This window comes from Myodes glareolus, chromosome 21 (genome assembly GCF_982192425.1).
Source record: "Myodes glareolus chromosome 21, mMyoGla1.1, whole genome shotgun sequence".
In the NCBI taxonomy this organism is placed as follows: Eukaryota; Metazoa; Chordata; class Mammalia; order Rodentia; family Cricetidae; genus Myodes; species Myodes glareolus.
The window spans coordinates 18,087,207-18,213,167 of record NC_142046.1 but is presented as its reverse complement, the minus strand read 5'-3'; the positions used below and the strand labels follow the sequence as shown (position 1 = coordinate 18,213,167).

The 125,961-nt window shown below is 48.7% G+C and overlaps 3 protein-coding genes, 1 non-coding gene and 1 pseudogene across 10 annotated transcripts; 3 read left to right on the top strand and 2 right to left on the bottom strand.

The window, feature by feature from the left end:
* Positions 1-2,576: 2,576 nt before the first annotated feature.
* LOC148118669 (large ribosomal subunit protein eL32 pseudogene) lies at positions 2,577-3,091 on the top strand (annotated as a pseudogene).
* Positions 3,092-4,266: 1,175 nt separating this feature from the next.
* Positions 4,267-6,732, top strand: Brd3os (BRD3 opposite strand). The gene has a single exon (XM_048431838.3). It carries the CDS (start codon positions 5,790-5,792, stop codon positions 6,042-6,044), a length of 255 nt encoding a protein of 84 aa, XP_048287795.1. The 5' UTR covers positions 4,267-5,789; the 3' UTR covers positions 6,045-6,732.
* A 2,003-nt stretch (positions 6,733-8,735) lies between these two features.
* On the bottom strand, positions 8,736-65,972 carry Brd3 (bromodomain containing 3). 6 transcript variants are annotated; one of them, XM_048431839.3, is made up of 13 exons: positions 65,851-65,972; positions 28,286-28,593; positions 27,210-27,347; positions 26,151-26,298; positions 25,243-25,457; positions 23,121-23,492; positions 20,346-20,474; positions 17,836-18,027; positions 17,025-17,075; positions 16,431-16,672; positions 13,706-13,998; positions 12,617-12,742; positions 8,736-11,703 (listed from the first exon to the last, which is right to left on the bottom strand). In XM_048431839.3, the coding sequence occupies exons 2-13, from the start codon at positions 28,496-28,498 to the stop codon at positions 11,588-11,590; spliced, it is 2,235 nt and encodes a 744-aa protein (XP_048287796.2). In that variant the 5' UTR covers positions 28,499-28,593; positions 65,851-65,972; the 3' UTR covers positions 8,736-11,587. The 6 variants fall into 6 exon arrangements, with proteins under 6 accessions (XP_048287796.2, XP_085537595.1, XP_085537593.1 ...); XM_085681469.2 differs by lacking the exon at positions 65,851-65,972 and adding an exon at positions 40,847-40,927; XM_085681467.2 differs by lacking the exon at positions 65,851-65,972 and adding an exon at positions 40,364-40,473.
* A 3,445-nt stretch (positions 65,973-69,417) lies between these two features.
* Wdr5 (WD repeat domain 5) lies at positions 69,418-87,151 on the top strand. Of its 2 annotated transcripts, none has more exons than XM_048431845.3 (14): positions 69,418-69,553; positions 72,873-73,045; positions 73,709-73,817; positions 74,285-74,358; positions 74,856-74,945; positions 75,109-75,198; positions 75,358-75,441; positions 77,840-77,895; positions 80,362-80,408; positions 82,901-82,976; positions 83,816-83,849; positions 84,173-84,247; positions 84,618-84,705; positions 85,595-87,151. In XM_048431845.3, the coding sequence occupies exons 2-14, from the start codon at positions 72,965-72,967 to the stop codon at positions 85,693-85,695; spliced, it is 1,005 nt and encodes a 334-aa protein (XP_048287802.1). In that variant the 5' UTR covers positions 69,418-69,553; positions 72,873-72,964; the 3' UTR covers positions 85,696-87,151. The 2 variants fall into 2 exon arrangements, with proteins under 2 accessions (XP_048287802.1, XP_087755948.1); XM_087899822.1 differs by having other exon boundaries at positions 69,445-69,553; positions 72,887-73,045.
* A 7,317-nt stretch (positions 87,152-94,468) lies between these two features.
* Positions 94,469-94,594, bottom strand: LOC125399070 (U6atac minor spliceosomal RNA). Its single transcript, XR_007231598.1, has one exon. It is a non-coding gene; the product is annotated as a U6atac minor spliceosomal RNA (small nuclear RNA).
* Between the last annotated feature and the right edge of the window lie 31,367 nt (positions 94,595-125,961).

Sequence of the window (125,961 nt, the reverse complement as noted above, 5' to 3'; positions counted from 1 at the left end):
CTGGACAGTCACCCAAAGTTCTTTTGTAACATTGGGGTACCCATCTTCAGTCTACTGGCCCATAGTATCTGGCAGACTTTTCCATGAAGCAGGAAATTTGAAAGACTGTTTTGCCTCTATTGGCAGTTTGTCAGTCACTTTCTTCTGTATCCTACAGAACATCTGGCAGACTCTTTTATGAAGCAGAAACCCTGAAGGAATGCCTTACCTTCTTTAGGCAACTCAGCAGTCATTTCTCTGTGAGTCCTGCGTGTCCAATTCATACAGCATACCATCAAGCAGTCCAGGCAAGAGCAATTTCCTGCACAAATGGCTAACAAACTCCATAAAGAGCATCTTCGATGCCCATCATCCTCTTGAAGTAGATTGGTACTGCCAGGAGCAGATAAGTCTCATTGTCATGAAAAGTCCTAAGTTCTTAAACATTTTAAATGCCATATTCTGTTACTCTTTGAAAGGTTTGAAAAATATCTATCCATCTGAAATAAATCTCTGTACATTTAGAAAACCTAACTAACATGACTACAAGCTTGACTATTATTTTAAATGATTATCAATTAACCTGTATTTTTAATTATACATTATATTTTTAAATGAGCTGCACAAACACAATACCTTAATCAAGAGCAGTAATATAGCAAAATTGACCTTAAATTTGTATCAATAAACCAAGATCCATACCAATGCAAAGTATTTATCTCTATAGCACCAGGGAAGAGTTGGAGGAAGGTAGTAAGGGGTTTGATAACATTAAAAAACATTGTTTGCATATATTCAAGTTTCAAAAACTGAATACAAGATATTACTTTGGGCTAATGGTTGTAGATCAGCACTTTCCCTGTGTACACAAAACACTAGGTTTGCCAGGGCTGGTGGTGCAGGCCTATAATTCTATCTGCTCAAGAAGCTGAGGCAGGAGGATTGTAAATCAGGGCCTGCTTCGGCTACACAGTGAGTTTCAGGCCAGCTAGTGATATACATGGCAAACTTTCCTAAATAAATAAATGAGTGAATAAATAAATAAATTCCATGCTGTAGCCAAAACAACTGAATATTTTTCTTTTTCATCATTCTGGGTCCTGCAGAAGCTGCCACTGGGTTCTACCTCCTGGGTGACCAGAGGAGACAATCGGATTAGTCAGTGTTTAGTGTTGCCCTTTGACCTGTTCCCTGAGATAAGCTGTATTCAGAGCTTTCAGCCAGATCACTAATCCCAACCTCCCCCATTTTTTTTCTATACCAGTTTCTGTGTTAGGTGTTATAGCAGGATAAGTGGTATGTCCCCCAAAGACTTGTGCATGTAAAATCCCTGAGACCCAAGAATGGAATCTGATTGGGAAAAGGGGTCTTGACAGTGAGATCCTTTTAAATTATCTTCATGACTTCTCAATTCAGCGTTGCAACCTTAGAGACTCAGCAACACAGGGCAGAGGATTTGTTTGGTGACACAACGAGGAAGAATAGCCATGCGGTCACTGAGGTAGAGACAGAAGTGACTCAGCCACAAGCTAAGGATGGACAGAGACAGGGGGCAGTCATTGTAGCTAGGAGACCCTGCAGACAACGTTCCCCCAGAGCGCTGGCAGTAAGAGTGACCTTAGCCACAATTTTTTTGTTTGTTTGTTTTTTGGTCTTTTTGTTTTGTTTGTTTGTTTTTTGAGATAGGACTTATCTGTGTAGTCCTGGCTGACCTGGAACTCCATCTGTAGACTAGGCTGGCCTCAAACTCACAGAGATCCACCTACCTCTGCCTCCCAAGTGCTGGGATTAGAGGTATGTGTCACCATCACCTGGCTTCCACTTTTTTTTTTTTTTGAGATAAAGTCTCATGTAGCTCAGACTGGCCTTAAGCTCACTATGTAGCCAAGGATGGGCTTGAACATCTTATTCTTCTACCCCCACCTCAACATGTGGGGGCTGCACCACCACACCCAGTTTTATTTTATGAAGTGCTAGGGGTCTAACCTAGTCTATGTGCATTCTAGACAAACACCTTATCGACTGAGCTACATCCCCAGCTCCGTCCACAACAGGAGTTCAGATATCTAACTTCCAGAACTGAAAGCAAATACAGCTCTGTCAGTTCAGATTCCTGGGCATACAGGGTTTTACTGCCACTGTCATGTTAGGAAGTCACAGAGCAGCTACTCAAGCTTCTGCTCCCATGGAGCATGGACAGTCAGTGACTGGTCTAATCAATAGGCACTGTTGAGATCCCAGGCATGGAAACACGCAGGAACTGGCAGCACCAAGGGCCAAGGGGCATAGAGAAAGGAAAATCTTCTGCAAACGCAGCCCAAAATGTAGAGAGCTGGGATGAAGCAGTCCACCCCTCAGGGGCCTGCCCTCAGAAATCAGCTGTGCCACTTGATGGCCACTTCTACAAGCAGCCAAGGCAGGAGGATCATTAAGAACTCAAGGAGGTGGTGGGACACGTCTTTAATCCCAGCACTTCGGAGGCAGGGACAGGTGGGTATCAGTGAGTTCAAACCCAGCCTGGTCTACAAAACAAGTTCCAGAACAGCCAGGATTGTATCACAGAGAAACCCTGTCTTGAAAAAACAAACAAGCTTCTTCCTTGGCGCTACCTGTGAGGTGGCTGCCATCTCCTTTGCGGCATCATGGCTGCCCTTTGACCTCTGGTGAAGCCGAAGATCGTCAAAAAGAGGACCAAGAAGTTCATCCGGCACCAGTCAGATCGATATGTCAAGATTAAGTGAAACTGGCGGAAACCCAGAGGTATTGACAACAGGGTACGGAGAAGATTCAAGGGCCAGATCCTGATGCCCAACATTGGTTACGGGAGCAACAAGAAAACCAAGCACATGCTGCCTAGCAGCTTCCGGAAGTTTCTGGTCCACAACGTCAAGGAGCTGGAGGTGCTGCTGAGGTGCAACAAATCTTACTGTGCTGAAATTGCTCACAATGTTTCTTCCAAGAACCGAAAAGCCATCGTAGAAAGAGCAGCACAGCTGGCCATCAGCGTCACCAGTTCCAACGCCAGGCTACACAGTGAAGAGAATGAGTAGATGGCTTGCATGTGTGTTTTATTTGTGTTTAAATAAAACCACAAAAACTGCAAAAAAAAAAACCAAACAAAACAAAACAAAAGAACTCAAGATTCTCAAGGAGAATCATTAAGAACTTGAGAAGGAGCTGGACAGTGGTGGCGCACACCTTTGGTCCAAGCACTTGGAAGGCAGAGGTAGGCGGGTCTCTGAGTTAGTGATAAGCCTGGTCTATACAAAGTGAGTCCCAGGACAGCCAGGAATACACAGAAAAACCTTGTCTCCAAAACAACAGCTGGAAAAGGGGCTCAGAGGTTAAGAGCACTGGCTGTTCTTACAGAGGTCCTGAGTTCAATTCCCGGAAACCACATGGTGGCTCACAACCATCTATAGTGGGATCTGATGCTGTCTTCTGGCTTGTAGGCATACATGCAAATAGAGTACTTATATGCATAAAATAAATAAAATTAAAAAACAAACAAAAAAAGAATTGGTATTCTGAAAGTTGGTTCTGCTTTGAAGGTGTTTATATTCCTCCCCCCCCCCCAAGGTCTTGTTATGTAGTCTTGATTGGCCTGAACCACTACCTAGACTAAACTGGCCTCAAACTCAGAGATCTGCCTACCTCTGCCTCCCATGTGCCGGCCACCATCATCCCACCCTTCACCCTCCCTCCCGGCTGATGTCAATATTCTTGCATTGGGGAAAACTGTGAAAATAACTTTATGAAGGAAAACGATGGACACGGGGTCAAAGTACATTGCTGGGGTCTAATTGGAAGAGTGCAGAGGTGAGTGCTGAGGAATTCCTCTGGGGCTGTTAGGAATTCAAATGAATAATTCAAATGAACAGTATGTGAAGTGATGGAGTTACATAGCTGCCTTTGAAACGATACACCCCAGGCAACAGTGACTACACTGAGAACAAACGCCCATTATTTGAGTGGGATGTCGATAGTAACCGCAATAGGTCTGACAAAGTAACTGCATAAAAGGAAATAAAACCGAGGACGACGCTTCACTTGGAGCACTTGCCTAGCACCAACACCCCAACCCAAACATAAAGAAAAGCCACAGGAACCATTATAACGGCATCAGGACTGGGAAGGTGCCTTAATGTTAATGCCTGCTCTTCCTCAGCATCTCCTCCAGGCCTCCTCCCCAGCAGCTCCTCCCTCTCCAGGCTCCGCCTCAAACCCCGCCCCCAAGTTCTCCCCAGCTCTTAGGCTCCAGAGCGCCCCCGTCCGCCCGCCCGCCCGCCCACTCCTTTATCCTGACTCCTCTGTCTTCCCCAGCCATCTTTTCTCTTCTGGCTTCTCCCTTTGTCTTTACCACCTCTTCCACCGACTCCCGCAATGTCCCTTTCCTCCCCAAACGCCCCTTCCTCCTTCCTCCTCCGCTTCTTCAGGCTCCTCGGCTCAATCCTCATCCTCTCCTCCCCATCCTACTTCCTTCTGCTTCTTCCCTGCTCCTTTCCTCTCATCCTGCCTCTTTCAGCTCCTTCCCATCTCCTAGTACGTCTTCCCCTCCCCCAAACACACACTTTCTCAGGATCTCTCCAGGCCTCTCATTCTGGATTTTGCTCTTCTTGACGTCTCCTTACACCGGCTCCTCCTCTCTCCCCTCCCTCTAGATTTCCTCCTCACCCTCTTCCCAACACCTTTTCTGTTCCTCCTTTTTTCCAGTTCCTCCTCCCACTTCCCTTCCCTATCCCTCTCGGGCAACTCCGCCTCTCCCTCTGGGTCGTCCGTCCCGCCTCGCGGAGTGAAGTGATCGATGGGTCCGTAGGCAGCCGGTCCTCGGCGCTCGACTCACCACGCCTGCGACGCTGCCATGGAGACGTAGCCGCGGCCTACTGGACCCACCCCGGACCTGGAGCACCTGCGTCACCCGGCCCACGCGTGTCCACGAGCGCTGGTCGGGTAGGCTACTCTGCTGGAACGTCTGGACAGGGCTGGGCAAGCTATACTTTTGCCAGAAGCAGAGGCGAGGGGCGTGGGACTTGCATCCTCCCTCCTCCCAGGAGTTCTGCTCTGTATTTGAGGGACGCTTCTCTCACCAGCGGACACCCTGGTACCACTAAGCATCCGTGGGTTATTAAGGGACCTGCGATTGCCCACACGCCTCACCCTTCCACCCAGCTCAGCCGACCGCATCCGTGAGTAACTTCACTGAACTCTACCCCATCCAGGCTGCTACTGATGGCGAGGCCCGTATTGGGCCTGATCCCGATGCCCGACAGCTTCTTCCCTTTGCAGTATCACCCATGTTAAGAGTAGAAGAGTAGCTAGAAGAAAAGGACTTGAACCAGCACTAAGTCCAGATCCCAACTGCGTTGAGTAGTGTGGACTGGTCAGCACCTTCTGTAGACTGTACGATGCCCGTTCTCTCAGGATCCTGGATATGTCTCTTTGAGTTCAGAAGTGTTGCAGAGGCAGTGGACACCTGACAGGCCACCCAGAGTGGTGTGGAGTCTCTGCCAAGTCTATAGAACTCTATTGTGCAGAGTTTGGACCACAGCGCCAATCTGACCCACTTTCTGTCTGGAATGACTCTCACATACATGGCTTTTGAACCGGGTCAGAGATGTCTTGGCTTCCCCTGCCCTCCTGAGATTTTGCCTATGTAAGATCTGAGTTGCCTACTTCCATGACTAAGTTGAACAAGAGCTCCTTAACCCAACAGCCATCAAGGCTCTTGGGCAACTAGTTAACAGAGCAAAGCAGCCAGCTGTTCCTGACCTAGGAGGAAAACCAGGTGTGCAAGAGCCTGGGGCTGGGGAATGAGTGGTCGGGTCCCCCTGGCAGAGAAGGCCCTGTCAGAACACTTTGCCCGCCTCCGGTACAGGGACACTTCCTTGCTCATTTGGCAACAGCAGCAGCAGAAGTTGGAGTCTGTACCACCCAGTACATACCTGAGCAGGAGTCGTAGCATGTGGTATTCCCAGTATGGAAATGACGCCATCTTAGTTCGAGACAAAAACCAGCTTGGAGTCTCTAGGGACACCGGCCAGTCTAAGTTTTGCTCAGTCATGTAATCCCAGGGAGAGGATCCTTGATGGATGTGAAGATCAAGCTGTGGTATAAAAACTCAACACCCAAGAATATCACCCAGCCCTTTATCAACCAACAGCTGGTACCTAGACGTGCCCCTCACTGCCCAGGACTTGGCACTCACAATGCTTCCAAACAAAAGGGAAGCCGGGGAGACGTCCCCCAGCTCCCATGAGTTGCTTGCCTGATACAAAATGGGTCAGATCCAGGGTAAAGAGGGGAGTCTCTTTCTGGAGGGTCCCAGAAATGTTCACGGCAGTGACATGCGGAAAGGGGCCCGGGCTGTAGTGGCATTCCAAAGCCAAGAGTTTTAGTGATGTATAGATTACTGCATTGCAGCACCATCCACACTGGTCTTGTATATAGGGGTGATATGTCCTAAACACCTTAAGCAAACCCCTGCGATTTAAAGCCCCATCTAAGTTGCCTGATTTGATTACAAACCTAATCATGTGTGGGAAAGAGCATTTACCTGATGGTGGAGAATAGGGGCTCCTTTCTGTCAGGTCGCAGCAGGCTTCATTAGGTCTATCTCATGTTCCACCTCAGTACACATGGTATAGACAGCTGGAACGTACTTGCCTCTGGTGCACTTAAGGTCTGTGTAGCTATACAAATTCAGGGGATGTGTTTTGTCAAAGCCAAGCCTTCTAAATAAATGTCTTAAGACTCTTCCCTTTCTCATTTACCTGGGTGTGTAAAACCTTACTTAGCTTTCTGAAGAAACAGCAACAGCTAATGATTGATAAGGGAGCCCCGATATGGAAATACATAAAACAGGCACGGTCCCTCCCTCAAGACAGCCACTGTCAGAAGGCATGCGTGTCCTCACACTCTGCAGTGTGCAGTCACAAACTGTGCCAGTGGCAGTACCCCCACTAGCAACTTGTTCTGCCCACTCACCAGGCACTCACTGGCACAGAGATGGCACCTGGCTTATAATCTATGTAAGGAGCATGTCTCACCCTTGGCTGTGTTCACTATACCCTCAATCTCTTTGGAGATGTGCAAATTTGTACTAGAACCACCAGGATACAGTGCATTCCTTAAACACTTCATCCAGCCACAGACCTAGCTAGCTGGAGCCTCCTGAGGAGCCTGGGTCCTTTGGCTTAGTCCCCGCTGCAGACCAAGGCCATAGGTTGGACTTCTGTAGAATAGTCCCGTACATTTAGAGAGGAAGCTCATTGAACAGTTCAGGTTGCTTGGCCTGACAGGGAGTCCTAGGAGTTAGAAACTCTTCCAAGTTCATTAGTTTGTCAAGCAAGCTTCAGACTTTCTGCCAAATGCTTTCGCCTCACGCTAACCCATCAGACACAGCACTGACTTGGAGACAGGATTTGAGGTCACAGACTATGTTAGGAAGGTAAGCACTTGTAGGACAGCTGTCTTCAGGGGGTCAGCAGGAATGAGTGGCACATAAGCATCAGGCCCCATGTAGGACACTAGGAAGTCACTAAGCTGCTTAGACTACAGGAGGATGCCATCTGTGCTTGGGAGGCCAGGTCAGTGCTCTAAGAGCCTAGTCTGATGGGAAGGGTTAGTGTCAGCAAGGATGACGAGGCCGCCTGACCCACTCTGGATGGAGTGGACATGCCATAGGAGCCAACATGAACCTCCTGCACAGGCTTGATGCCAATGGCTTGGCCACTTGAAAAACAACTTTAGGATTCTTAGACCCTAAAGCCCAACTCCTCATTCCTTCTTCACTGTGTCTTAAGCCATTCCACAGCCTATTGTTAGTGAGTACTACAGGGTTATGATTCTCACCTACATTTCCACTGGGCTCACAACACTTGGAGGCCTATGACAGTAGATTGCAGAAAGGAGGGGAGGGAATGGTGAGACCGTCTGAGGAAAGCCTTGATCCTTGGAAAGGCAGTCAGTCCAAGTGAGGACTGCAAAGGACTTCCTGTCCCCCAGCACCATGACGGATGGCAGCTACTCCAAGTTCTTTGCTGTTGTCCCGCAAAGGTCTCCATTCTTATTCTGTAGTGGGCTGGTCTTAAATTCACAGCAGCCGACCGGTGGTGGCACACACCTTTAATCCCAGCACTTGGGAGGCAGAGGCAGGTGGATTTCTGTGACATTGAAGTCAGACATTGAACAGAGCAGTTCCTGGACAGCCAGAGCTGTTAGACAAAGACACCAGCCTCAAAAATAAATAAATAAATAAATAAATAAATAAATAAATAAATAAATTCAGTTCTGCAGTTTCAACTTCCCAATAGACAGCCAGAGCTGTTAGACAAAGACACCAGCCTCAAAAATAAATAAATAAATAAATAAATAAATAAATAAATAAATAAATAAATTCAGTTCTGCAGTTTCAACTTCCCAATAGATTACAGGTATGTGCCACCACACTTAGCTTGAAGTATTTTTAAAGCCCTTTTTGGATGTTCACTGTGTTTCTACCAAGAGCTGTAAGAGGTCAAGTGTGAGGAGCTCGCCACGTGCCCTTAGAAAGAAGCATTGCAGTTGGGCAGTGATGGCGCACGCCTTTCATCCCAGCACTCAGAAAGCAAAGGCAGGTGGCTCTCTGTGAGTACAACGAGAGCCTGGTTCTACAGAGCAAGTTCCCAGACAGGCTCCAACGCTGTCTTGAAAAAAACAAAAACAAACAAACAACAATAACAAAAAGAGGCAATGCAGCAAAGAGAACTACACAGACATAGCCTTTTTCCCCCTTCTTTTTATTATGAAAACAAAACAAACACCCCAGGAGAAAGGTTCATGATTACCAGAGACACCAGAGTACTTCCTACCGTTTTTTTAACTCTGTGGTGTTGAGGCCGGCATTGCAAAAAACAAGCTAAAACTACTTACAATGGACTCATTTTCAGTAACTGACATTTACAGGAATATACTAGAAACGGCACTAAAAAGTTTAAGAAAAGTTACGGTAAACTTGCATGCACATCATACAGAAAAGAAACATTTTAAATATATATATAAAAAAGAAAAGCTTCTGGAAGTGTTATGCCAGCAGCAGGGACAATGATAAACAGGATGACGAAGCTTTAACAGTGGGTTTGTTTCCCAAATGACTGGAAAAGGTGTGACAGCTGCAAAAGGAAAAACCAAGAAAACCACAGAAAAAATGTCTCCAGTCTGTAAGCAAGCTAAGTTACACAGCCTGAGGAGGTCTGACCCCTCGGCCCCCAAGACTCTGCCAAGTGCCTACCCCACCCCTGCATGTAATCCTCAAGGAGGTCAGGACAGCTGCCCTCCACTGCTGTACAGGACAATCTAAGTCCATGTAGCCTTTGTAACTCAGAAGAAGGGAATGGCAGTTACCCTGCAGCCTGGCATTGTGGGAACCAATGTCCTCCAAAACTCTGGAGACAAAACAGTTTTAAGTCTGGACAGAAAGCTTAAAAAAAAAAAATAAAAAGTTAAAAGCACCAATGACAGAAGCTGCTCAGTAGGGACCACAGTCGTGGAAATGCCAGACCCTCCATCCTGTGCAACCAGCTCTACACCACTGCCCCGCTGCTGGGATGCCACTCCAGAGCCGGACTCTGCTTGCCTAACAGCTCACGGAGGCACTCTATGCAGCCCAGGCACTGTGCCTTGCCCAGGCATGCTGGCTAGGCTGTCATGGTAGGCCACCACTGAGACCCCATGTGAAGGCCTGTCAATTTCCTCATGTTTATTTCTTAGTCACAGCTTAAATATTCTATTAAAGATCTGTTTAAAAAATACCTTTGAAAAACAAGGGTAACTTTAAAAAAATGGAACCTTAAAATCCACTTATATTTTATTATAAACAAAACTGGCTTACAAGTTTAACAAACTGACTGATAACTCACCAGGCGTCTAGACATGGTAGCCAGCCAGCCACTTCCCGAGCTTGATGCCCACTGCCTGCCCACATTCACGGGCTAGTGGGACTGCCTTTAACTTCTCCCATGTGGGATGTTACGGGTGAGTCCCTGGCTCTGCCTAGAAGCAAAGGAAGAAACTGCAGAGCCCCCACCACAAGTGAAACCATACAACACAAGGCTCTGCACTTGGCTCTCTGAGGTGGGGCCGGGAGAATCAGTTTTCAGGGCTAACTGGAAATTCTTGAACAGGGACCCCTGCGATCATCAGGCTCACCTTTGCCCCTGTCAAAAGGGGAGAGGTCAGGAAGAGCCTCTGCAGGCTGGAGAGGCAGGTACTTACAGGCCTGGGAGATTGGCCCATGTGCTCCTGGTTGAGGCCACAATGCTCAGAGCTAATCCAGACTGACCCTGAATTCCAAAATCATTTGGCAGCCTCAACAACAACAAACCGATCAGAACTTTCTGTTAAACTCTGTATATTATTACTTTTTACAATAGAAAATTAAATGTCAAGGACTTGGCCTGATATACATCGTTTTTCTCTCAGCTTACAAAGCTTGTGTTGAAGAACCGAGGTTCCCTCCGTTGATGTTAGTAAGAAAGAACTGAACAGACAACATAAAATGAGAATGTGCTGCAGCCGAAGGGTGTCTACATTTGTAAAATCCCCAAACTTCATCTAAAACAAAACAAACAAACAAACAAAAACACCCAGAGAGCCCAGACGTGATGAGCACCAGAAGGGCTGGCCGCCACAGGACCGTATCTCACCACGGGTCCAGTCTCCTCGCCAGAGGCCTGTATCTCCACTACTTCTCTTAATGCACTTATTTATGGTTTTTTTCTTTTCTTTTTTTTCCTTTTTTTTTAAAAATGACCAATGATGTTAATAAATAAAGTATTTATATATACATAAAACTGGGGAGGTGGTTCAGAGTGTGAGGTGGCGGCAGCCAGGCAGCGCTAGCAAAGTGGGGCACGCTGGACTGGACTTCTGTAGAAAATGGATGAACTTACAAAAAAGTTTTTTTGTTATTGTTTTGCATTTTGTTTTTTTTTTTAATCTTTTTTTGTTTTGTTTTTATTTTCTTAAGTTGAGGTAAAAGTTTCGGTGTCCCGAAACCTGCACGCTGCACAGCCATAGGGCCAGAGAACTCAGCACCCCTCTTCCTCCACACCCAACCCAGAGGTGGGAGGCTCTGGTCTGCAGCTACGAGGACCCTCTGCTGGGGCCCAGCCTGGTTTCCGTGGGCTGACACATCTGTCCTCAGCCCCTGCAGAGAGAAGTAACCTGCTGGTTAGTGTTCTAACAGCTTTCAAACACAGAACCCATTCTAGACCAAAACCCTTGAAGGCTTCCTTCAAGTTACTAAGGGCGAGGCTGGGCCTGAAGAGGTATTGGGCAGGTCCAGCCACACCTCCCACTGTGTCTATGGTTATCAGGTTAGCATCCCAGGCCGCAGTCTCCAAACAACTAAACCAAGCTGCAAAGGCATTTCCCGCAGAGCTCGGCCCTCTCTTGGGGTCTGGTGCACGTGCGAGGCTCTCCGCCCTACCGGAGCACAGCTGGAAGAGATCATAACACTGAAGTAAAAGAAAACCTGCACACCATGGAACGAAAGTATATTAACCATAGGAGGGGACACTGCAGTCGGCGTGTGCCACGTCCATCTGTCCAGCTCTGTTCCAGTCCAAGTTCACTCTGAGTCACTGCTGTCGGAGCTGGACCCACTGGAGCTGCTGCTCGCAGACTCAGAGGAGCTGCTACTGCTGAGCCTTGATGGGCCTCCCGAGGGCGCTGAGCTGGACTTCTCTGTAGGGACACCAAGGAGGCCCTCGCTGAGCAGTGTGTGATGAAAAGTGTTCACACCACTACCCTGTCACAGGTTATCTGTGTCCTGACCCAGAGGTACAGCAAATATGTGAAGGATGCTCATAAAATAGCATTCAGTGGCCACATGGCCACACTAGGACACAAGTCACAGACCCTCACTGCCCTATCTGACACTAGGAAGATAGAAACCACAAGACTACAGCACTTGGTATGCAAGCCCAGGTGCGACCCCAGCTGGCCAATGGTCTCAGACTTTGTCCACTGCTATTCTAGAACATCTCTGAAACAAAGGGAAAAGGTCTCAAACTCCAGAAAGAAGAAGAGACAAAAATACCCACTCACTTAAATCTAAGGCCTGGGCAGGAGACAGGGCTTGCCATCGCACCAATTTAATATGTTGGGTTAGAAAGCCAGAAACTAGCTGCTTTCTACAAGTTGGTGATTGATGCTTTGGGATGGATCCCAGGCCTTCAGCATTGAGGCCAGCCCTAAGAAGCTCTTTTCAGGAACCCACTGTGTGGGCCTTTAGGAGCTTACACGCACGCGCACACACACGCATGATTCTGCAACCTCCCAAGGGCCAAGGATGCCCCCACCCCTAGTTGTAAATAAATCTAAGAGATACGAAGCTGGAGAGATGGCTCAGAGGTTAAGAGCACTGCCTGCTCTTCCAAAGGTCCTGAGTTCAATTCCCAGCAACCACATAGTGGCTCACAAACATCTGTAATGAGGTCTGGTGCCCTCTTCTGGCCTGCAGGCATACACACAGACAGAATATTGTATACATAATAAATAAATAAATATTTTTTAAAAAAATCTAAGAGATACTAGGAGGTTGATCAAACTCTCCTGGTCCTTATGACTGCTGTCCTCTGATGGCCTGGATTGTTACCTTTCTTAGTGGGTTTCTTGCTGTTCAGTTGTCCACTGACATCCTGTAGCCGCTTCTCCAGCTCCTTTTTCTTCTCCTGAGCTAGCTCCTCTTTCGATTTGGCTGCCTGCTTCTTCCCACTTGTTGCTGTAGAATGGCAGGTGAGCAGTGAGACATTCCCTATAGCTGTGCCAGCAGTCAGTAGCCAAACAGGCAGCCAAAAAGTCCCAGTCCCACACACTAGTGCATGCACCACCCGCCTTGTTGCAGGATCAGTGTCTCTGGTGCAGAGCTGTTATCGGATCCCTGTGTAGTAGGAAACACCAGTGACCTGGAACCACCATGACACATCTTCAGAGTCTTCCCTCATCTCTACACCTTACCAGAATCCAGAGTCTGGGCTATGACTTGTCCTCTGTTCCCACGGGAAGGGCATAGACCCTCTGTCTCAGTCCTCCTTCAGCACAGCTATTCGCTCCTGCCTAAGCCAGAGACTGACATGGTCTGGCAAAGTTACGCCTTCACCATCAGATTTATCATTATCACCCTCAAGTCAGTCTGTTCTAGAGTAAATGAGGATCAAACACATATGAGCAGCCACATTTAGGTTGACATGAGTCTAGATAGTGAGGGGCTGGCTGCCTTGGGACTTCCCTTCTTCCCAGCCTCTAGCACCTGCAGACTCTGGCAGTGGCTGGTTCCTGTCTGGTGAAACCATCAAATTCAGGGCGCACTTTACCTAGGGTCAGAGTCTATCCTGCAGAGATTCTGAATACTTCATAAGTCAAGGGAGTGAGACTCTTCCCTGCAGTCAAAGCCCCAGATGGAGCTTTAGGAGGGGAGAGAGAAGGGCCCTAACTGGACATGAACAAATGGGCTAGGCCAACCCCAAGTCCTACCTTTCCACTACAGCCAGTTAAGGCCTAAGAGGCATCTTCCTTACCAGATAACAGGGAAGAAGATATGGGGGCAGGCATGTACTGGCTGAGTGCAGATGTCCTTGGGGCCTGTGGCGGGCAGGTAGGCTTAGACAGTAAGGCAGCGGTGAGCCAGTGCCTAGTCTCAGGGGCTGCAGAGGCTATGAGCAACATGCTCTGCCAGAAAACTTACACAATGGTTTCCTCTGCTTTTTCTGTAAACAAGACTTGACATATCTCTCCAGTTCCCGTAGCGTGGTTGGTTTCAGGGTCTCAAAGTCAATTTCAATCTCATCTGGGTTTGAGTCCCTGAGCGAGGGCTCCCGGGACTGGATGATGTGCACCACACGGCCTAGCTTCTCGCCAGGCAACCGGTTGATGTCCAGGCTGAGTTGACGCTTTTCATCATAGCTCATGGGCAGGCCCTCCTCCTCTTCCTCTGAGTCATAGGATGCAGATGCCTGCTTGCCACCCTTCTTTAGCTGTCTAAGGAAGAAGACAGGGAGCCATGTGACATTGAGTCTCAGTTATCTGTCCCACCACCTAGCCGTCTTCTTCTCCACTACAGATTGCTCTCTTCCCTAGGGGTGTACCCAAGGTTCCTAAGGAACAAAAGCTGGGCCACTGATGTCTATAGTCTGCCCGCCACGAACAGGCAAGACCATACTTCAGGGTCACAACATGTGTTTCCTGGCCCAGGGCCCAGTCAGAAACTACCTTTCAAACCCAACAAGTCTCCACATTCAGATAATTTGCAATGTGGCAGGAATAGAAAAACAGGCGCAGAGAGAGTGATGACATGGTAGATGAAATCCAACTGTGTCAATTATTACACTAAATTCAAGTGGCTGATGACCTGGACTGGAGAGATGGCTCAGCAGTTAAGAGCACTGTTTTTCCAAAGATATCGAGTTCAATTCCCAGCAACCACATGGCAGCTCACAACCATTTGTAATGTGATCTGTGCCCTCTTCTGGCCTACAGTTATATGTACAGGCAGAACACTGTATATATAATAAATAAATCTTTAAAAAAAAAAAAAGTTTGGAGAAACAAGACCCTTCAGTGTCAGTTAAAGGAAAAAAGACAGGAAAACACAATACAAACTTCAACAGGCAAAATGGTCATAAATGCAAACCCAGTGTGGACTACACTGGGAGACCCTGTCTCTGAAGGGGTGGGAAAGTCAGAAACGGCCATATTTATATTCTTATAAAGAGGGCTTGAGGGGTTGGTGAGATGGCTTAATGGATGAAGGCCTGATACCTCGAGTTCAATCCCCAGTATACACATCTAATAGAATGGGAGAACCCCAACCCCCTCTTGTAAAACTGTCCCCTGACCTCCACATGTACATGCATTTGCGCGCACACACAATTTTCTAATTATGTTTCGAGACGGGTTCTCACAATGCAGCCCTGGCTGCCCTGGAATGTACCATGTAGGTGAGACTGGCCTTGACTTCACAGAGCTCTGACTGCCACCATTTCCTGAGTGTTGGGATTAAAAACACCTGGCTTTGTTTTTAATACAAATTTAAAATTTAATTTTAATTTCCGTGAGTTAGAAGCCAACCTAATTTACACAGTGAGTTTTAGGACAGGGACACATAGACCCTGTCTCAAAAATTAAAAGCAACAAGGACGGTTTCAGGTCAAGCAATATTGTCTGGAAGAGACTGGAGTCTATCTACATCATGTGTCAACAGCCCATGAAGATACTTTAGTCCCACAGATGTATGCATTAAAGCCAGGCCACAAAATGCGGAGTGGAGGAGTCCCACAACATAGTCAACCCCCAGGAAATAAAAGTAAACAATCTTTTTAAAAATTGTACCTAATTGAAGGTGGGTGATGATAATATACACCTTTAATCCCAGCACTCTGGAGGCAGAGGCAAATACATTTCTATGAGTTTGAGGTCAGCCTGATCTACAGAGCAAGTTCCAGGACAGCCAAGGCTACATGGAGAAACTCTGTCTCAGAAAAACAAAACAAAACAAAAAGTCCTTAATTACTCTGGAATATTATATCCCACCATTTCAGGGAACAGCATTAACATGGATACCAAATCCAGATAAAGACAATATGAGAAAAACTGATTTCTGTATCCCCTCGAGGAGAGAAAAGAGAAGTGAACAAAGCCCTAGGCAGATGGAAAGAGAGATGGCCTGCATGGCCTCTTCTTGGCTGATGGTCCCAGGGCTGCACACACTTTTCTTCTGAATCCAGGCACTAAAGCCTTCCCAACTCAGTCCCAAGCAGCCATTAAAGCCTCTCTGCTGCCACCAATATTTCAAGGCTATGTCCTCACTTCCAAAACTACCACTCACAGACTTGTCCTCCACAATGGCCAGAATCAGATCCTCTCTCTGAGGATGCCTTACCAGAGCAGGGAACCTTGGCAGCCTACCCTTAACCTCTCCCTAGTGGTGACTCCCCTCCAGAAATATCAATTCCATACTAATTCCCCAAAGGAGCATGTCTGCTAGCCTTGCCTGAGGCTTTGGACCTTGCTTCTACTGCCTACCTGCCTATCTGCTCAACAGCTCATAAGTTGCTGCTTCCACCTAGCTAGAAAGAATCCTGTCTCCTGCTCTTTCCTACTTCAACCCTTTGTCTACCTGTTATACCAGAAATTAGAGCACTTGGCTGCACAGCAAAGCCCCTTGGCTCACGTCACGAAAAGGTCCCAAACACTGAAAGCACCAGATGCCTCCTCTGGCAGTGCAAATGTTCTAACGCCCAGCATTAGAGCCAGCCAGCCAGGTGAGAGTGACCTCCCCAGCAGGCCCCAGAGGCATTCACAGTCACCCCAAAGTCCCAACCCCAGTATCCATGTAGCCAAGGTGCAAAGTCCCAGATCTGACAGTCCTTGTGACCTGAGGTGGTCTGAGAGCCTGAGAGGTGGCCACCCACCTGCTGGCTGTGGTTGTGCTATTGGCCTTCTTGGTGGGAGCCTTCTTCTGCTGGGCCTGTTTGGCTGGTGGGGCGGCCTTGGCCTTCTTCTCCTCCTCGGACTTGGCCTTGTGCTTCTCCTTCTCTTTGTCTTTGTCCTTGTCTTTCTTCTTCTTCTCCTTCTCCTTCTTCTCCTTTTTCTTCTTTGGTTTGTTCACTGGGGCCTGAGACAAGGCGGCCAGCTGTTCATGCACGGCCTTCAGCTGGAAAAGAGCAGGCAGCTAAGCGAGCAGTCTGGGTAGGCCTGTGCCCCTGTGGCTGCCTCAGCTACATGGGATAAGCAACGGGCATCTGGGCCCCCCGCTCTGCCTTTGTAAGCCAGAGTGATATAGGGAAGCACTTCACAGCCCACTCTGCCCCTCTCTCTGTGCCTGCCGGTGAGTCACTTCACCTTTCTGAACCTGTTCCCTCGCCTCTGGGGACAGGGACCCACCTCCCAGGGTGGCTGCCCATAGGCTGGGCTTGGGGCAGGTGACACGGGAGGAACTTGCTAACAGCAGCTAATACTTTCATTATTAATGCTTATCTTTCGGAAGACGACTAGAGTGTGAGCACCTGCACAGAGGAGACATTCAACAGCTGATCCTGGAAGGTTCCGCAGCCAGTCTGCGGGATCAAAGTGAGACAATGGCAGCAGCTCATCCTCCTGGTGCCCACCAGCAGCCAGCAAGACAGAATGCTGCATTTATGTCTCGGGGAGAAGGATTGTGACCCATGTTGTATTGGCAATCAGGTAGCCTGTATGGCTCCTGGGTATCCTGGGAAAAGCTACATAGCCAACAGGGAAAGGCACCATGCACTGGGAAGGAAAGGCCGGCTAATTCCCTGCTCCACGTCCTCATCATCTCAGAATCCGACATGTAGCTTCTTCTGGCAATACTCTACTCTCCTGGCCCGTCCTCCCCCTGGAGCCACCTGCTCAAGCATACTACTTTGCCTTGGTGGCTACATTCTGACTTCACAGGGCTGGCTGTAATACCCTGGGAAAATAGTTCATACTGTTGGGCCGATCTCAAAACAAGTCATGTCATTCTGCATATCAGGGAGACTGAGGCAGAGGAGGTCACAGGAGGCACAGATCTGAATTCTTGGAGCCTGCAGCACAACCACTATAGCCACTGCTTAAAAAGCATCTTTGTGGCCTGTTTGACTTCCAGCCCGCCAGGGGTCCAAGAAGGTCTCGGTCGCCTGTGTGCTCCGGGAAGCCTCCTCAGACCCAGGAAGGTGCTGTGTGAGCAACCCCACCAGAGACCCTCTAACAGCGCTACAGATGAAGACTGCAGCAGCGGGAGGAAAGACAAGCTTAGGCAGTTAGGCTTGGTGGTCCATACCCACTGGGAAACAGCATAGAAGTGGCTGTCCTCACCTGCTCCTGCAGCTCTGCCAGCCGAGTGGCTCGCTCCTCCTCTGAGTCTGAGCTGCCTGAGTCTGAAGAGCTCTCCTCGCTACTACGACTGCTCTCAGCACCTTTGCTCACTATAGGGGCTGTAGGAGCGGGCAGTGCAGGTGCCTCCATAGGCTCATCAGGCATCTTGGCAAATCTCATCTCAAACACATCCTGGGGGGAAAAAAGGGACAGCTAAACACCTACATACCCACAAGACAGCCCCTCCAACATGTAAGATGCCTCTGAGCTGCACCACACCACACACAGTTCAGGTTCTATGGAGGCATAGGCCTGCCACCTTCCTTTGTCCCCTACGATCCTCAGGCAATTTGCAAGTGCAGGCCTAGAATGAGGGAACGAGGCCAGCCAATCACAGACCTGAGTTTCTGGGGCCTGGCATGCAGCTCCCCTGGTTAATCTGCAAGTCTGTGTAGAAGGACAGTCATACAGCCCTGGATGCCAGGCTCCTCAGGAATGCCCTCTGTTAACAAGAGTACCCTTCCTTCAGTCCTCAACTCCAGTAGGAATTCTAGCCACTGAGAGCTGGCTCCTGTCTCACCTTATCCCCTTTCTGGGGTTGTACTACAGTGACACACCTCATACCCAGTGAATACCAAAATGGGCAGAGCTGTATCTCAGCAAAGCTAAATTTGGAAAGTCCCTCACAGCTCCTTCAGGACCAGGCACTTGGAAAACCCTCTGGATGAAAATCACTCTATCCTGGGGCAAAAAGGGATGAGGGGGCCATGTGGAAATAAGGGGGCATTCCCTTGCCTGCCTCATATACTCGGTCCACCCGGACACGTGTGAGAGTGCACGCATGTGCACACCCATCATGCTGGAGCCCAGATTCTCAAAGTGCCTCCTCTGAGTGTGCTCTCAGACTCTTCCCAACCCTTAGATCCCCAAACTAAGAAGTCAGAGGTCTGGGAGGCTGTAATTAGGTCAGAGGTCAGAGGTTGGCAAGTCATTAGGGTGTTGGTCTCTAGCCCCCAGTGCCTAGTTCATAAAATTAACAGTGATGAGTATTGAACAACACTAATAACAAAGCTCTTCCAGCCTCGGGGACTGGGTGACTAACAATCATCTTCAACAGGACAGTACAGTGCCCTTCGACATTGTATGGTGATGCCTTCAGAGTCCAAGCACAGAGAGCAAGGTCTTAGCAGTAGACAGGCCCTAAGGCTGCCTCTGCATGTAAGGGGACCTCCATGACCACTGTGCACTGTTTCCCAGCAGTGCCATTTTCAAAAAAAGTGAAAACACTAGGAGGACCCACAAATGAGAAAAAAGGCTTTGCCCAGCAGTCCTCATAACCCAAGATGGCTTTCAGGGACCTCAGGACATGCCTGAGCCAGGAACTAAGAAACTTTCATAGAACATTCTAGGTCCTAAAGCCAGGAGTCATGGTACACCTACTAGGACTCAGGAGAATGAAGCAGGAGGATGGCCATGAATTCAAGGCTAACCTAAGTTACAGAACCAGACACTGTTTAAAAGATTTTTTAATTTTTATTTTATGTGTATTTTGCCTGCACGTATGTTTATGCACTACATGCATGCGGTGCTCACAGAGGCCAGAAGAGAGCGTTGCATCCCCTAGAACTGGAAATATAGATGGTTGTGAGCCAACATGTAGGTGCTGGGAATCAAACTTGTCCCTATGCAAGAGTAACAAGTGCTCTTATCAGCTTAAACCATCTCTCCAGCTCCTCAGATTTAGTTAAAAACAGCAATAACAACAAATTAAAAAAAAAACCCAACAACCCAAAGAAAAACAAAACAAAATAAAACAAAAAAATCTAAACCCAAAATCACAATGTTCAGGTGCTGGGAAAAAACTAACCATAATCTTTATTTTTGTCTCCAAAAACAAAGTCTTTTGATAACTTCCTCCAATCAAATAATCAATTACAAACAGCAGAGAAATCTTGGTGTTTTATGCAGTACCTAGTCCTTGGCAGTACATTATATATATATACAAGTGCTCAAATATCCTGAGTAAAACCGTGTGAATGGCTCACACTTGCACGGAAGGCTATGTCAGAACACTCTGGTCTCTTCTTAAGACAGTCACTAACATACAGTCACTGTCATTCACTGTAAGCCCACCCACCCCTGCCTGCTAGCCTCACTAGAGTACACCAGTTCCAGATGGACAGGCTCACCTGCGGTGATACCCTGAATGGGAGCTAGGCTACAGCCACAGAGGCTATTGCCTGCTTCCCACCTTCCAATCCTATCCTGAAGCTTAAAAAAATCAGAGGCTAGCCTATTTACCATGTATCTTGGAATCTGCTCTAAGCCTAGCAGGATCTCACTGCCACACAGGCAAAACAGGCTGTGGAAATGAGGCTCCTCAGTGGCCTGTCTGCTGGAGATGCTTCTCAGACACTTGTATCATCCCAGTTTACCCAGCTACATCTAATGCCTCAATAACCATAGCACAACTCAGCTGTTAATCACATTTACACCCAGCCCTGGGTTACCTGGAGCTTTCTGGCCATGGCCACCACTTCGTGGTCTGGAGGGTTGTACTTATAACAATTCGAGAACATTAACCGGATATCAGCAGCGAAGCCCTGTGCATCTGGGTACTCGCGACTGTCCATTTTCCTCTGTAACAAGCAACAGGTGTGAGCACTACCCAGATCATGTAGGGGATAGACTCAGAGCCTCAGAACATCTTCTGGCAACCAAGGCAACTGCCAGTGAGGACATCTGTCAATTAGCTTGGGTTGGAGTACTCAGAGGAGGGAGCCTTGGGAGGAGGAGTCGGAAGTGATGGTTCAACACGAAGCACCTGGGCTCCAAGGACAGAGCCACTGGATGAGGAAACACTGGGAGACAAACCAACCCTACAGCCAAACCCATCCTCATCTAGAGTTTCCAGTTCCACACAGCAGACATCACAGAAGGTTCTGGTGTTGGGGACTTTCGTGGAGTTTCAGGTAAAGACTCTGCCCATCTTGAGAAGTCCACTCAGTTTACAGAAGGAGTTTGCTTTTCTTGTGAGAAATCCAGGAGTTGTTACCAATTTGCCTCTTAGGAGACGCCTTATGTCTTGGGCCCAGAGGCAGTTCTCAGTCTGTGCAGAGATGGAGGGCAGCAGGGGCCTGTGGAGCTGATGCTGACGAATCATGTGAACCTGGTCACCCCGTAGCGAAGCCCCTCACACTCCACTGAAGTCTAGCCCAAGGAATCCCAGAAAAGGCAGGTTGGACAGGGTCACACAGGCAGGCACACAAAGCTGAGCGGGGCAGACTGGTAGGGAGTGGATTGGCATACTTTAAGCACTTATGATGTTGTGAAGTTCCTGTCTTTGGTCAGTGATCTAGGGGCTAACCACCCACTTTAACCCCTGATTGGACATGGACTGCCACACAGTGGAGGGATCTCAATAACAGACTTGGAGCCAAGTGATGGTGGCACATGCCTTTAATCCCAGCACTTGGGAGGCAAAGGCAAGAGGATCTCTGAGTTTGAGAGCAGCCTTGTCTACAAGAGCTAGTTTCCAGGACAGGTTCCAAAGTTACAGAGAAAGCCTGTCTCCCTTGGACCCAAAGACAGCCACGCTCCCAGCAGATGGCTGCTTGGAGAAAAGCCTCCTGGAGCTGGTATGACGCATGCCAGGACAATTTCCCCCTTAAGTTTTGTTATTAAACTCTGTAAACAGTGGATGCTGGAGAGATGGTTTGGCGGTTAAGGGCACTTGTTACTTTTGCAGAGGAGCTGAGTTCAGTTCTCATCACCCACATAGTAGCTTACAGCAATCCATAACTCCAGTTCTAGGGGACTCAACACCTTCTAACTTCTGTGGGCACCAGACATGCACATGGTGCACATACACACATGCAGGCAAACATGCATACATGCAAAATAAATCTAAACAAAAATGAAATTCACACCATATGAAGGTATTTTCTCCCTTTACTGCAGAGTCTTTAGAAACCAAGGCTGTCTTATACTCTTCTGCTATAGTCTTTTCATAGGGTGTTCATCAGACTCAGTCATCCAAGAGTCACCTGGGTAAGCACCTAGTGTCTCTATAAGCCTGAGCAAAGCACATAGCGACTTCTTAGTAAACTGAACTCCCAAATCTGCCTCATCTTGGACCCAAAGGAAAATGAGAGGCCAAGGCATCAAAGCAGTGGAACCCCAGCAAAGGTCCAGAACTCCAAACAATGGCACAGTAGTGGCCAGGCAGGATAAAACAAGGCTTCCAGCAGCTTTGGGGTTATGCAGTTCCCAGGGCCTGCTTCCTCACCCCAACCTTGCTAGACAGGCCAGTTGCTTACTTCATTTTTACTCAAATGAGCACTGGGCATAAAGTTGCTTAGGTGGCCAGGCCTGCCTGCCCCTGATATAACTACTAGGACGAAAAGCTTCTATTGGGAGATTCTGCCTCAGCTATGATGAGGTACAGCAGCTGACACCACTGCCTTTACAAGGATACCTGGATGATACATGCAACTATTCCACTACACGGCCTAGAGAAGGGGGCTGCCTGCCTCAACTGGCAAGGGGAGTCCCGGGGGCTACCACAGAGATTCCCTCCAGGAAGGGCAGAAGAACCAAGCCCAGCTCCAGGGTTGTCATCTCCCTGGCTTCTTTTCCCACAAAAGCTCAAGTCCATTTTCACACCCGCCAGGCCCTGATTTGGCTGGACACAGCAAAATCCAGAAGGAGACACTGACTCTGGGAAAACCTAGCAAGGTGATGGCACAGCTGAGCTTGTGACCTCAGTGTTTTGTCCATCTCTCTCCACTTCTCTGTCTGGGTGGGAGCAGGGCCCAAAAGTAGCCAAGCGCTAAGGCAAGGCCCATCCCTACTGGCCACCAGACTCCCACCTCTGCTGTGAGGTGCCTACATATCAGGGGTTTTGAGACAGGACTCTGTGTAGCCCTAGATGTCCTGGAACTTGCTATGTACACCAGGTTGGTTTCATCAGCCTCAGAAGCAGACACCTTTAGGAGCCCCCTTATCTGCTGATACAGAACTGGGGGACAGAAGGAAGAAATGAACCACTGATCTGTTTCACCAGAATAACTGACAATAGAGGTGCAGACTCGGGGACCAACAGGCTTTCTTCCCTGACCAGGTGAAGGTATAGGCAGGCCTAGTTCTCAAGGAGCAAGGGACATCAGCAGAACAGGATCTGGAGGAGTCAGAGTGGGCTCAATCAGGCAGGACCACCAGGGACATAGAGAGCCTGCTGGCTCTGACTATGGGCACCACCCTGCCCTCAACACCACCCCACTTACTTTGACTGTGCTGAGGTCCATGGGATGCTTGATGATGTCATGGTAGTCATGCAGTTCCAGTGCCTCAGCGTCAACTGGCTTGTAGAAGGGCCACGCATAGGCAGCATGCTTCTTGGACAGCATCTCCCGGAGGATGCTGTCACAGTGCCGCAGGTGCTCAGACAACTTCCCCTTTTTACCCGCATGCTGTGGGACCTCACCATCTTCCAGGTCCTTCTTGGGAGGTTTGATGGGGCGGCCCCCACTCTCCCTTCGGGCCACCACCTTGGCCTGCTTGGGCTCTGAAAGTGGCGGGGGAGACTCGCTCCGGCTGGCAGTGATGGCAGATGTCGTAGGTGTGGTTGTGTCCGCTTTCCGCTTCACACCCTTTTTCTGGGACAACAAAGTAACAGTGAACTCCAGAAACAAGGAAGTGTACAGGGAGATGTGTCTCACAGCTGCCACACCTCCGGAGTGCAGACTGCCTGCCAGGCGCCAAGCTAGCGACCACATGCAGGGTCTCATTTCCTTCTCAGCTGTCCCCACAGTACAGAAGACACCGAGGCTCAGAGGGGCCAGGCCCACAGTCCAAGGTCACACAGCTGGCCATGGTGATGCTGGGACTCTCTCCCTCAGCCCTGAGGATTCAGGTGGGTGAGCATCACTGCCCTGAGCAGCGTGAGGTGCTGCAGGGAATTCACCCAACATCTAACAAGCACCACAGGTTGGTGCCAGAGACAGAGACTCCCTGCTTTACAGACCAGGAGGAAAGTGCCAGACCAGGCCCTGAGCAGGTGCTTCAAGGACAGACACAAACTGAGCGGAAGGAGGGGAGGCAGGAGGAGCATTCCAGGCTGGATGGGTGGGGGCAGCCTGACCAGGAGACATGAAGCAGTCACAGCAGTTACAGGCCAAGAGACTCCAAGGGCTGTAGGCATGGACAGACCAGGACTCTTATCTGGAAGGCACAGGTAGTGCAGAGGGCTGCTAAGCCCAGGAGGTACCACAGCCCGCCATGGGTGCACCTGAAGCCGGCTGCTAATAGCAGACACACATATAGTCTCTGCCAAGGGACCTAAGGGGGAAGGTATCTCTACCACAGCCTGAAGAGTCCAACCGTTAAGTATCACCAACAGAGTTGGGATCAGGGTTTGGTATAAAATAAGACCTGCTCAGCGGATTTCTCTTAGCTTGCTTAGGTGGGCAGAGAAGCCAACTAGAGCCACAAACTCACAGGCCAGGTGATAGCAACAGAACCTGCCATTGATAGCCCCCTAGTTACTTTCCCAGCCAAGCTGCCACCCTCAGGCTGACAGGGGCACAAATTGGCCATCCAAAAACATTGTTGGGCACCTACAGGATGGCAAGCACCAAGCGCGAGCTGCAGAGGACCTGGGGTGGGAGGGCAGACTCGCTGTGGCAAACAGCCTGGCCAGGCGCCACCGGGAAGTGCAGGCAGTGAAGGCCACAGGGAAGGGAAGGCAATGGAGGTGGCATTTTACCTTGGGAGAGCCATTTAACCCCTGAGCGCCCGTTTCCTCATCTGTAAGAGGGGGGACTACTGCCTGCCCCAGAGGGTCACTGTGAGGATCAAATTGAAGAAGATAACACACATGAGTGCCTGTTATGGGCCCTACTCAAAGCAGGAGATTCAACAGGCCTTGCCAACCCCACACCTCACAGAAAGCCCCCATTCCATCTAGGCCCAATTAGGGCCCGGCCAGGGCAGGACAGTGTCCACCGTGAGAACTCTCAGCAAACAACGGATAGCTGTCAGACCCTTACAAATCCAGGCTCGTGCCATTGGCTACCATTCCCCCAAGAATGACCAAAGATGACCTTACCCCGCTACCCTCACTACACCCCTCATACCTTCCTACCTTCCCCAATGGCTTGTAAAGGCCAGGGCTACCAGGTCGGAGAAGCTAGGGTTCAAGTCCAGCCCGGCCAGCACCAGCCATGTGACCTCTACCCCTGAGCCTCGGTCTCCTTGTCTGTGCAGAAAACCTTTCCAAACAGCTGCACCTAGAAAGGCAGTAGAGCGCCCACCTGCCCCAGTACTGCCCCTGCTTCATGAACTCTATGGGGCTTGGACCTCCAGACAACCTCACCAGAGAGCCATGCAGGCCTCAGGGAAGCTCACCTTGACTACAGGCGGTGTGGGAGGGACCACAGGGACAATGGGTGTCGCAGGAGGAGGCGGTGCAGCAGCTGGGGGGACGGGAACCGATGTGACGTTTGCAGTAATAGTTGGTACAGGGGTGGCAGCAATGACGGGTGTCTGGGATACAGTTGGGGGTATGTTCTGGAAGGGGGTTGCTGGGGAGACCGAGGATACAGCTGCCACCTGTTGTGTACCTTCAAAGCAAGGACAGGGAGTTCAACTCAGTGGGTTCTGTGTTTCAAGAAGCATCTAAGACCATGCCATCCAGCCATAGCACTAAGGCCAAGATACCCTAGCTAGAGCAGTCTCTTCATAGCCTTGGAGCAGGAGTTGGCCCTGCTGCCTGGGCAATGTTCACTGAGTGACTGGAAGAGAAAACCAGAGGAAGCCCCACAGCTGGGTGGGGAAACCCACTCAGAGCCCATAGCTAACTGACAGACAACCCAGGACTTGGCCTTTCTTGTCCCTAGCTCAATTTCAGCCACTCCCTGCCCAGTCAGTCATTCTGTTCGACACATCTCTAGTCAATACCCATTCTCAGACCTGATTGGACCCCAGGTTGGCCTCATGGCTCTGGACAATGATTACCTTGACTCTCTCCAACCGAGAGACAAACTCCTCTCTCTAAACCAGACAGCAAGCAAGGCAAAGCCAATGCTAAGATCAATAAAAACAGGAGTGAAATGTAGGAGGTCAGCCAGACACGTGACAGCAGCTACAGCAATATTCTCCCTGTTCTAGACAGATCTGCACCTGTCAAGTTCATCACACCTGTCCTACCTGGCAGACAAGGAATACAACTCAGAGGGGTCAGGGAACTCACACCCACCCCTTCCACTTATAATCTCAGCAGAAAATGCCTGCACTCCCTGTCTGCCTCTTTTTACCTGCATTCTGGGCTGCTGCAGCTGGTTTCCGGCCTTTGCCCTTTGGAGCAGGGGGCAATAGTTCAACTTCCTCCTGGGGCATCTGGGCTACTTTCTGCAGAAAGATTTTCTCTAGGGCCTGGGCCATTAGCACTATGTCATCTGTGGGCTGAAGACAGAGAACCCAGGTCACTTGTCGTGAAAGAAGCTGTGCACTTGCAAAAGACACTGTAGGTTGTAGTACAAGAATGTGTTAAATTTTGTTAAGAGACTTGGCATGAAGAAAAGGCAAGAATAATATTTTTCAATGTGAAAAAAACTCAAAAGAATAAAATCAAAGACAAAGTATAAAAACAGCCGTCATAGCTGGGCGGTGGTGGTGCACACCTTTAATCTCAGCACTTGGGAGGCAGAGACAGGTGGATCTCTGTGAGTTCGAGGGCAGCCTGGTCTACAAGAGCTAGTTCCAGGACAGGCTTCAAAGCTACAGAGAAACCCTGTCTCAGGAAAACAAACAAACAAACAAACAAACAAAAAACCCTTCACCCAGCAAGCAGAAACGGGGCCTCCACAGCTGGGCTCCAACACCTTTTCTTTATTCACACTGCGAAAAGATCAAACCCTCAAGCAGGGGCCCTGCGAACTTGGCCATCTGCTCTGACACTGACCACTCTTCAGGGTTCCCAAGTGCTCTGTATAACACTTTGGGTGGCTGCCCACTGGGTCAGTCTACTTAACTACTTCCTCCTGATGGCAGGCTGGGCCCATAGTTCTGCACCCTTAGGATTTCTAAGGGTGGAGCTCCTAGGTCTCAGAATAGAGTCCATGGGCTATGCGAGTGACCTCTAAAAGCTGCCCAGTTTCCACTAATCCCCCAGCAGGCCTCTGGGATAGCATAGGGAATCACTGAGCACAAAGTGATTCCCTATGCCAGGACATTGTCTGCTGCAACCCCAAGAGCCATGGCAGCGGGCCTGGACTCACAAGGCACCTATAAACCAACAGCATGCAGGGACTTGAACCTCCCAGTGCCAAGCTTGCTCCCTCAAGCCGCTTTGGGGCTCCTGTTTTGTATCTCACCTTGTTATAAATATAACAGTTTGTAAACATGGTGTTGAAGTCCTGCATACACTCACTGGCACTCCAATAATAATTATTCTCTAGTCTCTTCTTGATAGTCCCCATGTCCATTGGGTTTTTTATTATTTTATGATAATCCTAGGGAAAAAGACGTCCAGAGGTGTTAATCAAAGAAAGAGTCAATGTTATTCTCAAGTTTCCCAAGCACAGCAAGGTCCTCCCTAGTCAGTTGGGTCCCAGGGCTAGGTCTAGAAGCCTAAGAGTAGATGGGGCCTGTGGTCGAGGAGACTCCTGGCCAGTCCCAAACTCTTGCCAAATCTGTTCTCATGGGTTTCTCCAGCAGGGGGCAGAGCCTGAGCTGGTTCACATGCGGACAGAGCCAAACTCCCTCTGATTCTAAACCTGCAGGTGTCCAGGGACCAAGGATGCACAGAACCAAATGAAAAAGCGCCCATGCTGGGCTTCTTGTTGCAACTCTCCAGGTATCTCTATATCCAGATAAAATTTGAGTATGCAATAAAGGGACCACCATCTAGAAAATGGGCCTTATTGCACACCTGGCATCTGACTGTGAGGAATCACGATGAGTGGGCAGAAGCACAGCCCCTAGTGCATGAGATAAAGATTTACATGGCCCTCTGACCCAGGCCCCCAATATCCTCTAGCCCAGTGGTTCTCAACCTTCCTAATGCTATGATCCTTTAATACAGTTCCTCATGTTATGTGGCCCCCCCCAACCATAAAACTATTTTCGTTGTTCCTTTATAATTGTGATTTTGTTATTTTTATGAATTATAATGTAAATATCTGTTTTCTGATGGTCTTAGATGACCCTTGTGTGGAAGGATCACTAGACCCCCAAAGAGGGTTACGACCCACAGGTTGAGAACCACTACTGTAGCCCCTTTTATTCTTTCACCATGGAAGCCAGAGGTTGTCCCCATTTCTTGTACCAAGGGCAGCCACCCTGCTAGACCAATGGCTTCCTGTGCGGCACTGAGGCACAGGCAGCACCTGCTGCATCTCAGACACCACCTTTGGGCAGGATTTCCAGGAGTGGACTAAAGGCCACTCACAGGCAGGTTCAACTTGATTGCGTCCACAGGCTGGTAGAACGGCCAGGCGAACTGATGTTTCCAGAGTGTCTTCACCACCACATTCTGCATGTACTGCAGTTGGTTAGTCTTTCGGCCAGGTTTGCTGGGGTTGGAGACCTCGGGTGGGGGAGGGTTCACAGGGCCCGGGGCTGCCGGGATCCCCGTGGGGGCAACCGCTGTAGTAGTGGACATCCTCTGGCAGCTTGATCACTTGCTGTCACAGCAGCAGCTCAGAGACGCACTCGCTATGGAGGCTTGGCATCCCATTTCTGGGTCCAGTCAGGCACCTGCAGAAGCAAGCAGAGAAGCTATCACTTGGAGAGCCTCCACTTCAGCAAGGACACAACTTTCCCTACTACCTCGATGTGTGGCTGTGGCACTCCTCAGAGCCACCCCAGCCACTGCTCTTCTACCTGGGAAAAATGCAAACGTGAGTCACTGGCTCCCAGAAAGGGGGTAGGGAAGAGTATGAAGGGCCTAGTCCCTTTCAGTTCACAGCCCTACCGACTGATGAGGGCTGGCTCAATTCTACCAGTCAGTCAACTACTTGGCTGTGGCGATGTTTAAACAATTGAGGCCCAGAGAACTACAACATGTAGCTCAGCTGAGAGATGAGCAACAACTGAAGTTTGCGAACCTAAACCTAGCACGGGCAGCTGGGGCCCTGTGCAGGGCATGGCATGAGGTTCTAATGTAACCAGGAGAACCAGCTGGGGTTTGTGATGGCGGCCAGCTGTGACATGCCTGGCCCTCACCCAATCAGAATGGTGAAAGAGGGTGACCACATCTGCTGTCTTCTGTGTCCCACAATTCCTGAACAAGACACATTTTGAGACTTCAAGTCCCCATCCTAGCTGTCAGGAATACTGGTCACATATAGAGCTGATGTGTCCATGACAGTTCTGCAAATCCCTGAGAAGCCGGGGTGATGTGCAACACTGGTAGCATGCTGGGTGTCCCCACTCAACAGAAACAGGACACCCCCACTGCATGGTGTCCCTGCTGCATGGTACCCTCATGGCACAGCACTGATAAGGGAGCAGCATCATTCGGCAGACACTCAACAGTGAGGATACTATAAAGCAGAGGTAGCACACAGTATGACTACAGGGTGTGGGGGAGTCATACAGGAGGAGCATTGCAGGAATATATGCAGTTCCCTCAATAGTCAAACTTCTTGCAGTCTGTTGATATGGACACAACCATAGCCTAAGACTCAAGGAGGAATGGCAAAGCTCTACCCACTCCCTGGGGTGAGACCCAGAAAGGAATAGCAAAGTCGTCTTCTGGTCCATATGTGCAGAAAACGTCCACCATAGCTTCCTCCCCCAGATACTTCAGGTCTTAAGTCACTCTCTTACAGCAACTACTCCTGCCGCCATCCGCTAAACTTGCCTCTTTGACCAAGCTGTATGCCATAAACCCCACCCCCTTGTTCATCTGTGAGCAATAACCCCGCCTCCCTGTTCAACTGTACATAAGGCATGTGCTGAAGTTCCAGAGTGCTGCAGCTTCTCCATCAGAAAGCCCAGTCCACCTGACTTTCAGCTGTTCCTCCACATCTGCCTGCTCTTTCTTCATTCCTTTGATGCCCCCAGTCAGGACTGTCCTTCAGACAGTTGCAAACACTCAGCAGCTGTCTCCCGAGAAGGAAGCTGGGTAGCACCATGTGGACCCACTTCCACTGGGAAAGGCCTCGCCCAGGCTCCATGCTGCATGTGGGGCCTGGTGCCTCATGTGAACCTTGTTATCTTTCAAACTTTCCTGTATGTTTATGTTTATCACATTGGAATGGTTCACGGCAACATCCAGAGGTGAGATGTTCAGCCAGTTCCAAGATTTACAAGTGGATGAGTAGGGCTGGAGTACTCTGAGACTGGCTGACATCCTGCTGGTCCTTTCAAGTCTCAGCACAGAGGTTGGTAAATGCTGCAATCTGAAGCTCCTCTGGAGAAGGCTAGCTGCTAAACATTTGGTAACATCTACTCTCAGCAGGTTCCATTCCTTCCACCCCAGCTCAGGGTAGAAAAGGTCTCAAAACCTCCATCAGACATGTGTCACCTGCCAAGCAGCTCTTACTGCCCACTTACTGCATCCAAGAAGAGATTCTAAGCTTTCTGGGGCGCCATCTGTGTCTGCACCGAGGCTCTCCAGGCATCATCCTGGGCACCCACAGCCTCAGGGAACGGACCAGTGGGCAAGAAGCCCCTCCAACCAGTGCCAACAACCATGAAGCTGTGTTCTCCCTTCCCCGTAGACCAAAGACTACCTATGCACAAGTTCAAGGCTATCTAATCAGTTCCTAACTCCAGACCACTTTTCACTGGGATCATCAGACAGTCCTGCCCTATACAAAGGAGTTGACCCTGTTAACATATTGGACCAATCACTTGTAGGTTCAAAACCCTGCTCCTGATTCCATACTAACCAGCAGAACCTGAGGTGATAGGGCCCTGGGATGGGTAGCTGCTGTAACCATGTCAGCCTTCATGATCCCTCAGGATATGGGGCTCATGTCTTCCCAAGGCCTTCTTGGAACTTCTGAAATGCAGCATGGGGCTGTAGGGTGGATGCTGAGGTAGCCATCAGGGTTATAATTCACCCTTGCTACCTCCCAGCCTCATAGTGTGTCCTTTCAACTCCCATGGGGCTGTGAGCCTGAAGTTAAGCACTCAGGGCTCAGGGAGCACAAGCTGGCTGTGACCAGTGAGGGGTGGAAGTTCACTCTCATAGTGTATGCGATTCCCAGGAACAAAGGCTGGTCCTGCTACTGTGTGGGTCCAGAGAGCTGCAACAGGAGACTGAATCTGACCTGGAGGACCCATGACACTGAAAGGGGTCTGAGACTGCAGGCTAAGGTACAGGGAGGCCTCTTCTGAGGAAGGTAGACAGATGGTCATAGCCCTTTCCATACCCAGGTACTGGGAACCACCTCCTGAAATGTCCTAATGCCTGGGATGCAGGAGTAGGTGATAGCAGGGTAACAGACAGGGAGGGTGGAAAAGCCAAGCCGCCTAGTTCCCAGGACCAGAGAGAGGGGCTGAGAGGTAGGATCCCAACCAGTGGGCACCTAAGCTCCCTGGCTGTGGTAGTTTGAATGTAATTGACCCCCCATAAGTTCATAGGGAGTGGCACTATTAGGAGGTATGGCTTTTTTGGAGTAGATACGGCCTTGTTTGGAGAAAGTATGTCACTGTGGGGACAGGTTTTGAGGTCTATTTTGTTCAAGCTTCCCTCAGTGTGACATTGAGACCACTTCCTGCTGTCTTCAAGTCAACATGGAGCAGCTCCTTTGCCAACACCATGTCTGCCTGCACGCCACCATGCTTCCTGTCATGATGAAAAATGGACTGAACCTCTGAAACTTTTATTTTGTTTTGCTTTTCGAGACAAAGTTCCTCTGAGTAACAGTCTTGGGTGTCCTGGAACTTGCTCTGTAGACCAAAGTTTAGTGGTCACTAAGTTTAGTGGCCTTAAACTCACTGAGATTCCCCTGCCTCTGCCTCCCAAGTGCTGGGATTAAAGGCATGTGTTACCACTGCCTGCAAAACCTCTGAAACTTTAAGTGAGCCACCCCAACAAAACGTTTTCCTTGTTAGAGTCACTGTGGTTATGGTGTCTCTTCACAGCAGTAGAAACCCTAAAACACATAGTAACCCCTATGGTGTGCACAGTACCATCCCTCTGTTCTGAGTCAGATGTCCACATACTTCCCTTCAAAGCAAACTAGTCTGGCATGTCTGGGCATCAGGGGCCACTGTAAGCCTGGCCTGACCTTCAGCCATCAATGCCTAGCAACCCTCAACCATCCAGACAGCAGTGCTGAGAGAACTGGACTGTCACACAGGAAATGCTGTGTCAGTGAGAGAGCCTGTGAAGGAAGGAGAGCCATGGGGCTTCCTTGAAAGCTATTTCCCATGGGAGAAACAACTTTCTGATCCATAGTGGGCCTAAGCTGCTTATCAGGGCAAAGGCTTATGAGGCAAAGGAGGCTTCCAGAAAGTACAACTGAGATAAGCAGGGCTGCTGTGGGCAGAGTCAGGGACACACCAGAGTACACAAATATGCAGACTCCCATCAATACAAGAAGCATGGGCTGCAGTGCAACCCTAAGCTCAGCCTCTAAGGTACCTCCAAGTGATAGGTAAGTCATGGTGACCAGAAATGCCAGCAGGCATTTCTGCCCATGGCTGGGGCCCTCTATCTCACTGTTGGATATAACCCTGCAATGCTCACAAGCCTACCAACCAGAGGCACCCCACCCTTCCTTGTTTTTGGTTCTGGCTCAAGAGAAGAGTCTCACTCTACAGCTCAGACTAGCTAATCCAATGATGTGCCTCTTGTTGGGTTACATGTTTCAACTGCCAACTTTTCAGATTTCAGCAGGCCAAACCAGTAGACACAAAACCCTATAGGGGTAGGGGGTGGTGGTCTCTCCTATGCAGTCCCTATCCTCAGGCCTAAGGGAAGATTCCAACACAGCATCACCTTCTTCAGGGAAGGTCGGAGGATCAAGAGTCTGCTGCTAAGAACTTTTGAATAGACAGTGATCCTGAAGCAGAGCCGTGGTACCCAGGGCTGACTTCTCTACAGAGTCCTAGATTCTCTCACTCGGGCCTCCAGGACAACACAGGTTCCATTCTGTAACTCCGGAGCGAGGCTCAGGATTGAAGCAAAAGGGACTCAGCCTGTGCCTTGGGCAGATTTTTTGGAAATGCTTGCTGGAGGCCACTGACCTCAACCTCGACTTAGGATCCAATCATCTTCAGGAAGCAGTGCTAGTTCTTTGGGGATGATGGTGCTGTGGTTGTGAATTTCAAAATCTCCTTATCGTTTAGGGGTTTGCACTGTACATTCCATGAATGAAAGTGTCTGGAGTTTGATGGCAAAAATGGGAAAAGCAGAAGACAAATAGGAGACTGGACAAATCAGACAGTTTAGGACTGACAAGAGACAGGGCACTCCATCTCCACTCTTGTCCTAACCTACAAATCTGGACCATAAGCAAAAGAAGATAACCACATCCTTCAAGAAGCGGAGGCAGGGGCCAGGCCTCTGCTAGGCTAGAATGGAACTAAAGTAGAATGCCCAAGAGACCTCAGGGTTTCACTTTTTTTTTTTCCTGTAGCTTTGGAGCCTATCCTGGAACTAGCTCTTGTAGATCAGGCTGGCCTCGAACTCAGAGAGATCCACCTGCTTCTGCCTCCCAAGTGCTGGGATTAATGGCGTGCGCCACCACCGCCTGGCCTCACATTTGTAACTCACAAGGTCTCCCCTAAGTCCCACCTGCCACCAGGAGAGACACGAGGGGCTTTAGCTGCCTTGGGACTGCTCTCTGTGGTGCAGATGGTCCTGTGCATCTGGTGCCCATGGAGCTGGAACCCAACCTTCTAGGTGCCAGTACAAAAAGTGGCAAACATAGGATGGCAGGATCTCACACAGTAAAGGAGCTGGATGGACCTTGGCATTGACCACACAGCTCCACTGACAGTCAATGAATGTCAGACAACTCTTCACTGCAGACAACCCCCAGGGGTCTACCCTTCTACATGCTGTCTGTCCAAGCCAGCAGTGCCCTGATCCTGAGTAAGTCAGGACACAGCAGCTCCAAGCCCTCTAAGGACTGGTCACAGACGCTTCCACACAGGAGTATAACTAACACTCATAGCAACCACTTCAGTCAGGCATGACAGAGGTAGGGCCTGTATCTCATGGGGAAACTGAGGTCCCCTTCCCCAGGCCTGCCACTCAGCAGAGCCTGACTTCTCTACAGCACCCTGGAATCCCCTCACTTGGGTCTCCAGGACAGCACGGGACCCACAATGGGCAATATCTCAGAACAGCTATGGGTGAAAGTCCGTCTGAGGAGGCATCAGCCTCAGGAGGATGTGAAACCACCTAGTGTGGAAACTCAGACAAACCACAAAGGCCCACAAGCACCAGAGGAAGCCTGGAGCAAGGCTCTAGTGAGTCCCTGAAGGCTGCAGAGGGGCCACCCAGAGAGGGCGGGGTCAATTCATATCCTACACTGATGACAGCCACCTCACCATACCAAGGAAAGGCAAGAAAGGTCTATAGAGTCAACTCTCCCATTGACTCCCCCACCCTCCTGCCCACCTGCCAAAGCCACTCAGGACGGAGGGAAGGAAGGCCTTAATCCTGCAGCTTTTCAGCCTTACTGTACGGCCTTAGGCAGGCCACCAACACTTCCCCATGTCCAAGAATGAAAGGAAAAATCCAGCCCTTTAAGTCCAAAGGACAAATCAGCAAAGGTGAGAGGCCATGGCTCAGGGGCCCTGGAGAGACATGGAGGGATAGAAACCTGCAATTGTATCACCACGGAAAACACCCAATAAGCACAATGCAATCTCACAGCCTCCTCCTGTCAACTCACATCCTCCCACCACACCAGGCCAGCAGTACTAGACAGCAGGGACCTGAGGGCCAGAACCCCCTGCAGCCCAGTGTTCAGGCTTGGCAAAGGTCAATTCCACAGCTACTTACCCAAGCACTTAGCACCTTTCCCCCATGTCAAGCCTGGGTCAGCCCAGGCATGGGACAGTTGCCAGGCTGTGGAAGTATATCTAGCCTGGAAAGCTTTTCTTGGGATCCAGGGAAGAAGCAGCCTCTACGCTGAGTTTCAAGGCAAGCTGAAAGAACTATCTCTCTGGGAAGGCTGCCCTGGCAAGTATGGGGGAGAGTCAGGAAGGGGTAGAGTTAGTCCAGCCCCAGGGACTCCAAAGAGTCTGAGCTGTAGAAAGGCAGGGGCCATCCTAAGGGGCTCCCAGCTGGGGACATCTGAGATCTGCAAAAAGTGGCTTGTGGGGGGGCAGCACAGGCATAGATGATGGAGGGGTTGAGGAAATTCCATGGGTGGTCAGAATACAAAGGAAGCAAGACTGGGTATGCCCAGATCTCAATAGGGGACTCAAAGGGCAGGGCCTCAGCTGACCACAGACCACGCTCTGCCAACAGCAAGATGCCTTAAAGAGGCTGTGTCAGTCAGGAGACAGAGGCAGAGGCAGGAGGATCTCTAAGTCTGAAGCCTGCCTGATCTACATAGCAAATTCCAAGACAGTCAAGGCTATGCAGAGTCCCCGTCCATTTCCACCCTCACCCCCAAGAGTCTTCTGTGAGAAGCAGGAGCTTACTTCTACACACTTAAGGTCATCATATCTCCATGCCCTAGTCTCCCCATTCCCCTCAAGTCATCATAGCTTTAGAGGACCCTATACCAATGGGTCCCTCCTTACACTAGGTTTCTGTATCCCTGGAACTCTAGTGGTCCAAGTTCAATCCCAGGTTCTTGCTACTAGTTCTAATACATTGGTAAGCATACATGCACTCCACCTCTCAGATGTAGAGAATATGGCCCAGGCAGGAGTCAGAGCCAGGCTCCAACAGGGCCATCTACCCAGACGCATCACTATCCCTACAGAACTCTCAACGATGCCACTCTGCCTTCACGCTGGCATACCAGTTGGGTGCCCTGGGAGGGGCCACCCTAGGGTTGGTCCTCCAGGCCTGGGAAAACAGATCTGCTAGGGCAAGGCCAATTATGTGACAGACAGAGCCAACTGTTCTTTGCTGTTGGAGCCTGGGGAGGAACATGGCTGGGGGCCTCAAGGCAGACGGGTCTATATGGGCCCTCCCTGTCCACTGGAGACTCCCCTGAGTGGCACTGCCTGTCCTTTACTGCTAGGCAGGCCCAGTCAGCACCCCAAGCTCACCCTGGTCATACCACACCTGCTTCTAGCAGCTGCCTGGCCCTGTCTGGCAGGGGACCCAGCTCTGATAGGCCAAGCCCCACCCCATGAAGGGCCAGCTTTGTGGAACCCATGACCGTTTGATGGAAGGAAGGGCACATAGGCTCTGTGGCTGCAGCTGTCACCGCACCACACCTCTGAATCGCCCATAGGCCCAGGCTCCTCAGGCTTCACAAGTTTTGGTTTTTCTTAGGTCTCTATGTCTCATAATCTAGCAGTCCACCCAAGGAAACTAAGCTGCTCTATGTCTGGAGACTGTGGTCTCCAGAAGGGGCCTCAGAAACACCCTACCATAGCCACCCCACACAAGACCATTGTGAGGTGCTAAGAGACACCTTACATTCTCTGGAGGACACTTGTGGAGGGAAGGTGGATCACAAGCTTTGTACTTAAAGGGAGTCCCAGCACCAGCACCAGCACCAGCACCAGCACCAGCACCACCACCACACACACACACACACCGCCGCCAAGTAGCCCCATGTGCACTAAGGCTCAGGGAGCCTGATACCACACTGAACAGAACAAAGCTGGGCAGCAGACCCACCTGGCACCTGGATCTGTTGAGTCACAGAAGAGACACTCTCTTGTTGTGCTGCATGACAAAAGCCCAACTCGAGGCCTGATTTATAGATGGATCAACTAAAACCCACAGGGGCTGTCACCTTGTCTTTTTCAGCTCTCTGAACATCCCAAAGCAAGACCAGGGGTCAGGACGGGAGGTCGACACAACTGCTCACAGTCCAGCAGCTCAGCCACCTCATCTTCCCATCCATCAGCCACCCAACAGAGGTGTCAGCCAGAAAGCCACCTCCATCAGTCCGTACTCCCGGGTGACTCCCCAAGTCCCTCCCCTCCAACCAGCCACCCCTCCAGCCCTGAGGAACCAGTTCCCTCAGAACACGTGGGAAGGAGGGCTGAGAAAGGTGACGGCCGGGAGACTACAAGGTCAAAAAGCACAGAATTGGGTGAGTCAGAGGGCCAGGAGCCCAGGGCTACCACCTTGCCCTGTCCTCAGACCACTCAAGACAAGGCCCTAGGCTCACCTAGGATAGACTGGAGCAGAGCTAAGAATGCTGAACCAAGTCTTTCGCATCTGCCTTGGTTCCAGGGAGCTGGGTCAGTTCTCCAAAGCTCTCTCTGGTGGGTAGACCGAGGCGTGTAGTAACCCACCCTCCTCTTAGTCTAACAGGCTATACTGCCCAAGGGAGGCTACCTGCAGAGCTCAACTCCCTTTCTTTCTGTCCTGTGTTCAAAAGGCATAGCAGAGTCTCAGCAGGCCCAACAGCTGCACCTACTGCAACTGAACCCAAGTAGGTATCAATGCTTATGCAAAACTGAGGCCATGCCACCCCTAAGACCTGTGGTTTAATGCCTGTGACACAAATGTTCCTTCCACCTCAGGCTCCAGGTCCCACGGGGCTCCTCCTCTACAGGTCACACAGCGTCTGGGTATGTCTTCTGGAAATATCTAGACATGGGTGAGGAAGTCCGACTTCTAAAGCCACTGGCAGTTGACTAAGGACCCTTGGACATTACTGTACCCATGTGACACTTCTGCCCAGCTGGAAACCCCTCCACCTCCAACCCCCAACACCTAGTGAGTTCCTCTGTAGGGCTCTGATAGTACCTGACTGGGGAGGGGGCGTTCTCCCAAAGGTATGTCCAGTTCAAGACCATCAAGCAGTAAAGACACTGAGAAATCAGAGCCAACAGTGTGGTTGGCCTGCCAAAGTCAAAGCCCCCCCACACACACACACAGTGTTAACCTGCCAGAGCCAAAGCCAGCCCACCCCAACCCCCACCCCCCACACACAAAACACATGGATCAACCAACAGGCCTACAAAGAGACAACCAAATTGTGAGCACTCAAAATGGGACTTTCCCCTGCAAAGAACCCACCAACACTTAAGATGCGGAGGACTGGACTCAGGAACCAGGGCAGCAATGACCACAAATAAACGAAAGGGGCACCACATCTGTCAAAAATTACTGCAAACAGCAGCCCCCAGGTGAGGCTGCAGACCCCGGGTGCAGGGCATAGCTTCCTCAGGACCCCATAGGTCCAAGGCTGCCCCACGGAAGGAGCACTGCTTTCTGTCACAACTTCGCAGTACCTTCTGAAGCAAGAAAGGTTCTCCACTGGATGCTGGTTTACCCAGTCAATAGTTCCCTGTGGCTCTTCCTTCTGAGATCTGGGCATTCCAGCACTCACTTGAACAGTAGGCAAAACACCCCACTTGTGGCCTTAGGCCATCCCCCCCCCCACCCCCAAGGCTCTGCCACAGTAAACCAGGAAGTGGACAAGGTAACCCTGGGAGGCCCTGGGGGCACAGCTCCAGGCTGGTAGGAGCTTGGGCAGAATCAAGTCTGGCTGTGCCTTCCCTTTCAACACTCCTCCACTTTCACTTTCTGTGGGTCTAAGGAAAGGAGGGAGGGAGCCTTTACTCCTCCATCCCTCATTCAAAGCTCACTTCCAAAGCAGGATACTGCACTGTGCAAAGAAAGCAGTTACTCTGCTTTGTGAAAAGAAACTTGGCACCTTCTTTTAAAAAAAAAAAACAAAACAAAACTGGGGGCACACCCCCTTGGTCACCCACCCTGCAAAAGCTTTTCAGTGCCTCTCTCCTGGGTTTCCCAGACACAGGGCTAGGGCTGGATCTCCAAACTCCAAGCGCCTGGCTCAAGCCCAGAGCTTACCCCAGCAAGGTCAGAAAGAAACTACCCCTGCCTCCTGAGAGTCAAGCCTGTACCTCACCTCTCCTGATCTACAGCAAACAGCACACATCAAGGCCTCAGACAGAACGAACAGCAAACAGGCTTTTATTTGCGAATGAGAGGCCATGGGGCCACCAAAAAAGGTCACTGGGCCCTGGGGCTGGTCCTTGCAGTAGCTCTCTCTGTTCTGTAACCTGGAAAGCGGCTGAGAAACTCTCAGGGAGTACAGCAGAGATCTCAGCTCTCTTCAGGGACATCCCCACGGACACACAATGAACGCCACTTTAAGGACTAAGAAAGTGCAAAACAACACGGGGAAAGCAACCAGCTTGTCCTCACGTGGGGCAAAGGGGGGCAGAAGCTGAGCCCCAGCAATTCCTCCACTTACTTTTCTTTTTGCACCCAGCCCCATCTTTGTCACTGAAGAACGCACACCGAGACACAAACGTCTACAACAGTTTAGGAAGTTTAAGGTACAGAGGGAAACAACAGCTGTGCACTTATTTCAGGCAGAGAGCTCTCGATCAAAATTGCAAAGGGTAGAGCCTTAGGACTGAGTCCTAAAGTGGGAACTCACGAAACGGTATGCCACACACACACACTGGCTCCCAGTGAGTCTCCTCCGTGCCCCCTACCCCCAAGGGCAAAGAAGGCTGTTCAGGCTTCCACGTCAGCCCTGCCCCCGGCGCAGCAACTAACTGATGAAGACAACTTCCCCAGGCCGTCAGGTTTTCTTCACCAGGAACCTTCAAGAACCTCATACAAGAGGCTTTGGGGTGCGCATTCCTCACCCAACTGGCTTGAGTGCTGTACACGAAGTGGGGGGGAAAGACGTGCACCCCACCCCTCCCACCTCGATTCAACTCGACCTCGCCCGGATTAGTACGCTTTCGGGCTGATTTCAAACTGTGAACTGGGTTTCTTCCTGGCCTGGCTGCAATAATCAGTAACTCGCGAGAGCGCAAAGTCGTTCCCGGGCCATAACTCTGCAAAGGCGGCCGCCGCCCCCCAAGCCACGCCGCCGCTGGCCCCTCTGGCAAGGCTCACGCAGAGCCCAGGCCCAGCTTGGCCTGCCTGCCCCGAGACGATCCGCCCAGGCCGGCGCCAGCAAAGTGGCGCCGGAGCGCACAGCCGCGACCCTGGGGCACACCGCGCGCACCTTCCCGCGCCGCGTCCTCCGGGCAGTCCCCTTCGGAAGATGGCGGGCAGAGGAAAAGGGGAAAGAAAAAAAAATCCCTTCCGTGAGGGAGGGCTGGCGCGGAGCGCGCGGGCCGTGCCAAGTCCAGGCTGGGCGCTCCGACCAAGGCGACGCCTCCCAGTCCAGCCCAAGGCGGCCGGCAAGACGCCGGCGCAGAGCGGAGGGGAGCGGAGCCCGCGCAGCCGCCGCGACCTCGGGCGGGCGGCCGCCGCGCTTTGTTGCACCGCGGCCGCGCACAAAGGCGGCGGAGGCGGCGGCCCGGGGCTCGGGGTTTCGGGACGCGCGGGAGGCCTGCGCCATGCACCTGGGGCCGCGCTCTCTCAGCCAGTCCCGCCGCCGCCACCCCGCACGCACAAGGAAGCAAGAGAAAGGCGTACTTGGCCTAGGCGGCTCCAGCGCCGTCGCCTCCCGGCCCGCGCGGCCGGCTCCTCTTTGGCTCGCCGGCCCCGGCAGCATAATAGACGCGCCGGAGCTGTACAGGGCTCATGCGCTGCGCCGCGGCGCCTGGCGGGAGTCGTAGTCCGCGCCCGGGCTCGCGCCAGGGCCGCCCAGGGGAGGCCGAGTTGCACGGACTACATGTCCCGGCCCCGCCGGCGCCGCGCCGCGCCCCGCCCCGCGCGCCCCCGGTTGCCCGCCCTGTCGACCCGGCCGCTAGCGGGCCCGGCCCGGGGGGCGCGTGGGGGCGGGGCTGGAAGGCTGCCCGCCAGGACCCGGGGCGTCGCTGGAACCTCGGCCTGCCCGCGCGCGCTTTCTCCTGTGTTCCCTGCTATTTGCAAGGACAAGAGCAGGTGGGCGGATTTTCAGAAGCCCAGGAAAACATGGGAAAGGCGGGAAAGCAGTTAGGACCCTGGGGTCATTACCTGGGCGCCCCGAGGCCTCCCTCAAACCCCGGACGCTCACTTGCGGGGCGGCGCGCACCTTCCCCGAGCTCGTGTTTGTAAACAAACCGCGTGCCTAATTAGCCTGGCGGGGGCGCGCGCAGGGCGGACCCTACCGGGGAGGAGCCGCGATCAATCCCGCCCCGACAACCCTGGGGCGGGATGGAGACCTAGGGACCCAGGAGAGACCTGGCTGCTGGGGATGGAAGAGTGCCAGTTCTTCAAAGCTAAAGACCTACCAGTACAGTATGCCCAGACTGTGCCGGCTGACTTTCCCTCCCCACGAGACTCAGTGTGTTCCCATCTGCCCTGCCCGTGGAAAGACACGAACGAGATAAGTCTCTGACCCCTCTTCTGCATTTTGAAAGGGTTAGTTCATGGTCACAGTTCAGATCTCTTTTTCGGTGAATATTACCCCGGTGCCTAGTCCATTTTTATTCATCTGTAACTTACGATGGGTGAGTGTAGACCCCAACAAAAACGTCACAAAACAAGTTTTTCATCAGTGCTTGCTGAACCTGCCAATGTAGGGTTCCACTTTCTGGTGTGGCCTGGACCCATTCCAGGCTCCTGGTGTCACTGGGTTTATTTCTAGTTGAGCAGGCACTTTGCTGCATGCAGGAAATGCGCAGGTGGTTATGGTATTAAATGCCAGAGCCTCCCCGACACACACACACACACACACACACACACACACACACACACACACACACACATACAGAGCGAAGATGTTCTGTCCCTGGAGAGGAAATTGAGACATAAGAAGGCAAAGTGACTTACCCTAAGTCTCAGAGCTCACAAAGTCCAGGACTCTTGGAAAGATATCTGAGGACAAGCCAGAACCTCTCTAGGTTTCCTACTGTCTTTCCAGCCTGCACCATCGGTGCCTCTCACACCCAGCCAGAGTCATGGTGGCCACTGCAAGAAAGCTCTGCTTTTTTAGATGTCAGACTGGACACAGGGCAGGATAGTGTAATTGGGGAAGCTCCAAGTAGAGTAGACCGCTGGCCCCTGGCCAGGCTTCCCAGTCCAAAGCTGTGACTGGGACCCTGCAGAACTGCAGCCACTTTGGAGGCTCTGTTCCCATCCCTGCCATCTGCGTCTCACCCTTCTGGACACATCGAGTACTCTGGCCAACAGAACAAGTCACCGGCCACTTCATTTTTTTTTTCGCATTTATTGTGTGTGTATGCATGTGCCACAGAGCACACGTAGAACTTAGAGGTGTGAGACCCCTGTGGGTGCTGGAGATTAAACTGGGATCATCAGGCTTGGAGACAAGTTCCTTGGCCTGCCGAGCCGTCTCTCACCAGCCCAGTGCCTCGGTACTTAAAAAGAACCCTTAGGGCTGGAGAGGTGGTTCAGGAGTGAAGAGAAGCTATTGCTCTTGCAGAGGACCTGTTCAGTTCCCAGCACCCCCTTGGTAGTTCCCAGCTCCATGGTATCTAAGACCCTCTTCTGATCTCAATGGGTGCCAGTTAGGCACATAGTATTCTTACATAAACACAGGTAAAACACTCACATGAAATGAAAGAAATCTTTTTAAAAAAATTTTTTTTTGAAGATTCCACCACATACCTCTCAAGCTCCCCCTCAAAATATCTGCCTCAGGGTTTGTCCTTGTAGGTCATGGGCAGTGTGCACTTGACTCACTCCACCAACCAACTTAAAGCTTCCAGCCATGTCCATCTTGTCCTCTGACCTGTCACTGAGATGCCCCTAGGAATACACAACGTGGGCCTCTCCGGGGCCTAGTCTCCCCTCTCAGCACTATACACATGTCCACCTACCCCACAGAGCTGAATGGAGCACCTCTCCTGGGCCTGGCTGGATCTGTTAGAAATTAACCTGTATGAGGATAGAACAGGACCTTACCTGAATGTTACAGCCCTGAGCTGGCCATTCCCAGGGCCAGTGCTGGTGTCCCTTTCTGCAGCCCCATGAGCACAGGGAGGAATTCTAGGTTCCCTGGCTGTCCCCACCCACAGCATCCCACCACCAGCAAAGCTGAGCCTTAAGCGAAGCCTCCTAATCTCACTGGCATGCTTCCTCCTCTGTCAAAGATATAAAAATAGGCCTGACTTTCCAGCTTCTGGAGGACTGGGGTGGGGCAAGGCAGGCCTGAAGGCACGTTGGGCCACTGCCTCCCTTCCTTCGCTGTCACAGCTCTCTACCTCCTTGTCGCTCTTTGTGGCCTTTGTCTGTCCTCTTTTATACCTCTAAGGCCTTCAACAGCCCAGGACACCTAGTGAGTCCTCTGAACTGCCGAAGGAATGGGTATTCATTTCCCGTACACCAGCGTCTACCTGCACCTCCACCTTAGCCTCCTCTGGTCATTCCACACTCCTTGGGCCCCACTGGGCTTCCGAGCCAGGTGCTAGCTTCTGCCTCCTACTTCACCCAGACTGCCCCTTACATTACAGCATCTGGAGAGGTGCAGAGAGCCCCTAACAACCTGGTAATTTCCGAGCAGCTGGAGATGTATGCCAGGCACTGTGTGAATCTTGAAGCAGTTTGGCTTTTTCGTTTTGTTTTGTTTTTAAGATTTACTTTCTGTAGCTGGGCAGTGGTGGTGCATACCTTTAATCCCAGCACTCAGAAGGCAGAGGCAGGCAGATCTCTGTGAGTTCGAGGCCAGCCTGGTCTACAAGAGCTAGTTCCAGGACAGGCTCCAAAGCTACAGAAAAACCTTGTCTCAACCCCCCCCCACACACACACACAAAAGATTTACTTTCTGTGTCTGAGTGTTTTGCCTGCATGTGTATCTGCACACACACTATGTGCATGTGTGCTGCCCAGGGAAGTCAGGAGAGAGCACCTGATCCCCTGGAGCTGAAGTTACACGTGGCTGTGAACCACCATAGAGATCCTCTGCTAAAGCAACAGGCTCTCTGCATTGCTAAACCTTCTCTCCAGGCCCCACTGGAGCAGTTTTCTGGGGTGAAAATCACTGACCATGTGACAGTGGAAGCAAACGGACAGTGAGGTGACATTGCCAGCCTCAACCGTGCTGCAAGTGCCCATTTCATCTGCAACAAACACTTGTAGTCTGACCTTGAAGAGATAAACTGTCACCAGGAGGAAACAAAAGGTTCTTTCACAAAAGGGAGTCCAGAGGGAGTGGGGCTGGGAACAGAGCTGTATCACTTTCCCCTTTTTCCTGTCCCCAAAATAGAAAGCCATTTAAGCCATTTGCACAAACCCAATAATAAGGTACTTTAAAAACGCAGAATGGATCAAGGCCAGCCTGGTCTACAAAGTGAGTTATAGGCCAGCCTGATCTAAGTGAATTCCAGGACAGCCAGGGCTAGAGACTGTGCAGTGATATTTCATTGGTACTTTAATAAATAATGCTTGCCTGAAGTTCAGAGAGTAAAACAGCCGCAAGATCAGCCTTGACAGACCAGGCAGTGGTGACACACATCTTTAACCCAGCAGCCACACTAGTTTGCTATAGAATCCAGGCAATAGTGGTGCATGCCTTTAATCCCAGCCCTAGAAAGGAATATAAGACAGGAAGAGACAGCTCTCAGACAGTGTCTCGTTCTGAGGATTCCTGGAGGCAGGATCACCATTTTGGGCTGAGGTAGAGGTAAGAGCTAGTGGCTGGCTGATTTGCTTTTCTAACCTTCAGGTGGAACCCCAATTTCTGTCTCTGGGTTTTTATTAATCATGCTACAAAACCCTGTCTTGAAATACAGATAGAATAAAGAAAGAAATAAAAATTAAAAGGCGGTTGATGACAGGACAGCTCTGTGGTAGCATACTTGTCTAGTTATATGCAAGGCTGCAGGGTCAATCCCAGCACACCGCACTCATGCACAAACAGTAGGCAGATGCCTGGAGCAACCCGCAGGCTCCAGTGAGCAGAGAGAATGAGCAACGTAGCAGCTTCATGATGTGGTTACAAAGTGGTGCGGAGGATGTGGGGCAGCAGACAGGTGTGCCCCACCTCAGCCTCAGATTTCACACCTGGATGTAACACCTCCCTCACGGAACATCAGTGAGAATAAAAGAGGATGCAGTCATTCACTGCAGAGGCCTTGATGGACGTCCTGGGACCACCTCGTATTGCCATTATCCAGTAACAAGACAGAGCTCCAGCTGCCAATGAATGGGCATGCCCAGGGACAGACTTATGTACATAAGCAAGACTGCAGGGCGTTCGGTGCAAGGGAGAAAATCAGCAGGGCTCCAAGAGACCGGACTGCTGTGGTCAGGACCATGAAATATGGATCCAAGCACTGTGTAATTTCAGTTACCTTTCCTCTTGATTATTGACATTTTTCCTTTCTTACCCCACCTCCCTGTGGTAAAAAGGTAGTAAACACTGAGTTTTGATTTAAGATGTAATCACCATGAGGAGCTAAAGAAGATGCTGCCTGCATTCACACCTGCATGCACGCACACACACACACACACACACACACACACACAAGATCAAACAATAATAATTGGGCTGGAGAGATGGCTCAGCAGTTAAGAGCATATACTGAGCCGGGTGTTGTGGCACACAGCTTTAATCCCAGTACTCTGGTGGCAAAGGCAGGCAGATCTCTTGAGTTATCGGCCAGTTTACTCTACACAGTGAGTTCCAGGACAGCCAGGACTGTTACACAGAGAAACCCTGTCTCAAAAAAAGAAAGAAAGAGAACATAGAACTGGACAATTTGCTGGGCAGTAGTGGCGCTCGCTTTTAATCCCAGCACTTGGGATGCAGAGGTAGGTGGATCTCTGAGAGTTGGAGACCAGCATGGCCTACAGAGGCAGTTCCAGTAGCTAGCTAACAGCCAAGGTTACACTGGGAAACCTGTCTCTGCTAAAAACAAAACAAATAACAACAGCAAAATGAAAACTAAACAACAACAAAGCTGGACAGTTCAGCTCAGAAACAGGGAAGAAGGTCTTTGTTTTGCATTTCCCTTTGATAGGAACTCTGGGATCTGTGTAAAAACCCTTCCCTGAATACCTGAGTTCAGTCCCTACAACCCACAAGGAGAGAACAACCTTCCACAGGTTGTTCTCTTGACTCCCGTGATGCTGGGGTGATTTGAATAAGAATGTTCCCCATAGGCTCAGATCACTGAATACTTGGTCTCCTGTTGGTGATGCTGTTTGGGTAGGTTTAGATGGTGTGGCTTTGCTAGGGGAAATATGTCATTAGGGTTGTGGTTTCAGGTTTCAAAGCTAGCTGCCATTTCCAGTTTGTTCTCCCTGCTTCCTACTTGAGGTTTAAGATATGAGGTCTCAGGCCGGAGGGAGGGATGGCTCAGTGGTTAAGAGCACTGACTGCTCTTCCAAAGGTCCTGAGTTCAATTCCCGGCACCCACATGGTGGCTCATGACCATCTGTAATGAGGTCTGGTGCCCCCTTCTGGCCTGTAGGCAGATATGCAGGCAAAACACTGTATACCTAATAAATAAATAAATCTATAAAAAAAAGATATGAGGTCTCAGTATAGTGCCCCAGATGCTATGCCTGCAGCTTGCTGCCAGGCTTCCCTGCTATGACAGATTCTTATCCTTCCAGAACCATAAATCCAAATAATCCCCCTACAAGTTACCTTGGTCATGGTGTTTTATCACAGCAACAGTAAAGTGACTAGGGACTGGAGGGATGACTCAGAGGTTAAGAGCACTGACTGAGTGGGGCGGTGGTGGCTCATGCCTTTAATCCCAGCACTCAGGAGGCAGAGGCAGGTGGATCTCTGAGTTTGAGGCCAGCCTGATCTTTAAGAGCTAGTTGCAGGACAGGCTCCAAAGCTACAGAGAAACCCTGTCTCCAGATGGAGTGGGGGAAGCACTGACTGTCCTTCCAGAGGTCCTGAGTCCAATTCCCAGCAACTACATGGTGGCTCTCCGCCATCTGTAATGAGATCTCATGTCCTCTTCTGGCCTGCAGGCATACATTATGTATACAGAACACTGTATAATAATAATAAATAAATAAATCTTTTTTTAAAAAAAAAAACCTCCTAAAGTAACTAATACCCATGGTGTATTATTAATGCACACGTGAAATCTCACTAGAGAAAGCCCTGTTGCACAAGTCCCACTTCTCAGTTATCATTTATTGGCACGGCCTTCTACTCAACATTCTTCCAGGGCCCCAAGGGTCTTGGGCTCTGTTCTCATTTTCTTCATTCTTTCCCCGTTCTGTTCCTCAGACAACATGATCTTTGGATTTATCTTGAAGATTCCTGACTCTCGTCTGCCTGTAAACTGACACCACACAGCAACTTGTCTGACAGGAACCCGCAGAAGACAGTGCCACCGATTCTCCCACTTCCTTCCTATCTCCCGTTTGTCTCATTTCGACAGCAGGTTACAGTTCTTTTCAAGTGAGTGTGGAACATGCCCGGAAAGACCCTGCTTCAGGCCCAAAGCAAGTCGCAGTGATTTTAAGATGCTAACATCAGACAGAGTATATCTTCTGGCAGAGTGAGAGGAAGCTAGAAGCCAACCGCAAAAAGGAAGTTGGAAAATTGGCAAATATTTGGAAATTTGATAGCGCACTCTTAAACAACTGAGGTATCAAAGAAGAAATCACAAAAACTTTTTAAAAGCAAACAAGAAACCCACCCATCTAAGGTATGAAAGCAAAACAGGTTTGGGGAGATGACTTCTAAAGGAACTGGGTTCAATTCCCAGCGCCCACATGGCAGCTCCCAAGAGTCTGTAACTCCTGTTCTGGGGACCTGACACCCTCACATAGACATACATTCAGGCAAACACCAATGTACATAAAATAAAAAATATTTTAAAACATAGGAAAAGACTATCCAGACACCCCTACTTGAAACAAAAGATTTGCAAACCATGCATTTGATAAAATTACAGTGTCCAGCCCAGAAGTCACAGCATCTAAAGTCTTACCCTGAGGCCCCCAAGGAGGACTCGGACCTTGCTTTCATTTGCCTAGACATTTCGGTAAGGACACAATGTGATGGAGATGCCTGGATGTGGTCTGTGTGTGCGAAAGTCAACCCCAGGGCTCCTCTCAAACTGCAAAGACAGAGACAGTCTCAAGTGTATAGGAGTGTTAAACAATTTGAGAGCAAGATCATAAAGCCCTGCCCTGTGATGCCGGATCATACAGCTGACTTGTCATTCCGACTGAGTACTGGTGGGGGAGGAAGAAGAGAAGCAGAAATGAACTTATCCATGAGATCGTGAGTAAGGACACACAGGTGGGAGCGACAGGGACAGAGAAAGGGGAAGGACCATCAGACAGACATTGCCCTCCATCTCCACCATCCCTGGCTGAGGAACCACTCCTGGGAGCTCACTGAGAAAAGAAGGCAAGCCTAACAGTGATGAAGAAGAGGTTGCCACTCTTTTTTGGCTTTTCAAGACAGGGTTTCTCTGTGTAACCATCCTGGATGTTCTAGAACTTGCTCTGTAGACCAGGCTGGCCTCCAACTCACTGAGATCCACCTGCCTCTGCCAAGCGCTGGGATTAAAGATGTGTGCCACCACCGCCCGGCTGGAGGTTGCCACCTTTGACCTGGGTGAGATTTTCATGTGTTTTGGGCCACAGGTAGGGATGAGGGGCTTTCAGGCTTTGAGGACCAGTAGGACCTGTTTGAGAAGCTGGGAGTTTGTGGCTGTGTGAACTCAGCTGGGAGCTGGCACCTATGCAGTGTGGCCTGTGTCTAGGCAGTCTGTGTGGTGGGTCTCTCAGCTCACAGTATAGCGTGTTGCATCATCTATTTTCAGTCAAGTTGTGTTCATGGACCTTGGACACTCATTTTGAGGACCCCAGGTTCAAAGGTGAAAATACTGGATGTGTTTTGGAAACAAGCGTAGGCTCGATGGGGAAAAGGGAGCCCAAGGTGCCTTCTGTTGGACACAGAAGGTGACTCCTCTGATTTCCAGTGAGAGCTACACCTCTGTGGGGGGTGGGTACTTTCATTTTATTGTTTTATGGGTATGAAGTTTTGGGGACTCTTGTTTTTGTTTTTCAAGAGAGGATTTTTCTGTTTCTCCCTGGCTGTCCTGGAACTCCCTCTGTAGACCAGGCTGGCCTCAGACTCAGAGATCTGCCTGCCTCTGCCTCCCGAGTGCTGTAATTAAAGGCATGTGCCACAATGCCCAGCTGTGTATGAGTATTTTGCTTGCATATGTGCCTGTGTACCACACGTGTACCTGGTGTCCGTGAGGCCAAGAGAGGGAATTAGATCCCCTGTGAGTCACCATGTGGGTGCTGGGAATTAAACCCAGGTCCTTTGAAAAACTGCCAGTGCTCTTAACTACTGAGCCATCTCTCCAGCCCTCTGGGTTTTGTTTTGGTGTGTGTGTGTGTGTTATTTGTTTGTTTGCTTTTTTCGTTGTTTTTTTGTTGTTGTGTTTGTTTTGTTTTGTTTTTCGAGACTGGGTTTCTCTGTAGCCTTGGAGCCTGTCCTTGAACTAGCTCTTATAGACCAGGCTGGCCTCAAACTCACAGAGATCGCCTGCCTCTGCCTCCCAAGTGCTGGGATTAAAAGCATACACCACCACTGCCTGGTTTATTTGTCTGCTTTTTGAGACAGAATCTCATCTCAGCCAGGTAGTTGTGGTGCATGTCTTTAATCCCATCAGAGGCAGGTGGATCTCTGAGTTCTAAATCAGCCTGTTCTACAGAGCCAGTTTCAGGACAGCTGGAGCTACACAGAGAAATCCTATCTCAAAAAAAAAAAATTATGGGGGGCAGATCTTAAGAAACTGTGTATCTTAAGATGGCTTTGAACTCACAGAGATCTACCTGCTGGGATCAAAGGTGTGTGCTACCATACCTTGTATCTCTGTGATTTTATGTCTGTTCCCTACCCTGTAATTCTCACATGTGCTTGTCCAATGATTTGGAGCTTTCATTTAATTGCTTACAAGGAATACTACTGGGTAGCCAAAGCCGGTGTAAATATGTCAAGATTAGCATAAAATCTTTTTTGTTTTGTTTTTTCCCCTTTGGTGTCGAGGAACCCAGGGCTTTGAGCTTGCTAGGCAAGCATTCTGCCACTGAGCTAAATCCCCAGCCCTGACATAAGAAAATCTTAAAGCACCTAGAAGATGGAGTCCCGTTAATGGCAGATAATTCCCGAGGACCGGTGGACTCAATGAGCAGCTGCCCATCTGCGTACAGGTGCGGTATTTTTAGCCTTAGTGGACAAACCTGGGTTGGGTTTCAGTTCCAGTGGCAGGTAGATCTTAAAGATTCAAGTATACGGGTAGACGTTAACTCAGCAGTTCTAGCACCTCTGTCTGTCTGTATACTAGAGAAATGGCATTAGCTGCAGAGGTTGAGCAACCTGCTTGTCACAGTGACCAACACAAGCTGCTGTTGGTACTTAATGTGGTGTGCTTGAGCCTTTTCGGAAATCCAGGCACTTTCTGGGGAAGAAAAAAATTAGTCCTCATTTTAGGGGTTCTTTTGTGAGTCTTTGTTTTTGTGGGCCTCATTCTACCCCTGAGCTTTGTAGCTAGACAGATGGATTCAAAATTGTCCTGAGGTCTTGGTTGGAGGAGAATAATTGCTCTGCAGTAATAAACACCCTTCCCACTAAAGGAAGCTGTGGCAGCCCACAAGACAAGCAAAAGTTAAACTGCTAGAGTTCCTTGATGGAGAATCTTATATTTGCATTTTGCCGCTGTTTCTAAAAAACATCATGGGAGATGCTCGGATTTGTCCCTTTGCCCAGACACATTCATTCTTTCACTTAAGAAACAACTGGTCAAAAAGAAGAAGAAAGAAAAAGAAAAGGAAAAAAGAAAAGAAAACAAAGAAGAAACAATTGGTCAGCTGGGCGTGGTGGCACACGCCTTTAATCCCAGCACTGTTTGAAAGGCAGAGGCAGGTGGATCTCTGTGAGTTGGAGGCCAGCCCGGTCTACAGAACAAGTGTATGCAGGCAAAACATTCATACATGTAATATAAAAATAAACCTTTAAGCCGGGTGGTGGTGGTAGTGGGTCTTTAATTCCAATACTTGGAAGGAAAAGGCAGGCAGATCTCTGTGAGTTCAAGGCCAACCTGGTCTACAGAGCTAGTTTCAGGACAGCCAGGACTGCTTCGTGGAGAAACCCTATCTGAAAAAACCCACAAAAGAAAAAAAAGGAAGAAAAAAGGAAAGAAAGAAAAAAGATCAAATAACTGTTGCAAATGGCTTTGTAGTTTGTTAAATACCATTTTGTAAGAAGCACTTTCCCCAAATAAAACAAATTATATATATATATATATTTGTGTGTGTGTGTGTGTATACAAACTATAATTTTTAAAAATTCAACAGCAAAAGGACAAGGGACACACACATTTTTTACACACTAGCAGCCATTGAATGTTTTTTAACTTTATTTTTATTTTATGTTCATTGGTGTTTTGCCTACATGTACGTCCGTGTGTGGATGTCAGATCGTGGAATTACTGACAGTTGTGAGCGGCCATGTGGTTGCTGGGAATGGAACTCAGGTCCTCTGGAAGAGCAGTCAGTGCTCTTGACTGCTGAGCCATCTCTCCAGTACCCCCAACACACACTTTTTATTTATTTTTGTGTGTGTACATTAGCACAAGGATGTCATAGCACACATGTAGAGGTCAGAGGACTACCTGTGGGAATTGGTTCTCTCTTTCTACCATGTGGGGTTCAGGGCTCAAACATGAGGCAGCTGATCATACTACATCTGTGGTCAGGAAGTAGAGACGGATGGGGTGTTCTTCTCCCTTTCTCATTTTTATTCAGCCCGTGGCATGGTTCCTTTCACACCAGTGTGGGTCACCCTACCTCCACTAACCCTTCCTAAAAGCTCCCTTACAGACATACCTAAGGGTTTGTCCCGGAGGAGATTCTAGATATCAAGTTGACAGTATTAACCATTACAAACCATTATAATGAGCTTGTTCAGACTTGTGTTTTGGAGGAAATGATGGGATTATTGGGAGGAAGTTGGGATCTTTGGTGGCAGGCCCTAGTCGAAGGAAGTTTATCATTTGGGGGTGGTAGGGAGTATTGTTCTCCCAGGCTCCTTCCCATCTCTCTGCTTCCTGCCCACCATGAAGTGAGCAGCTCTGCTCTGCCACACTCCTCCACCATGCTGTTCTGGTCTCATCCCAGGCTCAGTGTGACAGGGCTGAGCCACCACAGTTGAAACCGTAAGTCAAACTCCTCCTTCCAGTTGTGTCTGGGGTATGCTGTCACTGATGAGGCTTGACCACACCAGCCTGCAGTCCTTCCCAAGGCTCACCCACTGTCCACAGGTGTGGGTTTGTAACGTGTGTCTCCTGCTGGGCTCGGCTCCAAGGGCTGCTGCTGCTCTGTGGCCCCGTGTCTACCTGCCATTCTCCAGTCCTTGCCTTAGGTGCCATCAGTGGACTGTGGCTGTCAGCCCGCGGTTGGAGGGGAAAACAGCAGCAGCAGCAAGTCAGCCTTGGGCCAGCTAGGGTGCATGGGTGTGGCTTTTTGCTTGGTGATCACTGGCAGCTCTGTGGATCTATGCAGTCCAGCCCTGGTGTTTAGCAACACCTTTGCTTGTGTGGAAACAGCCATCATTGCTCAAGTCCCTTTGAACTCCATCAGAGCAGTCTGCATTTTCAGAAATGGGGAAATGATGCCAAGTAGAAGATTCTCTGAGGTGATTAGGAGGATGAGACAGTTAAGTCTGTTTGTCTGTCTGTCTGTCTATCTCTCTCTCGTATGTGTGTGTATGTGTGTGTGTGTGTGTGTCTGTGTGTTGCAGAGGAAGCAAGAGATGACCATGCCATGCTGGAAAAAGGTACTGCCATGTTGTAGACCATAGATAAAAAATATGGACTAATTTAAGTTATAAGAACTAGGGAAAAGCCGGGCAGTGGTGGTGCACACCTGCACTCAGGAGGCAGGGGCAGGTGGATTTCTGTGAGTTTAAGGCCAACCTGGTCTACAAGAGCTAGTTCTAGGATAGGCTTCAAAGATACAGAGAAACCCTGTCTCGAAAAACCAAAAAAAAAAAAAAAAACTAGTAAGAAACAAACTTAAGCAATCATAATTAATAAGTCTATGTGCGGTTATTTGGGAGCTGGCAGGTGGGACAGAGACAGACTCGTTACAAATGGTGCTCAATGTGGGGCTCAAACCCATGGCCCTGACCCTGAGATATATGTACGAGTGTGGTGTATGAGTGTGTGTGTGTGAAAGAGACAGACAAGACAGAGAGGCATTTGAGCTGCTACCTTCCTGAGAGCCTTGGATAAACCAGAATGCAGGTATGTGGAGGGTACAAGGAACCTGCCATCACAGTTGGCTGTCCTTCCTGGGCCTCCATTCTCTCTTCCCACATGTTCTCTGCTTCAGCTCTCATCTTAACATGAATAATTTTGCTTATTTATTTATTGACAGGTTCTCAGTGCATGTGTGTGTGTGTCCTGAAACTCATTATGTGGACCAGAACTCACAGAGATCCCTTGCCTCTGCCGTCCACACACTGGGATCAGAGGTGTGCACACCATGCCCATTTCTCCTCCTCCATGGTTTTTGTCTGAGTGCTCGTCAGTATTTCTGGTACTATATTGAATAGATGTGCTTTGATGCTGACTTTGTTTTGGAGACAGGATCTCATTGCTCCTGATTTTAGGGGAAGGAAAAGAAGAACCTAAACCCAAACTTTCCGTTTCCTCCTCCACATCAGTTGCTTCATTTATTGCACTGAGGAAATTCACTTACACTCCTGAGTTGCTGTCATTCCTTTTCTGTTTATCAGGAAAGGTTGTTGGGTAGGTTGGAGGGTGCTAGTGAGATTGCTCAGCAATTAAGAGCAAGTACTACTCTTCTAGAGGACCCAAGTTCGGTTACGAGTGGCTCAAAACTGCCTATAATTCCAGTTTCAGGGGGGAACCAATGCCCTCTTCTAACCTTTGTGGGTACTATACTCACATATACAAGCTGATACACACACACACACACACACACACACACACACACACACGTATACACATAATTTAAAAATAAAAGTAAAGTCGGGCTGTGGTAGCACACACCTTTAATCCCAGATATCTGTGAGTTCAAGGCCAGCCTAGTCTATAGAGCTAGTTCCAGGACAGCTAGGGCTGTTACACAGAGAAACCTTTTCTCAAAGAACCAAAAATAAAATAGAAAATAAAAATAAAAAGATGTTGGTCTTTGCCAAATGCCTTTTATGCATGTCTTGGATATAACACTTAATCTTGCATTCTGCTCATGAGGCAAATGACACTGATTGATTTGCATGTGTGTGCCAACCTTAAACCTCAAGGATATGTCTGCTTGGGTTATGGCGTGTGATCTGCTTTCAAGTTATATCATTTAGCAATAGTGTTGGAAATGACATGTGGGCCGGGTGGTGGTGGCACACGCCTTTAATCCCAGCACTCGGAGGCGGAGGCAGAGGCAGGTGGATCTCTGTGAGTTCGAGTCCAGCCTGGTCTACATAGCAAGTTCCAGGACAGGCTACAACACTACAGAGAAACCCTATTTCAAAAAAAACAAAACAAAACAAAACAAAGGAAAAGAAAAAGAAAAAGAAAAGAAAAGAAAACGGCATGTGGACCACTAGAACAGAAGAGCAAGTGCAGGAACAAAGCGACATTACAATCACCTCATTTCAAACATGCCCACACTCAGAGGATGCTGGGAAATTGAGACTTCCACATGCAATGAATGGAATTTGTGTCTCACCTGATACCACACATAAAAGTCTACAGATCAAAACTATATATCTAGGGGCTGGAGAGATGGCTCAGTGGTTAAGAGCACTGCCTGCTCTTCCAAAGGTCCTGAGTTCAATTCCTGGCAACCACATGATGGCTCACAACCATCTGTAATGAGGTCTGGTGCCCTCTTCTGGCCTGCAGACATACACACAGACTATTGTATACATAATAAATAAATAAATAAACATTAAAAAAACAAAAACAAAAACTATATATCTAGGATCTAAGACTAAAACCTCTGGAAACCAGGAAGAGCTGCATGACATGGGTCTTGGCGATAATGCTTTTAACGCCACACTGAAACTCGGGTAACAGAATAGAAACATCAAGGAGGCCACGCCAGCCTCAGAATCTTCCGTCAAGCAAAAGAAGCAACAGAACAAGAAGCCAGCTGACTGGAAGAAGGTATTGCAATTACTAAGGGCTTACTATCTCAAATATAAGAGACACTCTTATAATTCAGTTACAAAAAGAAAGAACTTTTAAAAAAGAAAATGGAAAGAAAATGTGCTCCCTCACCCCCACCCCCCCCAAAAAAAAAAAACGATTAAAAAATGAGCAAAGGACCTGAACAGACATTTTTTCCAGAGAAATAAAAATGAACAGCACAAGTCTGGAGAGATGCCTCAGTATCTAATAGCATTGTACTTGTTGCTTGTTGCTATTTCAGAGGACCAGAGTTTGGTTCCTGGTGCTCATATTGGGTGGCTTGAAACCACCTGTAACTCCAGCTTCTGGGGATCTGTTGCCCTTTCAACTCACAGGCACCCTTTTTATTAAAAAAAAAAAAAAAAAAAAAAAGGCAGTAGTCAGGTGGTGGTGGTGGCGGCAGCAGCAGAGACAGTGATCCGTGTCTTTATTCCCAGCACCTGTGAGGCAGCTTCAGGTGGGTCTCCGTGAGTTCGAGGCCAGCCTGGTCTACAGAACAAGTTCCAGGGCAGTCGGGGCTATGCAGAGAAACCCTGTTGGAAGAAAACAAACCAAAAATTTTAAACACTAACAATGGGGAGCAGGTCAGGTGTGGTGTGTCACCTCTCATCCCAGCACTCGATCTGGGGATAGAGGACTAGCAGTCCAGCAGACAGCAGAGAAGATGCCTGAAGTTTCAGGGTCCCTCTCTTCTCTCCTTTCACTCCGAGTTCCTAGGCATGGAGTGGTGTTGCTCACAATTAAAATGGGTTTCTCCCCATAGCGATATCTTCACAGACAAACCCAGGAGTGTGCTTACTACTTCCCTAGGCAATTCTCGTGTGAGTGTGTGTGTGTGCGCGTGCGTGTGTGCGCATGTATATCCATGCTGATGTCCCTGCAGACCAGAGTTGGTCATGGAGTGTCTTCCCCCATCACTCTTCTTCCTTCCTTTCATTCTTCCTATTTTATTTTTGTTGGTGTTGATTTTCAAGACAGGATTTCTCTGTGTAGCCTTGCCTGGAACTTGCTCTGTAGACTGAAGAGGCCTAAATTAACATTAGTGCAGCCATGACAGGCTGCAGACTAAGAATACTGGGACGAGGCCTCACCCTTCCAACAACCAGGAAAACCACGGAGTGTACTCTGCGGGGTACCAATCAGAACTGAGACAAACAAGTACTAGATGCTCTAGAACATTAAGGATTGATTACCTAACTTGTACATAGGCTGCCAATTTCCTTGCAGCAATGCCAGTACCAATCCCTGTCTGATAAGACTTCTGTTGTCCCACTCCTGACCAATCAGGAGTTCAACCCCCACCTGAATCCATAATTCCCCTGCCCTCCCCCATCCTTTACTCCTTAAAATCCCTACCATAGCTGAGTTCAGTGTTCTCTGATCCAACTGCAGTGTCGGAACAGGCAGAGGACCCAAGCTCAAGCTTGCAATTAAAGCTCTTTGCTTTTGCACACGAACTCGGACTCCTGGTGGTCACAGGGGACTCATAATGCAGGCATAACATAGACCTGGCTGGCCTCGAACTCGTTCCTCCTGCTTCTGTCCCCGAGTGCTGGGATTAAAGGCATGTGCCGCTGCCACCACCACCCAGGTAATATTTAAAGCAGTCTCTCACTGAACCTGAAATTGGGTGAGTTGGCTAGTGTGGCCATCTGGCTTGCCCCAGAGACTCTGAGTTGGGATTACCCACTCAACACTTACATGGGGGCTGGGGATCAGAACTCTGATTGTCACCCTTGCACAAGTGCTTTATCCACTGAGCCATCTCCTAGCTCCTCTTAGGCACTTCTCAATCCAATCACTTTGACCATCAATATTAGTCATCTCGTAATCATTAGTATGTATGGTTTTTATGTTTTATGTTTGTCTGTCTGTTTGTTTTGAGACAGGGTCTAGTGTAGCCCAGACTAGTCTTGAACTGGTTATATAACTGAAGCTGAGCCGGGCTGTTGTGGCGCATGCCTTTAATCCCAGCACTCGGGAGGCAGAGGCAGGCAAATCTCTGTGAGTTCGAGGCCAACCTGGTCTAAAAAAGCTAGTTCCAGGACAGGCTTCAAAGCTACAGAGAAATCCTTTCTTGAAAAACAAAACAAACAACAACAACAACAACAAAATGGAGTACAGACCTAAACAGAGAACTCTCAACAGAGGAAGACACTTAAGGAAATTTTCAATATCCTTAGTCATCAGAGAAATGCAAATCAAAACAACTCTGAGATCCCATCTTACACCTGTAAGAATGGCCAAGATCAAAAACACTGATGACAACTTATGCTGGAGAGGTTGTGGGGAAAAGGGAACACTTCTGCATTGCTGGTGAGAATGTAAGCTGGTACAACCCCTTTGGATGTCAGTGTGGCGATTTCTTAGAAAATTAGAAAACAACCTTCCTCAAGACCCAGTAATACCACTTTGGGTATATATCTAAAGGATGCTCAATCATGCTACAAGGACATGTGCTCAACTATGTTCATAGCAGCTTTGTTTGTCATAGCCAGAACCTGGAAACAACCTAAATGCCCCTCCACCAAAGAACGGATAAGGAAAATGTGGTACATTTACACAATGGAGTACTACACAGCAGAAAAAAATAACGACATCTTGACTTTTGCAGGAAAATGGATTATTATTATTATTATTATTTTGAGTGAGGTAACCCAGACACAGAAAGACAATTATCATATGTACTCACTCATAGGTGGTTTTTAAACATAAAGCAAAGAAAGCCAGCCTACAAACCACAATCCCAGAGAACTTAGACAACAATGTGGATACTAAGAGAGACTTACATAGATCTAATCTACATGGGAAGTAGAAAGTATAAAAAGACAAGATCTCCTGAGTAAATTGGGAGCATGGGGACCTTGGGGGAGGGTTGAAGGGGGGAGGGGAGAGATAAGGAGGGGAGCAGAGAAAAATGTAGAGCTCAATAAATATTAATAAAAAATAATAAAAAGAAAAAAAAGAAAAACCAAAAAAAAAGGAAGAAAAAAGAAAAGAATCTGGCTTTACATTTTTGATCTTCCTTTCTCCACCTCCCAGGTACAAACACACTGGTGTGCTACCACTTCCAGCCTCCTTGGTTTTCAAAGTTTTAAGCTACATTTATTTACGTGTTCTCCTTGTGTTCTTGTGCCGCAGCATGCCTGTGGCATGTGAGCTCAGAAGATAACTTGTAGGAATCCATTCTCCTTCCACTGTGTGGCTGGATCCCAGGGTTTGGGTTTAGGTTGCTGGGTTTAGCAGCGAGCTTCTTTACCCCTGAAGCTATATCTCTAGCACCTTTGTTTTCTGAGACAAGTCTTGACATGTAGCCCAGGCTGGTCTCGAACTTTTGGCCATTTTCCAATTTCAGCATTCTAAATTCCAGGAGTAGAAGCATGGCCCACATGCTCAGCAATTTTTCTATTTGTGTTTGTTTTTGGAAACAGAGTTTCTCTGTAGATTTGGAGCCCATCCTAGAACCCGCGCTGTAGACCAGGTTGGCCTTGAACTCACAGACTTCTGCCTGCTTCTGTCTCCCGAGTGCTGGGATTAAAGGTGTGCACCATCACCACCGGACTAACTTTTATATTTTTATTACTTGTGGGACTGAGACACCAGGATCATTTGAGCTCAGGAGTTGTCCAGGAGATGAAAGACAGTATAACAAGACCCACTCCTGAGCAACCAAACAACCAAATAAAAAGGAAAGCTCAAAGTGCTGGTGATACAGCTTAGCCTTGGAGCCTTCATCCATCATGTGTGAGACCTTGAGTGTGATTCCTAGAACAGCTAAACACTTTGTTTTGTTAGAATTGTATTAATATTTTAAAAACATAAGCAAAGTAGGAGATTTGTAGCTGGCGATAAGCAGACCATCAGCTAGAAGAGAAACACACCTAAAACCACAGAGAGATGCCCACCAAAGAGCTAACACTACAGCTCAAGCAGATACTTGGAAACCTGTGTTGGCATCATGATTCGCCAAAGTGCAGCAACAGCTGGGCTGGCCATGCACTGGTGAATGAATTAGAACCTCTATTTACAGTATTATTAACCTTAAAAAAAGGGAAAGATGGTCAGAACTGCACTACAATTCTAGCAGTGGGATGAACCTGGAATACGTATTAAACCACGTGAAATAACCCAAACACAAAAGGATTCATCCTATGTGTACCGTTCATATGAAGTGCCTAGTCTGAGACAATTCATAGAAACAGAAGGTTTGCACTAGGGGTGTGATGCTTGCGGAAGAGGAGGAGAGGAAGCTCGTGGTTCCTAGGTCAAACCTTCAGCTTGGAAACATTCCGGAGGTGGTCTGGGTTGACCCAAGGACATACTTCGGGGTGGCTAAAATGGTGGCTGGGGATGTGGCTCATCTGGTAAAGAGTTTGTCTGGCCTACACAGAGCCCTGGGTTCCACCCTAGTACCCCACACACGGGGTGTGGTATTCAAGGTCATCCTCAGCCTCCTAGGAGTGTAAGACTAGCTGGAATGCAGGAGTGCTTGTCTTAAAAAAAAAATAGCTGCTGACGGTGGAAGGAAATGAAAGCTGTTTGTTAAAGACACACCTACACTACCAAGTTCATTGCATGGTGGCACTCAACATAATGTAATCCATGCACCTAACGGAATAATATCAAGTCTCACTATGAAGCCTTGGCTGACCTAGAGCTTGCTATGAGATCAGATTGTGTCTGCTTCCTGAGTGCTGAGGCAAAAGGCAGAGGTCTCACGTGACTCAGGCTGGCCTTGAACTCCATTTGTAGTGGTAGAGGATCTTGAACTTCTGAACCTCTTGCTTCTATATCTCAGGTGCTAGAATTATAAGCATGCATCACCAAGCCTAGTTTATATGGTGCTGGGGATGGAGCCCAGGACTTGGTGCAACCTAAGGCGGGCACTCTGCCAACTGAGCCATGTCAGTGGTCCCTGTGTTATGTAGCAGTTTCTTTGGAGATTGAAACAAGCCGTCCTGCACGGAAGCTCCTTAAACAGGAAGGGAAATTCAGAATTACTTCAGGAAGTCCCTGGAACTGACCAGATTTATTAGGCCTCGTTCTTCCAGAGAAAGCAATAAAAACAGACTTTCAGACAGGGTGCAAAGAAGACCCAGAGACCAGACCAGTTTCCGGGAAGATATGGAAGCCAGATACCTAGAAGAGGTTTAAACTAACTAAGTCATTGGAAAAAAGTACTTTTCAGCTTGTTGAGCTGCCTGTAGGCTGTGCAGCGTGCTTCAGGTTCCCAGATGTTGCGAGCTGTCTCCCACGCTGGGATGAACTTTGGTGACGCAGCTGCCCTTGAGTCATTTTGGGTCCTACAAGTAACCCCCACGTCACCCCCAATAAAACTCACTGGTGCTATCTATACTTTGGTCTGCCGTGGGTTCCCTATCTGGAATGAGTGTGTGTGTGTAGTTGTGTGGTGTCTCCCTAGAAAAAGTCTTGTCACACAACACGTGAGAACACAGTTGCTATGAGTTGAACCATGAAGCTCTCCCTACGCCCTGGTCCTCAACAACTTAAACATGAGTCCCAGAGACGCAGGTACAAACCAGTGCCTTGTCACCACCTAAGGTATCACATCTCCTTTGCCCCAACTTTGGGCCGGCCCACTTGTCCTACGGCAGGGAGCTGTATTCTACTGACAGTGAGGCTCTGGCCACTGGCCTGGATGTGGTAGAGTGGTGGTCACCACCTCTGGTGCTGCCCTCAAGGCCAAGCTGGCCTCAGCTACCAATAAGACTCAGACTGAACCTTGGAAACTCTCCTTACTCACATTCCCACACACAGATGTTCCAGCCTGAGCTGGTGTGTGTGTGGGAACCCCAGGATGGGAAGAAGGGTCGAAACACGAAAGTGCCATGCTGGGGAGTCTGGTATATATAGAGAGCTGCGCGGTGCTAGAGTCCAGCAGCAGCCTGTGCCTCTGGCCCTGTGTGTTTCCTGTGTCAGCGCTTCTATTTTAGGCTGCTTGCTTCTCCCTGGGGATCCTCTGCGAGCCTGTGGGAAACCCAGGAAGGCAAGCACTATATCCACAGCCTGGTCTGAATTCCTTGCTTCTGTCCTCAGAGTTTCCTATTCTGCACGTCGGTGGGGGAACACACACCTGCATGCCCTAAACACGGGTCATCCCTCCCCTCTCACAGTATGCCTGTGATTGGCGGGTCAGTCCTGGGTTTTATTCTAGACAAGAATCTATCATCCTGAAATCCCAGAAAGAATGGCATCCTGCAGTTTCCAAGAGGCAGCAGGAGGCGGCGGAAGGGAAGTGAAGCCAGAGAGGAAATGCCTGTGTGAAGGGCAGCCTGCGAAAGTGCTGTGGGAACAGTAGTAGGAGAATGACATCTGCCCCTGCCCCTGCCCCTGCCCGTGCCCCTCCCCTGCTCCACCAGAGCTGGTGTGCTTCCAGGAGATATAGGAGGGGTAAGGAGGCAGGAAGAGCAGGGTCAGGCCCCAGGCTGTCATTCCTTGCTGTGACCACGAGCAAGTCACTGGGCTCTGGCTGAGCCCCATTCTTATCATCTGTAGGCATCAGGAGGTTGACTGAGATTATTAAAGTTCTCCTATGGGTGAAAGGCTCACAGCAGATGCTCAGAAAGGACCACTGTGGACATATCTTGACATGATTGGCGCAATGGGTGAGCAGAGGCAAAACATTGGCTGCCAAATTAATATTTCACAAAAGATGGCGCTGCATGCTGAGGAGATGGCTCCGTGAGTAACGTACCTTCTGTGCTGGCAGGAGTTTGGATCCCCAGGGCCCATATGAAAGTCAGGCATTATGACATGCATGTGTGATTCCAGCGCATGGTGGAGACTGGGATATACCAGGAGCTGGCTGGCTATCCAGCCTAACCAATTCTGAGAGCACGGGGATCAGCAAGAGATCTTGCCTCAAAAAATAAGGTGGAGGCAGGTGTGGTGGTCCGTGCCTTTAGTCCCAGGATCTCTGTTAATTCGAGGACAGCCTGGTCTATAAAGTTCTAGGCTAGTTAGGGTTACAGAGTGAGACCTTGTCTCAAACAAAACAAAACCCAGTAATAATAAAAATAATAACATTGATCGTAAAAACAGAACTGGAGAGATGGCTCAGAGGTTAAAAGCACTGACTACTCTTCCAGAGGTCCTGAGTTCAATTCCCAGTAACTACATGATGGCTCACAACAGTCTATAATGAGATCTAGTGCCCTCTTCTGGTCTGTAGGGACACATGTAGGGAGAACACTGTATACAGAATAAATAAATCTTTGGGGGCTGGAGAGATGGCTCAGGTAGTAAAAATAGAACTGGAGAGATGGCTCAGAGGTTAAGAGCACTGGCTGCTCTTCCAAAGGTCCTGAGTTCAATTCCCAGCAACCACGTGGTGGCTCACAACCATCTGTAATGAGATCTGGTGACCTCTTCTGGCCTGCAGACATATACGCAGACAGAATATTGTATACTTAATAAATAAATATCTTTTAAAGAAAAGAATAAATAAATCTTTAAAAAAAATAGTAAAAATAGCCAGGTGGTGGTGGCTAGCACATGCCTTTAATTCCAGCAGGCAGAGGCAGGTGAATCTCTGTGAATCTACAGAGAGGGTTCCAGAATAGCAAGGGCTACACAGAGAAACCCTGTCTCAAAAAACAAGCAAACAAACAAAAAAGTAAAACTAATAATAATGTGGAGAACAATAGAGGAAAACATTCGATGCTGACCTCTGGCCTCCCCCACAAGCACACACATACACACACACACACACACACACAATAGATAGATAGATAGATAGATAGATAGATAGATAGATAGATAGATAGATAGATAGATAGAGACACACACACATACATACATACATACATACATACATACATACATACATAGACAGATGAAAGTGTCCTGAGCTCCATTTCATGATCGGAACAACAGTCTTTCTTTGTCAGGCCCTTTCTAGTCTAGGGAGCTTAACCTGAACCAAGGTGGGAGGAGCTATCAAGACGTAGCCGGGCGCAGCCTGACTTTAAGAAGCAGGGCCACATTCCTGGGATTCCTGCTCCACGACCAGCCCTGCCTGGGGTGGGGACGGACTGTCTTGAGACACATCCCGTGCTGTCGCTGAGTGCCCAGCACCACCTGGAGGTAGAGCAAGGCGCTATCCCAGGGACTTCAGCCTGCTGTATGCCAGTCTAAGGGGTTGAACCTGGCAGGCAGTTGCAAGCCCATTTCCCATGGTTGTTTGCTGAGCACTACTGAGCAGGTTCCTGGGTGGTGAAGTGTCCCTGCCAGGAGGCAGGCAAGCAGATGGACCTTAGATACCTTAGGAATGGTGATGCCATGAGGAGGACCGGTCCAAGTGACCAACTGTGTGGGGGGGGTTTCCTGGGATAGGAACTCTGAAGCCAAGCGGGTGCTAAGCAACTGTGCTGTATCCGCCCTAGTAAGGAGCCATCTAGAAGGATCATCTTAGAAGTATAGAGAAGCGCTGTAGGACGGTGGCGCATGCCTTTTAGTCTCAGTACTTGGAAGGCAGAGGTCAGCCTGGTCTACAGAGTCCCAAGTGAGCCAGGGCTCGCGGCTCGTGATACCCTGTCTTGTGAAAAACAGGCTGCACAGGGAAGGGCTGGCCTTCCAGGAAGAAGGAATCTGTATGCAGAAACCTGTACATTCAACTCAGTTTCCTGTGCCTGGGGAACAGGCCGAGGGAAGAAGGATAGAAAGACTGGAGATTATGGAATGTAGGGAGGGAGGGAGCCCATCACCTGGGGCTCCAGTTGAGGCTGGTGGCCAGCAGGGAACCAAGAATTAAAGGGGAAATTAACAACAGCCACAAACAGTAACAGCACGCCTTTGGCTAGGACCTCCCCTCCACCCACTCCTTCACCCCCCTACCCTCGCCCATCCCAGAATCTCAAGCACCACTGTTGACTTGGTTACAGTGGAAATACTCTACCTCCCTGCAGTCCTGTAACCTACAGTGATAAGTGTGTATGCATGGATTGTGTGTGTGTGTATTGTTGTTTTGGTTTTTTGAAATAGGGCTTCTCTGTGTAGCTCTCTGTGTATTCAGACTCCCAAGTATTAGGAATAAAGGAGAGAGGGCTACCATGCCTGGCCACTGTTTTGTTTGTTTGTTTGTTTGTTTTGTTTTTTAAAAGATACTACAAAACTACAGAGAAACCCTGTCACAAAACCCCTCCCCCCCAAAAAAAAACCCCAAAACCAACAACAACAAAAAGACACGGTCTTACTATAACTATATAGAATTGACTGGCTTCAAACTCATATATGAATATGTCCATTTTCTTTTGACTCCAGATTGCTGGGACTAGGAGTGTGTACTCCCACCCCTGTCTAAAGATATAGTTTTATTATTTTAATCATGTGCGCGTGTATGCACTTGAATGCAGGTGCCTGCTGAGGGCTGAGGCCAGAAGCACTGGATCACCTGAAGCTGGAGTTAGATACAGTTATGAGCCTACCAACATGGATGGACTTGGGTCATCTGCAAAAGCGGTGTTTGCTCTTAACCTCTAAGCTATTTCTTGGCCCCTGAACTGGAGCTTTTTGCTTGTTTATGTTTGTGTGTTTTAAACTTTATCAACTGTATGTATTCCTGTTAGGTTCCCGCCAGGAACCACTCTAAAGTTTAATTTAGTTTTCTTAGCCACTCTTGGAAAAGAATCTCCTAGGCCCTCCCCCTAAACCCTGTGTATAAGCATTGCAAAGGCAAAAAAATAGAACTTTTGTTTGATTCTGTTTTTCAAGACAGGGGTTCTCTGTACGGCTCTCTGATTGTCCTACTACTAGCTCCTTTTTTGTTTGTTTGATTGTTTTTTGAGACAGGGTTTCTCTGTAGCTTTGGAGCCTGTCCTGGAACTAGCTCTTGTAGACCAGGCTGGCCTCATACTCACAGAGATCCGCCTGCCTCAGCCTCCCAAATGCTGGGATTAAAGGTGTGCACCACCACCGCTTTGCAATAAAATCTGACTTTAGTGGAAGCCCATGCAGGCTCTTGGGTATTGTCATTCTTTTCTGAGATCCTATCTTTCTCTTAACCCTTCTGCTGCAATATTTTAAAATATCTTCAATAAGCCCTCACTCTGCTTCATACTGACTAATTCAAAAATTATTTTTCACATTGAAACCAAGGATCTAGTTTTACCTTACTAGAGTCCCCTAAAAGATTAAGGGTGTAGTACCCAACCGTGATACGCTCAATAGAGGTCCCAGTCTCAGTAGTTTACCCTAAGGCAATACCTGGTTCCAAGAAAGACCACAAACTGAGACCACCCAGACACCACTCAGGAACAGGCCATCCAAAGGAAATTCCTAACGTTCCAACCATTGTGGATATGCCAGCACACACCCATTGCTTTTCACCAGGACACCCTTAGATAAATGTCAGCCAATCAGGTGTTCTAAATCTTAGAAATCCCTCACCACAACTTTTGCTGTTATAAAAACTAACCCCAGCTGAGCTTGGGGCTCTCCGATCACGCCAATACATTAAACACATGGCAAGCCCGAGTTCGTGAACTTGTGTAAGAATAAATGGCTCTTTGCTTTTACATACAGGACTCAGTCTCCTAGTTGGTTTTGAGGGGACTCCATGATCTGGGCATAACAAAGGGAAACTCCTCACGCAACTACAAGTGACAACATGGAGCTGTGTCTTTTGTCTGTCATGGCTGTGATCGGGACACACAAGCTGACAACCTGAGGCAGGGCAGAACTGCTGGCTTTGGGCACACAGTACTCGGGGAACAGCAAGACATTTGGGAGGGAGGTGCTAAGGACAGGAGAAGTATCCAAGATGTTGTCACAAGTCCCCCAAACCTGCCAGCTGTCACGGAAAAGAATTCATACACACATTAAAACAACCCACTCTTTGCCTACCTGGACATCAGGTTCTTCTGACAAGGATTGTACTTCCTGGAATGAGTAGAGCCTGCTGTCCAGTTAGGGAATCTGGGGGTGGGGGCAGCTCCTAGAACCCCTGGGACCTAGGGTGCCTTGGTTTCCAGACCCGCTCTCTTCAACTGCCATCCATCGGAATCTCCCCTGCCCCAAAGCTCTAGGCTCCTTTAAAGGGCCAGAGGTTCCTCTGCCCCTATTGCAGGGCACAGCATTCCCACTGTTGGCCTGCACTTCAGCCCCTGCAAAGCACATCCTCAGTTTGAGTGGTCCATGGTTCCTAAGGAAATAGTCTTCACTTGGCAACCAAATGAGGTTTCCTAAAAATTTCAATCCTGTAGCAGGTGATGGTTTTAATTTCAGCTCTGCCACAATTAGACTCCCAGCTCTCTCACTGTTCACTTGGGATGCTCTCTTCCAAACAGTTTCTTATCATTATCCATCCAGCCACCATTGACTTCTTCCCCACTCAATTGCAAGGGTTCCCGAAAGTGTCATGGCAGGCAGGGAAATGAACCACAAAGAGGTGAGAATAAAACTTGGTTCGGCCTGACTTTGTCAGTCTGAATCAAACTTCAGAAGTCTGATGCCAGGCAGTTTATGGCAAACATATTTAAACTCAGCACAATTTGGAAAAAAGTTTCCAGGCAACAATCATTCCAATTCCAAGTGTACAGTAAAACATAAGGCTTGACTGACTACGCAGAAATTCCTTTGCAAAGTACATGTGACCTTGAAGGTAGGTTCTTTGGCTTAAAGGCCTGGGATCTGCGATAGCATAGAGGTCAGGACATTTCCCCTAAGGATGGCTCCATTAACTAAGAGCTACAGATAAAGGTTTAGGAATGAAGACGCAGGTGGATCTCTGTAAATTCTAGGCCAGCCTGGTGTACGAAGTGAGTTTCAGGACAACCAAGACTGTTTTGCAAAGAAACCCTGTCTGGAAAAACAAAACAAACAAGTCACCAGGTCATTAAGAACATCCACGCCCAGCTTTCTGGGTAGAAAGCAGGTCTTCTGTTTCTTCCGTTGTGGAGCTGTCCCAAGTCCTGGTTTCCCTAGGGCTTATCTGTGACTACAAGATCCGCCTACCTTTGCCTCCGAGTGCTAGAATTGAAGGCGTGTGCCACCACCCGCCTCTAAATAAATTGATCTTAAAAAAAAGGGGGGGGGGCTGGAAAGATGGTTCAGCGGTTAAGAGCATTGACCGTTCTTCCAGATGTCCTGAGTTCAATTCCCAGCAACCACATGGTGGCTCACAACCTTCTGTAATGAGATCTGGTGCCTCCTTCTGGTGTGCAGGCGTACATGGAAGGAATGCTGTATACATAATAAATAAACAAATCTTGCCGGGCGGGTGGTGGCACACGCCTTTGATTCTACGAGTTCAAGGCCATCCTGCTCTACAAGACCTTGTTCCAGGACAGGCACCAAAACTACAGGGAAACCCTGTCTCAAAAAACCAAAAAAAAAAAAAAAAAAGAACTGTTCCCTGAAGCAGTTTACCAATTCAGCCCTGGTCAAAGTCTGGTTATTAGGAATCAACAGTCTCTAATATTGTCCCTCTTCTGCGGTCCTCATTCTCACTTAGCAGAGAGGATGATAATGATGGAGACAGAATTTCACGTAGCCCAGACTGGCCCTGAACTTTCAATATAGTCAAGGATGACCTTGAACTTAACTGTCTCTGAGTGCTGGGAGATAGGTGTGTGGCACTACCCCCACTTTAGGTGGTGCTGGGGATTGAACACAGGTGTGTGTAGGCTAGGCAAACACTTGACCAGCTGGGTTATCTCTCCGGCCTTAGTTTAGAGCCCCCCCCCTGCCGTGTTTTAGGTTTTGGAGATAGGTACCGACTGTCCTGGAACTCACCACATCAACCTTGAATTCGCTCCATTCTGCCTGCTTCTGGTTCCCTGGGGCTGGGGATTAAAGGCTCGTGCCACCATGCCTATCTAGCTAGAGTACTTATTTTGTTGGTGGCTCTGTCCTCCTGTATTACATGATTCAGGGTTTGTGCTATGACAACAACGGTTTATTTTCCCACTTACACCAGAAGGCTGCTTCCTGTGAGAAGACATTCAGATGCACTATAAGTGAAGGTTGGGAATCTGAGGGTTCTGGGTCAGGACCCCTCATCCTTTGGGTCTCCTAGGTTGGTCCTGAATTCAGTATGTAGCTGAGGATGATCTTTAAAGTTCTGAGCCTCCTGCTTCTAGCTCACTGGCATTGTGCACGCACACTTGGTTTACGAGTGTTGGGGATTGAAGCCAGGACTTCTCGTAGGCTAAGCATGCACTCCACCAACTGAGCTACTGCCCCAGACCTGCATTCTTAGCAGATATGGAGATGCTGTTCTTCTCACACTCTGCTCCATCCAGGGTTTCTCGGGATCAGGCTTGCTAGGCACACAGTTCCATGTGAGCTGTCTCTGTGCTCTCTTTGGAAGGGGATTCTAGGCCAATTGCCAGTCTTCTGTCACTCCTATAGCTATGGCAACCACACACATTCTGAGCTTCAAAGGCTCTCAGCCTCTCTGCACAGGTTCTTAGGTTATATTTAATATTCCCACATTGGAAGATAAGAGGCTGCATAGGCCAGGACCATCTACAAGATTCTAAGACGCGTGTTAGACAGTGAAGCGAGAGGGTGGAGCCTGGCTCCTGGTTCTCCTTATGTCCCTGTGTCCTCTCTGGGTCTTTCCTCCATTAATGACAAAAGTAGAGGTGGCCCACAGGAAAGAGGGCTGGGAATATTTTGTTTACTTCGGGGCAGCCTGCCTGCCAGGAGCTGTCTTGTGAAAACGAGAATTACGGTGAAGATTGAGCCTTTAAAATGGCCATATGTGAGCCAGATTGTAGAGGATGCTGGGGCGGCCTGGAATATGAGTTCTGGGCAACTAAGTTAAGGGGCAATTGATTGGTGCAGTGGTTCCAGAGGCGTGCATAGCTAGATAACCTGGAGCCCCCGTGTTAGAGACACTTGCCTTTGGTGACCACATTCTTGTTTATCTTCTATGTCAGGAAGTCATCTCTTGTCAGCAAGTAGGGTTGCCTTTTCCTGCCTTCCCTGACCACTGCTGCAGAACTCTCTTTAGCCCGATAGTTTTTAAGAGCCTTTTCTGAGTATGGGGCTGCTCAGCACAGCTTCCATGTCGCCCAGCACAGAGGAGAGGTAAGTGTATCCAACTTGAGCTGTGACTTGCAGCGGCAGGAAGCTCCCGCCCTGCGGTAGGTTAGGGAGGCCGCTGGAGCTCCGGACTTCCGGACCTCGATGTCGTCCATCTGTGGCACCAAGAGGGTTCCCAAGATCTCAGGGCAGGCACAGGCCAGGATGGCCACGCTGTAATTATCAGCTTAGCGACACAGCCTGGGACAACAGGAGAATCAGAAAAGTACATTTCCATCCTTCACTGTAGACACCACAGGTCTGCAGCCTCTGAATCCCAGTAGTAGTCAAACAGGAAGCGAGAGAAGCAAGCTGCCCCTTTAAGGCACTCCACCTCCTCTAATTTCTCTAATTTTTCTGACCCTCGTCGCCGCCCGTTGCCCCGCCCCTCGCGCACGCGCACTCCCTCCCGCCTACCGCGCCGCTGCCGCCTAGTACAAGAGCTCGTCTACTCTCGCGCCCAGGGCGAGTCGACGCGACGCTTGAGCGCCCGGCCCTGTCGCCGTGGCCCCGGCAGGTAAGAGGGTGACCCGGCTCTGTGGGCGCGAGGCGGGCGGCGGCCACGAGGAACCACAGGCTCCGGGATCCACTACGCCGCACGTGTTCCATGGGCCTCGGGTCGGGCCCGGCGCCGCGTCTGCGGCCGCGCCCCGACCCCACAGCCCCTTGTGGTCGTCAGGGCCTCTACCCCACCACGGTACCCCCCTGCCGCTCCCCCAGAACCTTAGTCGTGCGAGGTCCTCGAAGCCCACCTCGGGCTGGCGTCCCTGGGCGTGGGGTTCACGGTCTCATCGGGGGCACCCAGCCAGTATCACCCAGGTTTCCTTTGGCCACTTGGCGCTTCTCTTGTGTTGCCAGCACAACCTTCACCTGAGTTCCAGTTCAAGTTTCTACCAGGCTAGGCCTCTCTCTGGTCAAGCATTTGTAAGCATTGTCGGGGTCAACTAGGCAGGTGAGCGCATACAGTGGTGTGAAGCCGGGGCTACTAGGACCAAGGTATCCAGGAACCTAGAGAGAATGGGTTGGAGCTCTTTGTTGGGTTGACCAACTGCAATTAACCTGAGTAACTGAAATATTCTGTCTCCATATTTGTGCACTCAGTGACTGAAATATTCTGTCTCCATATTTGTGCACTCGGTGTCTTGGGTGGCATCCGGGAATCTGCATTTGATTTGAGGGAGAGTGGTGGCTCACTCTAGTATAAAGTTGTGACTGTGACTGTCAAGTTTACCACCTTCTTGTGGGCAGTGGTCACCAGCCCCAAACCACCTGCTGAGTATCCTGTCTAAAGCACCTCCTTCTCAGAGCTGCCCTTCCCCTATCCTGCTGGCCTGTAGGCTTAAACCTTGAACGCACCTGGACTCTGTCTGGGACTCCACCCATTGGAATCGGAAATTGGTGATTTCTTTTGAGGCAGGGTCCTGTAGATGCTGGCTTCACTTTTAACTGCTTTGAACTCCTGAGCCTCTTGTGTCCTGAATGCTGTGAGGCTGACTAGCTAACTCCTCCCACCCCATGGGTGTTTCTGTGTAGCTCTCAGTTGTTTTGTAGACCAGGCTGGCCTTGATCTTCCTGCGGGTCTCCCAAATGTGGGCTAATGGATGCTCCACCACGCCCAGTCTTACTCTTTTGTTTTGTTTTGTTTTTGTTTTTCTCTAGTTTTGGAGCCTATCCTGGAACTAGCTCTTGTATACCAGGCTGGCCTTTTATTCACAGAAATCTACCTGCCTCTGCCTCCCAGTGTGCTGGGATTACAGGCAGGTGTGCCCCAATGCCTTGCTGCTTTCATATGTTGATGTTTGGCATCCTGAAGAAAGATCCTGTCCGTAGGGTGTTCCAAAGTGGGGGTGGTGGTGATGGTGCTAGGGCACACTTGTTCCTAAGGTCATAGGACCTATCCACCCCAGAGACTTGCCCTACACTGTTGCCCTGTCCTTTCACTGGAGTAGGGAGATGCGCTAGTCTTTGAAAGGAACTTTCTTTTTTCGTTGTTTTCAGCCTCCTCAATTCCTCCTGCTACCATTTTTTTTCAAAATATTTATTATGTATACAATGTTCTGTCTGCAGGTATATGGTATCTGCTTGTATACCTGCAGACCTGAAGAGAGCATCAGGTCTCATACATGGTGTGAGCCAACATGTGGTTGCTGGGAATTGAACTCAGAACCTTTGGAAGAGCAGCCAGTGACTGCGTTGTATGGTTTTGTCAATCACCGTCCGAGCTTATTTTCTTATACCGTCAGTGAACAGGGTTAGTTATGTGAATGAGGCTGTCTTAGTCTAAGATAGGACTCCAGCCTTTCGTTGGTGTAGTTTGCTTTTAACCACTTGAACCATCTCTCCAGCCTCCTTTATGGTCAACAAAAATTGGTGGTTATGGCCATAGTATGGCCAAATTTCCATTAAGAATAAGTTCCAGGTCAGGTCTGGTGGTTGGTATATGCCTGTTATACCAACTGTACTCTGAGGCTAAGGCAGGAGGTGTTTTATATTGGGTACATAGCTAAGGCCTGTCTCAAAAGCTAAAACCACCAAGCAGCTGGTATTTCCTGGGCACCAGAGTTTTGTTCCCTGGAGAGACCTATGGGACCTACCCTCCTCTAATCCTTGCACCTGGGCTTGAGCTACAGCAGTCTGCGATCTTGATGGAATTGACTGCCAGGTAAAACAGCTTGGCTGCTCCAGTGCCCTGTGTAGTGGATGTTACTGTCCCTTCCTCTAGGATTGAAGACTTTGAGACAGACATGCTTTTTTGTTTGTTTGTTGGGGGCATTTACCTTAGTCTTACTAAGTGTGAGGTTTCCGGTTTAATTGCAAAGCTAGAACTTACGTCATGCTTCCAGTGACGTTTACAAGCATGTCTTAGCTGCTTTTCTTTGAGAGCTGCTGTTCATTTCACAGCTACATGGTGTGGTTTTGTGTGTGGTATTCAGGTGATGGGACATTTTGCTGGATGCTGTTAACTGTTGCAGGGGCCCGCATTTCAGGCAGGTGCTGTCAAACTGATCAGAGTAACTTTTTTCCCTGTGCTGCAGCGTGCGTCTAGTCTGCAGTCTCACGCTGCTCTTGCTGATCCTCCAGAGGAAACCTGGGCAGTAGCCACTCTGGTTTACTCTTGGCAACTCTTGTAGTGCAATGTGCACTGAGCCCTGGAGCTCTTAGCATTCTAGAAAGCAGCTTTTGCACCTGCAACCTGTGAGGTCAAAGGAAGCTACTGCTGAGGTGGTGGCCACTGGGTTCATACTCCTGTGTTTCCATGATCAGACTCCTTAGGTGTGTTTTACAAGCTCCCACACTTCTGCACAGAAGGGCCACCTCTTGTTAGTTTGGCCTGTTAGTTTCTGTCAGCCTTTTTAAAACTGTCTAAGGCACTTTGAAGCAAGCTCACGTGCCTGCAGACATCACTGGGTACAGCAGTGGGGAAGCCTTCTTGAGGGTCAAGTCTTCCTTAGGCTCACAAAGGGGTCAAGAGCAGGTCAGGTCACACAGCATCTGAAGCTTTAGCCTTGAGTAGGGTGATAGTCAGTCTGGCTCAAACTCAGAGATCCACCTGCCTCTTCATCCCAAATGTTGAGATTAAAGGCATGTGCCACCGTGCCTGGCCAAATTTATTTATGTATATGTTTTGTATTTTGCTTGCATGTACATCTGCATACCACATGCATGTAGTCCCTACAGAGGCCCAAAGAGGGTGTCAGGTCCTCTGAACTGGACTTAGAGATGGTTTTAAGCCTATAGAATCAAAACCAAAACAAACAAAAAAACAAACTCAGGTCCTCTGGAACTTCATCCAGTCCCCTCCCAATAACCTTTCTAAAAAGAGGATTTATTTGTAGGCCCCTTACTGTAGAGTACGCCTTAGCTGACAGCCTCTTCCACTGTGACTCCTCTTCACGGTGTCCTGCCTGGTGGGCTCTAGAGCAGAGCCATGGCCACAGAGGAGAAGAAGCCAGAGACAGAGACTGCGAGAGCACAGCCCACCCCTTCCTCGTCAGCCACGCAAAGCAAGGTATGTCCCACAGGGACCACTGGCAGGACTCACTGGCTGTGCCGTGTGTGGAGTGCTGGCATGTGAGTTTCTGCCCACACAGCAGTGGTCACATAGAGCCATGTGCTGGGTGTCATCAGATTCTCAGACCTAAGATGGTGGGGGTGGGGTTAAACACAAAAGTACAGCTGGTTTTTGAGGTGGGGTCTTCCTGTAGGCCTGGCTGGTGAGGAACACAACATGCACACCAGGCTAGTTTGAACTCATACAGATATGCTTGCTTCTGCCTCCCTCTTCCCTTTGTGTGCTGGATTTAATTTCAAGGCATGTACCACCACACTTGACCAAAAAATTAAAAATTCTTTAATTTTTAAAAAATTTTAATTTTTTAATTTTTAAAAAAATTTTAATTTAATTTTTAAAAAAAAATTTAAAAAAATTTTAATTTTTAAAAAATTAAAAATTCTTGGTGTGTTGAGGTGGGGACTCCAAAGGAAGTAGTATGGACTATGTAGAGAAGGATAGGCTTACACTGACAGTTTGAAGGGTGACATCAGATAAGATTGTAGTCAGTTCTTCTGTGTGAGTTTGAACAGCAGCTAATACTAAACTATGCTTTGGGCATCAAGTGAGTTGATTGGGTGATGGTAGTTGCCTCCGGCTAAGTTGTACTGTCTCTCATAGCCCACACCTGTTAAGCCAAATTATGCTCTGAAGTTCACCTTGGCTGGCCACACAAAAGCTGTGTCCTCTGTGAAGTTCAGCCCCAATGGGGAGTGGCTGGCAAGTTCATGTGAGTATCCTTCAGTGAGGAAGGGGTTTGGTGGTAGGGGGGCATTGACTGTTACTTCTTTCTGCTCCTGCAGATTTGTTAGCATTCAGCCTATTCATATGCCATTGCCACTCACCATACCAGCAGTGGTGGGAGGGGGGTAAGGTGGAGTGGCTCTCTGTGCACCCTTACTTCACTGAGTGACCTAGGCCCTCTATTTTAGGGGAAATGGGAATGGTCACAGCCTTTTCTTTCTTTCTTTTCTTTTTTTTTTTTTTTTTTTTTTTTTTTTTGTTATTTTATTGGAGACACAGCTTCTCTGTAGCTTTGGAGCCTATTCTGGAATTAGCTCTTGTAGGCCAGACTGGCCTTGAACTCAGAGAGAGATCCTGCTTCTGCCTCCCGAGTGGTGGGATTAAAGGCGTGCGCTGCCACCGCCCAGCTGTCACAACCTTTTCTAACTCCAGCTTCTTTACATTTCTTTTCAGCTGCTGATAAACTCATTAAAATATGGGGAGCATATGACGGCAAGTTTGAGAAAACCATATCTGGTCACAAGCTGGTAGGTTTCCTGTGAGGTGTACTGGTTCTTGAGCCAGATGACTGGTTGCCTTGTCTGTTCTGACATTTTGTAAATCAGGCTGACCTTGAACTTGGAGGGAGACCTGGATGTCCTGACCTGAGAGGGATTGCAGGTGTGCACCACCACCACTCGGCTTGTCAGGCCTGTCTTTGAGGCTGATGGGTGCAGGGTTTTATGCAGTTCAGGCTGGTCTGGAACTCCAGTCATCCTGCCTAAGAATCAGACTTGCATTGCCACACCTGACTGACATATATTTTTAGTGCAAACACTTTAAGCCTCCACAGGTGAATCAGTCTAGGAAGCCTGGCAGAGCCGAGAGTAGTGACCTTTTGTCCTAGGTCAGGTGTCTTATACTAATGCTGGCTGGCTAGAAGATTTCCTGAGGGCATGGTTCATAAATAGGTAATGCTGATCTTTTACTGATCGTTTGGATTTTGATCCATAAGGTGGTAACCAACTGTTTTTTTCCTCCTAAGGGAATATCTGATGTAGCCTGGTCGTCAGATTCTAACCTCCTCGTGTCTGCCTCTGATGATAAAACTCTGAAAATATGGGACGTGAGTTCTGTAAGTGACACTGGTCTTCCCAGGGAGTACCTGTAGTTGAGATGAGTTGGGTGTGTGCATGGTTGGTCTTGGGGAGGTCTTCAGTTGTACCAGAAGTCTAAAAATTGTATCTGGGGAAAATATAGCCCCTGCGAATCCTTGAGCTTGGTGTGCTCCATTCTAGGGAAAGTGTCTGAAGACCCTGAAGGGCCACAGTAACTATGTCTTCTGCTGCAACTTCAACCCCCAGTCCAACCTCATCGTCTCAGGGTCTGTAAGTGCGTGGGTCTCTCCTGGGGGGACAAGGGGGCGGGTGATGTATCCAGTGTTACATATTGGTATTCAGGGTGAGGACAGGGTTTGAGTCTTAGGGACTACACTGTTGCTGCTCCTCTGTTCCTAGAGTGACTTTAATGTCCTATCTCATCTTTAGTTTGATGAAAGTGTGAGGATATGGGATGTGAAGACAGGGAAGTGTCTCAAGACTTTGCCTGCCCATTCGGACCCAGTCTCAGCCGTAAGTCCTCCTAGCATCTACTTAGCAGTTCCTCTCCATGGGGTGAACTTATTTACTCACATGCAGCATTCAGATGACCAGAGGCCAAGACATTTTCTGGCTCTGTGAGCTGCAGTAGGTGGGTGGGGTACAGTGGGGAGCATCATGGGGAACTTGGTGGGTTGGGAGGTAGATGACCAGGGGTTTTCTTTGTGTAACAGCCCTGACTGTCCTGGAACTCACTTTGTAGTGTAGACTGGCCTTGAATTTACAGATCCTCCTGCTTCTGCCTTCAAGTGCTGGGATTAAAGGCATGCGCAAACACCGCCAGGCTAAGTCAAGAGAATTTTGAGTAGCTTTAATTAGTGAGTATGGTAGCATCTTAGGGTTTCTATTACAGGGATAAAACCCAGTGACAAAACAACCTGGGAGTGTGTAAGTTTGAGTTACTATTGCTATAGTGAAACACCATGACCAAAAGCAGGTTGGGAAGAAAGGGTTTAATTGACTTGCACTCTCAACTGAAGGAAGTTAGGACAGGGACTCAAGCAGGCTGGGATCTGGTGTCAGGAGCTGATGCAGAGGCCACAGAAGAGTGAGTGTTGCTTACTGACTTGCTTTTCATATCTTGGTCAGCCTGCTTTCTTAAAGAGCCCAGGACCACAAGCCTAGGAATGGTACCATTGGTACCACAATGGTCTAGGTCCTCTCTCATCAGTCACTAAGAAAATGCCCTATACAGACTTCTTGTGCCTGCAGCTCAGTGTTACGGAAGCATTTCCTCATTTGAGGCTCCCCTTCTCTGCCTCTAGGTTGTGTCAAGTTGACAGAAAAATAGCCAGTATGGGAGCAAAATTTTTTTCACTTTTGTTTTTTTGTTTTTGACACAGTTTCTCTATGTAGCTCTTGGCTATAGAACTCACTGTGTAGACCAGACTGGCTTTGGACTCAATAGAGGTCCATCAGCCTCTGTGCCTATTGCTGTAAAGAGGCACCATGACCAATACAACTCTTTTGTGAGTAGGGGTTTCCACACAGGGTTCCTTCATGTAACAGCCCTAGTTGTCCTGAAACTAACTCTTGTAGACCAGGCTGGCCTCAAACTCAAAGAGATCTGCCTGCTTTTGCCTAAGTGCTGGGATTAAAGGTGTGCAGCACCGCCTTGCCCAACTCATCTCTTCTAAGGAAACCATCGAATTGGGTCTGGATGACAGTTCAGAAGTTTGTCATCAAGGCAGGAAGTATGGCACCATGCAGGCAGAGTTGGTGCTGGAGAAGAAGCAGAGAACTCTTTATCTGGATAGACAGGCAGTTAGAAGAGAATGACACTGGGCTTGGCTCAAGCATTTGAAACCTCAAAACCCACCCCCAGTGACAATAAGGAAGGCCATACCTTCTAATATTTGCTGTGTCTCACCCCTAGCAGAGAGTCCTGTTAATTGGTCCAAGGCGGGTCTGGGTACCATGTGGACTTGCTAATTTTCTTCTCCAAGGTGCTACATGCACATTAGCTGCATGGAATTCAGGTCCCCATTTCAACTCCTTACCCCATAATGTCCTGATGCGAATTTGTTTGGGGTATTAAAGAGAGGGATGAGTGTGGGTAGTTGGGTTATCTTGAATTAAGGAAGGAGGACTAAGTAGCTCACAGTCATGGTTGAGTGGCTGTTTGGAATCTGGCATGTACTTCCAGCAGTAGAAAGTGACCTCTGAGATTCCAGTTCTGTAGAGTCCAGCTTGGTCTGTCAGGTCCACGATGGCAAGAGTCCCTGGAATCTAAAGGTTGCTTATTTTTCTGCATGCCTGTGAGCCTAGAACGTAGGAAGCATGTCACCATACCAGGCATTGAGAGTTCATCAGTAAAAAGCTTAGTCTTCAGCCATACCTGCGGAAGACTCTGTGAAAGTTGTAGAAATTTTGGAGATGTAGGCCAGTTAGTAGTGTTTGCCCAACCTACACCAGTCTTTGGGTTTGTCACCAATTTGACATAAGTACAGGCACAGTGATGTACACCTGTAATCCCAGCACTTTGGCAGAAGCAGGAAGATTAAGGGATAAAGTTACAGCTACATAGTGAATTCAGAGTCAACTGCTGTTACATAAGGTCCTGTAGCGGTCTGAGTCTCATGGCTGGTCTGTCCCACTGAGCATCTGGAGTGGCAGTGATCTGGGTATCAGGACTCAGGCTTAGTGAGTGAGTACCACAGCACCTGGGGACTACTCCAAGATACTGACTTCTTCAAAGTCTTGCTTTTTGCTAGTGGGAAAAGGTCTGTCCTGTCACCTCCCCCTCCTTGTATTGGCCTTGTTGGGTGCCCAAAGGGAAGGTGTGTGGTAAGTTCTGTGGGTAGGATGTTGTTGGGATCCAGAGTCACATGCTACTGATTAGGAAGTCAGCTGCTTTTCCTCTCATTTGTAGGTTCATTTTAACCGCGATGGATCATTGATCGTATCCAGTAGCTATGATGGCCTCTGGTAAGTGAGCATCTTCATTAGTGAACAAATGTGTATGGCCTGTTGTGCTGCTGTTCTAGCTCCGGCATAGCATAAAGAAGGGACATGTGCCTCACCTTTTAGAAGCCTGTGCCCCTCTTGGTTGCAGGTCATTGCAGACATGTGTTACAGAGTCCAGGGGGTTAAAAGCTCTAAAAGGAGGTGGTGGAGGTGATGACTGAGAGGCGACCACCCAGGACAAGGTTGAGAACTGAGAGCTCTTTTCCTACCCCTGGGTGTGTGAGTGCCCTTTCAAAGTTGTAGAAAGATAGTAAAGGGGCTGAATCCTTATGCTGAGTGCAGTGGCCCTGTCCACAGAGCCCATAAATTCTGGGCAGGTGAGTCAATCAGATCCCATTGTGGAAGAGAGAAGCCAGGGGCATGGTCTGCAGAGCTTCCAACAGTGCATGCCATTGTCATCTCACTACTAGGTAGACATGCTTTAGGGTCCTTTGAGAGACAAGGGAAAGTGTAGGGCACAGGAGGCAGACTTGAGAGTACAGTGCTAGGAGATCATCACTGTTGGTGTTCTGTGTTGAGCAGGAATAGAGGCTGATAGAGAATGAGGTGAGCCATGCTGGTGAATGAAGCACAGTGTTGGTGTATGGCAGGCGTGATGGGCTCGCTGCGGACCTCACTATGACTTTGAGGCTAAAAAGACCTTGGATGCATTTAAATAAATCTAAAATTAGAGATACCTAAAATGAAGTATTTGAGCAGGGGAGGTAACTGAAATCTCTGCAGCAAAATCCCAAGAACTGATTTGAAGGATAGGACAGGGAAGAGTGGCCTGGAGTGAACCAAAGGAACTAGAGACTTCTGTGCCCCAAGCAGTGCTATTACCAAAGGCAGAGAGTAAAATCTAAACATAGCAGAAGGTGACTTAAAGTTTTACTTTTTTTTTTTTTTTTTTTTTTTTTTTTTTTTTTTTTTTTTTTTGTGGTGCTGCAGGTGCCTTGCAGTTGCTTAGTTGGAACTTTGCCACGTTGACTGAACAGGCCAGGCTGGGACTTAGTGAAGCCCCTTGGCAATATTGTTTGTTTACTGGGCATATATAGAGTGATGTGAACTAAACATTTTCTTTTGCGTTGGGGGTGGCACAAACTTTACCAAAAAGATAGTTCTCTCAAAAGAAAGCCCTTAAAGCTTGTTTCAGTTCTGCCAGTCTGTGTACTGTGCTGTCACTGTTATAGGCAGAGTGACCCCAAGAGACCTCAGATAGAAGTTGCACTAGAAACTTGAATTTTCCAGAATGAGTCCAGTACACGGGAGGTTGGGGAAATGGTAACAGGAGAACCACAGGTCTGTGAGAGTGGGTTGGCTGGATCCCCAGACGCCAGTCTGCAACCAGCACACAGCTTCATCATGGGACTGGCTATGCTGATGGGAAATGACTACCTGAACCCTGGCTCTTGTCTGGTATGGTGCACCTGATTCTGCCCAGGTGGTTATAGCATTTGGGGCTGTGGTTACCTGGGTGTGTTATAGCACAAAGACACTCCGGCCTCCCGGCCTCCTGGGACTCTGAACTTGTCACCAGTAAAAGCCAGAATCCACTTGAGACCATTCTTCTGTTTGCCACACAGAATAACATCAGGTAGCAGAGATGCTAGAGAGAAGTCTAGGGGCACAGAGCCCCTGCACCCCCAAGTGTCCTGCCCTCCTAGCACCCACGTATGTTGACCACCCTGTAGTGCTTAGACATTGACCTAGAACCTGGGATAGGTTTCAGACCATGTGTAGACTTGGGTTTAAGGAATTTTCCAAAAATTTAGAAGCAGTTTATTGAAGAAGCTGGCAGGAAGGACCTTGGGAAGTTAAAGGAGATAAAGCATACCTTCATCCCAGCACTCTGGGGACAGAAGCTGGCACAGTTTATAATTTGAAGACAGCCAGGGCTTTATGCTGAGACTCTGTCAGGAAGGAAGACAGAAATAGGAACCAGTATGTAAGGCATGTTTGATAGGTAAAATTTATGACTGACAAGTAAAGACGAGCAAGGTAAACAGTAGGAAGTGGGTGTCTGAGCCCAGAGAGGACCGAGTACTACCGGTGCACTGTACTTGACCCCTCCTTTCCTAAGTGGACTCTGGAGATGTGTGCTGGAGGTGGCCACCCTAAAGAGCCGGAGGAAGTGATTAATGAGTACTCTTGGGGTCCTGGGACCTTAAAATTAATTAGTTTAATAGAGACGGTCCCATTTTGTAGCCCTGGGACTCAAATGCAGGCACTCACAAGTAAAAACAAATTTAAAAACAGAAACTAAAGAGTCTGCAACAGTGGAGCCCGCCTGTGTGTGCATACGTAGTTTTCACTCAGTCTCTAGAGACAGAGTAATTGTTAAAGCTCTGGTGATACAGAAACTGGGAGAAGTGCCTTCCCAGAGCTCAGTGGGACTGGTGACAGCACTCACGCAATCTGCGTCTCACCTATGTTCTTGCTTGACAGCCGCATCTGGGACACTGCCTCTGGCCAGTGCCTGAAGACGCTCATCGGTGAGTGCTTTGGTCTGCCTGATAGGGGTTGTGGAGGTGGGCGGATGTGGGTAGGGGCAGCTTCCGCCGACCCGCCCTGTCCTAGTGGTCCTCACAGGAGTGTCTGTTTTCAAGAAGTCACCTTTCTTCTGTCCTGGCCTCCTCCTCTGGAGGACTCATGGTGTCCACCCTGCCCTCCTTCCTGACTAATAAAGCTGCCTGTGGTAACCCCCCCCCCAACCTCTCATGCTCATGAGGTCCTTGGAGTGCTTAACTTTGTAGAATAGTGTCCTCTGTAGGTATTGGGGCCCTGCACTCTCCACCATGTGTATCAGCCTCAGCCTGCCCCTGGCCCCTTTCCTGAAGTTAGGGATACATACTCACTGGGGTACTGCAGTCGCGGGGCAGAGTGTCAGAAGCAGGACAGATCTGACTTCACGCGTAGGGTATCGGAAGGGTGTTACTTGCCCCTGCTGGAGTTCAGATCTTTTGGTTAGCAATGTGAAGGTTTGGCAGGATATTTTTTGTGGGTTGATAGCTGTTGTGGTGAGTTGCTACCTCCCTGGGGCTGTTAGAGAAACTAGTGTGGCCAGGGGCTGTCGCTGTACTGCGCTGTTGGAATGACGTGCAGTAGGCAGGTACACATCCAGTTTAGGTGCAGCCATTGTTGGCAGCTCAAAGAGGTTGCCATGGGGTGGGGAATACTAGAGTTACTGTGCTCACTTAAGTTCAGCCGTTGTCTAGGGGACAGTCAAATTCTCTTTGGTTTTATGGGGTGGTGCTATGTTTTTGTTTATTGTGTGTGTGTGACAGGATCTCAACTGTGTAGCTCTGGCTGGTCTGGAGCTTCCTTTGTAGTCCCAGCTGGTCGTGAATTCATAGAGATCCACCTGTTTCTGGAGTGCTGAGGTTAAAGGTGTGCAATGCTAATGCCAGAAAATTCTGGTGTGTGTTTTTTTTTTAAAACATTGTGTGCCCACAAACCAACCCCTCCAGTACACATATGCAACATGTGTGTTTCTGTATGTGTCATGGCACACGTGTAGAGGTTAGAGGACAGCTTTCAGGAGTTAGATCTTTTCTATTGTGGGTTCTGAACTCTTTAAGTTGTCAGGTCTGTGCAGTAAGTGCACGGGCCATCTCACCAGCCCTGGGGCTTGTTTGTTTTAATTTATTTTATGTCTCAACTACAGCTCCTCCGTTCACCCCGCCACCCTCTCCCTTCTTCCCCACCCTAAACCCCCAATCCCCTCCTCTTCCATCCACCCAGGAAGGGGCAGGTCTCCTATGAGTATCAAGTTGTAGTAAGACTAAGCAGTTCCCTATGTCTTGACAGCCGGGGTTTTGAAATTTGTGGAATGCTTTGTTTTATATCAGTTGTTGGCTAAACTTTGGTCACCTGGAGACAACCAAGTGCAGGTCCAGGATTTAAATTTGGGCAGGCAATGGGCAATAAGCCCCAGACTGAGGGAGTCAGTAAGCCCTAGAATGAGGGAGGCAGGCCTATTTGGCCCAAAGTCTGTTTTTTTTCCCCATGTCTCTTCAGGTTTAGCAACTGATTCTTTTCTTTGGGGAGTTTGGGAGGGGGTTGTCATTTCAAAACATTTTTTTTTTTAACATATTCCTGGAACTTACTCTGTAGACCAGGCTGGCCTCGAAACAAAGAGATCCTCCTGCCTCTGCCTTTCAATGGTGGAATTAAATTCTTGTACCACCACCACTTGGCTAGAAATTAAGATTATGATTAGGGCTTGCTCAAAACAGGTCAGTGATGTTTCTCCAGGGATCTGTTTTAGAGGTGACCTCGGTAAGGAGCACAGATACTGTTCCATGTCAACTGAGACTGAATTATTGGCCTTATGTGACCTCAACTGGCCTCACTCTCTTGTGTCCCTTTCAGTGTTTGTGATCAGTCCCAAGGAACAAAGTCCCCCGCGAATCCCCAGTGGTAATGTGTGTGTCAGGATGCACCAGTCTTTGTATGCACCTTAGGGTCTGGTAGACTTGGTAGGCTTCCTTGGCTGGCCAGGCAGACCCACTCCAAGACACACCCTTCCCACCCAGGTGAGGGCAGATGCCCTAGGGTCCACTCTGGAGGAGGATATGGTATCACTGTGCTCTGAAAAGCAGCTTTATGTGAGCAGTTTCTCGAGGACTTTCAGCAGTGCAGCAGCCCACCCGCACCCCTCTCCAAATGCTGATCGTACAGAACGGGAATGTGTCTGTAGGACTATCCTAGGCCAGGCAGCTTTCTCCAGGGGCGTCAGTTGTTCAGCTCTGCTGGGGAGCTTTGGGCCTCCTTTCACAAGTGGTGAAGCCTCGTATTGGCAGGGCACTGGGGTGAAGACTTAGAATGATCAAGGAAGGTGTTGGGAGATAGAATATCAGGCTGTTAGAGGGTAATGGTGACAGTACAGGTGGCAGGGGCCTTACACAGATGTCCTGCATGGGTGACAGGGAGCTGTCCTGCCTCCCTACTCTGCCAAGAGTCAACTTACCTTTGTTCTGCTTAGATGATGACAATCCTCCAGTGTCCTTCGTGAAATTCTCTCCAAATGGCAAATATATCCTGGCTGCGACTTTGGACAAGTGAGTGTTTTGACAGCCTTCATTGGAGGGTTACTCTCCTGTTCTGTTGCCGTCTTCCCATAGCTTAGTTGAGGTGTCTTACGTTTGTGCATTAGAGCTTAGCCCTGGACAGTGGGCTGAGGGGCTGAGGAAAGGCTGGCTGTCCACCCCAGCTAATTCTAGCATGTGAAGGATTTGAGGCCTAGGCTGTTCCTGTAAGGCAGGCCAAAGATTTCCTCCACAGAGGTGAGGTAGGATAGGTGACCTCTGAAGACCTTCATGGGCCTCTGAGCTCCTTGACTTTTGGTTTCGGTACAGGACTGGAGCCCATGACTTCACACATGCCAGTTCTCAGTCTCTGAGCACCTTCATGTGTACAGCAGAGTCTCACTGTCACACATGCTGACCCCCTTCTAGGTGCTCATTTAAGCTGGCACACTGTATAAGGTCTTAAAGGAACCATACCTGGTCACCCCTCTTGAGAGCTGCCTGATTGGCATTGTCCTGGTTAGCCTACCACTTCTCCCCATGGTCGGCAAGAACTTTTGTCCCAAGGACCAGCAGAAGATGCTTCCCTTGAAGTTTGTTCTGGATGGTTCTGGAGCCTGCATATTCAACATTCTACTTGTGGCTAACCACTGGTTTTGGGAAGAACAGCTAGCAACGTCTTTTCTTTAGTCTGTCTCTGAACTACAAGTACTAGGGTCCTTATGTTTACTCTTCTGTGCCATGAAGTGACTGAACCTGATGGGCTGAAGGGTCCTCTATCCTGATACCCGTGGTTGTTGAGAAATGATGGTATCAGAGGTGGGGCATGGCCAAAGATAGGCTGCCCCTCACTCCTACTCTCTCTCTTTCAGCACGCTGAAGCTCTGGGACTACAGCAAGGGGAAGGTGAGCTTCAGGCACGCAGCTGGCCTGGCCATCTGCATGCCAGCCCCAGGTAACAGGTTGAGGGGTAGTGCAGCAGACCCAGGAGTTGAAGCAGGAGAGACTAAGAGCCATCTTTTGATAAACAAGTTTGGTATAACTCCCTTTAAAGACGTGTTTTATGAATGGCTAGCCTGCAGGTCAAAGTTTGAGTCTATGGACTCTCTTGTATGTATCTAGAGTATTCAGAGTATATTTAGGCAGTGGTTGGATGTGTTTGCCCAGAATTTGGAATCCTGTAATGAAAGAGAAACACAGGTGCTAACAATGCACACCCACCTTTTCAGTGCTTGAAGACCTACACTGGCCACAAAAACGAGAAGTACTGCATATTTGCCAACTTTTCCGTGACAGGTGGGAAGGTGAGTCTTCCACTGAGCTGCCATCACCCTGCAGGCTCTCTCCTGAGAGGCCACCCATCGCAGGTGGCTTCATGTCTTTGGGAAGCTTCCCTGAGGCTGGAGAATAAACCCATACATGTCCTTCTGCGTGGAACTATGGTGTCTTACACTTGAATCTGGTTGAAGATCTAAGAGCAGGTGGTGACTGGATAGAAACTCATGGGGGTGTGGGGGGGTATGTGTGGCATGGGAGGCATTTGACATGTCCCCAAGTTGGGGGGACAAGGGATCAGAGTGGTGCCAGGCAGCTTGTCTGTTGCTACCACCTAGTCAGTACATAACTTCCCGGTGTCTTGCCTGTTCTCACTGACTGCCTGCTGTGCTGCTGCAGTGGATCGTGTCTGGTTCTGAAGATAACCTGGTGTATATCTGGAACCTGCAGACCAAGGAGATTGTGCAGAAGTTGCAAGGTCACACAGGTGGGCAGTCCTTTGGGAATGGACCACACGGGGGTGAAGCCACCCAGGGGAGCTGCTGAGTTCTCCAATTGCTTGGTTGTCTCTAGGATTTAGGGGCACACAGGCAGGCGTTGCTACTCTGTTCTGCCTGCCATCCCAGCCCTGAGGCCTGACATAGCATGTGACTGTCTTGGAAGTGGCATCAAGGGCTCTTGTATGGGGTTCTGGGCCCAGCTGTTTATAGATGTTGACTAAGACCCAGGCCTCCTGGGAGTATAGCTTGTTTTCCTCATTGGAGACCATGCATCTGGGACCCAAAAGTGAAAATGGAAAGTGTCTAACATACATGATGAGCTGCATTTCCTGGAGGTTCTAGCCTCTTTCAGAGATGCTGGTTTCCATTTCCCAAGCAGAGCTTAGCCTTGAGTGAGGCCAGCACCTGATTCTGAGGTGTAGCTATGGGTTAACCTCGTTCTAGTTGTTCCTGCCTGCCACTTCCTGTGTGAGGGCAAGGATATCGTGCGCCTTTGCAGCTTTGAGGAGCGGATGCTCTCTTTCTGACAGAGCAGTTGCCTTCAGCTGGGAGTGAGTTGGTTACATTTGCTGTGGTTCCTGAGCACCCAGGGAACAGGCAGAGTTAGTGAACCGCATGTGCTATCTCATTAATGCCAGTATCTCAGCCCAGCCCAGGTGTATGGTTACTTCTTGCTTAGGGGGAGCAACCAGATACCAAGTTGTGTTGGGTGGTAGGAGGCAGTGGGAGTAGTCAGCCCTGAGACCAGTGTGGAGACCCTGTAGACATAGGGTATGAGGACCCTGCTGGACACCTACCAAGTTCCCTACACCCAACAGACGAAGACTGGTGCTTAGTACTATTTCTGACATTCTGACACTCACCTGACTCTTTCAGATGTTGTGATTTCCACGGCTTGTCATCCGACAGAGAACATCATTGCCTCGGCAGCATTAGAGAATGACAAAACCATCAAACTGTGGAAGAGTGACTGCTAAGTCCTGGCTCCACAAGAGACTTCAGGAAGCCACCCGGATTGGCAAGAAACGCATGGGGGGCAGAGGTGTGGGGCCAGGCTGGGGCGACAGGCCTGGTGCGCCTCCTCTCTGAAGATGTCGGGTCAGGGGAGTGCACACTACCGAGTCTTGATAGCCACTGTGACATTTCTTGCCAATTCTGTCCCTGCCTAGGGAGTTAGTTCATGGTCTGTTCTGTGCTCAGGCCGCAAATTTTTAATTTTTTATTACAAGAGTGAGTTCAACTCATCATGGGTTGTTTTTCCCAATAATTTTTCTGTATCTTTTTGGTATTGTATTGTCCAGTGCACACACTGGAGCAGGACCTACAGCCCCACTCCCGCTCCCTACCTCCAGCCTTGGCCTGCTTGTTCATGTTCCCTGCCTGTAATAGTACCCAATGTGTTTCCAGGAATTTCTGGAAACAGAAAGGTTCTAAGTTGTATCTGTGTCAAGTTCCTTTGTATTTTTGGAGTTCATAGGTCAACACTGACCTCTCAATGGTTGCACAGTGTCCCCTTGTCTTTCTGGTGTCACTCAGTAAGCTACACACTGTAATAAAAGGTAGGTTTGAACCCTCTGTGACCCTGAGTTCTGACGGGATGGGAGCTCATCCCATCCATACCTGGCTTTTAGGGCAGGAGTTGGAAAGGTCTCTGGGAAGATGGATCCTTGCTGTGCCTCTTTCCTAATTGCTGCTGTGGGCACTGACTGTTTTTATAAGAGGACCCTCAGTTGAGAAAGAGTGGAACTCTCGGACAGACTTCCTGGTCCTCTCCATTCTGCTTGCAGCTCAGAGTCATCTGTGTAGGAGGGAGGGGTTCAATGTGGTACTTATCCCAGCAGGTACAGCCTCCTGCCTTGGCTTCTAAACTACCAGCCTCTCTTAGTCCCTGCCCCAAATGGATCCTCTGTCCTGGCTTTTGTATGACCAGGACTGGGAAGAGGTGATGGCCAGACTCAGAGCTAGCTGCACAGTAGTTTTATAACTTCTGACCATACCCAGAGTGGCCTGACATGGAACAGTGCAGAGGTTCTATGGATATTTCTGGTCCAGATAGATGAGTCTGGCTGATGGACACAGGCACAGGCTGCAGAGAGGTTCTGGGTTTGCTGTGGCTACCGCAGCCTGCTATGGAGCCAGGTCAGCCTGGTCTGTGGCTGCTGACGTGGGTTCTGAAGCCCCTGGCATCTGTTGGATAGATGTGCCTGGGTTCTGGTCAGCATTGAGGGCATGTTGCTGTGGGGTTTCTGGAGGGGTTTTAAGGTCCTCCAGCTGTGACCTGGTGTGCAGCTTCCTCCTAAGGGAGGGAGCTTGCTTGCCATGCTGAGCGCAGTATCCCCAAGTATAGTTTATTTTTTCTACAGTTGAACTCTGTTGTAGATTTATGTAAAAATACATTCTCTTTTTGAAAATAAAGGTTTTCATGTCTTGTAATTTTGTCCCATATAACTTTTTTTCTAAAGATTCATCTTGTATACATAGATGTGTTCTTGTATGTTGGAGGTCAGAAGACATATAACCCATTTCTGTTAATCTGTGAATTGCCATGAGGCTGTGGCCTACTGGTAAGGTCCTGGCTAGCGGCTGGGGTCTTTCTCTTTTGGTAGCTATACATGGTGTCTGACTCCACCTTTTTTTCTCCTCTATCTCTGCTTGGAATTCTTGCCTTGCTCTATTCTGTGCTGCTACAGGCCCAAAGCAGCTTCTTCATTAACCAATGGTAATGAAACATTGACAGCATACAGAGGGGAATCCCACATCAGCAGGTCTTTCCTGCAAGAGTGACCCATTACGTTCATTTCTGAGGAGTTTTGTGCTCTAAGTCATGCTGCATGGATTAGGCTGTTGTAGCTTCCCATTAATTTTGATCACAGGACACAGCACCAGGAGACTAAAATTAAAAGGAGACCTAAAAGATCTCCTGCACCCCAGACAGTCAATCCTTCATAGCTCTGTTGTGGAGAGGGAGTCCAGTTTCCTCGTGGTAATCTGGATCTCTCCTAATGTTGCTGTTCCTTTCTCAGCCTGTTAGTTTAAGGGCATTAGAAGTTCAAAGTGACTAGGGGCAAGGCTAAACTTCCAGTTCAATGGAAGGTTTGTTGTGGCTCCTGGCAAGAGCACCCCCACCCACCCCAGAACCAAAACTTCTAGGTCAGTAGAATTTAGGGTTTTGGGAACAAAAAGCAAAACCCTTCCTGTGGGTCACTAGAGGTGACAGTGGAGCTATTCCCCCTTCCACTCCTTGGCCCCTGGACCGCTGGTTCCTGGCTGTAAAAAGAAAGCATCGTATATTGGACGCTGATTCAGAACATATACTATCTTCTGGAGAATCCCAGCCCAGCCCAGCCCTCCATGCTGCTGCCACCTGATTGATTGGTGTTGTGACTGTGCCTTTAAAAGGCCATTCTGTCTTTCGTCTGGCCAGCTGCTTTAGGATGGTGGGGAGCATGGTTGTGGCTGTGAAGTGAGTTCCCTGGTCAGAAGCAATTCTGTGTGGAATAACATCAGTAGATCAGACGTTCTGTAACTTCACGGATGGTGGATTTGGCAGAAGCATTACATGCAGGAAAGACAAGTCCATAACAGAATAAGTATCTTTTACAGTAAGGACAAAGAGTTGTCCTATCCATGGAGGAAGTGGTCCAATGTAGTCAACCTGCCATCAGGTTGCTGGCTGGTGACCCTGTGGAATGTTGCCATAACTGGTGTTCAATGTTGACGTCTGCTGCTGGCACATCTGGCCCTCAACAGCAGTTGTAGCTAGGTCAGCCTTGGTCCATGTTGTTGAGCCCATGCATAGCCCAAATCTCTGCCACCATGGACACTTTGCTCAAGTGACAGGAATGGCTGGGGAAAGAGGCTGACTGTCTACAGAACAGGTCACCCTATCTATTTAATTATTGAACTCCTCAGCTGAAGTCATCTTTTGATAAACACTTATGTGGAACACAAGTATCTCCACAGATTTCTACATACCTCTTCCCCAGATATCTTTCTTTCCAGTTTTACTCTTTTCAAGTCCCTGACCATCCAGCCAATCCACCGGCTACAGTGAACAGTCATACATCTGGTTATCTCTCCTTTCGAGCCAACTGTATGACCATGTGTACTGCCCAAAGCTCTCCCCACTGTGAAGATTTCCCTTCACCGGTATCTGTCAGGGTTGTCCTGGGTGGGGCCTGCATAGTGTGCAGAACCATCAATAAACCAGGCCCTGGTCTTCTCTTCCTCAGTCAACTGATCATAGGGAACAACACCCTGTAAGACTACAGGTGCATGCTCGGCTGCAGAGCAGGACTCCAAACCATAGGCATTTGGGCAGCTTCTTCATGTAGCCTGCTAGTGCCTTCAGGTCCTGCTCAGGCCCAATCACATATGTGCTACTTCCATTTGATAGTGGATTGTGGCTGTTTATATTCTACTTTACGACTTGGAGGGTCTGGTAACACCCAGCTCATGATGAGCAGTTAGGCCTGACCATGTATTTGGAGGAATTTGGTACTTTGGGTCATGAAAGCAGTGGAATGCTTTAATAACCATCCTAGTAGGAGCATGGAAGACAGAGGTGTTAAGAGTTATTCGAACTGTTAGGGGCTCACTCAGCATTTTTCAGGGGAAAAGAATTTTAGTGTGTTGCCTAGAGATCGATATTTTGGTGATGACAGTCGCTGCATTTGCCCTTGTTCAAAGAGTCTGTCTGAGGCTAAAGTGAAGAGTTTTGGATTAATTCTGTTGGCTGAAGAAATATCGAAACATTCTAGTATAGATAGACTCTGTTGTGTGGACATTAGTGGTAGCTGTAATGAAAGATTTATGATGAAAAGGAGCAAGCTGGGCTGGAGAGATGGCTCAGAGGTTAAGAGCATTGCCTGCTCTTCCAAAGGTCCTGAGTTCAATTCCCAGCAACCACATGGTGGCTCACAACCATCTGTAATGGGATCTGGTGCCCTCTTCTGGCCTGCAGGCATACACACTGACAGAATATTGTATTCATAATAAATAAATAAATAAATAAAAAACAAACCAAACCAAACAAAAAAGAATAGAGTTTAAAAAAAAAAAATGGGCTGGAGAAATGGCTCAGCGGTTAAGAGCACTGACTGCTCTTCCAGAGGACCCGGGTTCAATTCCCAGCACCCACATGGCAGCTCACAACTGTCTGAAAATCCAGTTCCAGGGGATATGACACCTTCACACCAATGCACATAAAAAAATAAAGATAAAAAAAAATCAATAAAAAAAATTAAAAAAAAAAAAAAGAAAAGAAAAGGAGCAAGCTGAGCAGGGTAGATCACAAAAAGCATTTGAGGGGATTATGGGAGCCTTTAGTTCTAGACTTTAGGACTTCTGTTCAGGCTTCCATGAAAGACACCAGGATGAGCTAAAGGAGCTGAAAATCTGAGGGTAAACTCTGAGAACTAAGAAATCTACTCACAACAGGCTCTGTCTGTCCATGTTTCTTTATTCTTCTCTCTTCAATGCATCATTTCTCATTGTTTCTTGTTCTCCCTAGTTCTACCCATTACAAATGTCCCCAGTCCTATATACCTTTAAAATCAGCAATTCCATAGCCCTAGCAGGTTCCAGGGCCAGAATTCTTTTGCCCCATAGAAAATCAAATAAATGTTTTCACACACACACACACACACACACACACACACACACACACACACACAGATCCCTGGGAGTGGCTAGTACACGTCCAGTAACTCCTCAGTGGAGAAAGTTAGTTAAGAAAGGAACTAAATCATCAGGGAATTCTAGAGGGGACGGTGAGTGAGCTATGTTACATTATTAGGTGGTAGATAAAGAGCTAAAAGGTGATGGTGTCGCACACCTTTAATCTCAGCACTCTGGAGACAGAGGCAGGCAGATTTCTATGAGTTGGGGGCCAGTCTGGTCTGCAAGAGCTAGTTCCAGAACAGGATCCAAAGCTACAGAGAAACCCTGTCTTGAAAAAAAAAAAGGTTTATTTTCTGTAAAATTATGACTAAGGCTTGGCTTATATTTTAAAGTAGCACACCACTTCTTTTCTCCCACCATACATAGAATCAGGTAACCAAGCAACCTACAGAACAGTCAACGAAAACCTGATGGCTCTTGATAAGATAGCACATACACCAGACACTATAGTTTCTATGGGCCTAGGTCTGGAGTTTTGCTCTAGGCGGTAGAAACAAAGGGACCCAAGCCTTTAGATGATCAGTTTTGTACGCTGTTACTGGTGGTGGGGTAAAACCAGAAAAGCAGCTTGGGCAGGCAGTAATTCTATGCCCTTGGAGATCTGTGACTATCTTAAATGTGATGCTCTATGCCTGGACCCTAACCATTGGCCAAATGCCTGCTGATCAAGATAAGTGCAGGAAGGCAGATCTCTGTGCTTACCTAGGAGAGAGGTACAAGGCCTGGCAGGGGAAACTGTTGTGAACTAAGGAACTAATCCCCAAATATGTAACAGAAAGGGAGTTAGCTACAGTGAAAATCTACAGCAAAGGACAGCCACGTTATTCACAAAGCAATAACGCCAAAAAGCTTTGCTTTTTGTGTAGCCTTTATAAGATCTCTTGGTTCTGATGAGTCACTGGTGAAAAGATGGCTGAGCGGTTGCCGTATAATGTTGAGACTTGTAGCAAGGAGAAAAAGAGCACCAAGAATTGAACTGGAGCTAATTCCTGTGTTCAAGAAGATAAACGGATTAAGAAATGGAAAAAAGGGAGTAGTGACCTCAGAGCAAGATCTCACCCAGCTAAGTTTCCAACTAAAGAAAAGCTTGGTGCCTGGTGTGGTGGGGCACAGCTTTAATGCCAGTCCTGGGAAGGCAGAGGCTGGTCTAAAGATCAAGTTCAGGGGGCTGGAGAGATGGCTCAGTGGTTAAGAGCATTGCCTGCTCTTCCAAAGGTCCTCAGTTCAATTCCCAGCAACCACATGGTGGCTCACAACCATCTGCAATGGGGTCTGGTGCCTCCTTCTTGTATACATAATAAATAAATTAAAAAAAAATTCAAGGACAGCCAAATTTAGGCAGTAAAGGTAAACAGAAAGCTGGTGAAGATTGAAGATGTACTTAAACAAGAGTGTTGGGGACTGTGAACCCCCAGACTCGGAATTTCCTGCAAAGTTAAGAAGACCCTATATAAGCTGCCCTGGAACACAATAAAGTTGGCATTTTTGATTCAAGTTGGCATTCGTTTTTTTGTTTCAAGGATGACCTTCCCCCCCCCCCCCGTGTGTGTGTGTGTGTGTGTGTGTGTGTGTGTGTGTGTGTGTGTGTAAATCTCCAGGCCCTGGCCCAGCTCACAAACCGTACTGTAGCACATAGCGCTATAGTGCAGGCATGTTGCATTACGCAAAGGGGCCATGTTCCATCCCCAGCAAGCAGCAGAACTTGGCAGCTTCGGCCATGCAGTTCTGGGTGGAGAGTTAAGGACAGAAGAAAGGAGCTATGAATTAAAGTCGTGAAGACAGGCATGTGTCAGGGGTGTCCCTGAATGGAGGTCTAGTAGAGAGGTCTGTGTGAAGCTGTGAGATTGAGGCCTGCATCGACTCATAACCCAAGATGCTGGAGATGTCAGAGCATGGGCTGCCTGCTGAGGAGAGCTGCCCAATGTTTTAAAGTCTCTTCTGAGAGTCATGCATTTTTTTAACTGTGATCACCTATAAAAACTGAAATCAAGAGCCGGGTGGTGGTGGCACAGGCCTTTAATCCCAGCTCTCGGGAGGCAGAGACAGGCGGATCTCTGTGAGTTAATTTCAAAGTAATGATGCTCTACAGCTCGCATCTTGAGAAATAGACATCTTTGAAGTCTGTCTATTAGAAACAGAGCAAGGGGCAGGTGTGGTGCAGGGCTATAGTTGCTACTCCAGTTATGGGGCAGGAGGGCTGTAAAGTTCAAGGCCAGTTTGGAGGAGAGAGAGAGAGAGAGAGAGAGAGAGAGAGAGAGAGAGAGAGAGAGAGAGAGAGAGGAGTGTGCACTGAGTTCAGTTGTATTCTTATCTTGATAAGCACTGGCTTCCAACCCCCCCCCCCCACACACGCACAAAGAAACCAAAAACTTAACCACTGGAGTGCAGTGGTATTAAACCTGTAATCCCAGCACTTGGGAGCTGGAGGTAGGAGGGTCAGGAGGCGACGACCACCCGCAGTACCACAGTGAGTTCAAGATCAGCCTGGGCTACATGTGACCCTGCCTAGCAGAAACAAAACGTGAATATCGTAGAAGCTTTCAACTGTGTGGAGTGGAGAGAGCAGTATGTTGCCCCCTGTCCCTGTTTTTGTAATGTCATAGGTCTTTCTCAAATTTGCTTTTGAGATCCAAACAAGTATGTGATCTCAGTTTTTCAGTTGTCTTAATACTTTAAAACTTTGTGCTGTGTGTACACATCATAAGCGCGCATTTGTTCACGTGAGCACATGCCGTATGTAGAACATACATACACAGACGGGTGTGCACTTCAGCACAGGCTGCAGTATACACATATTCATGTACATACGGTTACTAAATACACAGAAGGTACAAGTTAGATGCCACAGTCAACGTAAGGAATCCATTGTGGATACCACCTTCTGTACAACCCGCTCTGGGAGAGCCTGTGCCTGGAGCAGGACTTGGGGTCTATTTACTGTTTGAGCATTAAGTGCAAGAATTCTTTTTTTTTCTAATTGTTTTTTATTCCTTTATAAATAATACCATTCAAAATTTCCACTTCCTCCTCTTCTCCCACTTTCCTCCTGCTCCTGCACTCACCCTTTCCCGCTCCCCCTCCAGTCCTAAGAGAGGGCAGGGTACCCTGTTCTGTGGGAAGTCCAAGGCCCTCCCCACTTCATCCAAGCTTAGGAAAGTATGCATCCAAATAGAATAGGATCACAAATCCAGCTAGGACCCTGGGCAGTGCAGGAGAGGGTGCCTGAACCGGCCTTGTTCCATAGACTGATGACTATCTTGAATATCACCATAGAACCTTCGTCTGGCGACAGGTGGAGATAGAGACAGAGACCCACATGGTAGCACTGGACTGAGCTCCCAAGGTCCAGTTGAAGAGCAGAAGGCGGGAGAATATGAGCAAGGAAGTCAGGACCACAAAGGGTTGGTCCATCCATTGAGACAGTGTGCCTGAGCTAATGGGAAGTGCCAGAATTCTATCAGGAGCCAGGCTGTGATTCTGAAGGCTTTCAATTCCAGCACTTAGGAGGCAGAGGCAGGTGGATTTCTGTGAGTTCGAGGCCAGCCTGGTCTACAGAGCAAGTTCCAGGACACAGAAACCCTGTCTCAAAAAACAAACAAAAAACCAAAAATTAAAAAACAAAACAAAAACCAAGCCAAACCAAAATAACAACAACAACAACAACAACAACAACAAAAATCTCTCAGGAAAGCTCCAATATCTGAAGGTGATGAGCAAACTGAGATGCAAAAATGAACAAAAATCGTAGATGGCAAGCTGAGTTACCGAACCTGCCGGCAGCCTAGAGTTTCAGACTGAAACCGCCTCTTAGAAGTGGTCTGCACCAGTGCCAGGTGCCTCGGGGCACAGATACACGGTTCCGAGAGCCAGGGATCGTGATCAGAATAGAAATTTCGAGCAAGACTGTAGGACATACGAAACTACGTCTTCTGTAGCCTTGAGCTTCTAATCTTGCACATACATACATTTAAAAAAAAAAAAAAGCCCGGTCTACAAGAGCTAGTTCCAGGACAGGCTCCAAAACTACACAGAGAAAGTCTGTCTCGAAAAACCACACACACACCCAAAAAAAAACAGTGGTTAGATGCCACGAAGTAGGTGGCAATGCCTTAACCGTATGCGTGTTGTTAGGCCCAAGGGCCTCTTCCATCCTTGTCAAGGGGAGTGCTAACCTTCTCTCCTTTCATACAACACAGCTCTGTCTCTTGCATACAGAGTATTTAAAGGCCAATAAATAGGACACTTTACGATAATGGTGAGTTTAATTTATAGTCCACGAAGACGTGTTACTAAAAAGTGAGTCTAAATTTTTTTCAGGTAATTGATAATTTAAGCTTTTATTCAAATTATAGGAAAAATATCCATTTTATTTCGTCCACGCTTTAATTAATTCATAAAATTAGCCAATCAAAGACCGAAGGGAACACCGGAAGTTGTTAGCGTTCTTCAGAAAAACAGATTCCCCCGGAAACAAAACAAGGCTAGCACACATCCAAGGCGACACGCTCGCCGACGGCGGGAAGTGGAAGTGGTCGAAACGAATCAGAGGACGACCGTCGGATGATTCTCCACGGATTTCCGGACCCCGGGCAGTGGGTGCTTAGGCGGCGGGGAAGCCATGCACCGTGTCTGCGCATGCTCCGCGGTTCCCCCGCCTCCACTTCCACCATCACTATCCGCGCATGCGTAGTGACGACTGTCTGCGTGTTCACTTGTGTTACCATACGCCTTGGTGGCATTCCCTGCTCTTGTGCTCGTGCCCAGCGGTCCTTGATTAAGTTCCTTCCATAGAAGAATCCATCGAGCCAGACAGCCCGGTTGCACCAACTCTCTTTTGTAAAAACATCGTGGTGCGAATGTTCACGTGTCTATACAGGGACAGGCATGTCTACACGAGCACGAGTGTCATGCACATTTTTACAAACGCATGGTCTAGTGCACATGTGTGCACATATGTACACAGTGAAGGACCCTGCTGTATGTATCTGCTGTGTCTACTTTGTGGTTTTCGGGCCGTGTGTGTTTCTAGATGGGCTTGTTTGTTACATCCTTCAGCAGTTAGCTGGGCACGTCGCGCAGATCGGAGGACTAGGGCTAGCCTAGTCTAGAAACAAACAGGATTGATTTGTTAAGGCAGGTTCATGTCCCGGTACTGGAAGAATCGAAATTGTGCCAGGTATGTTCAGCTAGGTATTGAAGGAGGGGCCGGTGTATATATTGCATCTGTAAAGCTAGCTTTATTTATTTAGAGAGGATCTCTACATAGCCCAGGCTGGCCTTGAACTCAGAGATTCCTCTGCCTCTGCCTCCCCAGTGCTGGGATTAAAGGTCTGCACCACCACACCATGCCCCACGGTCTGGTGTTATTCGGTTGTTTCTCAACTGAGAAGAAGCTTGTTGATTACAGATGGAAAACTGATCACAGATAGAAGGAAAGAGCAGGTCACCCTGCATGGCCCAGGGTCTGGGAGGAGACTGGGTCAACTTCCTCGAGGTGGGGGCTGAACCTGAGTCATCTGGGACCTGAGGTGGGAGTCACATTTTGCATGATTTTGGGTAAATTTGCCAGGCAACAGGAGGTTTAGGCGTTGCTTGGAGCTGGAAGAATGAATTGGCAGGTTTGGTTTGGCACCAGTAAGGCTCTCTCCACCTTGTGGGTTTTTAAGTTTATTGGGCATGGTAGGAAGAAGGGGCATCTGGCTTCATAGGAATACCAGACCTGGACTCTAGCTTTAAAAACAAAACAAAACCAAAGACATTTACTTGGTGCGTATGCATGCATGTGTGTTTATGTGCCATGGCACACCTATAGAGGTCTGGGAACAGCTTTTCAGAATCTGTTCTATCATGTGGATCCCTGGGATCAAATTCAGGCCCAAGGTGCTTGCTGAGCAAGGTCTGAGGTCTGTTGGAGAGGGCCGCTTGTTCGTCCCAGCAGCCCAGAACCGAAATAATCACACAAAAATTGTATTATTTAAATCACTGCTTGGCCAATTAGCTCTAGCTTCTTATTGGCTAACTCTTGCATATTTATTTAACCAGTTTCTATTAATCTGTGTATTGCCACGTGGCAATGGCTTACTGGGTAAAGTTCTGTCTGGCTCTGGTGGGGCTACATGACTTCTCTCTGCCTTCACCTTCGGTCTCCCATAATTCATCTTAGTTTTCACTGCCCATCTCTACTCACTGCGCAGGCCCAAGACAGTTTCTTTATTAACCAATGGTATTCACAGCATACAGAGGGGAATCCCACATCAGATATCCTTGCCATGACAAATCTTTTTTTCCTCTTTATACATTTTTTAATTGATATTTATTGAACTGTACATTTTTCTCTGCTCCCCTCCCTGCCTCTGCCCTCCCCTCTTCAGTCCTCCCCCAACATCCCCATGCTCGCAATTCACTCAGGAGATCTTGTCTTCTTCTACTTTCCACTTCCCATGTAGATTAGATTTATGTGAGTCTCTCTTAGTGTGTCTGCATTGTTGTCTAAGTTCTCTGGGATTGTGGTTTGTAGGCTGGCTTTCTTTGCTTTATGTTTAAAAACCACCTATGAGTGAGTACATGTGATAATTGTCTTTCTGTGTCTGGGTTACCTCACTCAAAATAATGTTTTCTAGCTCCATCCATTTTCTGCAAAATTCAAGCTGTTGTTATTTTTTTCTGCAGTAGTAGAAACTCCACTGTGTTTCTGCTGTGTAGTACTCCATTGTGTAAATGTCCCTTATATTCCTTATCCAGTCTTCAGTCGAGGGTCATTTAGGTTGTTTCCAGGTTCTGGCTATGACAAACAAAGCTGCTATGAACATAGTTGAGCACATGTCCTTGTGGCACAATTGAGCATCCTTTGGATGTATACCCAGAAGTGGTATTAATGGGTCTTTTTTTTTTTTTAAACTGGATCTTGAGGAAGGTTGTTTCCTAATTTTCTAAGAAATCGCCACACTGACATCCAAAGGGGCTGTACCAGTTTGCATTCCCACCAGCAATGCAGAAGTGTTCCCTTTTCCCCACAACCTCTCCAGCATAAGTTGTCATCAGTGTTTTTGATCTTGGCCATTCTTACAGGTGTAACATGAAACTCAGAGTTGTTTTGATTTGCATTTCTCTGATGACTAAGGATGTTGAACATTTCCTTAAGTGTCTTTCGGCCATTTTAGATTCCTCTGTTGAGAGTTCTCTGTTTAGGTCTGTACTCCATTTTTTACTGGATTATGTGATCTTTTGGTATCCAATTTCTTGAGTTCTTTGTATATTTTGGAGACCAGACCTCTGCTGATGTGGGGTTAGTGAAGATCTTTTCCCATTCTGTAGGCTGTCATTTTGGCGATGACAAATCTGTAGCAATATCCCAGGGCATTAGAAACAGTAAAACAAACAAACAAACAAACAAACAGACAAAAAACAGGCAGGCTGGGCTACAGGTAGAGCTGACTTTAAAGATCTTGCCATCAGGGTTTTTTTTTGTTTTGTTTTGTTTTTTAAGATTTATTTATTCATTATATATACAGTGTTCTGTCAGAAGAGAACACCAGATCTTGCTACAGATGGCCATGAGCCACCATGTGGTTGCTGGGAATCAAACTCAGGACCTCTGGAACAGCAGGCAATGCTCTTAACCTCTGAGCCATCTCTCCATCTCTCCTAGAGCTGACTTTTTTCCCCATGTGCCTAGAGCCTGGCGCAGGAACATGGATGACTAGAGAGATCACTTCTGGATTGCTGACTCCTGAGTACATCTGGGACTGCATATGGAGAAAGTTCTAGAAGCCAAAAATGTTTAGGTGACCTCACTGACCAGAAACTGAAGTATGGGGGAACTTATCAAATGGGGCTCAGGTACCTGGAAAGCTATCACTAAATTAGTTTGATGGGACCAGGCCAACTTACTCCCAGGTACTGGGAATGGGTACTCCACAGAGGAGTTGGTGTGGGTTCCCTTCCAGCCATGTGCTGATCCAGGCCTGAGTTCTTCCTACTTGGTATCATGGTGCAGTTGCTAGGTGGAATATGACATACACAACTAAACTGGAATGTCAGATGTAGAAGGATTTTTCTTTGGGCCACCAGCTCACAAATAATGACATGGAAACTTCTTAGTAATTGTGAGTGCTCAGCCTTAGCTTAGGCTTGTCCCACTAGCTCTTTTTTTAAAAAAAAATTATTATGTATACAATATTCTGTCTGTGTGTATGCCTGCAGGCCAGAAGGGGGCACCAGACCCCATTACAAATGGTTGTGAACCACCATGTGGTTGCTGGGAATTGAACTGAGGACCTTTGGAAGAGCAGGCAATGCTCTTAACCTCTGAGCCATCTCTCCAGCCCCCCACTAGCTCTTATAAATTAAATTATAACTTAAATTAACCCATTTATATTAATCTACGTTTTGCCTCGTGGCTTTTATTTAACTTTATTTTATGTGCATTGGTCTGAAAGTATCAGATCCCCTGAACTGAAGTTACAGACTGTTGTGAGCCGCCATGCGGGTGCTGGGAATTGAACCCACGTCCTCTGGGAGAGCAGCCAGTGCTCTTAGCTGCTGAGCCATCTCTCCAGCCCCACTTTGTGGCTTTTTACCTTTCATTCCTTCTGTATGCCTGACTCCCTCCACATCTTGTTGGCATCTGCCTGTGCCTTGATTCTCTCCTCCTACTTCGTCTCTTTGCCTAGAAGTCCTGCCTGTATCTCCTGCCTACCTATTGGCCGTTCAGCTCTTTATTACGACAAGCACAGCAATACATTTTCACACAGTGAAAAATATCCCACAACAGCAGGGTAAGTGTATGTCCAAACATTTCACAGGACATAATTTACTGAAAAAGTTTACCCGAGAGTCACAGACAATGAATGTCCTATATTTTAAAATTTTACTATTGTTTTTAATTTTCTGTGTATGAGTGTATGTATGTATACATGTATATATGGGCACAATGTATATGCAGAGACAGAAGAGAGTGTCTGATCCCTTGGAACTGGAGTTATGATAATTCTGAGCTGCTGTGTGGACACTAGGTCTTGAACCAGGTCCTCTGCAGGAACAGCACACACATGCACAAATATGGACTGTATATATATACACACACATATATATGTATAAATATATATACATACATATGCACACACGCACGCACAAATATGGACTCTCTCTGTACATATATATATATATATATATATATGAAGAAAGCTAGCTGGGTATAAGCAAGAAGCATGGGTCATTCATTTATACAAATCTGCGTGTGGACACGATGTGATTTCTCCTTGGTGATGGACTGTAACCTGGAACTACCAACTGAAATAAACCCTTTCTTCCTTAAGTTGCTTTTGGTCGGGGTGTTTTATCACAGCGCGTTCTACGTTCAGTGTGTGCAGGGGCATGAGGGAAAGAGAATGCAAATTACATCTGTGCTAAAGAGCCCTTCCTAGCATCCATGACTTGGAGCTCCTGAGAAGAACAAAGGGGAAAGAATAGTAAGGAGGGTGGCCCGAGTGTGGTGTGACATCCTGTTCACCAGGTCCGTTGTGAAGGCAGTGAATTCAGCAGCTACCTTGGCACTGGAGTTATGCTTTAGTGGCTTTGCTGAGCCCCTGGTGGCCATGATCTTTAACAAGATAGAAGAGGCTGCTGCGGCTGTCAGTGAAGTCAGTCAGTCAGTATGCAAATCGAGTTTGTAAAGTGTTAAAACAATCAGGACCTGATGAGAAGAAAAACAGATAAAAGGGGCCTGTCCGAATCTCTCAAAGCGAACTGGAGATGCCCGGTGGGTGAACTGCTGTGCAAACATGAGGAACACGCTTGGATCCCTAGCACCCACGTACACACTAGGTCTTGTGGCACGTACCTGTAACCCCAGAGGGGGAGACAGTGGAGGTGGGGTTGTAGTGGAGATAGGCAGGTCCCTGACGCTCACTGACTAGATACCCTCACTAAAATGGTGATCTCTAGGTTCAATATGAGACACTGTCTCAAAAACCAAAGTGTAGGGTGACTGAGGAAGACATTCAGTGCCAGCTGCTGGCTTCCACATACACGCACAGGCAAACAGACTCACACACAGGCACCACAGCATTTCTCTGTGTGTGGCTATTCTGGAACTCACTCTGTAGACCAGGCTGGCCTTGAACTCGCAGAGATCCACTGGTCTCTGCTGCCGGAGTGCTGGGTTCAAAGGTGCACGCCACCACTGCCCGACGATACACTATTTTTAAAACAAAGCCTATGTGCAAGATTCCTGTTGAAGTTCTCGGGGAAAATGATAAGAAACCAAAGTCTGTGCTTATGAGCCTCTGGGGGGGGGGTAAGAATCTGAACAATTCTTCACCAAATGTGTGGGGCAGGAGCCACCTGTCTTACTCAGTGTTCAATTTCTGTGAAGAGACACCATTACCAAGACAACTTTTATAAAGAAAAACATTAACTGGGCGGTGGTGGTGGTGCACGCCTTTAATCCCAGCACTCGGGAGGCAGAGGCAGGTGGATCTCTGTGAGTTTGAGGCCAGCCTGGTCTACAAGAGCTAGTTCCAGGACAGGCTCCAAAGCCACAAAGAAACCCTGTCTAAAACAAAGCAAAGCAAAGCAAAACAAAACAAACAAACACCCCCAAAAAAAAAAACAAAATTAAATAAATAAATAAAAACACTTAATTGGGGCTGGGGCTGACTTACAGTTTCAGAGGGTTAGTCCATTATCATCATGGTGGAAAGCATGGTGACACATTAGCAGATATGGTGCTGAAGAAGTAACTAATAGTACTACAGTCGGATCCACAGTCAGCAGAGAGCAAGAACAACACTGGCCCTGGCTTGAACTTTTGAAACCTTAAAGCCCACCCCCCAGTGACACAATTCCTCCAACAAGACCACACCTATCCCAACTAGGCCACAACTTCTAATCCCTCTCAAGTAGTGTCTCTCCTTGATGACTAATCATTCAAACCTATAGACCTATGGGAGCCATTTAAATTTAAACCACATCCTACTCCCTGGCTCCCTTCGGTTTGTAGCCATATCATAATGCAAAAGACATTCGGTCCAACTTCAAAAGTCCCCATAGTCTTTCAGTTTCAAGACTGCATCGAAGTCCAAAGTCTCTTCTGAGACTAAAGGATATCCCTTAACTGTAACCTCCTGTAAAATCAAAACCAAAAAGCAAAGCACATGCTTCCAACATACCACGACACAGAATATACATTACCATTCCAAAAGGGAGGGAAGGGAGCATAGTGAGAAAACGCTGGACCAAAGCAAGCCCGAAAACCAGCTGGGCAAACTCCACACTCTGCATCTCCATGTCTGAGGTCAAAGTGCTCTCCAGATCTCCAACTCCTTCCAACTTTATTGATAGTAACACACTCTTCTCTCTTGGTCTGGTTCCACACCCAGTGTGCAGCTCTCCTTAGCCGGTATCCCATGACTTTGGAGGTCTTAGGGTCTCCAATGAAATCCAGGCTTTACCTTCATTTTCAGGCAATGGCCTCTCTCTTCCTTGGAGGGATTCTTCAGTCACACAGCAGCTTTCCTTAGCTGCAGAAGGAGATTTCACAACCCCCATTTTTGTATACTTGACTCTAAAGCCAGAACTATGTGGCTAAAGCTGCCAAATAAGCTGCTTGTTGGAACTGGAACTTGGCGTCTTTGTTCAATTACATCTGCATAAGACTTCTGTACGTTTCCAATGGTTTCCCCCACTGATTAAACCTCTCTCTCTCCTTTCCTTCTTTCTTTCCTTCTTTCTTTCCTTCCTTCCTTCATTCCTTTCTTCTTTCTTCCTTTCTTTCTTTCTTTCTTTCTTTCTTTCTTTCTTTCTTTCTTTCTTTCTTTCTTTTCTTTGAGATAGGGCTCCTCTGACTGGCCTGGAACTCTCCTTCTAGACCAAGCTGACCTCTAACTCACAGAGATCCACCTGCCTCTGCCTCCTAATTGCTGGGATTAAAGGCATGCACCACCACCGCATGGCCAGTTAGCTCCTTTTCATTATAGGTCTGCATAAGACAGGGCATTAGTAAGCAAGTGACATTGTCAAATACTTGGCTGTTTTGAAATCTCCACTGCCAACCCACACCATTAATCCAAAACTCTTCAGTTTGGCTTCAGGCAGATTTTTAGGACAAGGGCAAAAATTAATCACATTCTTTGCCAAAATATCACAAGAATGGTCTCTACACCACTAAATAATATTCTTCTCTGAAACCTCCTGAGCTGGGGCACCATAATTTACACTGCTCTCGGCATCTTCCATGTTCCTACTAGCATGACCCATTAATCTCCCCTTAAAGTGTTCAACCCCTTTCCTAATCCAAAGTCTCCAAGTCTACATTTCATCAACAAGCAGCCTGGCCTGTCACAAGACCCCACTCCTTGGTATCAGCTTCTGTCTTAGTGTTCTACAGCTGTGAAGAGACCCCATGGCCACAGCAACTCTTATAAAGGAAAGCATCTAATTGGGGCTGGCTTGCAGTTTCAGAAGTTTAGCCCATTATCATGGTGGGTAGCATGGAAGCATGCAGACAGACATGGTGCTGGAGCAGTTGAGAGTTCTACATTTGGATCTGCAAGCAGCAGAAAGAGAAAGAAAGTCATTGGGCTTGGCTTGGAGCTTTTGAAACCTCAAAGCCCATCCCATAGTGACACACTTCCTCCAACAAGGCCACACCTCCTAGTCCTTTCAAATAATGCCACTCCCTATGAGCCTATTGGGGCCATTTTCATTCAAATCACCACACCCAGCAAAATGTCTCGGTGAGTAAAAGTGCTTGCCTCTGAGCTTGCTGATTTGAGCTGGATCTCTGGGCCCAGTATGTTGGGAAGAGAGAAATGACTCTTATAAATTGTTTTCTGCCCCCCCCATAAATGCTAAAAATGTTTTTTTTAAAGATTTGTTTAAAAGAAAAGTTAAAGGGCTGGAGAGATGGCTCAGAGGTTAAGAGCACTGTTTGCTATTCCAGAGGTTCTGAGTTCGATTCCCAACAACCACATGGTGTCTCACAATCATCTGTAATGAGATCTGGTGCCCTCTTCTGGCCTGCAGGGGTGGATGCAAACAGAACACTGTTAATATAATAAATAAGTCTTAAAAAAAAAAGTTGAAAAGGACTTTAAGACATTAGTGTCATCACGATCTCTGGGTTTATAGGTTGGTTCAAGTTAGACAATTATTTGAGAAGCTAATTCTGTTAGCTAATTTATTTTTTTTAAAGATTAATTTATTTGGGCTGGAGAGATGGCTCAGAGGTTAAGAGCATTGCCTGCTCTTCCAAAGATCCTGAGTTCAATTCCCAGCAACCATATGGTGGCTCACAACCATCTGTAATGGGGTCTGGTGCCCTCTTCTGGCCTGCAGGCATACATACACAGACAGAATATTGTATACATAATAGATAAATATTTTTAAAAAAGATTTTTTTATTTATTATGTATACAACATTCTGCCTCCATGTATGCCCGCACGTCAGAGGAGGGCGCCAGCTCTCATTACAGATGGTTGTGAGCCACCATGTGGTTGCTGGGAATTGAACTCAGGACCTCTGGAAGAGCAGCCAGGGCTCTTAACTGCTGAGCCATCTCTCCAGCACCTCTGTTAGCTAATTTAAATTAGACTTCTGTTCACTTGGCTTCAAAACTTTTTCTCATACAATCAAATAACAGTGTAGACTGCCCATCTATTTCTTCTCTCAGGACACATCTACCCACTAGCCAGCACCTAAATCTCCCAGAGTCTGTCATTTTTACTACTATTTGATTCTGCTGTCCTTATTATCATCACACCATGTTATATTGTTATTGATCCTATGCCCATCAAATATCCGCGTTGCACCTATGGGTCTCAGCATGGCAATGACTCACATTGCGATTCTTGAAATATGGCGAGAGAGCACAGTGTTCCCCATTGACGCTCGAGACCCCCTGGAAAAAATGGCTTCTTACAGTCATGGTAAGATGTCCAGAGGACCACTCAGCATGGATGAACAGACCTGCTGGGATAAATCTAGTGTAAGATTCCGATCCCACTGAGCCCCTAGACACTCTCTTCTGTGTCTTAGTTAGAGTTTCTATTGCTGTGAAGAGACACCATGACCACAGCAGCTCTTGTAATGAAAAACATTTAATTGGGTGGCTTATGATTTCAGAGATTTAGTTCATCATTCATGGCAGGACATGGTGCTGGGGGAGGAGCTGAGCATGGAGAAGAAGCTACATCTTGATCCTGCAGGCAACAGGAAGTGATCTGGGATGTTGGGCATGGCTTGCGCATATGGGAGACCTCAAAGCCCACCTCCACAGTTCACACTTCTTCCAACAAGGCCATACCTACTCCAGCAAAGCCACACCTCCCAATAATGCCATTTCTTATGAGCTTTTGGGGGCCAGTTACATTAAAACTACTACACTCTCACACCAAAGCAGTTCTGGGCTTCAATTTTAGTGTTGCCCACCTTCTGGGCTGTGTTTTGGCCAACTAGTCAAACTGTTGGATTCTCTTTAACCACTCTATGGCCCCTGGGCCACAAAACTGAGTCTATAATCTCTGGCTAGTTTTATCAACCAAGAAATCCAACCTATCCAGTTTGATTCCTCTGACAATTATCCCACATGTTTATAGTGCATTGGATTCAAGATATAGAATAGAAACAAGGTTTCTATTGTGAAGAGACACCATGACCATGGCAACTCTTTTTTTTTTTTTTGGTTTTGTTTTGTTTTTTGAGACAGGGTTTCTCTGTAGCTTTGGTTCCTGTCCTGGAACTAGCTCTTGTAGACCAGGCTGGCCTCAAACTCACAGAAATCCACCTGCCTCTGCCTCCCGAGTGCTGGGATTAAAGGCGTGTGCCACTACCGCCCGGCCATGGCAACTCTTATAAAAGAAAACATTTAATTGGGGTGACTTACAGTTTCAGAGGTTTAGTCCATTATTATTATGGCAGAACATGGTAGCATACAACAGACATGGTACTGGAGAAGGAGCTGAGAGTTCTACCTCTTGATCCACAGGCAACAGGAAGTGAACTGAGTGCCACACTCTGTGTAGCTTGAGCATAGGAGACCTCAAAGTCCACCCCAACAGTGACACACTTCCTCCAACAAGGCCACACCTATTTCAACAAAGCCACATCTTCTTATAGGACCACTCCCCTTGGGGTTCATTTTCTTTTGAACAAGCACATGGGGCCTGCGTCATTCAGATGAGAAAGCTCTTTCAGCCTCTTTACAATACTTACCGCCATACTTTGGGGTGTCTGAATTTACCAAATCTCAGATGTAATTTCTCCTCTTGATCTGGAGAAAGGGTTATGAATCAGGACTCAGCTAACTGGAGGGAAGTTGGAGATCAATGTGGGCATGGAGGGAAGTAGTTGAGGCCGTCCTACAGATGGCCTAGGTGTACCTGTTCCTCTTAACTTGAAGCTTTGTGCACCCACCTACCAAGGAGGCTGGGGCCCAAAGCTGGAGCATAGGAGTCATCCTGCTCAAGTAGAGGCTGCTGGTGAGGCTAATCTTGGGGGATTTCTCTGGGAGACTAGATTCCTGGCAATACCTGTGGGCTGCACAGGTGAGGCAGAGGGAAGAGGGCCCAACCTCCACCTTACAGCACTCCACCACCAACCAGTCTCAGGACATCCCAGAACTCCTGAGAGGTGCAGAGTCAGGGTAACGTGAGGCAGATTCTAAGGACCCACTCATTGCTCTTCAAATAGAAGGCCTTGATTACCTGAGTCCCTCCTTGGGCCGTCACAAGCCTTTCAGGATGACCACAGGAGCCCAGTGGGTCAGCTTCAAGGCCACTGCAAGGCTGTCACACTGAACAGTGATTTTTAGAATCCAGGTCACCCCTGACTGGTGGTGGCTGGTTGGCTGTCCTACCCACTCCTCTATTGGTGGCGACAGTCATACTTCCTAGGACTTCTAACCCAGAAATTCCACCAGTCTCCACTTGGGGGCGGGCTTGCACCACTCAGGGTGCAGAGGCTCTGGAAAAACCAACCTGGTCCTGGGTCTTGCCTGGGTCCTGCCTGGGCAAAGTGACTTTTGCTCCCACTTCCAAGCTTCAGGACTTGGGCATGGCTGTGTTTGGTGACTCCCTCTTCCCTCTGGCCGGGGCAAGTTGCCTACCCAGATTGTGCTTTAGTTTCTTTCTCAGAGAGCCTCATAATGTGACTTGTCTCTAGGATAGCCTCAGGCTCAGGACTGGCCAGCTTGGATGGAGAAACCAAGACTTGGAATGCTCACAGGGTGGTGGGAAGGCAACAGCAGCCACTTTTGGAGTCTTCTTATCCTTTTCTAGCACCTCAGCTGATGTGCAGGATCCAAACGGGTCTACAGTCTCAGAGGTCCCTGGGATGCCTGGAAAGGCCCTGGGCCTGTGGTTTGGGCCCCCAGTAAGAGCTGCCTTGAACCAGTCATGTCCTATTTTTATCTATCTATCTATCTATCTATCTATCTATCTATCTATCTATCTATCTATCTATCTATCTATCTATTATGTACACAGTGTTCAGCCTCCACGTATGCCTGCAGGGCAGAAGAGGGCACCAGATCTCATTATAGATGGTTGTGAGCCACCATGTAGTTGCTGGAAATTGAACTCAGGACCTCTGGAAGAGCAAGCAGTGCTCCCAACCTCTGAGCCATCTCTCCAGCCCCCCAGTCATGTCCTATTGCATCTGTGTTGTGCATACGTGCAATTCCCATGTGTGATGACTACCGTTGACTGTCAACTTCACAGGATCTAGCGTTACCTATGAGACAAACCTGGGCATGTTCGTGAGGAATCTTCTAGATTGTGTTAATCCAGGTAGGAAGATCCACCCCAAAAGTAGTCAGTGCCATTTCATGGTCTGGGCTCTCAGGCTGAGAAAGCGAGAAGAGCCCCAGCATCCTTCTCTTTCTGCTTCCGCAGTATGGATGCCCCGTGACCAGCTGCCTCAAGCTCCCGTTGCCATGTCTTCCCCACTATGATGGATTGTACCCTCCAGCTGTGAGCCCCCCAAACACTTCCCTCCTTAAATTGTTTTTGTCAGGTGTTTTGCTATACAGCAACAAAGAAAATAATGAACACGCCATGTGGTTTTCATACCACCCAGGAGACAGATGGAAACCAAAGAGATGTGAACCGAAAAGTCTAATGCAGTCACCAGATTTTCTGAGGGACACAGCTTGTCTTTCTGTAACCCGGATCATCTTGTGCGTAGCCCTGGGAAGATATAACCAACTAGTAGCTTTGAAGGCTCAGCCGAGTCCCTGTAGGGGACAAAGGGCTGGACTAGAGATTCTTGTTGTGCGTGATTGGTTCAGGCGGCTTAACAGGACCTTGTCTGTGGGCACCTCTGACCACACCAGTGTCCCGCAGACAGGCCATCACCCGGGCTTTGCTAGCTACGTGTTGTTATGTGACTACACAGGCAATGTGCTGCTTTCTTGTATCTCAGTGAGACTGGTGTTGATTTGGAGTAGCTGCTGTCTGAGGGAGCCAGAGATCTGGCAAATTAGCTTTTTATTTCTCACACCAGAGGATGACTGAGATCAAGCTCTTTCTAGGAGATGTCTCCCCCCCCCCCCCCGGGGGCAACTAAGGCTGTGCTCCCTCCAGGGGATGCCCCCGTGTCTCTGGTCCAGCCTGCCCTGGATGCTTTTCCGCTTCTACAGGGAGGTGAATGACCATGCAGTGGGGTGAAGCTTCTCCTTGGGGTCCTCTATTAATAAAACAACCACTGACCCCCGGACGTGCAGGCAAATGAGGGGACACAGCATTCCCAGGGTCGGCGTTTGTCCAGAGACCTTTCGTGCCTGACCCAGCTGCCTCTGGAGTGCTCCCATCCTGCTCTGGCCCCTTGGCTGAAGGACCGGAAGTTCTGCATGGACCAAGCTGGGGCTGCCCTTCCTCCAATATATAAATATCCCACTACCAGCTCCCTGGGAGAGTCCTAAGGGCCTGAAGGAGGGAGGGACAGGGCCCCAGGCCCTTGAGACCAGGCATGACTCAGATACAAGTCATCTGCCCTCCAGGCTGTTCCGGAATCTTCTTGGGCTACTCTGGTAGTTCTGTTAGTGGAACCAGAGGCAGTCTGGATGAGTGGACTTGCTCTGTTTCTCTCTCATTCAGTTGTTTTTGTGAAGTTGGTGGCTATTGACTGGGAACAGACAGGGAGACAACTTCTTTCTAGCTTTGGAGGCCTAACTATACTGGAGAAGCAGGAAGGCTGAGATCCAGGCGAGGGACCAAATTTCTATCATCTATCTAGAGCAGCGGTTCTCAGCCTTAATGTTTCAGCCCTTTGATACAGTTCCTTATGTTGTGATGCTCCCCACCATGAAATGATTTTCATTGCTACTTCATAACTATCATTTTGCTACTGTTATGAATTGTAATGCAAATATCCGTGTTTTCTGATGGTCTTAGGAGACCCCTGTGGAAGGGTTGGTGAACCTCCAAAGGAGTCGTGACCCACATGTTGAGAACCATGCTCTGGGATCGCATGGGGTTATCTCCTGAAGCCAGCCTATTCCTTTTGTGTCCTCCCTAGTGTCCCAATCCCTACTCAGTCACAGCGACCTTCTCCTGTGGTCCCTGGTAACCTCTGCTATTTCCCATTCTGTTGAACTGGGGCCTGCCTGTTTATGCCTGCCCCCTGCCAGCCCCACACTCACTGAGCCACAGGGGAAGTGTCAACGCCAGACTGTACGTGCTGTGGGATCCATGGGGTTCCAGGACACCTACTGGAACAGCTGGCTACTGGTGTGCTCAGAAACCTGAAGTGAAGGCTAAATGGGCCTGGCTCTGCCCACCTAAACTTCCCATTTGGGTGAGGTCTGGAGCTTGAACCCCATCCAGGCTGGGGTTCGGTTTTTCCTGGAGCAGATAAAGATTTCTGAGCATCCTGAGACCACATCATCGAAGGTCCAAAAGTAGAACTGAGCGGTTCACAGCAAATGCCTTCTCTCCTGTTCTGAAGGTCAGAGTTCAATATCAAGGCTTGGGGGTTGGGGGGCTGACTCTTCCCAAGACTCCTGGAGAGATGGTCTTTCCGGTCTCTCCCAGGTACTCCTGGGGTTGAGAATGTGCCAATAAATTTCTTTTTCTTCCTCTTAAAGCCTCTCCTTGCTTCCCTGTGTGTTGTGCGTCTCCTATAATGGCACTTGTCGTTTGATTTAGGGCCTTCAATCCACACTGATCTCTCTTCATGGTCCTGTACCCATTCACATTTGCAAAGTCCCTTTTCCCAAGCACGGGCAGATGTAGGCTTCCAAGGCTGTATCTTTGGGAGGGGGCGACACTCAAGTCACTACACTCTCGATGTCTCTGTTTTCACATATGACCTCTGTAAAATGGGTGTCCTGAGACCACAGGTGACGTGCAGTCAGTGGTGTGACTACAGTCCTATGTCTCTTCTCTAGGTCTGCCCTTCCAGGTGAAGCAGCTCCTTCCCGCGAGTCAGAACCCAGTGCTGGCTCTTCTCTGTGGCCAGCTCCTGTGTGTGTGAGATACAGGAGATACTTGCTAGGGACTGCATTTTCCAGGCTGGGGCAAGCCCGCATTCCTGGAAGAATACAGCTGTGACCATACGTGACTCCAAGGGTTTTGGGACATAAGAACCTGGGTTCATTCCATGTTTCAGATGCACTGTAAGTTGACCATTGACCCAAGTGGAACATTGAGGTAGCCAGCCTGGCAGGCTGCAAGCTTTGCACAACCCATTCTTGGCCCCATCCTTCCTTTCCTGCTAGAATGTTCAACTTCCCCTACCTCAGGGTCTCTATATCAGAATGCCCTCTGAGCACCCCATGGCTAGTTATTCCCCTGTCCGCTGTGCCTCAGGTAGGCACTGCAGAGCCTTTTGGCAAATACAGGATCCAGGGAACATCAGGACCACAGCTGGAGCAGGTGTGGCTGCAGGTGGGAACGAACGTAACAGATGGAGGGTGGGCTAGGCTTGCCTAGGGGCTGCCCGTGAACTGCAGGGCTGCCCTGTGAGGAGTTATGTATGCCCACTAGAGCATGGCCTGAAGGTACAGAGGACAAAGTACCATTTCCAGGCCAGCCCTTTGCAGCCCCCACTGTACACTCGTCTCTAGGGAGGTTGAAACGGTCTAACGTCCTCAGTCAAAAGTCATGCCTCAAGTGGGGATGAATCCAACAGGCTGTTCTTCCCCTTCTCCTTGCAGCTGAGCGCCAGGGGGCTCATTTTGTGACAGACAACATCTTAAGGAGGCAAAGCCACCACCCCAGGATCCATTAGAAAGATCTGGACTCAGGCCTTCTCTGTAGCGTAGAGATCCCAGGTAGGGCTGGGAGGGTGGGGACTGCTGTCCTCGGGAACACCTGTGCCCAGATGTTCTTTCCGTGGGCCCTTCCCTTCAGCACAGGGTCAGCATCTATCCTAGGCACTGCCAAAGTTCCTAACAGGGTGTTTGTTTCTTTTGTTCCTCCATTCAAGATCTTAGTCTTGCAGCTGTCTACGCTTAGTGGGAGCCCACATTCGCCATGGCCTTGGGTTTCTGGAGTCTCTGTGTAGGGTGGGTTTGGGAAACTCATTCTCCAGGCCTGTGGCCTCATCATCTGCTGTAGGTCACAACAGTGAGAAAAGCAATCAGTTCAGAAACATGGACCAGAAAGTTGTGGCCCATGGGTTTTCAACGGGAAAAGAGGATGCTATTGGGACTATTTATGCTATATTCTGGTAAAGAATCTGACGTGGTCATAAGCATTTGGGGGAATTCAACTCTAAAGTAATGACTCAGTGGTTAAGAGCACTTGTTGCTCTTGCAGAGGATCTGGGTTCAACTTCCAGCACCCACATGGTGATTCACAACCACCTGTAACTCCAATTCCAGGGGATTCAATGCCCTCTAATGACTTTCTCAGACACCAAGTAGGGACATGGTGCAAATACATGTATGTAGGTAAAACAGTCACGCACATAAAATGAACAAATATATAATAAAAAACGAAATCAAAAGTTCTGGAAGCGCTGGACTAATTGGTTTGGTGGAGGAAATCGCAATCCAAGACAGCGGTCAGACTGCGGCATGGTGACTGCTCACTGCTCTCACCCAGGTCAGCAGTGGTGGAGAGCATCGAGGGGAGCGAGAAGACACAACGTATGTACATGTTTAAAGTTACAGACAAGCAGAGTGCACAGAAAGCGTGCACAGAATTGTGTGCACAGAGATGCTCACAATGAAGAAGCCTCACACTTGGCTCTGGGTAAACAATTCGAAAAGTTTCTTGAAGGCAAGACCCCCAAGACTCTATGTGGTAAAAAACGCAAAATCGTTTGAAAGGAGAGAGACTGAACAGAGAATACAAACGGCCACCTGGGAAGTGTTTCCCTACCTTCAGCTCCCAAGACGCACAGCTGGGAGGGTCCTGGCTGGAGTCAGGATGACTCAGAGCTTCTTTGAGGTGCCAGCTTTACAGACGTGGAGAATCCGGGGTTACAGGGTCGTGGAGGTTTACACCAAAGCTCCAGAAGGTCACTGTGACAGTACTCTGTGGCAGGGTTGGGGTCCCTTCAGGGGGCCCTGAGAGACCACTGTGAGAAGCTTACAGGTGGACACTTGCATGGCAGTGGCGATGCCAGGATGTTGGAGATGGCGGGACTGCGGAGCAGCTGCCCAGGAAAGCTGCAGGCACACGGTAGAGCAGACCCGGGGAGGCTAAGTGTGCTGCAGCAGGTGGGAGACTTGGAGGGATGGGGTTGGTCGAGGGTGTTGGAGTGTAGGCGGGGCCACCACAAGCCTAGACATGGAACACAGGACTGGATACTTGTCCCTTTGAGCTTTGGTCTGGCCTTGTCCTGATTTTTAGCTTTTATTTTTCATTCTTCCCCTTCGGAATAGGAATGTTCATTTTGTGCCATTAAAAAACAAACAAACAAACAAACAAACAGGGCTGGAGAGATGGTTCACTGGTTAAGAGCACTGACTGCTCTTCCAGAGGTCCTGAGTTCAATTCCCAGCAACCACATGGTGGCTCACAGCCATCTGTAATGAGATCTGGCACCCTCTTCTGGTATGCGGGTATACATGGAGGCAGAATGTTGTATACATAATAAGTAAATCTTTAAAAAACAAACAAACAAACAAACAAAACCAAACATGTTATCTTACCACATCCAGGGTCTGTATTGGTGTCCGTGGCCCCTGTTACCTCCAAGGGCTGTGTCAGCTACCCGAGAACATGCTGATGTCAGAAGGCAATGCTGCTACCAGTGAGCCACACTGATCTGGGTGATCTGTGCTCCACCTGGACTGTTTTGACACCTGGGCCTGGGCGGCTCCTGAGGGCCATGTCTGGATCCATGGTCCTGCTGTGGCTGAAGTCCGTGTTGATCTTCATGGCTCGTGTTACCACGGGGGTCACAGGAACCAAGTGTCTTGAAATCTGAGGGCCATACTGAGCTGGTCCCTCCCTGTTCCAGCCCTGGGGTAGCTGGTCCTACTCCTCCCTAGATAATGCAGCAGGAGAGCTGCCGCCTCCACAATCAGGAAAGATGGTCCCACTCCTCACCATGGGTGTGCACCTCACCTGGGCATCACGCTAAAGCTGACCTTGTTGTTGGGGATGCAGGTGAGCTGGCCCTGAGGATGTGAGAACAGCAGAGCTGACCCAGCCCTCCCTTGTCTGCCATGTGGTGGCATGGGTGAGAGAAAGGTGACCTCCCCTCCCACTCTTTGTTACCCAAGGTGGGTGAGAGGGCTGGCCCCAGGGTCATGAGAGTTGGAGAACTAGCTCTGTCCCTCACCTGCTGCAGCACACGGAAAAGCAGACCCTACACCTCACTTGGACAGCACGCTAGAGCTGACTCTGTTGTTGGGAGTGCAGGTGAGACAGTCCCTGAGGGCTTGAGAGCTGACCTCTGTGCCCCATGACTCCTATAGCAATAGAGACTGGGCCCTGCACCTCACCTGGGCAAGACAGTGAAGCTGACTCTGATGGCGTGAGTGTGGATGAGCTGGATCCAAGGGCCCCAGAGCAAGGGAACTGGCTCTGCTCCTTGCCGCAGGCTACATTGGGTGGGCTGGCTGAGACAGTGCTGGAGAGCTCTCCTGGGTGGTGACAATGGGGTGAACCTGGCGGGTTGACCAACCCAGATACCACCCAGGCCCAGAACCAGGACTATGAGTTGGTGCATCCCAACACACACCTCATCTATGAACCGTTGGAACACGTGAACGGGACAAACCTACAAATTCAAAACTGCAGGATCCCCACAACACAAGACAACAATAGGATATCCAAGAGGAAGCCCAGTGAGGGCCCACTGTCGATGGTGTAGCAGAAGCCAGAGGCCTCCAGCCAGACAGATGACTCATGGGAATGAACACTTGCGAGTAAGGGCGTGTGGACTAAAGGGTGAGCTGTGTGACTCAACGGGCCACACTACAGCTTCCGTGATGAGACTCTTCTCCTTTTTTTGTTTGTTGTTGTTGCTTTTGTTGTTTTGTGTTTTGTTTGTTTGCTTTGTTTGCTTTTTGGTTTTTCTTTTAAATTTGTTTTGTTTTGTTTTAGGGGGAGGTTGCAAGGGGGGGCAGGTGTGGGGGTAGAACGACGATGGGGCTGTGGGTAAGATCGGCATGCATGATGTGAAGTCTGCAAAGAAGCAATAAAAGTTAACAAACAAACAAACAAACAAAGCCAGGACTCATTTTTCAAAAATGTAATTTAGGGCTGCAGGGCACTTGTTGCTCCTGCAGAGGACCAAGTTGGATTCCTAGCACCCACATGGTTCCCCACAACTCTCTAACCCTGGGAATCTAATGCCCTCTTCTGACCCCCATGGGCACCAGGCACATACATAGTGCACGTGCATGCATGAAGGTAAAAGACTCAAACCCATAAGACAAAAATAAGTAAGTTGGGCTGCAGATATAGCTTAGTGGCTAAGAGCACTGATTGCTCTTGCAGAGGAACTGGGTTTGATTCCTAGCACTGATGTGATGGTTCATAATCATTTGTAACTACACTGTACGCTCTAACTCCAGCTATACGATGCCTTACTTAGGCCTCCACAGGCACCAGATACATATACAGTGCACAGACATGCATGTAGACAAAATACTTATACATATTTTTTAAAAATTTAAAAATTTTTATTTGAGTTCTTAGTTAAGAATTTCTTGAGTATCAGAAGACACTGTACTTTTGAACAAGTGGTACCATCGAAGACTATAGGGACTTTTGACCTTGGGCTAAACACACTTTGGATGGTAACCAAAATTGGAGTATTATTGTTTAAGAGCGACATATTTGGGTGTCAACTTGACAAGGAGTGGACTTGAGATGAATAGCTTCATTGTCAACTTCACAGGACTTGGAATCACCTGGGAGACACACCTCTGCCTGTGTCTGTGCTGTGCTTCTACAGAGGCCTCACGGGGGAAGGAAGACCCACTATGAATGCGGGTGGCACCATCCCATGGGGCTAGAGTCTCAGAGTGAATGAAAAGGGAGAGGGAAGGAAAACCACCTTCGTGCTAGCATGTGCTTTCAATGCTTCCTGTCTACCAAGGCACGAGACGCAGACTCCCACCACCAGGCCCTTTTCACCATGCTGAGCCGGATGCTCTGACGTGTGAGCCTAAACATACGTTTCCTCCCTTAGGCTGCTTCTTGTCGGTGTTTGGTAATAGCCGTAATAACCGCAGCTCCTTCCCCAGACACAACACTGGATACCACTCCTTGCTGATTTTTAGATTGACCAAAGGAGTCGTCAGCTGGGTGGTGGCAAAGAGGTGTCAGCCCCTTTGTTTTCAGTGTGCTGCTAAGACTGGGCTCAAACTCTCTGTCCTCCTGCCTCAGCCTCCCGAGGGCTGGGACTCTGGGTATGCACTCACACCCACTCCCTGTCTCCACAGCTTTAGCCTCTCAGTTTTTACATTTTGCATTTTGAGATGTTAAAACTATTGCAAACACGCCGCGGTCAGCCATGCCTGTGACAGGCTTTCCCTCTAGCAGAAGAGCCTCCTTCTGTGTGCCTTTGTTGGAATTTCGGGTATGTCAATAAAATCTCTTTCCGTTGTCTCTTGTGAAAACTTTGTTTTTCTTTCCTTCAGTTTGCCTTTCCTTTGTTGGCTGAGCCTCTTGATTTATATATCTTTGTTTTCCACGTCAATCTTTTTATGTGTGTGTGTGCAAGTAAATGCGCGCATGCACGCATTTGTGTGTGTGTGTGTGTGTGTGTGTGTGTGTGTGTGTGTGAGAGAGAGAGAGAGAGAGAGAGAGAGAGAGAGAGAGAGAGAGAGAGAGATGGTCAGGGGTCAATCTCAGGTGTCATTCTCCAGCAGTTTCCACCTTGATCTCCAAGTCTTTGTCACAGGGTCTCTCACTGGGGCCTGGGTAGGGGGCTCACTCATTGGATTGGGCTTACTGGCCACCAAGCTTCAAGTGTCCTTCTCTTTCCTGCTCCCTAGCACCAGGCCTGCAGTGTGCACCATCGGTTCTTTACGGGCCCTGAGGGTCACATATAGCTCCTTATGCTTGCATAGCAGGCGCTTCTACACCTGAATTATTATCATCCCAGCCCATGACAACTTTTATTAAAAATTTTATTTTGCATTTTAAGATTTATATTCTTTTAAATTCTGTGTCTACTTGTGAGTAGGTACACATGCCTGCAGGTGCCCTTGGAGGCCAGAAAAGGGTGGTGAATCCCCCAGGGCAGGAGCTGCAGGCAGTTGTCAACTGTCTGACGTGGGTGCTAGAAACCAAATTGGGTCCTCTGGAAGAGTAGTTTATTCTTGACAGCTGAAACCCATATTAAAATAAAAAAGATGTCTCATATTTCACGTGTTCGAGTGTTCTGTTTGTATGTACGTGTTCCATGTGTAGACCAAGCTAACCTTGAACACACAGGGATATGCCTGCCTCTGCCTCCCAAGCTCAGTGATTAAAGGCGTGTGCCATCACTGCCCAGTTAAGTGTTTTTCTTTTTTTTAAGATTTGTTTTCAATTATGTGTATACTGTGTGACCCATAAGAGTATGTTTTGTCCCCTAGAGTTATAGACAGTAGTGAAGCCACCTAGTGTGGGTCCTGGGAACTTGGAACTTCTACAAGAGCGTGCCTCATTCTTTTGTTTGTTTGTTTTTGTCTTTTGAAAACAAGGTGTCACTATGCGGCAGTCCTGGCTGTCTTGGAACTCACTCTGTAGATGAGACTGCCTTCTGCATGTCAGGACCAAGGGTGTGTCCTCCCACGACCTGCAGGAGCGGTGCTCACTCCCCACTCAGCCCATCTTCCCAGCTCCACACAGCAATCCTTACGTTTACACAGTCCAGGCTTCTTTCTTGCCTGCTGGTTGTGCTGTGCGTGGCTTAGGCTGGAGGCGGAGACCTGGGCAAGGCACAGCGATTGCGCTGCAGGCCATGCCGCTGGCCTTTGAGACAGGCTCTGCGCTTTGGGGCTCCCGCCGGGCCTAGTGAACTCTTCTTGGAAGTGAGTCCTGTGGTGGCTGGTTCAGGGTCACCCCTTTGGCTCCTGTGGACCTAAACAGGACATTCTGTTACAGAACCAGAAATCGTGTTTGTTTGCTGGAAAATCAACAAGATATGACCGTGTGTATATGTGTGTGTGTGAGGAAATGGGGCAAAAGTCACCCAATTAGCAGGCTCAGTGCAGCCTTTGACCATTCCCAAGAATCTATTTCCTTTCGTGTCTGCTGAGTGGCGGAGTGCCTTTGCTGAGTGCTCAGCCCACAAGCATCATGAGGGGCCCACCGGAAGGACCCACAGTGCGAGGGATTGGCTTAGGCAGCCTGCAGGTATCCAAGTTCCTAGTTCACCTGGACATCTAGGTTTTTGTTTTTCGCTGGGGTCTATGCCTAGGTTGGTCTCAAACTCCCAGAGCCCAAGTGATCCTCTGCTTTAGCATTCTGGGTACAGTAGCAAGGCAGACTGGAGCTGATCACCTAAGATCACCCTGCCAGTGCCTTTCCTGTCCAGAGTGCCTCACAGGCAGGCAACAGCGTTCTAGGGCAGCTGTCAGATCTCTAGTGACAGGGTCCTAAAGAGGGTGTCCCTCCTGTGGACCTAGCTTCCCACAGAGGAGACATGGCCATTCTGGTGTCCAGCTTTTGCCCTGTGAGATGGGACATGGCTCCTGGACATGGTCCTTGCTTCCTACATTATCTTAGCTACTGAGAACTCAGCCCCTGGCACACAGGAGGGGTGTAGTCAGCGAAGACCAGGATTATGGTGGACATGAGCCTCGTTTGTGTGCTGTGATTGTTTCAGTGTCCCGGGGCTGGGTGGGTGAGACAGATGTCCTAGCTAGGGGAGGACTTCTTGTGAGCTCTGGAAACTGGTCTCCCTCCAACCTCCACAGGATGTAATTCTCTGACTGTCTGAGAAGTGGTCAGACTGCTGGTCTGTTTACCTGCTCAGTGTCCAGGCACCAACCCAGTGTCTGGAAACCAATGTGTTGGCCCTGGGCTCTAAGCCCTAGCGTTAGGCCCTGAATCTGCCCTCCTGCAGGTAGGTGGTCACCTATGGGAACTCAGGGTTCCTCTTCCTAACATGGATCTAGGGAGCACAGTGGGGTCCTCTCATAAGCCAGGGGACATCATGAAGTCTAGCTAGATTTTGTGGTCACTCATTGCTTATCCCCGCCACCCCCAATTCAGAGTATTTGGCATGGGTGCATGGTCTGGCCTTTCTGTGTCACAGTCACCTCCCTTGTCCCCCTTGTCTCCCCTTTGTTTTTCCCAGGACCCAGGAAGGAGTCATTAAAAACTCCCAAAGCTAACCATGGAGTCCCCGTCTGGGCCTCCTGCTGCAAGGGACCAGGTCTCTGGGTTTGCTGCTAGCACAGAGGTGACCAGGCTAGCTTCATTGCCTGTCTGCCACCCCCACTTCCAGCTGAGCCAGCAGACAGTCTATTCCAGGCCAGTGCCCAGGGACTTTCCCTGGTGGAGGAGCCCCAAAGAGGCCCGGGAGCTGTTCTGTCCACAGCCCAATCTCCTGCAGCCTGGGTGCAGGGTCCTTTCAGAACTTTTAGCTCTGGAACCTCGGGAGGCCAAAGAGCCACCCAGGTGGACAGTGGGAGGATTATGACACACGGTAGGGATGCCCCCAGGCCTCTTGGATGGGAAACAGGTGACATAGAGACAGACCTATCTTTGGAGTCAGGAGTTCCGTCAGCCTGCCTGCCCTAACTTTGGACGAGGAGACACTACGGGGGCTCCCCGAGTGTGGCAGAACTCCAGAGTACTCTGACCTAGTTCAGGCTCCGGAGCGTTGATTTCTCCCCTTCCCTCCCTACTTGGGCTCCAATCAATCAAGAGAGGAAATCTTTCGTGTGGCACCTCTCCGAGCCCTGCAGGCTCCTACAAGATTGATTAACGCAAACATCAATTTCTTGGGCCGCACGCCTCTGAAAACACGGTGCTTTTTTCAGATTGAATTGCTACTGTGCGCCCGGTGTAAATAAAGGAGAGGGAATAACATGGAAGATTTGTGACTGTGTGCTGTGGCCGCCCTCTCAGCTGGTGCTGTTAGCCGGGCGAGAAGGAGACAGAGGGCCAAGGAAGAGAGGGGAGCATCTGTGGCATCCCCGTACCCCCTGCCAAGGCGAACAGAGAGGTGGAGGAGAGCCAGGGGGGTGTGAGAAGTCAGAACCACAGCACAGCAGATCTGTAGCAGGATCTCTGGGAGACGCGTGCTAATTGGCTCTTTATTGTCTCTGGCTGTCTAGAGGGTGTCCACAGAGCGGCAGGTGTCACTACTGGTCCTGCAGCAGCTGCAGGGGTAGCTTGGCTTCCGGCCCTGGGGCTGGATGAGGCCTCTTTGGCTTTGCCCCTCCCTCTCCCTCCCCAGCACAAAGCAAGGCATGATGAAGCAGGCCCCTACCAGGCACCTCGTGGTAGGCCCAGGGCCCAGAAGAATACAAGGAGAGTTTGTCAAGGTGGAGAGACACACAGGGACTGACCATGGTTCTTAGGACAGTGAGCGAGGTCTTCCCTGAGGCCACATCCTGCCCTGCTTGATTTTGAGCCTGCAGATATGTCCCTGAGCCTTGCTCTCTGTCTCCTCATCCTGAGGTCCAGATACCTCCCTGCATCTAAACTTCTCACCTGGGCCTTTAAAAAATAGTTTTTTGTTTTTTTTTCTGTTACTGGATTAAAACCCTATGACAAAAGCCACTTAAGGGAGAATGTGTGTAATTCAGATCACAGTTCAAGGTCCGGTCCACTGGGTGGGGAAGGCAAGGCTGTAGGAACTTACTGGTAGTGTTGAATCCACAATCAGGAAGCAGACAGTGATGAAAGCATGTTGCTGCTCCGAGCCCTTTCTCTGAACCCCGGCCTAGGAATGGTGCCACCTATGGTTAAAATGAATCCTTCCCATATGGATTAATGTAATCAAGATAATCCCCCAAAGCGTAATTATCTCCTGGGTGATTCCTACAAACTGAGAGATAACAGTAATCCTCACCGGGGCCCAGGCTAGGGCATGGGAACCGCTGAGAAGTCTCACAAGAAACAAATGAGAAATGGGTGAGACTGGGGTCACTAATAAAGTCCAAGCACCTAGAATTCCCCACTGTGGCCACCCTAGCTGGGACAGAGAGGGACCACCTTCTGCAGGGTGTTCCTGTCTAATCTGTAACTACAACTTCTATACATGGCTGGTCCCTGTTGGTGCTTGAGACTGAATGGCAGGTGGCGTGTCTCTGCTACCAGGCTCTGTATGGGCAGCCAAAGTCCAGGCCTCACCAGGCTCAGCGTTTGTTCAGTTCTGATGGCACATCTGTCACACCAGTTTTTGGTTTTTCTCTCCAGTTTTTGGTCTCCATGTAACAGTCCTGGCTGTCCTGGAACTCACTCTGTAGACCAGGCTGGCCGTGACCTCACAGAGATCCACCTGCCTGCCTCCCGGTGCTGGACTCAAGGCGTGCACCACTGCCACCCGGCTGGAAAAGGTTCTTACGTATAGTTCAGGTGCTGGCGCTGTTGGGACAGTCGGTGACTCCAAGAAGAGGAAGAACCCACAATGCTAATGAGTTTTAAGCTTCATATTTTTTATCCTGTACCTCAACTAGAGAGGTCAGCAGACTCCAGCTTTGGACCCGGGCAACCAGGCAATGAGAAATTATCATCATCTTCATCACCACCTCAGCTCTGGGCAGAACCCTGGATCCCTTTGTCGACTTAGATTGGGCAGCCCGAGTGGAGCTGGGTCCTGGAGGGGCAGGCTGGTTTTAAACGTGGCGTGGGCTTGCACAGTTCTTAGAGGGTCTAGAATCAGAGCCACTGCTGACCCTGAAGCCACCTGTCAGATCAGCTAGCGCTGGACTGTCCAGGTGAGGGTGCCTCTGCGCTGATGATGGATAGGTGGTGAGAAGCGGGTTTGTAGAAGCTGTCTGGCTTGACTCTTACTCCCCACCCCCCATGCCAAGCCTTCCATTGCTCCCCAGCACCCTCAGAATCAAGCCACTAGGACCTCTCCTGGGTTCCCTGAAACTTGCAGTGTGCTGCTTTCATGACCTTACATCTGAGCCTTGGTGATGCCTTCAAGGCTTCTCTGGTTCCCTTCCCAAGGCTGACTCCAGTCTCTCAGGATGTGGTGTCTAACAGGGCGAGTGCTTGCCAAGGACTTAGTGTGTGTTGGGTGCCAGGCATGGCCAGCAGGGTCATGTCTCCCAAGCTTGCAGTCCAGGGTCTTGCCTTTCTTCTAGAGGCAGGGCCTTTTCTGAGCTCAGGGGTGTACAAGCCTGGCATCCAGTAGGAGAGGTGCCTCATCCTGGAGAGCATATGGCTAAGCCCTGGCTTGCTCCCAGCTTGCTTCCCGTGTCCCAGATGCTTCCACATCTTTAGAAAGGCTCTTTAGCAGGGCTGTGGGGCTCAGCTGTCCAAGAAAGGGAGATGTGGGGAGCTTCACTGTAACACACTCACTGACTAGCCATATCCTGAGCCAAGGAGACAGGCACGTTTCCTGCCAGAGAGATGAGAAAACCCACCAAGGTGTGAGTGAGTGAGAGAGGCCTGGCAGGACTGATGAAGTATACTGAGGGGCCTCCTAGTGTCAGACATCCAGGCTTGCTTCGGAGGGAGGTCGTAGCCCTGCAGATGGAGAGAGAACAGATGCCAGCCCAGAGACTCAGAGGTTCCCGAGAGTAGTGGGAACCAAAGAGTTCTGCTCAGACAGATTTTGGAGAGATTCCCATTGCGGTGAGATTCTCTGGGTGGGAAGTCTCGGAGGGCAGAGCCGGAAAGATCTAGAGGTGGAAGGCAGGTGAGCTGCGGAGATATAGGAGGCAACGGGATGGCCAATGAAAGCAGTGAGGCTGATGCTCTCCTTTTCTGGACATCCCGGGAGAAAGTCCCCTTGTCCTTCCCCTTCCACATGTTCCCATGTCACCAAAACCATGTTTCTGACAAAGTGAGTTACAGAGGCCAGCATCGGCCCTCCCTAGGGAAGGCTCTTCTCCCCTCTTTCTCTTTGCAGCCCCACTCTCACTAGTCAAAGTCTGAGTGCTCACCCACCCCTTCCTTGGGGATCCTGTGTCTTTTTTGTTGGTGCCAGGTTACCTGGCATTTAAGAGACTAGAGGTGGAGATCCCAGAGTCCTGCTGATGTGTTTAGACTCCCTTTTCTGAGCTGCTGCCCCTGTGAGACACTGCGGAGCTTGGGGCTCAGGCTGATGGGCCAGGTAGGGGCCAAGGCAGAGCCGAGAGTAGATGCTGCTGTTGGCTGGGGTTTCAAGTGGAATCAAGTGATTCAGCTTCTGCAGTGCGCTCAGGCGTGCCCAGACTCGCAGAAGCTGCCAGCGGCAGGCACTTGAGTTAAGTGTGGCTAATTTGGTACAAGAACACGATGCCACCAGTAATTCTGCATTTTGGAGACAATAAGAGACAGTACAAGGCCTGTTTCTTGTAGCAAGAAAGGGGGGGGCAGGAGAGAGTAGTGGACAGAGGGCTTGGTGTGGGCATGGGAGGGACGGGGATCTGGCAGCCACTCCCTGAACAGGACCCTGGCATGGCACCTGCAGCCCACAGGGGTTAATGGGAAAAGCAAACTCAGTCCTAGCTTAATGAGAGCAATGGGCCTGGGTAGAGGTCAAGTGCTGTGACTATGTCTAGCCATGGTAATCATGAGCTCTAAGTCCCCCATGTTTGCCGGTCCCCCCGGCACTTTCATCCCTTGCACCGGGAAGAGCAGGAGGCCCTGGAGAGCCAGCCCTGGGGAGCAGGAAGACAGAGGCAGCCTCCTTGGCCAGGCCACAGCAGGTGGTAGGAAGAAACTGAGAGTCAGGACTTGACAGTCTCCTTTAAAAGCATCCCTGCCTTTGGTTCAGTAGCATAAACCCCACCTTCATTCTAGGTGAAAGGAACTGGGTAGGGAATCTACAGGGAGGTGGTTCTGAGCTATGCCCCAGAGCCACAGCTCACCCCCACCCCTAGGTACCCCCCCATTTCACTTCATCCTTCAACAAGCATTCCCTGAGCTCTGGGCACCTCTGTGAGTCAACCAGGCACACAACCCCTGCACATCCACTCTCACCTACGACCTTTTGGCTGGGTGAGCTTGGCTAATGTGGGCTGGGGGTGACTGGAAGTCCTAGCCCACGGTCAGAGATGGACATTCAAAGCTTCCTACCATTGTCACCATTATGTGGGTGGGGCCAGTAGACACAGACTCAGAAGTGAAACTCTCCTTTCTGTAGGCTCTTGGTAACTTGGAGGTGTTCAGAAACAGCAAGGTTGGGGTCCTAATGACACACTTGGTAGGGTGTCATGAGAAGGACTGAGCTGAAGAGGACATCAGGGTGGCCTGAAGAAATGTGATTCGATTTTCCTCTGAGTGGACTGGTTCAGGGCAGTGTGCACCTTCAGTCAGAATTCTGGGCTTGAAGCTTCACAATCCCAGATGCCTCTCCAGAAGCAACTTCCTCCATCTTGTCTTCCTAAGACCACACAGCTTGTCCAGGGAAATAGCTAAGACCAAGAAACTTGACAAAACACTCCACACTAATGAAATTGTGAGATGTTTTGGTTCCACAAACAAACAAACAAACAAACAAACAAATAAATTAATTAATGAAGGAAAGTTCATAGGAGGAAACGAGGGTATGAAAAAGAGATCAATGATCTTAATGGCCACCATAAGAAGGGAGGAAGAGGGTGTTAATTGAGTTGGGGCTGTAGCTAAGTGGGCAGAGCAGCAGCTATGCACAGAGTCCCCCATTCTTTCCCCAGCATCTTGTAAAATGGGTCTAGAGGTGCAGGCGTGTAATTCCAGCGCCTGAGAGGTAAAGGTAGGAGAGTCAGACATTCAAGGATGGGCCAGTGGTATGGCTGAACAGACAGGGATTTAACCCCCAGAGGCCTCTGTGGAAGGAGACCCTCTTCCCGACAGATGCCCTCTGACGTCCACGGATATGCAGTAGTGCCCATACCTCCCCTCACCTCATACTAAAGTAAAGAAGTTCAAGGTTGTCCTCGGTCACATAGTGATTTTTGAGGCCACTGTGGGCTACATAAGTCCTTGTCTCAAAAATAAATAAGTACATGAGAAAGGCAGGAGAGATGGCTCAGGAATTAAAAGCACTGGCTGCTCTTCCAAAGGACCTGGGTTTGATTCTCAGCACCCACATGGTGGCTCATGATTGTAACTCCAGTTCCAGGAGATCTGATGCCCTCTCTGTTGGCCTTCTTGGGCACATCATGCACAGACATACATGCAGGCAAAACAACTATACACATGAAATCATAATAAAGAAAAAAACCTTACCAAAAAAAAGAGAAACCATGTACATGTGTTTAACTTCTTGCACCGTGACTATGATACATGTTCCCTGTTTATTCACGGGTTCATTGGCATTGCTCACTAAAGTTGCATACAATTTTCTAAGCCTCCAATCAGATTTATTTCTAGGAAGCTGAGATATATTGATATTCTCATATTGTGATAAGTATTGAGGATCAAATCCAGGGCTCCGAGTCTGCTAATAATCATTTCCTCACTGACATCCCTAGCCCTAACCTTGAAAAAAAAAAGGCTATTTGTTTAGTTATATATTTTAAAGACTTATTTTATTATTTGTTTATATCAATGTTTGTCTGTGTGACTGTATGTTGCCTGCGTGGAAGCACTCTCGGAGGCCAGAGCAGGGCATCAGATCCCCTGGAGCTGGCGTTACAGGTGACTGTGAGCCACCCGACATGGTGCTGGGGACCAAACGTCAGCCATCTGAAAGAGCAGCAACACTCTTGGTTGCCGAGTCTTCTCTCCAGCCCTGGGTTTAGTCCTAGTGTGTGAAAATATGACAGTGACTGTATTCAATATTCTGTTCTACTCAGTATTTCCGGCAACTGGTCAGTAGGTCATTTCAGGTCTATGTGTACCATCCTGTCACCTGTGAAAAATGACAGTTTTGTCCCTGCCTTTCTGGGAGTCTTTCCACCTTTTGTTTGTTTTTCTTATCTTATTGCATTGGCCACAGCTGCTTCTGCGGTGCTGAAGAGACATGGTATGAGGTGAAATACTTCCCTTCTGGGCTCAAAGGGGAAGCGTTCAAATACCCCCACCCAAGACTGCTTCTTCAGATTTCTTTCCTTTTAAATAGAGCATCTGTTTTTTTTAAAAAAAGATTTATTATCTATCTATTTATTATATATACAACATTCTGCCTCCATGTATGCCCATACGCCAGAAGAAGGCGCCAGATCTCATTACAGATGGTTGTTAGCCACTATGTGGTTGCTGGGAATTGAACTCAGGTCCTCTGGAAGAGCAGCCAGTGCTCTTAACCACTGAGCCATCTCTCCAGCCCCAATAGAGCATCGTTTATTTATTCTTTAAAAATACAAAAATATTGTTTATGTGCAGATTTTGCCTGCATGTGTGTAAGTGTACTGTGTGAGAGCCTCGTCCCAGGTGAGTAACTGGGTACAAGTCCACCTGGAACTCGAGTTAGGTATGGTTGTCAGCTGTCCTGAGGACGCTGAAAACAGAACCCAGGTCCTCTGAAAGCATCACAAGTCAGGTAGTGGTGGTGCATGCTTTTAATCCCAGCACTTGGGAGGCAGCAGCAGGCGGATCTCTGTGAGTTCGCGGCCAGCCTGGTCTACAGAGCGAGTTCCAGAACAGCCTCCAAAGCTACAGAGAAAAACCAGAAAAAAGAAAACCTGTCTCGAAAAACCAGGAAAAAGAAAGAGTATTGTAAGTGCTCTTACCACTCAGCTGTTCCTCAGCCCTGAGAAGTTTATACATGTAAACAGCGGATATTAATTAGTCCCTCCCCTTACTCCTCCTAAACAACTGGATCACCCCCTTCCCATGGCTCCCTCTCTCTTCATGTCCTCTTCTTGTTTTTGTTTTTCCCCACAGAGTCCAATTAGTGCTGCCTGTTGAAATGCTGACTGCTCCTATTGGCTTCCTCTTGTGTAGGTTTAAACACCACCACAGTGAGTTCTGCACTTCACATCATTCTTCCCCATCTTCTAAATCTTAACTTAAAAGCATCATCATTATCACCCTCCTCCTCCTCCACCACAACAGGATCTCACTCTGTAGACCAGGCTGGCATTGAACTCACAGAGCTCTGCCTATTTCTGCCTCCTGAGTGC

Excerpts from the sequence above, each read along its gene's own strand:
- Brd3os (XM_048431838.3), top strand. The coding sequence starts at position 5,790 with ATGAGTGGTCGGGTCCCCCTGGCAGAGAAGGCCCTGTCAGAACACTTT.
- Brd3 (XM_048431839.3), bottom strand. The coding sequence starts at position 28,498 with ATGTCCACTACTACAGCGGTTGCCCCCACGGGGATCCCGGCAGCCCCG. Across the intron at positions 27,348-28,285 it reads CAATCAAGTTGAACCTGCCT|GATTATCATAAAATAATAAA; the intron begins GTGAGTGGCCTT and ends CTTTTTCCCTAG. Across the intron at positions 13,999-16,430 it reads AGCACAACCACAGCCAGCAG|ACAGCTAAAGAAGGGTGGCA; the intron begins GTGGGTGGCCAC and ends CTTCTTCCTTAG.
- Wdr5 (XM_048431845.3), top strand. The coding sequence starts at position 72,965 with ATGGCCACAGAGGAGAAGAAGCCAGAGACAGAGACTGCGAGAGCACAG. Across the intron at positions 73,818-74,284 it reads GGAGTGGCTGGCAAGTTCAT|CTGCTGATAAACTCATTAAA; the intron begins GTGAGTATCCTT and ends ATTTCTTTTCAG. Across the intron at positions 74,359-74,855 it reads CCATATCTGGTCACAAGCTG|GGAATATCTGATGTAGCCTG; the intron begins GTAGGTTTCCTG and ends TTTCCTCCTAAG.